This window comes from Macrosteles quadrilineatus, unplaced genomic scaffold (assembly GCF_028750875.1).
Source record: "Macrosteles quadrilineatus isolate MER2022 unplaced genomic scaffold, UCM_ALF_1.0 Scaffold_1__1_contigs__length_201487025, whole genome shotgun sequence".
NCBI lineage: Eukaryota > Metazoa > Arthropoda > Insecta > Hemiptera > Cicadellidae > Macrosteles > Macrosteles quadrilineatus.
Window position 1 is genome coordinate 126,517,199 of NW_026542594.1, and position 121,896 is coordinate 126,639,094.

The 121,896-nt window shown below is 34.5% G+C and overlaps 1 protein-coding gene and 1 long non-coding RNA gene across 3 annotated transcripts; both read left to right on the top strand.

Annotated features, from left to right (window-relative positions):
* Nucleotides 1–4,141: 4,141 nt before the first annotated feature.
* Nucleotides 4,142–6,157, top strand: LOC128984587 (uncharacterized). Of its 2 annotated transcripts, none has more exons than XR_008489993.1 (3): nucleotides 4,142–4,248; nucleotides 5,468–5,615; nucleotides 5,983–6,157. It is a non-coding gene; the product is annotated as an uncharacterized LOC128984587 (long non-coding RNA). The 2 variants fall into 2 exon arrangements; XR_008489994.1 differs by having other exon boundaries at nucleotides 4,150–4,248; nucleotides 5,465–5,615.
* A 23,937-nt stretch (nucleotides 6,158–30,094) lies between these two features.
* LOC128984518 (carboxypeptidase D-like) lies at nucleotides 30,095–109,355 on the top strand. The gene is made up of 24 exons (XM_054403852.1): nucleotides 30,095–30,758; nucleotides 35,172–35,395; nucleotides 43,616–43,791; nucleotides 44,635–44,796; nucleotides 46,057–46,201; nucleotides 55,242–55,339; nucleotides 69,955–70,176; nucleotides 72,008–72,199; nucleotides 77,915–78,006; nucleotides 87,435–87,635; nucleotides 88,214–88,456; nucleotides 90,780–90,946; nucleotides 92,864–93,137; nucleotides 94,365–94,544; nucleotides 96,006–96,199; nucleotides 96,554–96,647; nucleotides 98,565–98,651; nucleotides 99,680–99,788; nucleotides 101,503–101,648; nucleotides 102,299–102,446; nucleotides 105,067–105,177; nucleotides 106,159–106,311; nucleotides 107,184–107,339; nucleotides 109,065–109,355. Exons 1-24 carry the CDS (start codon nucleotides 30,327–30,329, stop codon nucleotides 109,181–109,183), a joined length of 4,125 nt encoding a protein of 1,374 aa, XP_054259827.1. The 5' UTR covers nucleotides 30,095–30,326; the 3' UTR covers nucleotides 109,184–109,355.
* Nucleotides 109,356–121,896: the final 12,541 nt, after the last annotated feature.

Sequence of the window (121,896 nt, forward strand, 5' to 3'; positions counted from 1 at the left end):
CGATCGCTAACTTACGTAAATTGTATACCAATGGAAAGATGAGGTACTAAACTTTCATTTTATTACATAGCCTAAATAACATTTAGGCTATAACACTGATGGATCAATATAACATAGTGATAAAGTGGAAGAAAATTTTGCGCGAAGTCAGTTTCTCTAAGTTATGTAAGCATCACAAAACTACCAAAAATGGATATTTTCAATAAATAATAGCAAGGGGTATTTTTAGTCTACGGAACCAGCGGGTGGTACCACTGCATCCGGCAGTTCATTTCTATATTGAGATATAGACCTTACTTACTTACTTACTTACTTACTTACTTACTTACTTCTTACTTCCGGTGTCCTCGCCACAATCGTTTGATCGGGGAGTCGTCAACTTTCTTCCTTTTTCAGGGTTTTCTGTGTTCAGGTTTCGTGTATTTATGTATTTATGTTTTATGTTTTGTGTATGCGTGCTCCTCTATGTATTCTTTTATTGAGTCGTACGACCTTGCAGTTAGATACAATTTTAATTTTTTTTCAAAATTGGGTGTGTTTGATTTTAGGTGTTGGGGTAATTGATTGTAGAACATTGATCCAGAGTATGTGGGTGTGTTGTTTGTTTTTTGAAGTCTGTGTTGAGGTATGTCTATGTTTGTTTTACTTCTGGTGTTGTGGTTGTGCTGCGATTGTCTTAGGTTGGGATTGGATCGGATGGTAAGGATTATGGTTTCGCAGATATAGAGTGAGATTAATGTCATTATGTTGAGTTGGATGAAAAGGGGCTTGTGATTGGTTGATTCTTCTGATCTTGTTATTGTTCTGATTGCTTTTTTTTGCAATGTGAAAAGTTTTTCCATATTTTTTTGAGCTGTGGATCCCCAAGCTGCTATTCCGTAGCGTAGATGTGAAGTGAATAATGAATGGTATGCTATGAGGGCTGTTTCTTGGTTGGTTATACTTCTTATTCTTCTTATTACAAATATTGCTGATGCCAGTTTTTTGCAGAGTTGATCAGTATGTTTGTTCCAGTTTAATTTGTTGTCTATTGTGATGCCGAGGAATTTGGTGGTTTCTGCAGTTGGGATCTCTAGCTGTGACCAGTCGTCGTTAGTTTTTGTATTGTTGGTTGTGAAGTTGATATGGACGGTTTTTGTTTTATTTATGCTCAGCTTTATATCGATCAATTATATCGATATCTTTATAAATAACTCAAATAGAAAAATAATACCTCAGCCACCTTTTTACGTGTATCTGAACTGGCAGCGCGACTATTAAAAACGTGGTAGTAATTCACATATGTTTCAACAAAATTTATAACTTTTGTTATAATGACATATATAGACATACCACGAACAAAACAACCTGCACAGAAACGAAAAGATCATGTGGTTCACGCTGGTAGGTGTGGAGTACCATTCAAACCTGCGCGGCTCGAAACGGCCCAGGGTTCTTTTGTTTCTGGTATTACTATACCATCTGATAGCCCATGAAATTCTGTGCATAGTGGACTTTTATTGCCGTATGTTACACAACCTGTTCCAACGTCATCACTTGTTGTTTAAACGTGCTTCTTCACCTGTTCACAAGCTTATGGGAAATTTGCCGTTTTTTAGTTGTTTGGCCATAACTCAGCAAAAAAAAAATTATTAATTGAATCTTTTTACTTTTTTATGTACAGAAATAAATTGCTATCGTTTTGTATTATCTTGGATTTCATATAAAAAATTTCTGCATTTGCAGCACAATTTTGCTTTCAAATTTCCAAATTGGAAATAGTTTTTTTTTCTTTGTTTCAAAAATTATTCTTCCAACTACTTGAAATTTTACCATTTTCAGATTCTTCATTATTTTACGAACAATTCAAGTATATGGTTTACTTTATTAGTTGAATTTATATGAATTTTCAAAAATATGTCTGCAAAATCACTAAAATTGCCTTGCTACTACAGACTTTTCTATGTGCCAGTTGGAGGGTTAACGATTAAATTGTTCTCTAATGTGCACCACCTGGTAATAAGAGAGTCGTAGGTAAATATCCACCTTGTGCATACTTACTTGAGGTACCATGTTCAATCTTTGGCCGTTAAGTTATCTCGTCATCTGGTAATATTAACTTAGGCCTAACTCGTCTTGCTGCTACCTGTAAGTAGCCGAAACGGCCCTTTCCTGTTAACACGTTCGCTGCTGAGCGCTAGATGCCGGGGACGGACGGAAAGTACGTCCCCACTAGCTACAAAGAATTATAGGATGCTCGTGACGAGCTGGCTGATCCAATGAAACGTTAAACAACAATGAATGGCGACATTCCATAACGTTCCTAGCTCCTGGCGCCGTGGCCCTGCTGAAGTTGCGGAACGTCGGTAGCAGCGAACGTGTTAAAGGGAACATTCATTATTGCCGATGATTTCTTTTCGATATATTGATTTTTTAAATTTGATATTGGCCTATCGATATTAACAAATTGATACTTACCAGCTGACAACTACGATAAATAAATATATTGTTCAATATATTGGCAATATATAAATATATTGGCTCCTAAAAATTGTCACCTCCCTGTAAGGGAAAACTTCCCATATGATGATCACATGTAAGTACCTACTTAAGTTTATCAAAGAAAGCTGTGATGTCTGTCTGTGTGTGTATGTATGTGTGAGAATACCCAAACAAAAAATACTATCTAAACCAAATTGACTGAATCTTTACAGAAAGCTACATTATGCTACCGAGTAACATTTAGGCATACCCACGTTCCTGAAATCCCTCAGGGTACGTAGCTCTAACATTAGGCGCATGCTTACAGCTAATTTTCTCTTATTGGAACAAATGTGGAAAGTGTGAGATAGGTGCACTATAGGCCTACACATATTTAAACAGGGTATCTGGGTATCCAACCTAGACACCAAGAATCATACTTAAATTCAGCATGAACCAAGGACTACAATGATCATGAACAGCCAATTAGTCTCAATTCATTGATGGCGTTCCATTGGTTCTCTTTTAAAATGGTAAGTTAATCACGAGCACTTGAGATGATCACAGGAATTTTACTGTTACCGCCATAGACATTCACAGTGCACGATCACAGGAGACAATCGCTGTATTGCCAGGACCGTGAATATGCTCACGACTGTTGCCACCTCCCTGAGTGACGACCACGGTATTTCCGAGTTGCTATGATCGCAAAAACAATCACGTTATCGCCAACACCACAACTTTACTTATGATTGTAAACGTCACAGTTTTTATTACTAAACCAATGTCTATGACTTAACGTGTCATGATTGCGCGATACTACTGTAATTGTATTTTGAATATGACAAATGCAATTTAATGAATAAATTAATGTCCATTTATACAGGATTAGGAGTTTTTATGGGTTACATTCTTCCTCTTTATGTATATAAAAAAATTATGTTAAATTATTAGGCAGTTTAGTAATTTGGTCATATCTATGTTGTATGTTTTAGGTCAGTCCTGTTAGAAAAAGTAGTAGGTCCAGACCCTGTGCTTAACTATTTATGCAAGAATTATAATTTACATGATAAAGATATGAACAATGAATTTGAACAGTCCTTATCAACGGATCTGCAATTGGATGCAGCTCTTAATTTAGGCATACCTAACAGTATGCCATTCATGATACCCAGATTACACCATTTGTCACCCAGATTGCAAACAAAAAATCAGCTGATGTATTGCCATATAAGTATAAACTAGGGTGGTCTGCCTATTCCTAACATTGCCATTCGTGCACATGTTTGCAAAGTATGAATAAAGTTGATTTCATTTTCATTTTCATTTTCATTTAATCCAACAGGTAAGTTATGATTGTTCAAAGAAGACCCTTGTTAATGTATACATTTTTAACAGGTTTACAGACCCTAAACAAGTTAGGTGTTGAATTACTATTTGAATGGCATTTGATTTTGAAATGACTGTAGGTTTAAAAAAAATGTACAAAACATGCTAATAACAATTTAATGGTAATCTTTCATATGATTATCTCTTAGATATTATGTGTATTGTTTAAAACATTTTTAGATTATTATTTCAAATTACCCGTAGAAGGTTTTCTTCAATTATCAAAAATCATAACCCTGCTGTCGCTGTTTTATATTGTATTTATCCTGTTTTATTATTACAGAGTTCAATAATGACTATGAAGCTGGCTGCAGTACAAGTTGCCCTAGTGGAAGCAATCCGTTGCACTCTCAATTGAACATACCTGATTTGAAAAAGGATGAGGCCGCAGAAACTCAAGTTAGTGTCGTAGCTTTTATCTTTGTTATCAATACTTAACACATTATTTATTTGCTTTCTTAATTACTTGTTGTGCACTTCTATAAATGTATACTTATACGTTTTTCACTTTTTACTTAGGGGTTTTAAGTAATATAGGTTTTTTTAACAGAATGAAAATAAAATTAGTAACTCTGCACAACATATCTCTGGTCACTGTCGTAAGATTCCCTTGTTTTTAGGTTCTTTGAGTGCTGAGCATTGTGACATCTATTAATGATTTGTCTGATAAAAGTTGAAATTTTGAAACTCCGTGTTATTACGCTCCTGTGCTCCAATCTTGTTGGTTTGTGAACTTAGTTTGACGAATTTACTAGAGGTGGGCCGATACCAATATTCAATACCAAAATACTCTCGATACCAGCGGTATTGAGGTATCGTCGATACTCGATACTTGCCTGTTTTGAGTTCGATACCAATACTGACACTGAACGGTACGAATCGGTGCGGATTAAGTCAGTTCAGAGCGGGTAAATTGCCGTTATGAATCCTAGCTGTTTGCCTATTTAGTAAAGACAACCTTATTGGCTAGTTTTCAACTCCAGGGTTGATATTTGGTTTGGTTGATCACCACTGCGAGCGCTAGTGGCCTCGCCACTTTGATAGACACGACCTCATTGGCTAGTTTTCCATCCAGAGACGATGTTCGGCCAATCACGTGTAATGTGACAGCGACATGGATACTTGGTTTGGTTGTTCACCATTGCAAGCGCTAGTGTCCTTGGAATTTAATAGACACAATCTCATTGGCGATTGGACCCGGGACCGATTTACTTTTTCGGTTTGAAGTTTTTCGTTTTGAAGAACCATAGTTCTTTGATAATTTCTTTAAACATAGGCCTGTATTTTTATAAATTACAGATAATTTATGTTAGATCAAATCATTTTGTCCTGTACAACTCGTCAGGTATATCATGACCGGTGGCCTCGGGGCCTACTGCCCTCCCTCTAACGCACCCCACCGGTCATGCTATACCTGACGAGTTATAATTTTGTTATCATACTTTTTAAATTATTGATAAAAATACTAATGGTTTTAAACCTTCACTCCATTTTCTTCTATTAGTGGTATATATTTGGATGTCACAAAATCTAGGAAGGAGTGAACACTTAAACTTTGTTAGACTAATATTATTTGTAGGCTGATACTAATTTTTTGCAATATTTCTGTTCATAGCAGTACCAGTACAATGGGGGAGTTGTAATTAATATTCTCCGACATTGGAGGTTTCAGGGGAGAGGCTGAGGCGGAAGAATAGGTAGCAGAGGAACAGGAGATGGGGAACGAAGCGAAAAACGAAAAAAGACTAGTGTTGAAGAGAAATATGGTAATTTTTGCCATTTCCTCAATTTTAATACTTATCAATCCTGGATTTTATTTCATGTAGGCTGTAAATAATTTATAAGTAGGATTTCCCCTTGCGAGGCTTAGCTCACACTGAAGCAATGTTGTAAGGACAAAATATCCCGCCCGCACCAGTGGTGCCGGTACTGCAGGGCAAGAATTCCCGCACCTCGAACTCATAGTGTTAACCCTATTGAAATAATATTTGGTTTAACAAGTTCAGCCAAAAGTGGAAATCCATAGACATTTCAATTTAATAGCCATAATAATACTTTTTATATCATAATTAAGTAGCACATAAATTCAGAATATAGTCATTAATACTAATTGTTTTTCTGTATCTATTTCAGGCCTGATGAGGGGTGGATGGTGATGGGGGCATGGAGGATGAGAGATATGGCTGATTATGTTGATTAGGTTAATATTTGTTTTGAATATCAGTATTCTTTTATTTGCATTTTGTATCATTAAGATAATTTTATGTTTTTTAATGAAGGCGCTTTTTTAGTTTTAATACCTACTTTGTTGTACTACTGCCTAGTTTAATGAATAAACTGTTTATTATGTTTGTTGAAGTTATTACTTTCACTAACTGACATTGTCAATTAAAATAATTAGGTCAAAAGAGATATCTTGATATTAATTCATCTTTAACATATCCTTGTTGCTAATTACAACACAATTTTCATTAATGTAAATATTTTATTGACAAATAACTTACAAAGAGCTGGTTAAGATTTGCAAATCATATAGAAAGTAAGTATAATCATGTATAACTTTGCCTGTTCCAAAATTCAAGTTTACACTCTTACCATTGATTATAGAAAGATATAATTAACACTTTCCAATGTTTTTAGAAACAAAAGACAACTGTAAACAGCTTAGTTTTAAAATAGGTATTGCAATTGAAACAGCTGTGTAGCTAAACACTAAACACCACTAAATTAACCGCAACATATAAGAAAATACTAGGTGAAACCCGTCGAAATCGACGGTTACTTTCAAGCCTTGCGCCAATTCATTAGCCTTACTGCAATAAATTAAGTAAAAATATACATATTTTGAGCATTTATAGCATTGTTTAAAGAGTAATAAGTGTAAAAAAATAATGATATTAACAGGGGTGCCCATCCCCCCCTAGACTCATGATGCAACCCCCCCCCCTAATTGAGCACCAGCCCCCCCCCACAATAAATTAGGTACGGTACACAACAAATGAGAAACATTATTCCCCCGCCCAGCATTATTTGTAAAACTAAAATAAATTTTATACATTTATTTAGATATTGAAAATTCAAACCGAGTTAATCTATATAAATAAAGTTATAGTTTTGTCTGTACATTGCTCAGAATTATACATATTTTGGGTTATTTTTACGTTTATACATTAAAGAAGTTGAAACATTTCTTATTTCAATTTATCACACGGCCCAGAAGGCATTTTACGTAGCCTACTCTAAAGAAAGCTAGAGTACCGATTATGATTCTAATGGTTTTATTGTATTCACAGGATTGGCGAGAGTGTCCTTAGCCATTAAAATATGGCATCACTATTTTGGAAATAAAATAACAGACGATCAAAACCAAAATTTTGTGTGATTTTTTGGTTTTTTTTCTCCATGTTTACCACATACGTCATTTATGAAATACTAATAATGTGTTAAGAGAACACGTCATATATGAAATTAAGAACAGCTGTTTTGATAAAGATTCTTTTTTCTAGCTGTCACTGATATGTTTACATAAATGTTGTTTACGAATACTATGTGTAGGCCCTACCTAACCATTACCGATCACGTTTGTAAGCAAATCCAAAACCAAGTGAGATTAATAACCGTGTGGCCTATATAACGGGTTTGATTTATCACGGGTACTAATATGTAACTGTAAATTAAATTAAATAACTAGCCATCATCCAGGTCGTGAACCGGAGATTCTGTTTGTATCAAGTTGTACTTGAATTTCCGTTACCAGGAAAAGACCGTGAATCAGTGTTGTACAGGACTGGAAAACTTAACCAAATTAAGGAATTTTTATTGCCAGAATTTCTACATAGCGTTCGTAACCTCTGCTTAACGAATTGTCAGCGTCTTTCTCTTAATATAACGACCCCCTCTCCCTCCCACATAATCGTTTTGGAAACATCGCAGCTCCTTTGATTAAAATGAAATGGAAAAATGACTTCAACTTCAACGCTTGCGCCAACAATCGTCTGCTCCGTTTTACAATTCTGTCTTCTGTGCGCTATGTTAACAGAGCTGGGGAATAATGACGATATAATGCTTAGTAAACTGCGATTGAGTGATTAGTAACCATGGTAACTTTAGTAAGGCTGTGATTGGGCAATGAGTAGGCCTAAATATGCTGACTTGTTGAATTTGTGTATGAATTGAAAAGAAACCTAATAAAGAACAAAGAATAAGAATTAAAATATTGTTCTCGTTACATTATTTTTTAAGAGTGTTTTTATTATCTCTAAATATAATTTTAAACTTTTTTATGAATTATCAATCAATTCCTATGTTGTGATACAGCAACTACCGGTAGCCTACCTGTCTATCATGAGCAGTAGCTTATAACACTTTCTAAGGTTTAATTACGTTATTTATAGCATAGTGTTTGGCTAGTTATTAGTTGAGTTTGCGTTAGCTGTAATTTTAAACGTTGCCGTTTTTGTACAACTGAACCAAGATAAATGATTTTAAATGTCATTATTGCACAATAATAATGATTGTACAATATGTAAAGAAAAATAAAAACAACTCCCTCCTACTACTTTTATATATTTAAATATTGTATTTAAATATATTTGCTCCTTGCAATGCTCTCAAATGAATCTTTACAAATGTTGGTTGCCCCTGGGTTGGAAGAACTCCAGAAAATAAAAATATCAGACAGAGCTTTTTGGCAGTGGAAGCTTGATGTTATTGAAAAAATATGAGTGGGCCCTGCAAAATATAAATATTCCCAAAAGGTCCTTAGGGGACGCCCTTGGCACTGTTTGTAGTTCTTCCAAAAAGTAATACCTTTAATGAGAGCAATTTACCAGTCTTAATTCTACACCGAATTTACTTGCTCACTACTACACTAGTGTTTAGTGTTGCACTTAAAAGGTGAATCTTTTGTAGTGGCCTATTATTTACTGAATTACCTTTTGTTTACCAATTTGATACTATAGCATATAATAAAGAATTACCAGGTTATTGAGAACTAAAAGTGAGTACAATTTGATTTATTAAGCATTATTTAAGATTTACAATGATTCCAGTTTGACAGTTTCTGATTGTGTGGTGCAATATAAAAATATGACCTTGAGTGACACAATCAGACGGAATTGATCTGTCTGAGAATGTTGAACGGATTTATTCAAAGGGGAATATTTGGCGCGGTTTCACACCGATCTCGAAGGTGTCAACGGAGGAGTGGTATTTAATTTAATTTGAGACGACCAGTGCCAAACAAGTCCTGTTCGTTGGCCAACGATGTAAATATGAAGGTCGATTCTCGAAGGTCAACTGATTAAACAGTATTGCGTTTAATCGTAATAATATTTACTGGAACGTTGCTTATTGTTTTATAGCTAATTTGGCACTTTGGCGGTTCGTCTATATGCAAACTGGCACAGCCTCCGATAACACTTCCCGATTCAGCCGAACCAGCAACCTAATCCCTCCTTTGATATTAAATGATTCCCCCAAATTAAAATGCTGATTGTGACACTCTGTAACGAATTGTACTTTTAATAATGACTCTGTGCAAAATTCAAATACTATATAAAAATATTACAAAGCAACTCTGAATTACCCTATAAAAACATTTTCATATATTTATTCTTAATACTATAGAAATATCACAGTCTAATAAATAAAGCGGATTGCAACAATATGAATGGATTTAAAAATCAACAAATTGTGATCGAACCTATGAACATGTGCTTATTCTACATGAATTGACAAAACAAGACAGGAAAATTTACCAAAGTGCGACTCACTGAAAATCTCAATTTAACAAATAAATACACAAAATTACTTACAGTTTGGACGTCCACAAATATAACACAAAGGGGAAAGGATGGGAAAACGTAACTAGCCGGTATACTACAACACGCGATCAATTGAACTCGTGAATCGTTTGAGAAATTTTCAAATGGCGGACTGCGTTTGGCCGGTAACGAACTTTTGCACTTTTTGACAAAAACACTGATTCTAATTTCCGATCGCGAGGCAATTATATCCCTTAGGGATATAGGCTGAACGACTTTAAGGAAATTTAAGATTGGCCGACCAAACGCCGCGAAATGAATTTAATTTCCACGAACGATAAACAATTTTACCGAACTAGCTACGATGAGACTTGGGTAAGGACTGAGTACTGATTTAAACAGATGGCCGCCCGGCTAAACCTTATCCCCTCTCCGTCTTTAGTGCGTGGTGCATTCTAGTCTATACTGATCTATTGTTGAAACCAGCTGACTGTTCTTCGCATTAACCTGTATTGATTTGTTGCCTTTTACAACAAAATCGGTACAAAATGCCCCCTAGCAGAAAAAAATGATCCGTGATCGGCCTAGGACAGTCAAACCTATCGTACTACCTCGGAGCATTTTTGGCCTAGCCGGTGGACCACGACGATACACATGAACACAATTACAATTTACAATCAACAATAACGACAACAATCAGGCAACAACAATTTAAATAATGGTAACAACAATACTAAACTATTACAATGATCTATTTTATGACAAGGACACCAACTGATCATTTCCTCATTAAACACACAAAGGCATCCCGCGCACAGAATAGACACTATGATTTACCACATGTGGTAATCAGCAGAGCGTGTTGTCCGAGGTGGTGAACAGCTGGGCTCGTACATTGTTGTTGGTCGGCAGCGTAGTGGCACAGGTGTAATGGCTCTAGTGGATCAGTAGCACAGTGACCCAACAATGGTCCGATAGTAGTGCTGTCAGCTGGGGAGGGTGGGGCGGGCGCTCAACAATGGTTAGACAGAGAGCGGCGATAACATTGTTGTCAGTGATGCGATAAGCAGGCGATAACCCTCTCTCGACAGATGGACAATATCTCTTCTGCCGTTTTTATAAGTGTGTTTGAAGTATTCATTCTTCTTTATTGTAGTTAACGGTTGGAATTGTTTATGAAATTGTAACACTCGTACTCTGGGCGGATTATGTAACGATTGTATAAACACATTGATTTGTTTGATTTGGTTTTGATGTTGTGGGTTTCTGTTGAGGGTGGGGGGAATGGTCGAAATTATAATGTCTCTATTGCTGGCTTTAATGAGGGTTGTAATGATTTTAAGATTTGATTTGGTTTGATTCGGGGGTACTTTCTTGAATATATCATTTATGGAGCAGATAATAAAACAGGTTTTGTGGAGATGAGGCAATATGGGTCTTAATGCTGATTTTAAGTCTGTGGTTGTCCAACCGCCTCGGGTCCCACTGGCATTGAGATCAACACTGGGGTCGTCTATAGTCCATGTTTCACACATCCTTCTGGCCTGCGAGTCGCCCAGCACACTTACACCGTTGCACATCATTGATTTTTATTCACTGTCAGGGAAATCACTCACTGTTACTCCAATTTTTCACAACAATATTTATATAATACAATATAAAGATTCTTACGTTACCACATTTAAACATTTAAACACATACAAAACAATACGATACGATTCGATCCACCTACCGCTGATAATATTTTTTTCAATTGGCATACATGAACTACTCGATTTATACTGGGATCCTCGACTAATTCAATTCTGACATTTACTGAACTTAACACATTGGTTACGACGTATGGACCTTTCCATGTTTGAGTCAATTTGTGCGATACTTCGTTGGCTTTATTACTTGGTATGTACCTTTTATATAATACCAAATCGTTTTCTTGGAACGGCGATGGATTCCTATTTTTATTATATCTGGCGCTACTTTTGCGATGGGCTGATTTAATATTATCCATGATTTTTGCGATACAATCCTCTGTAACGTCAGTATCGTTTTCCTGATCGATGTCCCACTGTAATTGCAATGGATGATTAATTTCTCGTCCTAAGAAAATTCGCGCAGGCGTCGCTTTGGTTGTTTCGTGGACGGCTGAATTTAAACCCATGTTTAAATATGCGATATTTTCATCCCAGCGTTTTTGTGTTTGCGAATGGAATATCTTTAACGCTATTTTCAGATTGCGATTGACTCTTTCTGACTGATTTGAGTTTGGCCTAGCTACAGAAGTATTGATGTGTTTGATCCCTAAGCTGAACAAAAAACTTTTAAACATTTCTGACTTAAAAATGGATGCGTTGTCAGATACAATTATTTCTGGGAAACCATGTTGAGTGAAAATTTTTTCCCTTAGCGCTGCAATGATTGTTTTGGTGTTTGCCTTCTTTAATGGAATAATCCAACTAAACTTTGAAAATGTATCGACACAAACTAATGCGTACATATTTCCATTTGCGGTTCGTATTAATGGTCCAAAGGTATCGATGTGTAGTCGTTCAAAGCATCTTTCGGGAGGTTTAGAATTCATCAGGCCAATATTTAGCGCTTGAGCTGGTTTAGACAGCTGACAAAGGCTACAAGATCTGACAAATTGCTTAACCTCGTCGAAAATTTTCTCCCATGTGAATTCGCGTGTGATTCGCCCGATAGTCTTTTTTATTCCTAGGTGAGCTGATATTGAAATGTCGTGAAAATATTTCATTAACATTTTCCTCATTTGAGTCGGAACGACGATTTTAGACGGATTTCTGGGGTTTTTTTGATAACGTAGTATACCCTTTTTTATAAAATAATTCGGTACGTCGATTCCATCTTCGATGTTATTTATAATATTGAGGAGCTGTGGGTCTTCGCGTTGTTTCGAACTCAGTGACTCAAAGGTTTCAGGGAAGTGTTGTAGAAAGAAAACTTGTTCGGGGACAACATCATTTTGTGGTGTGAGAGTTTTAGTCGGCTGTTGTTTGTTGACTTTGACTCGGTCGGGGCCAACGTTGCTTTGTGGCGCTGGGGTTTTAGTCTGTTGTGGTTCATTGACTTCAAACATCCGGCTTAGAGCGTCGCTTACTATGTTTTGTGTGCCCCTACAATGCTCGATTTTTTCGCATGGAAATTGTGAAAATCGTAGTTTCCAACGCGCTAACATACCAGTAGTCTTGTCGGAGCCCATAACATATGTTACAGCCATACAATCGGTTTTAAGGATGAATGGGTTATCAGTGAGATAATCCTTGAACTTTTCCAGGCCGTACAATACAGCGGCAAATTCCTTCAAATACATGCTGTATTTTAATTGAGCACCTGAGAATGTTTTGCTGGCAAAAGCGATTGGAACATTATTGCCATTAATTTCCTGTTCCAGGACAATTCCTACGGCGTTTTCACTTGCGTCACACGACATTATAAATCTCCTGGACCAATCTGGAAGATGAAGTACGACGGGTGAGGACAATGTTTGCTTTATTTTGTCGAAACTAGATTGTTGATCGGGACCCCACCTGAATCTTACGCCTTTCTTTTTCAAGTAGTTCAATGGTCTACTGATTTCGGAGAAATTAGGTATGAACTTGGCATAAAAAGCAGCCATGCCGATAAATCGTTGCACACCCTTTAAATTGCGTGGTCGAGGAAAATTACTAATAACTTCAGCTTTAGTATCGTCCACATACAGTTTGCCATCCTTTACTATGTGTGACAGGAAACGCATGCCCCTCTTTGCCAAGGTGACCTTGCTGGGTTTGATTGTAAGTCCGGCGGCCCTTAGACGTTCCAAAACCATTTTCAAGTCATTGTAATGATCTTGTGGGTTTGCGCTATAAATGCAGAGATCGTCGACAAAGTTTATTACACATTTAAATTTTAAGTCTCCTAGCATTTCGTCGACTATGCGTCCTAACACCTGGCTACCGATTTTTATTCCTTGGGGACAAGTACGAGGCTGATATAAGGCATATCCTACATTGAAAGCGGCGTATTTCCTACTATCAGGGTGTAATAGGCATTGGTAATAGCTATTGTTCAAATCAAGTGTAGTGAAATAACGAGCATCTTTAAAATAAGGAAAAACTTTATCTACTTCTGGTTGTGGGAAACTGTCCATTTCAATAAACTTATTTAGTTCTTTATAATTGACTACCAATCTAAATTTTCCGGGTTCCTTTTTTGGTCTTAGGAAGGCGCTAGAACTAAACTCTGAAACACTTTTTTCTATTACCCCTTCATCTAATAATTGTTGCACAGTATTTCTCATTATTACCATCTTATCTGGCTGGACGTGGTAAGGTCTTTGTCGGAATGGCACAATATCCTTACTAAAACGAATTTTGTAAGGCTCAGTCTTGGCTAAGCCGATTTTGTCTGTGACAACGTCGCTAAACTGTCGAAGTAGGTTTTCGAATTTATTTCGTTCGTCGTCTGTGAGCGGTGAATCACCTAAATCGGGTTTATCACAAGTTGGGATCTCTCCTTCTCCTATCAAACAATATGATTTAACACTCTCCCTAAACTTGAACTCCGCTGTTGAATCACCTAAATTCACGGACATTCGCGCAAACTTCATAAAATCGTACCCCAATATTAACTGTAACGGAAGTTGATTGACTACCCAGAAGTTGTAGTCCCATGACAGATTATCTATCTTAAAATGAACTTTGACCTCTGTCCGCACAGTTATCTTCTGGCGGTTCGCGACTTCTACTGATTGATTAATTTTACTTGACTGTTTGATCAAATTAGCACTTCGCAACTTATTAAAAAGCGTTTTACTCATCAATGACCTACTACTGCCAGTGTCTATCAGCGATAGGCAGTCTATATTGTTGCCAAACAATACCTTAATTAGCGGCAGTTTCGCGGATACATCTGTTGCTTGCATACTTTTGTTGGGCGATAACTTTACAGTTCGACGTTGTGTGCCCTTGACAACGTCGGAATCTAGTTTAAAGAAACCCTACAGTTCCTAGCGATATGACCTTCACCTTGACAACGATAACATTTTACAATTCTTTCCCTGGGTCTGTTACGTAGATCGTTTTGCGACGTAATTGGATTGTGACGAGTTTGATTCACAACCCTAGGCGATGAATTAATCAATGGGCGTCGATTTGCATTACCAAAATATCTCTCTTCGGCACGCATTGAACTAGTGATTCTATTTGCGAATGATTTTAGCTCAAATAAGCTTTGTGGCATTTGACCGAACGAAAAATGACTTCGAACAGTTGGATTACATTTTGTCAAAGCAATCTCAATCACCTCGCCTTCTGACATTGACGATTTTAAAGCGAATGCGATAGATATGATGTGATCGACGTATTCTGAAAAAGTTTCATTCGGTTGTTGTGGTCGATCTAACTCAAACGATGCAATCTCTCGTCGCCTAATTGACGGAATAAATCTGTGTAATATCTCGTCATGTAAGACATTCCAGCGTGCGTTACTCGATACTGCTTCTAAAAACAATTGGAACATTTGACCTTTGACCTTAGGGATAATAAGTTTAATGATCTCTGTATGACAATTCGGAGAAATATCAAATATTGGTTTGATGTTTTTGAGAAATGAAATTAATTCAAGTTCATCTGTGCCGTCGACTGTATTCAATTTATTAATCAGTTCAATTACCACAATTTGATCGGTTTTAGTAAGTGATTGACTAACATTGTATGCGTGAGCGTGTACGTGTGTGTCATGGTGAGTGTATGTGAGAGGTCGAGTGTGTGGGTGTGGGTGGTGTACAGTGGCACTGACCGGGGCAACAGTGGACAGTGAACCAGTCGCTACAGGAAATGACGCGCGTTGTTGTGCAGTGACTATCTCCATCTCTCTCGCACGTTCGCCGTTTGAAGGTTGAATATCCACGTACGACGAGCTGTTGGCATGACTGTTATCTTGAGTTGCATTCGACGTACTTGATAGCATTTCAGTCAATTCGTGGTTGTTTAGGTCCATTAAACAACTATTAGAATTTTGTCTAATTGGCGATGGTTCGTCATCGTTTACGATCGGTAAACGACAAGCGGAATTTTGTCTATTTGACGATGGTTCGTCATCGTTTACGATCGGTAAACGACAATCGGGATTTTGTCTACCTAAACCAACTCCATTATTATTTGGTGGAATATGCTCATTGTTTTGGTGTATCGGCGCATTTAAATCGATTAATTCCTCTAAATTTCTCCTTGACATACGATCGCGTCGGTCATTCGCAGTTGTATTATACCCAGGCCCAAATTGTTGGTGCATTTTTCCCGCTAGGAAAATAATTCAATTTACGATAATATATCTCACTTTAACAAAACGAATTTTCCACGATGACAAAAACCAATTGACAATTAATTACAGCACAATACACAACGACAATAACAATAATAATAGAATCTCTTATAATCTAAACAATTTCAGTGAATCGCACAGACACAAACAGTACCAAGAGATCACGCGATGATATCATTTATTTGTAAAGAAAAATAAAAACAACTCCCTCCTACTACTTTTATATATTTAAATATTGTATTTAAATATATTTGCTCCTTGCAATGCTCTCAAATGAATCTTTACAAATGTTGGTTGCCCCTGGGTTGGAAGAACTCCAGAAAATAAAAATATCAGACAGAGCTTTTTGGCAGTGGAAGCTTGATGTTATTGAAAAAATATGAGTGGGCCCTGCAAAATATAAATATTCCCAAAAGGTCCTTAGGGGACGCCCTTGGCACTGTTTGTAGTTCTTCCAAAAAGTAATACCTTTAATGAGAGCAATTTACCAGTCTTAATTCTACACCGAATTTACTTGCTCACTACTACACTAGTGTTTAGTGTTGCACTTAAAAGGTGAATCTTTTGTAGTGGCCTATTATTTACTGAATTACCTTTTGTTTACCAATTTGATACTATAGCATATAATAAAGAATTACCAGGTTATTGAGAACTAAAAGTGAGTACAATTTGATTTATTAAGCATTATTTAAGATTTACAATGATTCCAGTTTGACAGTTTCTGATTGTGTGGTGCAATATAAAAATATGACCTTGAGTGACACAATCAGACGGAATTGATCTGTCTGAGAATGTTGAACGGATTTATTCAAAGGGGAATATTTGGCGCGGTTTCACACCGATCTCGAAGGTGTCAACGGAGGAGTGGTATTTAATTTAATTTGAGACGACCAGTGCCAAACAAGTCCTGTTCGTTGGCCAACGATGTAAATATGAAGGTCGATTCTCGAAGGTCAACTGATTAAACAGTATTGCGTTTAATCGTAATAATATTTACTGGAACGTTGCTTATTGTTTTATAGCTAATTTGGCACTTTGGCGGTTCGTCTATATGCAAACTGGCACAGCCTCCGATAACACTTCCCGATTCAGCCGAACCAGCAACCTAATCCCTCCTTTGATATTAAATGATTCCCCCAAATTAAAATGCTGATTGTGACACTCTGTAACGAATTGTACTTTTAATAATGACTCTGTGCAAAATTCAAATACTATATAAAAATATTACAAAGCAACTCTGAATTACCCTATAAAAACATTTTCATATATTTATTCTTAATACTATAGAAATATCACAGTCTAATAAATAAAGCGGATTGCAACAATATGAATGGATTTAAAAATCAACAAATTGTGATCGAACCTATGAACATGTGCTTATTCTACATGAATTGACAAAACAAGACAGGAAAATTTACCAAAGTGCGACTCACTGAAAATCTCAATTTAACAAATAAATACACAAAATTACTTACAGTTTGGACGTCCACAAATATAACACAAAGGGGAAAGGATGGGAAAACGTAACTAGCCGGTATACTACAACACGCGATCAATTGAACTCGTGAATCGTTTGAGAAATTTTCAAATGGCGGACTGCGTTTGGCCGGTAACGAACTTTTGCACTTTTTGACAAAAACACTGATTCTAATTTCCGATCGCGAGGCAATTATATCCCTTAGGGATATAGGCTGAACGACTTTAAGGAAATTTAAGATTGGCCGACCAAACGCCGCGAAATGAATTTAATTTCCACGAACGATAAACAATTTTACCGAACTAGCTACGATGAGACTTGGGTAAGGACTGAGTACTGATTTAAACAGATGGCCGCCCGGCTAAACCTTATCCCCTCTCCGTCTTTAGTGCGTGGTGCATTCTGGTCTATACTGATCTATTGTTGAAACCAGCTGACTGTTCTTCGCATTAACCTGTATTGATTTGTTGCCTTTTACAACAAAATCGGTACAAATATTTAATTTCGTTGATAAAAATGCAAATCGTGACGATAATGGCTGTTCACAGCGTTTTAATGGGTTTGTCATCTGTTTGTATACTATATTGGATTAACCATATTTTTCATTCCCCCCCTATTAACTCAGGTAATCGAGTATCTACACAATAGTGTAAAGTATTGTAGCCTATGCTACTTGATTGTATTTAACGAGCTTTTATGTACAAAGCGTGCTGTGCTGAGTCGCGGTGTAGCTGGACGTGTAGGCCTATGTACCACGCGTTACTATCTCAGCAGTTGAGCCATTCCGTGCCCTCCCTCTTAGATCTCACGTCTTGCTAATCTTGAATAATAACTTCCTACACGAATCCTAAACTATCCTCAAATACTATTTTAACTAATTGAATTCAACAATAACTATTGTCATTAATTAATCAACTTTCTATCTGGTGACTTTGTAATATATTTTTTAATGTCGTCACGTTGAACACTGTTGCGATTAACTTTAGCCACCCCCCCCCCCCATTTGAATTTTTTGAAACCCCCCCCCCAAGAATTTCAATGACGCAGTCTGCGTCACAGCCCCCCCTTGTGGGCACCCCTGATATTAATTACGTTAGTTACCAAATATAGTTGATCATTCAATGAATAAAATATTTGTCATGCTGTACGTCATCGGAGTTATTATTAGTATGTTATCTGGTATCTCTTCCTTTGGAAGAATCTTTAAATAGTATTAAAATCGTATTGGTGGATCTTTTGTAGCTAAACACTTCCGTGATTTCATCAATGTAATGCAGATTAATCTATCATTTTATTTGAAAAAAAAAATCTGTTTGTTGGGAAGACACGTTCTAACTTCAAAGGGAGGTATAAACGTACAGTGTAAGTTCGATTTTTCCTTCGTCAAGTCGTGTCAGTTCATATCGTACTTCTGTGCCAATGAATATAACCCTCTAGCACAGTTTTGAGAAATTGGTTTTGGGGTTACTGTTAAAGCTAGAATTCCTTAATGCAGGGGGGATGTCAGTTAGTTGTCTTAGCATTATCAATTACAAAAAGTTGTCAATATAATCTCTCTACGGAATGTTAGGTGTACAGTATTGGAATATACTTGAAGTGAATGTGGCTTTTATTCTTGAACGGTTCGGGGACCTCCTCGTTTATATGGTCCTGCGGCTTCATTGGCAACAAATAATGCAGATGACATAGCAATGGGACATTTCCAAAAAGCAAAAATATTGTAAATTGGCTGTTATGTATATATTGACGTTTACATATTGTTAATCAACCTATCTTATAAAGGGTTATGTGATCTAGTTTTAAAGGAATATGACCTTTCTGGCATGACATTAGCTGCTTAAATAGTATTTTCTCTTTGTACCATATTTTACAGCCAAAATGTCGTGTTATTTTCAATAATGTTACCAAACCAGTGCACCAAAGTCCGTAATATAGGCAGGTGCAAATAATTTCTCAAGATGGGTACCATTTTAGGCTAGGTTTCTATGTTTGGATTTTATTACACACGATAAGAGCAGATATTTCTACATAAATATTTGATATGTGTAGAATAATACTTAAATGTAGGCAAAAGTGGTGAAAAGGGCAGACACCAACCCTTACAATAGATATAAGATAATTCATTAAGAAATAATTTAAGAATTGCTGTGATGAAAGGATTTTCCATTGATTTCGTAATGGAACGTTATATTGAAAAACATGGCATTATAAAGAAGGAAACTAATTTTAAAATCCAAAATAACATTGCAAATACTTATTTGGTTGAATTCAGTAACTCCCAATAAATGTGTGTTGTTTGAAATACAATTTAAAATGAACAGCTGTTTCATTAAAAAGTATTATTCACATGGCCAAAATGTAAACAACTCTGGGGAGGGATCTTTATAGGCTTCTGGGAGAGAGAAGCAGAGTCCTACGGGACTTTGTTTAGTTTTTCTTTTGATAACTCATCTACAGACCAAGACCTTTCTTTGGACACATCTACCAAGTTTCTACGCCCAGCCGTTCTCTCAAATTAGTGGGGAAAAAGATTCCAATTAAATATTTAGATTCCCCCATGTTAATCTTATGGGGGAAACTCCAACTTTGATGGCCTGTGGGGCAAAGCCCGAGAGTTTTTATTACATGAATTGGTGAAAGGGGGCATCTACACAAAAAATACTTTATTTTGACACTTCGTTTGTAAAAATCCGTCCATTATTAACGGAGGAGTAGTGTTTTGTAGAAATCGCCTTCACGTATTATATAAGGATGCCATGATCATGTTTAGTGAAAATAAGAATACAATTTTTTCCAACAACAAAGCACGCAAGAAACTTAGATTAGAAGAGACTCGATATATAATTATGGGATATAAAATGTACACTTCTGCTTGTTGCAGTATCAAAAGTCAATCAATATATATTTAATTTTTATAACTCTAAACTCAAAACTTTGAACGCCCACAGGGCAGAGTCCATAGTCAATATTGAAATGAAGTCTTCAGGAAAAGTAGTTAAAACACTTTTATACATTCAGGTAGTTACAAAAAAATCAAACTGGTAGTTAAGACACAAAATGGTTGTAGCTGCCGGGTATCGGATGCCAACACAATTGACATGGCTTTTTGCAATCATCTGCTTATTCTACTCTCATAATTATTTTTATTCTCCTAATTACTATAATTATTACGGTACATTTACTGTAGCTGTGTGACACCTTAAAAGACGCATTTGGGGAAGAGTTCTTCGGACAAAACCCATCTGAACAGACGTACAACCTCTTGCTGCAGCAACAGAAGCAATTTTTTTCAGCACTTCAAGACAGCAAAGCTGGTTTTTTGTCTTATCCAGTTTTTAGCGAATTTCCCATATAGGGAATAAGCTATTACCGTAGTACTCATGGTAAGACCTGGACCTGGGACCAATTTACTTTTTCGTTTTGAGGTCCCTAGAGGCCAAAAACTAAACTACAGTATTAACATTTTACAACAAAAAACACTTTTTTACCCTCCCTGTTGCAGAAAACCTAAGTACTCGTTAAACTAATTTTATTGAAATAGGGTATCAATGTGACATTTTTAAGAAGACATTTTAGTGTAAATCCAATCAGGCGAATGGAAATTCGCTAAGTCTGCAGGTTTGCTGTGGCGGGGATATTATTGTTTTGCCTTAGCCAGTTTTTATTAAGGAAACAAACAAAATGTCTCTACAACATCAAGGAGGAACAGGGCAATGGAAGAGCAGGTAATAATCAAAACTACAATACACGTAACAAAAATAACTTTGTAATTGGAAAACATATATAAGAGCTCTTAAAAAAAAGACTGCCAATGCAGGAGATGATTTTTTTTAAATTTATTCCTTTAAAAATTCAAAAAGAACAAAAACCCAACATATTAAAAACACGTCTCAAGGAATATTAAATGGACCTGTCCTTTCACTCTTTAGACAAATTGAAAATGGCTTAATCATAGTTTTAACTTATTTGAAACTATTTATGTACAACCATGTATACTATGAATAAAGATACTTGCCTATGACTATAGATAAATATATAGTGGAAGAGCAGAAAGCCATCACAGAAGAGGTGCAGCATTAAATTTGAAATTAAAATATCAGTTCAAATTTGGATTTTTACCAATCCATTACAATCTTTGAACTTTTTAAGCCCCTCATGTTTTAAACTTATAAATCAATGCGAAATAGAAAACTATTAGGCCTATCATATAGGTATCGCCGTATCGCTAACTGTTGTCATTTCACGCAACAGTGAGCAATCCTTCCAAACTGACAAAGAAGGAATTTAACATAAAACTCACCTTTGCCATGACTATAAACAATGCATGTGGACACTGGACCGACTCTAGCAAAAAAAGGATTATTAGTGCTTCACCCCATTTTTTAGCATACAATTTTGTGGCGTTGTCAAGGGTGCACATTTTTTTATGAAAACTCTGTGCAAAAGGTCATAAAGACAAATTTGTATACACTAGAACCTTGATAACAAGACTCTCATGGGGATTGTAAAATAAGACTTGTTATCAAGGTTGACTTCTTATCGAGGTTTGTAATAACATGTGATTAGGGGTAAAATAGTTTTTAGGGGATTTGAAAATGACACTTGTTATCAAGGGTGGCTTGTTATCGAGGGTCTTCTTATCAAGGTTCCCCTGTACAACCATAACATCGCTTCAAACATATAGTGTTCAAAAAGAGGTTTTGTAAACATATAAATATAACTTCAAGTTATGTTTTTGAAAATATTACTGATCCAAAATGTAAACTCATGCCTATTTCTAAAATAAGGACCCATGTCTAATCAACGACTCAATGTATAAGGATGATGTATTAATCCACACAGTGCAGTATTAACTGTATGCTATGTGTACTCCAATTAAGTGGGATTTGAGGAGATGGTGTGAATTTTCGTGGGTTTAATTGTTTTTACCTAACCCGCCATGTTAAACTTCCCTATCCCAAGCGCGATGTATACAACTTCCTTACTTTTCGAGTGATGTAAAGTATCAAAAACTCACTCGGTGATGTAAAGAAACCCATTTAAATAACATTGAGTGCTTAACTTAAAAAATATAACTCTATGGAGCCAACGACGTTCAACGCTAGAAATCAGCTGTGCGCTTGAATGTTATTGTTATGCTTTAAAGTATTTTCCTACCTAACCTAGCTTTTGTTAGTAAAAGAACGTTACTGATAGAAGATGAGTGAAATGGATAATGAAAAATATTGTACGTAAACCCATGTATATTGTCGGGTCAGGTAAAATTTTGTACGTTACACGTTACGCAAGAGCGTGTTTACATCACTTAGGTGAATTATGCAACTCGCTTCCGCTCGTTGCACAACATTCACCTGCGTGAAGTAAAAACGCTCTTACTACACTTGTAATGTAAATAGCTATAATATTTCTAGTGTGTTTTATAGTATCTTATATAGTTCAGTTTTTTTTATATTTGTTAAACTTGTACTTAGGTTTGCTACAACAAGGAGGGTAAAAAAGTAGGTTTTTTCAAAATGTTAATAATTTAGTGAAAAATGAATGTTTTTTTTAAATTTGATCTACATATGTTCATAAAAAAGCAAACCACAGTTGACTTATTCTTAAATCTTGAGGAGATATTTGTTGTTGTTGTACATTACTTTCAAAATCTATACGCTTTTTCTGAAGTCCGAATTAATATTGAATATTTTTGTTATTATCTGCACAGTACTCTGTTAATGTTATTATCTGTTAGTTGTTACATTGTTGTCTTGTTGTTATTATTTTTATTGCAATGCTGCTTTGTTCAATGGTTATAATGTAACGTATCTTGTTATTTTTATCTTTTCATTCTGCTCATGTGCTTAAAACACGTATTATTTTGTAAATGGTGTATTGGTTGATATGAATCTATATAAATAAAATTAGATAAGTAAATAAATAAGTAAAGTACAATTAATTAATTAAGCTTTTTGCCACCGTGTCGGAAGACACGGGCTCGAACGGGAAATTTAGTTCCTAAATACTGACTACATCACTGCATTTACCTGGCAGTGTTGCCATTCGGCGGGAGGAAAGTTAAATTCAGGGGCGTAGACTCGCTGAATTAAATTAGTTATTGAGCCAACCCATCTAAGACTAAACTATACGTGTGGCATTTGTTGTTCTACTGGCATGTTAAGTTAAACTATAATTATGGGGTCTTTTTTCATATTTTCTTCCCCCAAAGCTGGTTCTATAAAACTAAATTGAAGTGTTACATTCGTCAGCCAGCTCAGCTCCTGTATTGTTACGGCCGTGTCAGCTTCATTGTGCTCTACCATCAAACTGTTCGGCCAAAAGGCGTTGTTATAACACAGAAACATTTCCACACGAAACACACACATAGGGAAAATTGGTTAAAAAAAAGCCCTGCTAATAAATCGACCGCAGAGGAAGGTGGTAATTTATTCTGAAAGAGAATGAAATTTTCTACAATTGCTAGGCATTTCTTGAAAATACTTAATAAAGGTAGGAAAAGGTTTCCTCCAAATAAAAAAAACGTGTAAAATACAATTGTTTTCTATTTATAATGGAAAACAGGGTTTTTTTAAATTTATCACCATAAACCATAACTAAAACAAACTTTCATAATTCATTATTTGCAAATCTTAATCTCCACTAATCAAACCATCAGTCCAGTAAAACTGTATATTATATATTAACAAAAGTACCGTGCAGATAATAACAAAAATATTCAATATTAATTTGGACTTCAGAAAAAGCATATAGATTTTGAAATTACAACAACAACAACTATCTCTTTCAGATGTGGTTTGCTTTTTATGAACATATTTTGATCAAATTCCGAAAATACATTCATTTTTTATTAAACTATTAACATTTTGAAAAAAAACCACTTTTTTACCGTACTTGTTGCAGCAAACCTAAGTACTCGTTAAACTAATTCTATTTAAATAGAGAATAAATGTGGTATTTTTAAGGAGGCATTTTTAGTGTACACCCAAGAAATTAGCTTAGTCTGCAGGTTTTTGCAGTGGTGGGGTTTTTTTCACATTTTATAAATTCAAGCATAATACTATTTGAAACGATAAAAAAAGGGGCGGGGGATCTTTACATAATAGTTTTATGATTACAAAAACTCGTTGTAAGCTGAGCGCTAAGGACGTTAGCTGGACTTCAGGCTCAAAATAACTTAAGATTATACTAGATACAAAAATATGTTACATGATCATCACCATAATTGTTGGGCACATTATTTTACATCGTATGGCATTATTTAATTTTTGTAAATAATTGATTTCGGAAGAAAAATTTATTAATTTAAGTTTTTGACTTTTTCATTGCACAGAAGCCATATCTAATTGTTGGGAAAAGATTGTTCATTGTGCTTTAGATAGCTAGAGTCCATAAACATGGATTTGTTAAAGTTATTAATACAAATATGAAAGACCTGTTAGTAAAAAAAGTTCTGTGTGGCATGTGAATGAAAACGGCAAAGGAAAAATATTATAGGACCAAAATTAATTGTTGGGTACATTATTTTACATCATATAACATTATCCATTTTTGTGAATAATTTATTTTGATACAATCAGAATAGTAAAAAAGAAAGAGTGTATGATGATGCTATCAACAACGGGGAAAATACAAAAAACTCTATAATTAAAAATTAATTCCTTCCCATCCTCAAATTCAAATGATAATAGGCCTGCTGTACGCATTTTGTTTACATCCACCGTTTTTACATCTTTCTCCATTCCAAATTTTCATTGTAGGAATAATTAATCAAACACTAAACGGTACGATGGTATGTCTTGCCTAAATTAGATATTTTTGTCAAGTAAGAAGGCTCCTACTAAAAAAAACTTGTTTTACCCTACAAATATAACAAAGCAAACTCAAAGTTTCAGAAATATGTTGATCAAATGCTTTTCCTCGTAAACAAACGCATCATGTGTACGTATTCTTAGTTCATTTAAGCGTTTCTTAACTATGAAATTGCGGTTAGGTTATTAATTATATGAAATTTTCAAACAATATTTTAAGCCTTCATCTGAATTTTACACTCACAGATGTGTAGTTTTGATTCCTCACAACCTAAGATTAATCAAAAATCAACCATAGGCCTACTTAATCAAGATATAAAAATTGTGATCAATGGAATAGAATTATTGTATTTATATGTTGCGTACGTTGGTATTGTACAAGTAAATTGCTCGTTTGTGTTATAAAACTGTGAAAATAAGTTTCTCTATGGATTCAATTCTGTGCGTTAATCTATGCTATATTACTTTTTGTCTTTTTCGCTGTTGCCCTCCCTCCATCCCCACCACTTCCACAAATGGGGTTCCACCTAGAATGATCAAGTCAGGATTTAGGGTTTAGTAAACCTAGCGACCAAGGAATATTCCTTATTTGAAATATTTTGTTTAAAGAACGCACATAGGTGGAGACCCCATCCAATGATATATTGATAGACTCGCCTTAGGCTCGCTGGGAGCTCCGCCCCCAGGCCCCCTTTTTTGTTTGGGGGTTGTGGGAATGTTCCTCGGGGGACAGGATTTTGTCTGCGAAAATTTTCTGCGTTTAAAACTTAAAACTTTGCAGTTGCTAGGTATTTCAGAAAGAGTACATTTTTTCCGGGGTGGTTTGGTACCCAGACGAAAATTTACAAAAAATGTCAGCTTCCTAGCTACTCTCGAAGTGACAAAAAAGCTTTTTCTGTCACCAAACGCCCATATTTCACCTACTGACGTTTACGTCTAGTTTGCCAATAAGGAATACGTTAAAAAACGAACTTTTGTTATAAAAAATCTGCAATTTTTAATTTTTTGTAGTAGGTAAAAATTATAGAAGGTCACTTAAGGCACTTTCCTTTCAATGTTGGAAGCATAAAAAGTACAAATATACGTACAAAAAGTAGTTTAAAAAATTAAAAACACGTTAAAAAAATCTAAAATTTTCACAATTTTTGGAAGTAGGGCGTTTTTTGAAGGTGAAGGAGGGCGACTTTCGAAAAACTCATAATAGTGTCTTGTAGAAAATTTCATTCCGAACCTACGATTTTCCCTCAAATCGATTCTAGCTCTTACGGTTTTCGAGCCACAGCGGTTTTAAGAAAACGTGTTTTCCCAAAACCGAAATTTTTATGGAATTTTTTTGGGGGGTTGAATTTTGAAAGTGGGGTTTTTCCGAATTTCACCGGTAACGTAAGATCCCATAGTACAATACTACGCAAATTCCAAATCTCTAGCACGTTTCTAAACGGTTCAGATGAGCGTACGAAAGTCGGTATTTTTCAATGTTATTTCCCGTAAGAATAACATCGGGGGGGAAATTGTCAATTTAGGGGGGGTTGAAAGGGAAAAATGCTACTTTTCGGAATTTTCCCGGGGGTTTGGGCACTAGACCTATAAAACACCGAAAATTTCAAGTCTCTAGCTCGTCTAGAAGTGCCCAAACATTAGTATACCCCAGGCCCCCTTTGGTTTGGGGGTAAATAGAAATGGGCCATGGCGCAAAACCTGCAATTGAGCCAAATTTCAGATCTTTAGCTAATCTAGAAGTGGGTAAAATTGATTTAGACCGATGCACCTGTAGGAATATCATTGGGGGGGGGGTTCTATATTTAGTGGGGGGGGGAATTATATTGGTAAAGTTTCACTTTTTGGAAAGGGCGCAAGATCTACAATCATGCAAAATTTCAGATATCCAGTCAATCTAGAAATGGGTAAACGTGATTTAGAATTATGCACCTGTAAGAATAACATTGGGGGGGATTTAATATTTGGGGGGGGGGGGTTGTAAATACGATAGGGGGATGAAACCTTAAGTAAACCAGAGTAAATCTATAGCATGAATGGACCATGGGAACGGGGATTTATGGTGGTTTTTATGGGGTAAATGTTATTCTCCATAAAAATAACATGGGGCTCGTAAAAACTTTCAAATTTTGACATTAAACCTAATTTTTGGGGTTCAAGGAGTAAAGTTACGAAAAAACACGTAGTGTGTAAAATTTAAAATAAAGTAAGGAGAATACAGAACAATATCAATTTTTGCAAAAAAATTATTTAAGTATGAAAAAATGGCGAAAACCGGTAAAAAATTAAAGAAATTTACAAAATTTTGAGAGTAGGGCGTTTTTTGAAGGTTAATGAGTGCGATTTTCGGAAAACGCCTGAAGGGGTTTGTAGGAAATTTGATTCCCGTTCATGAAAATCCTTTCAAATCTTTTCTATCTCTTACCGCTTTCGAGCTATAGGCGATTGAAAAAAATGTCGTTTTTAGAGGTCCGCCATTTTGGATTTTTAGTGTGATTAAAAATTGAAAATGGGACTTTTGCTAAATTCACCATAAACTTATGATCCCTTACTACAATAGTACCAAATTCCAAGTCTCTAGCACGTTGTTAAACGATTCATATGACCATACCAAAGTCATTATATTTCAATCTTATTCTCCATAAGAATAACATGGGGTTCGTAAAAGTGGCAAAAAATCTTCAAATTTTCAGATAAAATTAAGTTTTGGAGGTCAAGGAGTAAAGTTACGAAAAAAACATAAAATGAGTAAAATTTAAAGTAAAGTAAGGAGAACACAGAGCAATAATAATTATATAATCTATATTATTTTGTGTTTTTTTTATGTTCAGGACCAGACCACACTTTATCCCAGGGACATCCCATAGTAGTCCCATATGTCCTGAGAATGTCCTGAGGACTACCCTGGGATGACCTCGGATGTCCCACCGCGGATATGCTGTGAGCTTGAGCTTATCCGTAGGACATCCCCGAGCGGGGACATTACGCATTCCTGCGGATATCCTGGGATATCCCAGGTTGACCATAGGACTACTATGGGATATCTTGCATATCCTGTCACAATATCCGTGGGATGTCCTGAGGAGAAAGTGTGCTGTCTGGGATCTAGAGCCTCTGGGGCGGAACCCGAAAGGATTTTTGAGATAAGAATATGTCTATGTGCTAATCGGAAATGTGAGCTATCATCATACCACATTTAAACCCAATCCAACCAGTTGTAAATGCATGATTGAACTTCAAACAAAAACACACAAACTTTCGAACATTTAATATTAGTATGATATTTTAAAAATATTTATCTGCCCCGGGACTTTGAAAGCGTAAAGTATGGTCGAAAATTGTCTAAGTTAATGTTTTAAGTTTATGGCATTTTCTTGTGTATTAAAAAAAGAAACGGGAAAGGTTACAACTAATTTACTTTTTTTAACAACTGAGGATAATGCATTATTAGTTGAGATAGTTAGTTTATTAGGCAATGATTTGCAACAAGGGATTTGAGGGCTTTTAGATGAATTTATATGAATATTCTGCTTTCACTAAAGTGATCAAAAAATTATTAACTTACAATTTTCGACAAACAATATTGCTACCTTTAGCAGAGTTAACCCTCTGGACTAGAACAATTTATTTCTTGAAAATAACATCGACCAAAGCAAACAAAGAGACAGTTTTTTTTTTTACCAAAATATATAGTTTACAGGGATGACTATCATGACAAATAGAAACTTTGATTCTGTACAAGTGCATCGGTCTAAATTACGTTTGCCCATTTCTAGATTAGCTGGAGATCTGGAATTTGGGACGATTTTAGGTCTTGTACCCTTTTCAAAAACTTACATTTGAAAATAATAACCCCCCCCCACGAAATATTGAATTCCCTCCATGTTATCATTACAGGTGCATCGGCCCAAATCACGTTTGCCCACTTCTAGATTAGCTGAAAATATGAAATTTGGCACGATTGTAGGTCTTGCACCTTTTCGAAAAGTGACATTTTACAATAGAATAACCCTACCCGAAATATCAAATCCCCACCCAATAACATTCTTATGGAGAATACAAATTTGAGAAAGACTTGAGAAATGCAAGGAAATGCTAGAAAATTTAGCACGCTTCTTGGGGTTGGCAATTTACCCCCCCTCCTAAATTTCTAAATAAGGACTAACAGATAGAGGGCCTGGAGGTGGAGCCCCCAGCGAACACAAGGCGAGTAAAAGGTATACTCTCACATAACAATATAAAAATAATGTGTTCTCACATAGGGGGCTTTTCCCTAGCTACCCCTTATGTACCATGCGGTTTTACTCTGAAGGCGAACCAAAATTACACTTGATTTTTGGGGGGGGGCTCCTTAAAGTTACCCTAAATGAATCCCAAATTTTTAGCCTTAAAAGTGGCCGTACTACTTCCCCTCTGACTTTAATCTCAGAGATGAAGACAAATATTTTTTTATAGTTGCAGTTGGTGGTTGGTGGCCCTTCAGTCAGCGCCGTTGTGTAGGTCTCTTCCACTGAGCTATAATTCTAACTGGAGGTAGCACTGAATGTCAAAGATGCGTGTCGCCAGCCGCCATGTTTGCGTGAGGTGTGAGTTATAAAAAGCCATGTTATTGGATAAGAAAACTCACTGCTATACCAACCTAGTTATAGAAGCCATGTTATTGCTATGATAAGAAAACTCGCTGCTATACCAACCTAACAAAATCAGCGACACGCTTTTGACAGACTTCTGCCATGGCAGTGATACCTCCAATTATAATTTTAGCTCAGTGGTTTCTTCCACCTTTCATTCGGTTCGTTCAGTCGTCCAGTCCTTTCCTTTCTGTCTCGTGTCTTTGTCTTCTTCTTCCTTATTGTGTTGACTTGTTGATCCTTTGATCGGCAATGTGTGTTATGTTACTGTGATTTAGGATTTAGTTACAAAATTAAAATAATAATAAATGTTTAATGCGACTGATTCTGTGTTGGTTTAAAGATTTGTCGAATATACCTTCAGTAAACTTTTTACAGGGAAGTGTTTTTGACATTGTATAAGTATCTGTTTTCCTTGTTAGGTTAGATCGAAGTGATACGCCTAATTTGTTGGTAGGCCCTAGGCTAGGTACACAGAATGAAGTTGGCATTGATTCCACTCTTAACTTTTACTCTATATTTAGTTTCAAGTGTTGAAGCTCATAATGATTCGTTTCTAGAGAACCCAAAATATCTTAGTAATGAAGAAGTTAAAGTGCTCTTCAAACAGTTCAAATCCAAATACCCTACTCTGAGTGACTATTTTAGTATTGGGAAGTCAGTGCAAGGAAGGGACTTATGGGTTATAAGAATCACTAGTGATGTAGATCAAAAGTCTTCCCTCAAACCCATGTTCAAATACGTAGCAAACATGCATGGTGATGAATCGATTGGAAGAGAAGTCCTAATTTATTTAGCCCAATATTTATTAGAGAATTATATCTCTGACCCTAGAGTCAGAAGGTTACTCGACACTGTGGATATATATCTCCTTCCATCCCTCAATCCAGATGGATTTGCATCGTCTGTGGTAAGTGTTTGTATGGTCTTGAACAGAAAAATTGTAGCCTAGTAGGCTAACAGTTTTACGCTCATCACGTTCTCTGCGGCTGCATTAAGGCCTGTCGCTACCGACGGTAGCGCGGACAGCAGTAGGCCTATTTAGCCTATTGCGATTAACGTGACCGTAGGCCTACTGTTTTTTTCCGTTGCTCTTAAAGGAAAATGTGTTTTTTTTACTTTTTTGTAATAGATTAGGCCTATCATGTTTACATATTGCCTGTTTGACAGATGGAACTGTTTACATTTGCGATGTTTGACAGATACTAGCCTATGCAGTGCACTCTGGTGGATATGGATTCAACCAATCTGAAAAGTCAAGGCTGGTTAAATTACTTCCTCATTTTTAGCTCAACATATTAAGTTTTCAATGTACCTGTATTATTCTTCCGATATTAAAATGGTCGCACGATTGTGTGAGTTCATTAAACTGCGTAGAACAGTTTCCAACTGTAAGTAGCTGTTTCCAAGGGCAGCATTGCCTATGACTGATATGCCTAAACCTGTTAGCCTATTAGTATCCATTTCCTCCAATTCTCAGTGAACTTCAAAGCTTTTTATTTTGCAACGAACCTAGAACAAACTAATGCGCTCATTGGTGTAATAAATACACATTTTATATCCTTTAACAGTTAATTTTAATGTCAAATCAGTTCACGATAAGGAATGTTTTAGTATAAACACAAAGATTATCTTTAAGCGACCCTGCCCGGAAGTGTCTTCTACGAAGAGACCTTTCTCTATAAGCTGGCTGTGTCCAAACACAGGTTTCGGAAGATACACTCCAATTTTGACACGTCATTGCGAATGCGAAGGAAACTGCGTCCGTTCCAATGTGAAAGGGAACACAGTGTCAGAAGGTCACAAGTTCTTTTAATCTAGGTAGTCTTTGAATCAGTACACAGAGTCCAGATGAAGCTCTCCAGCTAAATACTGCTACGATTACCGGTAATATTTGTCCGGCGACGCTGTGGTCTTAAAAAAGCAGAGAAGAGTAGGCCTACTAAAGAAGTGCCATTAAAAAAGCAGGAAATAGGCTAGTGAAAAAAATTAAAAAATCAAACTTAAGCCATGTAATCTCAAAAGATATGATCTCTGTTTTCATTACAAAAAAAAACAAAAAAAACAAATACAAATAATACCAAAACTGTAACCAAAAGAAATAGTTTGAACCTATGTAAACAAAAAAGGTACCTAAACATTGGAACTTTAAAAGCCAACTGGGGTAACAGCCCAGGGGACGTTTTCAACATGTAAGACCTTATATGACATCTACTCAATGAGATATTTCCTTAACTAACAAAATCGGTTGCGAAACCACACAGAGGAGTTCTGTTGACAAAAATTGTGCTTGGCTATTTTATATATAGATTTAAATCTTTTACAACAAATATTGACTTGCATATTACTAAAAGGCTCGTGTTAAAGTACTTCCCAGATAGGGGAGAATGACAACGAAACAACGGCTCAGTGCCCTGACTACGTTCTATGTTCGTCTTGCCCATTGTCCTCATCAAGAACGACGACATGTAAGTGATTGGGCCGCGAAATTCCTGCATGTAAGGTATTATTATATTATACGAATAATAAATGAAGATGATGTAGAACATAGTATTCTCAGTAATGTAGTAAAGTGTGACAAATGTGGTCAGGAATGTTTGTAAAATTGCGAATTTTGGACATCTGTCAATCAACAATAGCGTCACCTCACTCACATGAGAGAAGTGAAGTGAAGTGAAGCAAGTTGAGAAATTATAGGAAGATTTAAGTATAGCCTATCGTTGATATAATGATTTAGGCCTACTTTAGAAACACTTCTTAAGTGATTCATTAGGCTAGTTAATAATGTTTCCTTTTAAGAAAAATCGTCTCATTACGGGGATAATTTTTTTATGGGCTGACTGACCACTCCTTATTTAGGCATTTTAGGATGGGAGGTTGTTCTTTATGTTGATTCGGGGCTGTATTAAGTGTTTTGAAGTTAGGTTAGATTAGGAGGTAGGTTAAGTTAAGGTTATAATAATGAAACGAGTTGTTGATTTAAAAATGTTATCTCCACTGTTTTTGTACTATTAAAATTGTGCTTTAAACATGATAAATATAATTTAAAAAATGCCTACATGCAAGTAACTTAGTAATAAATAAGACCAATCTTGCACAAAATAGCCAGTAATAAATAAGACCAATCTTGCACAAAATAGCCAGTAATAAATAAGACCAATCTTGCACAAAATAGCCAGTAATAAATAAGACCAATCTTGCACAAAATAGCCTATCAGGTTTCTGAATCCTACCAATTCAAAATGGTGGCTATTTGACATTTTCTATCTGATAACAATAATAATTTGTACGGTAATTGATCCAGGTGACTTGTTTTGTATTTAGTGCAATAAGTGTTTTTTTTTGGGTTACCGTTGTCCTGATTGATGGTCAAGTGGACCATGTAGTTAAGTTTTTTTTTCTTTGTAGTAATTTACTTAAGTAATCTTTGTAAATTCGGAGGGACTATTAATCGTAATGTGTTGGAAAAATTGTTTAGTAACTTTTGTTATTGTATTCGAAGAAAAGAGTAAGAGACGTATTATCAAAATTCGAGGGGGGTTTAAAATTTTTGGGAATAGATAAAGTTTAAATCCGCCCAAGCCACATGACAGATACCTTCCAAAACCCTTCCAAATCTTGACATAACTTGGAGACAGAGAAAGCTACGTCGACAGAATTTGTACAATGTACTTCAGTAGATTGAAGCTGCGGCAGAGGGCCCAGTTGGAAGGGCAGACTGCATGCCGAGGACGGCATGAACTTGAGGTGGGGGGAGTGTGACGGCCTGGCATCTTTGCCTCATTTTGTTGTAATTTGTTAATTTTGAGCTTAAGCTGGTTGGCCTTACTCCCTAAACCTGGCCCGTTGGCTATCACCGAATATTTGCTAGGTTGATGTGTCAACCGTATTTAGCAATATTGAATTTTATTTAACTTCACATAAGTCTCCAAGTGAACCTTAAAACTCATACTCCAATTCATTTCATTACTTTGTAACCCTACAATAATCCTAACCAGACGTCGTGGCTTGGCCGGATGTATCATGGAATGTGCTGACTCCGCGAGTGCACGCGGATTGTGGTAAACAACGTTACAATTCTAGCTTCATTCTCGCTACAATTAGTTTCATTAACGACCATTGTAATCGTTTGGCTGCAGCACCTGTCAAGCAAGTGTCCACGCGTTGAATTATGGGCTGAGCACTCAGCGTGCGCTGATTGGCTGGCGATGGTCATGTGACCACGCTGAGGCTCTCGCTCGGACGATGCTGAAGCAATTAGATCACGCCGGAATGTAGGGGACGACGGTAAGGTCCGCGCGCGCGGTCTCGCGCCCTTTCTTACTCTTTTCTTTTAAGTCCGTGTACGTTTTAAATTCAATATTGTGTAATTCGTAGTATTTGGTAGAGATTTGATTCGATTTGTAACGTGCTGTTTTAAACGATGTAATCATGTAAAGTTTATTAGTTCATTAATAAAGTGTTAGCTGATCCCTATTCGCTTGTTTTAATGTTCGTTCTTCCTGCTCCCAACCGCTACGAAGACCAAGAGAGGCTGCTGTGACAATATTAATAGCTGAATCTCTTACATAACAATCTAGGATGAAGGTGATTCCTCCAAGCAAAAAAAGTTTGAGAATCACTATAACCACGTTAAAACGTACTTGGTTGTATACAGCTAGGCTGTAAATCAAACAGCATGTTGTTTCCTCTGTTTAGTAGATGTCAAGTTAAGTGGTTGAAGTAAGTATTTTTGTTCCAAATAGGCCTACTTAGTCGTTGGGTTTGCAAACTCAACTCCTAGCTGTAGTGAACATAACTTAACTTAAAACGCCATACCGTACATCAAGATTGAGTATCCTATAGGGTGATCTATTGCTAAGAATAATGTGCATTCATCTTATTATGATTTCATTGGCTTCTCTTCTATCAGCTTGGCTGCCAACAAGCCTGTGCTTGTGTCTTCAAAAGCTCTCAACGCCCAATTGTAACACACTAAAAAAATACATCATGTATTAGTTTAAATTAAAGCCAATTTTTGATGATAGGCCTATACGAAAAATAAAAATGAAAGACTCCTACTCCGATGGCAGAGCATCGGTCAGGTTTTTACAACACCAATACTGTCATGGTCATGCCTATTGATTGTTTTTACTTAACTTAGTTTCAAAACCCCTTTTTATATCCATTACTCTAATACCTTTTCGCTTATTGTTATCCTATATTAGCAATCATCCTTTATCCTAAAAGTAGAAATCATATATTACTTTTGGTCAAATGAAACAGGACCAAGGAGAAAATGAGTGTCACCATTCCATATATATATATGTTTGATATGTTTCAGGAAGGCTTATGTGACTCGCTAGGTACATACAGAGGCAGGAATAATGCTAATGGTGTTGATCTGAACCGAGACTTTCCAGACCAGTTTGACACAAACTCAGATGATAACAATCGACAACCTGAAACTTTGGCGATGATGAAATGGATCATGAACAATACCTTTGTACTCTCTGGAAACTTGCATGGTGGTGCAGTTGTGGCCAGCTACCCCTTTGATGACACCAGGTATTGGACTGAATCCGCAATGCAATGAAGTAATAGTAACGATTACCCCAACCCCACAGAAAAAGTAATAATAGTAACAGTGGATTTGATTATGCGAAACAATTGGGGATAGTTGGTGTTCAAATAAGTGATTGTAAGAGTTTGGTTGCCTTATTAAACATTGTTTGCCCGGTCACATAGGCGCTATAGGCCTCGGGCCTAAGTGTAAATATCCAGCAAAGCAATGGTGAGACGATACACCCCTGACTCACAAACATGCATTATTGCTACTCATATTATTTACGTACTGGTTTGATTGGATGTATTTTAGATGTTGGAAATATAAATCAATGCTACATTTGTTCTAAAATTCTATTTGTTTCTAGATTCTTGTTCTCTGATGTTTTAAGGGTTAATCAAAGCTGGCTTATATTTCTTTCACTCTTTTCAGACTTACTCAAAACAATTCGACAAATGAAAGTAATGGGTAAATATTCATATTCAGATTCGTGCTTATATTGTGTGTTTGAAGTCGCTATTTTGTCTGCATAAAAAGCTTAGTTTTTACCATCGCTCAGTTCTCACTCCTCCAATGTTCTTATTTCTTGCAAAGTTATGTTGTAAATAGCCTAGTTTGTTAGTTATAAAAGTGTTAATTTAAATATTTTCGACTTCAGTTTTGAGCAGAGCTTATTTTTGCATTCTTTTAATTTGCTTTATGCTTTATCATTACATTTTTTTCTGCTGGCCAATGCTGCTAATAAAATTGGCACTTACACTAAATATACTATGATTATTTATTAGAACTAATTTTGTTCTCAAGTAATTTTTTTCTTACTTACTGATATTATCTTAAAAAAATAAAGGAAGAAGTTTTGTCCTCCAAGAATTAGTTTTTGGAATTTTGTTACCCATGTTATTTTACCTATATAATAAAATACCCCTAATTGATTGAGCGAAGCGAGCAAAGCTCTTATACTACACTCCTGATTTTGTTTTACAAATACTCCTCCTGAACGGCTGAATCGATCTGCACGAAATTTAGAACAGTCATAATAACTAATTATAAGAAGGTATAAATCTGAAATGGTACAAATCGGACCACAGCGCTTATCCCTACGTGAATTCAAACATTTACAAATTTAACATGGGCCTTAAGGAGTTTATTGGTCGCCATGACATTATTTGTGACATAACATAAGAAGGTAAACAAGAGTCGCAACATATGTTAGTCAACAAATCATCTAAAATAGCACATTACAAATACTGTGCCTAGAGAAAAAAGGAAGAACAATCGGATTAATAGCATTGAGCATAATTTACTACAAAATAAATAACTAATAATTAGGTGATGGAATGGCCTCTAGATCGTCTGAATAAACTAATATAGGTTTAAATTACCTGTTTTCTGTCAAAACGATCAGTTTAGTAGTACAGTAGAACCTCGCTAATTCGAATTTCACAGGAAAGTCAATATACTTCGAATTATAGGAAGTTTGAAATATAGAGAGTTTGAATTATAGAGGTCAGAATGAATAAAATTCGAATTATGGAGGTCCCAGTTTTATGTGTGGGGAGTTTGAATTATAGAGGTCAAAATGATAAAGTTCGAACTACAGAGGTCCAAGTTTATTATTTAAAAGCTAAACAGAATACAATTCAAACACACATCTCTTGGACAAAATACTGTTTATATACATTACCGTACAGGACATATTGAATTACAGTATTAAAAATGACATATTAAATCAAAGAAAATGAAATTGAACATTGTTCATTCTGTATTAAAAAAGTCTGTAATTCGTGACTGTTTTAAGGCTCTTTTGCATTGAATATCAATACTGTTTTCAATGGTTACAATGGCTGAAAAAACATTACCACCAGTGTCACTAGATTGTTCGATAAAATTGCGAATGGTTTCTACCGCACGCCGCGCTTCCTTTATTGTAACGAAGTGAAGCTGGTCGTCTGCTCCCGTCTCGTCGTCGCCACCCAACCCATCGTCGTCTGCTTCTGCCTCGTCCCTGTCGGCCACTGCCGCCACTATCTCGTCTTCTGTCAACGTTCCGGCGACTGCTACATCGTTGTCGACTTCAACAAAGTCTTCAAATGTTGTGTCATTTACATTACAGTGAGTCATTATGGCATTCCATTCGCTCTCGATTAGATCTTCAACAGGATCTGGTGTAACTGTGACGATTTCTGGTTCAGTTTCTCCATTTACAAATCCACACGTTTTAAAACAATTAGCAATTGTTTCTTGCGTTACATTTTCCCATGATTTGTTTGCCATTCTCATCGCTTGTAGGATGTTGATTGGAACGATGGCTTTCTCTTCTTCGATATTTGATAAAATATGTCTTACAACTTCTTTCCTGTAGAGAGTCTTGAAATATTTTATTATTCCCTGGTCCAGCGGTTGAAGTTTTGACGTTGTGTTGGCAGGAAGGAACTGAACTTTGATTGCGTCAAGCTTTGGGATGTCATTATGGGCACTACAGTTGTCAATGAATAAAAGAATTTTACGTTTTTCCTTCTTCATCTGTTTGTCTAGCTTAAGCAACCATTGCCCAAAAAGGTAACTATTCATCCATGCTTTTGGATTTGCGTCATATTCAAAAGGAAATGACTTAACACCAGCAAAACATCTCGGCTTTTTGTATTTACCGATCATAAACGGCTTTAACTTTTCTGTTCCTGTCATATTACTCGCAAGCAAAAGTGTTGCTCGAACTTTATTGTTCTTACCGCCATGACATTTTTCGTTTTTGAAAGTTAAAGTTTTATCGGGAAGACATTGGTAGTACAAGGCTGTTTCATCCGCATTAAATATGTTTTTAGGATCATAGTCTTTCAACATTGTTTTTAGTTCCTCTTTCCAGTTTTTACATACATTGTCATCAACGCTTGCACTCTCTCCACACACCTTACGAAAAACAATGTCATTTCTTTGTTTGAATTTCTCCAACCAACCATTACTTGCTCGAAAATTATCATGGCCTAATGATTTGGCAAAACTTTCAGCTTTTTCTTTGAGGATTGGCCCCCCTACACTTACGTTATGGTCCCTACATTGCTTAAACCACTTTATTAAGCATTCCTCCACTTCAGGAAATTCGGATTTACGCACTCTCTTATTGTTTAAATTACCTGCCTCCATTCGTTGCCTAACTAGTTCCTCTTGTTTAAGGATCGTAGACAATGTGCTGGCGGGGATACCATACTCTTCAGCTATATCCTTTTTACGTTTTCCACCACTGTTCACTTCATCGATTATTTTAAGTTTTTCTGCCAAGGTTAAGGACTTGTACTTCTTACCACTCATTCTTGCTCACTGCACTCGCACTAACACTCATCAACTAACAATCAATTAGGCCTAACACCGCAAAATCTGACTGACTATTAAAGACGTCTACGTTGCATATAAAACTGTTGGAGACTGATGAGCTAACTGTGGGAAGATCAATAAGAGCGTCAGTTCATGTTTCAACAGGATAATTTTTTGTTGTGAATTCGAATTGCAGAGGCTTACGGTAACGCAGTTCGAATTGTAGAGGTTGACTTCGAATTGTGGAGGTAACACTTCGAATTACGGCAATAAATTCGAATTGTAGAGGCTTGAGTACGTGCAAATTCGAATTATAGAGGCTGCCTAAAGCATAAAAATCACTTTGAATTATCGGTATATTATTTTTCGAATTTTAGAAGTTTTCTGAGGGGAACAGACAAAAGTTTCTAATAATAGAGGTTTTCGAATTATCGAGGTTCGAATTAGCGAGGTTCTACTGTATGATGACTACAGCTGTTTCATGCTTTTCAAAAATAGCACATCTTCAGGTCCAGAATGTCTTGCTAATCCCTCATGTAGAGTTTGTCAAAAATATAAACAAATAAATAAATGGCACACACATACGGATATGACACACACGAAAATACATTTAATAAACTGGTCGACCAGACGCTGATTCACGAGACACGGCGCCGGTGGAAGGTAAGTCGCGACTGTCACGTGTCGGCAGCGTTGACCCCTACCCCTGTGTTATCCTTATCTCGCTCTTTTCTTGTCTGCTTACTGGTGATATGGATGGCGGTGTTATAAATAATGTTGGATTTGAATGACAATTTCTCGTTCAGGATGTTTTGTGGTTGACTTTTTGGTGCTTTATAAATTTCGAATTCTTCAACAGTGTCCATGTAATGCTCTTTGTTGCAAAAATGTAATACTTCTAAGTTATTATGTATGTTGGTGTAATTGTGGTTGGAGGATATAAGATAGTTTGCGTAGGCTGATTTTGAGTTTTTCTTCGGTATGTGTTCTTTAAACCTAGTGGAAAACGATCTTGCTGTCTGACCTATATAAAAATTAGGACAATCATCACATATCAATTTGTAAATTCCAGTTTTATTAATTTTATCAGAATCTGGTCTAGTTCTCTCAGTGATTATGTTTGAAAGTTTGTTCTTTGTTTTGAAAGATACTACGACATCTCTTTTTGCAAGTTCGTTTGTTAAGGTGTGGTTTAACACAACACCATAATCTGCACTGATGTATCTTTTGTTGCCTCGTGGTTGGTTCTTGGTTTTATTCTGTTGTTTATTAATCAGTTTATCGATTAGGGAACTGTTGTAACCATTGGCGACTGCGATGTGTTTTAAGACATTTACTTCATCGGTATAATCAGTTGGGCTCAATGGGATGGAGAGTAGGCGGTGTACAAAACTATTATAAGCAGCGATTTTATGGTTATGCGGATGGTGTGATTGTGAATGAATAGTCTGGTCCGTGGTCGTTGGTTTTCTATAGATTTTGAACTGTAATTGGCTATTGTTTCTCGTTATAGTGACATCCAGGAAGTTGATTGATTTTGTATTTTCTATTTCGAGGGTGAATTGTAGGTTCTTATGTATTCTATTTAGGTATGCGTGGAGTAAATTGAGTTGCCTGCCGTTACCATTAAATAATACAAGAGTATCATCTACATACCTGCTGTAGTGGATTATTCTGTGTTTGTGTCGGTTTGAATCAGACCAAAGATGTTTGTTTTCTATGTTATTTAAGAATAATTCTGAATACGGTGTTGTGCCAAAATATGTTTCTGTAAAAATCTCTAATACATCTACCGCTGCCAGAAAGGCCAAACAGGTTGCTGTGAAAACTTGGATTAAAAGTGAAATAAAATCTCTATACGCTAAAAAAAGCATGACCAATAAATTACTACTAGGAAAACATCTCTTACTCTTAAATAGCCTACATCCTTCCCAACAGAATGATGTATTTTTCTCAAATAGAAACTCAAATCCAAAATAAGGTACAAATCAAAAAGAAAACACAATCGAAAAAATTCGACGCTTTAGTAAAGGCACAGATAAAAATTGAAACAATCACATGCAACCATAAGTTCCATCCTAGAGTTGTCAACAAAACAAATATACAATTTTCAGACCAAGAAATGTCACTACTAAATAAAGGACTAAACTTTAACTTCCCAAACGATAGAAAAAACAGTTTGATCTCTGAATTATTAAATGCAGAAACTACCGTTAAGTGTTTAAAAAACAATATCGAACGTGATACTGCTAGAGCTATGATATCCAACAAAATCCATAAGTTAATGAACAACCCCAAACCTAGAATCAAATATTTGTCAAAATACAAATCCTTGAAACAAATTGCTCAAAGTATTAGGAACAAGTTACAACAGAATAATGCTGTTATCGCAAAAGCAGATAAGGGAATCTCCACGGTCATAATAGACAAAGGCGATTACGTCAGCAAGGTCCAGAACTTCATTGAGACCAACAATGTTGTAACTTTACACAAAGACCCAACCCCATCTTTCTCCAAAGAAATCAATCAAATAATTTTGTCATGCAAGAACCTTTTAACACCTGAACAGGTGTGAAAATAAGAAATATCAGGTGTGAAGATATAAGAAATGTTAAAGTAACTAACCCCAGAGCCCCTCAGTTAAGAGGACTGCCCAAAATTCACAAGCCCAATATTCCAATTAGACCTCTGGTAAACTTCACACCTGCTCCGACTTATAAAATCGCCAAAAAACTAGACACAATTATTAGGAATGAGATAAAATTGGAAAACAATCACCGCGTAAGAAACACAGTTGACCTAGTGAACAAACTATCAGACGCAAAGCTCAAAGACTCCTATATTTTAGCTTCATTTGACGTCGTGAATTTATTAACGTAAGTTCCCGTAGATGAAACAATAGCCTTGCTTAAAGATAATTTGGACAAAAATTCATCACTTTCAACAGAAGCTAAGCATGAACTTATACCTCTAACTCAAACCGTTCTAAAAAAAAATTATTTTGAATTTGAAAACAAGTTTTACATCCAAAATGAAGGACTGACCATGGGATCACCTCTTTCGAGCATTCCATCAGAATTATTCTTAAATAACGTAGAAAACAAACATCTTTGGTCTGATTCAAACCGACACAAACACAGAATAATCCACTACAGCAGGTATGTAGATGATACTCTTGTATTATTTAATGGTAACGGCAGGCAACTCAATTTACTCCACGCATACCTAAATAGAATACATAAGAACCTACAATTCACCCTCGAAATAGAAAATACAAAATCAATCAACTTCCTGGATGTCACTATAACGAGAAACAATAGCCAATTACAGTTCAAAATCTATAGAAAACCAACGACCACGGACCAGACTATTCATTCACAATCACACCATCCGCATAACCATAAAATCGCTGCTTATAATAGTTTTGTACACCGCCTACTCTCCATCCCATTGAGCCCAACTGATTATACCGATGAAGTAAATGTCTTAAAACACATCGCAGTCGCCAATGGTTACAACAGTTCCCTAATCGATAAACTGATTAATAAACAACAGAATAAAACCAAGAACCAACCACGAGGCAACAAAAGATACATCAGTGCAGATTATGGTGTTGTGTTAAACCACACCTTAACAAACGAACTTGCAAAAAGAGATGTCGTAGTATCTTTCAAAACAAAGAACAAACTTTCAAACATAATCACTGAGAGAACTAGACCAGATTCTGATAAAATTAATAAAACTGGAATTTACAAATTGATATGTGATGATTGTCCTAATTTTTATATAGGTCAGACAGCAAGATCGTTTTCCACTAGGTTTAAAGAACACATACCGAAGAAAAACTCAAAATCAGCCTACGCAAACCATCTTATATCCTCCAACCACAATTACACCAACATACATAATAACTTAGAAGTATTACATTTTTGCAACAAAGGGCATTACATGGACACTGTTGAAGAATTCGAAATTTATAAAGCACCAAAAAGTCAACCACAAAACATCCTGAACGAGAAATTGTCATTCAAATCCAACATTATTTATAACACCGCCATCCATATCACCAGTAAGCAGACAAGAAAAGAGCGAGATAAGGATAACACAGGGGTAGGGGTCAACGCTGCCGACACGTGACAGTCGCGACTTACCTTCCACCGGCGCCGTGTCTCGTGAATCAGCGTCTGGTCGACCAGTTTATTAAATGTATTTTCGTGTGTGTCATATCCGTATGTGTGTCCCGTTTATTTATTTGTTTATATTTTTGACGAACTCTACATGAGGGATTAGCAAGACATTCTGGACCTGAAGATGTGCTGTTTTTGAAAAGCATGAAACAGCTGTAGTCATCATACTACTAAACTGATCGTTTTGACAGAAAACAGGTAATTTAAACCTATATTAGTTAATAATTAGGGTTGCTGGAATTAGGCTGATGCACCATTGACTCCAGGGCTAAATACAATAGCCATTCCATTTATGTGAACCAAATATAGGTCTACCATTGAGTTTGGATACTGCCATTATTAGACTTTTCATTTACGTGAAATAGACACCATTGACTTAGGATACTGCAAGTAGACAATTACGGTGATTTACGTGAACCAAATATACCATTGACATTGGATACTGCAAGTATATATATCTCATTTACGAGAAAAAGGTGTAGCATTGACTTGAGAAAAGTATTGGATTAATTCGCTAGCTCCGATCAATATTGCAAGCAGACAACTACATTGTACACCTAGTGTAAATTTCTTTTTATGACTTGGCCAGTATTAACAAAAATTTTATAACACTTTTAAACATATTATTTAACTTGTTTTGGTGCTAATTCAAGCCTATGTATATTTTGCCCAATAGGTATACTATTACTTGAGGATTGTCTTTAAGTTTTCTCTTGTATTTTATAGGAAAGGTCAAGGTGACGGGTGTTGTCACGAAAGTAAATCTCCTGATGATCCTCTTTTCAAAAAGCTCGCCTTGGTATATGCGGATTTGAATCCTGAAATGCATGCTGGCAATGCCTGCAAACCAGATAACTTTAGTCAAGGGATTACCAACGGGGCATTTTGGTATGAAGTGAAAGGTAAATATTTGAGAATAGTTCAGAACTTTATTGTAATAATTTTGGATTTGTTCCTAAGAAATTATGGTTAGTAGAAGTCATTTTTGGTTGAGAATCAGCCTTTGTTCTTAATGTCTAACTAAGCTCATGATGACAGTTGTGTAAACACCCACACATATTATATGTCACAAGTGTTTAAAACACACAGACTTGTCACTCTTTGTTGATCTGATAACAGTTGGACTCCTGTTATCTTCACACAAATTGGATAGTTCGTTTGTCTAAACATTTTATATTACTGTGTTGAATAAAGTAGTAAAAAATGTGAAATGTTTGACAATAGAATACAGATGAATTGAAGATTGTGATGAATTGCAAATTACAACAGAGTTCCTTATATCCAACCACCTCCGGACCTAGTTTAGACTAAAGCCTATATAATGGTTTGGCGGAACACACTGATCAACTATGAAAAAGACAGTTCAACCCTATTTAACATTATAGAATTTAATAATTTTCTTTCTAGGTGGCATTTATATGAAAATACAGTAAAAACTATTTTAGTAAAGCTACGAGACCCTATCGATGTTTTCAAATCCTTTAGGCATTCTAGTAAGTGACTCTAACGAACCAGAGCACTAGTGTACATGGTAATGGAGGGTTGATTATTTCCCCAGCTGTTAGGCATTCAAGTTTAAAACCTACCGTTTTTTGATGGATTTTGTTCATTTAATGGTACTATTTATCGTATCAATGTTTTAATTTCACGCAATAAATTCTGATTAACTGAAGCAGATTAATGTGAGTTATGTTAAATATTTTTATGAATTTGGGTAGAAAACTGAAATAAATATTTCATGTTAGGTGGAATGCAAGATTTTAATTACGTAAGAGGAAACTGCATGGAAGTAACATTCGAGCTAAGTTGTTGTAAATTTCCGAATGCAACAGATCTCCCTACCTATTGGCACCGCAACAAGGAATCGTTGATTTCATTCATCGAGGCAGCACGTTGGGGAGTAAAAGGTAAGCTTAAAGATAAAGATAAAAATTAGAATTGTTATGCTACATTATTATACCTACGGCAAATTTTTTAAGTAGCCGTTACAGTTCTTAGAATTGAAAAGTTTCTCACAACAGTATTGTTTACTTTTATAACAGCATAGTTTTACTCATAACAACACGGGTTACGTACCAATGAGGTTCAAGGATTGAGAGAGAAGAAGTAAAATTGTAATGATTCGAACTTCAACTAATCAGCTGTGCGGGCCATTTTAATTGTTGAGTGGTGTAATTAGTGTTTGGTACAATGTTTCGTTGCATCACTGTCAGTAACAATGAGAGGTTATAAACGAAAACATAACCTCTCTTAGAAGTTATGAGTAGTGAATTTCAGTAATTAAAACACTGACGTAGCTAAAGTAGTGTACGCAACTCGCGTAAATAGTGTTAACAACACTCGTAGAAGTTTTTAAGGCACATTTTTCTCACTTAACTTTTCTTTTCGTGTCATTAACGCTATCTTAACACAATCATTGTGTAAACTACTATTCTTTGCTCTATTTAAACACACTTGTATTATCTATCTTTATTCAAACCTGTGCCTTGACCCATTCTTTCACTGCATCTTTCAGTTCATCATGACAGGGTCCAGTCACTTTGTCATATGCTAGAAGAAATTGTAGTCACTAAGAGCTAAATCTGGGCTGTAAGACAGATGGTGGAATATGTCCTAATGAAACTTTCCCAGGTAGTCTTTAGTTATCAAAGTTGTGCAAGGTCACATCACAGAGTTAGTTTTGTATTGCCCATTTTACTGATGAACCCATCATATTAAGCTGCTCCTTCGCTAATCATGTTTAGTCTATTATCCACCGAAATTCTGATGGATGTGTGGCCGAAACATTTTTTACAATTTAAGCTTATAACAGCTTGTATGTTAACATTTGGCGGAAATCATTATGGTGTCACACATTTTGAAACGCTGTAAAACTTTTGGTTTACAAAATAAAATATTGCTTGATTTTCTCTTTATATCAGGGCTGGGCACCAACTGACCTGTAAGAATGTACAAGAACGGCCGTACTATCCTAACTACTGACGCGCAGTAAACAGAGACTACTTTCCTAATTGGCCTCTTATAATGGATTCATGACTCATGATTCTTCATACATTAAATCCAACCCTATTCAACAAGTGTTTTGCTCTTTTTATTAGACCTACTATACACTACTGTATTTATACAGTCCTTTTTTAATTGATAATTACTGTAATGAATGTTTTAAGGTTATGTTACGTTTAATGAAGAATTCATTCCACACGCCGAGGTTCAAGTTAAAGGGATCGACCATAATGTTACCTCTAACCATGATGGGGGGTATTGGAGACTGCTGATGCCTGGGGATTACGAAATCCGTGCTGCAGCCAAAGGGTAAGCCTAATCAAATCAAATCAGAAATTAACCATACTGTTTATTTTTAACTTAGAATGCAATAGATAAGTCAGAGTTTCGGAATTGCCATTTTAATATTGTTATTTAAACACAACATAGGTACCTATTATCACTGTAACGCTCCTTTCACACTATACGTTTTCGCTCGTACGAGTGTTAATCGTGCGGGCAGACGGTCGCGGGTCTGTTGCTTTCACACTATACGATTTGTAATCGTACGAGTAATAAATCGAAACCCCTTACTCCACCAGTACAGAGTGCATTGATACTTCAGTGGAAAGTTTTGTGGAGTATGAATCGGGAGCAAATTATTGCTGCGCTAATTATTTACAGACGCAGGAAAAGAAATAAACGAGGCCGTCTGCACTGGGTACATCCCATAAATGTAAAACGTGAGGAAGTGGGTGTGTTTAATACATTATTCGAAGATTTGAGGAACGATGAAGCCAAATTTTTTTTAACTATTTTCGTATGTCGAAAGAATCGTTCGACGAATTGCAAAATCTGGGTTCAATGCGAAGCACACTTCTTCCCAGGCTTTTCTTGTAGCAATTCTATCTTTGTAAGCGTCCAATGTTTTGTCCCATAAAACAACTTTTGATTCAACAAGTGAAATCAAAACTTCAGGGTCCTTTGCATCCATTTGAACTATATTAAGACAACTGAAACTAATTACAACAACTGAATAATACTATACAGTGCGCACAGGTAATTAAACTCAATAACCAAACAATTAAACTGAAAAACTAAATAAAAACTATATAGCAAAAACGCTGCAAACTGCACTCGGGGAGGGCTCCCGCACGACTAACAACCGTGTAGTGTGAAAAGGGCCATATGGTCACATGGTCCACTAGCAGTAGACACGACTATTACTCGTGCGGGAGTCGGACACCAACCGTGTGCACCTACGGTCGCTACGCGGGTGAAAATCGTACACGGTTTGTAATCGTATAATGTGAAAGGGGCCATAAGCTCCAATGCGATACAACAAATACGACTAATAACCGTGCGAGCGAAAACGTATAGTGTGAAAGGAGCGTAACACTGTAAAAACCCGTGCTGGAATTGTAAATAAATTCAAGAAAAAAATAGTAGACTAATTAAGTGTGGAAATAACAAAACCATAAATGGAGACAAATTATTAGCAATAGCCCCTTCTAAAGCTTAGTTTTTAACCCTTTGTCATTCTGTACAGTAGACTCCCTCTAGTTCGGCCACCTCGGGACCGGACCACTGGCCGAACTACAAAACGGCCGGACTAACCGGATTTAGTGCATTTTACATAACCAAAATACAAATTATAGTATTGCGCAATCGTGATATGTTAAGTCAATAACCTTGGTTCAGTAAAAAAAAACTGAAACGTTTAAAATCACGCTTACTCAATCAAAACAAAAATTACACAACACTGTACGTACAGCAATAAATCACGTAAAGAACAGAACAATAGAAAGTCTAGTACTGCAAGCTACCGTAGTTAGTATAGGCTACTACTAAATGTTGTTTCAGAACATAAGAATGTTGATAAAAACATTAGACAGTTCATAAAACAGCATAAAATTATAGTACTTATTCTTAAAGATAATAAGTACAGTCGTAAAATATGATAAAGATAACAATGGATGACGTAAAACACCGCTTATTCTTTCTTCTTTGTTCTTCTATTCTTTCTTTGCCTCTTTGGTTTCTCTTCATCCACACATTCAACAAGTTGCCATAGTTACTAATCACCCAATCACAAACTGTTGTGAGATAGCAAGCAAGTGCACAGCAGAAATCAGTTTGTGTGAGCAGATGACTGTCAGTGCAAGGGGATAGCTTGACCTTGAAGCTAACGATGGCTATTTCTTTGTTTTGCTTTAATTTATTTTTGTCAAATAAACCGTGGTGTTTCAAAAACAATAATGGGGGAACCTACTGCATAAAAAAGTGGTCCGAAATATTTAATTATACACTGCATTTCAACATATTAGACCGAAGAAAAATTATTTATAAAAAATGTTCTTGGTATTTTTGAGGTTATATAACATAGTTTTAAATATGTATTATCTGTAATATGCAACAATTCACCCATAGAAGCACCCGTAAACTAAACTGACATGAATTGTTTACTTCTATGGCCGGAAACTAAACATTCAAGTTCAATCCTGTCGAAGGTCATTCGCCCGTGACATATGACTTGTCCCCCTGAGACCGGGCCGGACCATCCGGCGGCCGATCCAACCGAAGCCGAACTAGAGGGAGTCTACTGTACTTTGATGGAACCATCCCATTATTCTGAGTAATTTTATTTCAGAGTACTTTTAATCCCAAGTAATTATAATTTCAAGCTCTCATAATCCATACATCCACATTTCAAACAACCAGTTTTTATAGATTAACTAAACTGAGTTTCCATGAATCCGAGTGAATCAGAGACAGTCTGTGCTACAAGCGATGGGCCACCCACCTTGTTATATTGCCAAGGTCTATATTGGCTAACCACAGTGCCGCCTTGTGCTGTCTGTGTGTGTGTGTGTGTGTGTGTGTGTGTGTGTGTGTGAGATGTTTTTAGAAAGGACTGTATAACTCAAAATTCCTTCATCCAGAAATATTTCAGGGTGTCCGGGACCGGAAAAATCGGGAATTATACGGGAATATTATGACGCCAGGAATGCGGGATAATTAATTTGTGTAAAAAGCAAAATCACCATGTTACGAAGACGACAGGAGGCTACGAACGCCATTTTCTCGAAGCCGTCCACCAGAACAGGACCAGGATTCGGGCTACTACATTAGAGCTCAGTTTCCGAACGACTATGCGACGTGTGAATACAACAACTCTAAACACTAGTGGTCTAGTCTAATGTCTCGGATGTCTCCTACGCTCTTTTAGATTGACAACTCAGAAAAGCAATTTTGTTTTTCAGTTCTTATTGTTTACGGATGTCCAATACTTCTGGGATTTAGAGGTGATTTTAAATATTTTAGATGTTAATAACCAACACAATAATGTATGATTTGTATTTTGTCAAGGTATCTATACTTATTTTTATATAAGTTGGAAGTGACAAAACCTCAAAAGCGATTTAGACGTACATACTCTTTACATAATTTCACCGTTTCATCCGTTGAAAAAAAATGTATCTATTCTCAATTAATTAATCAATTTTGTAGGTCTAGTGTATGAATGTAATGTAATAATTGTTCATGAATCCTAGACTCTATGAAGTATAAAGGTGTTTTTGCCGGTGGTGTGATAACCGACGGAAGGTCTTATATCGCTTGAACTGTAGCGTTTGTCCTAACTGTGCTCGTTCAATATGAACCGTATGTCCAATATCAGAAGGGTGAATATCGCATGTTACTTGCTCTGACAAGATAGCGAAAGAGAATGAGAGAATAGGTTTTGTTTTCAGACTAGGACGTCATTAGAGCCTACTGTAGGTAAATTATTTTACAAAACACAAAAATGTTGGTTATTGTTTACAGCAAAAATGACACGAATTTGAGTTCCCCTACTTCCTTAGTGTAGACCACCTTAGTAATAATTGCATGACTCGTGTGATTCCTACATTTTATGTGCAATATTAATTCACTTAATTTAAGTATTCTTAATGATTTTAATCAATTAGGCATACTCTTAAAACCCCACCAATCTTAAATTCACTTAGTATAAAAATTCCGACTAAAGTAAATACCCCCGCCGCAGCAAACCTGCAGACTAAGCGAATTTCCATTTCACTGATTTGATTTACACTGAAATGTCTACTTAAAAATATAACATTTATTCCCTATTTAAATAGAATTAGTTTAACAAGTACTTAGGTTTGCTGCACCAGGGAGGGTAAAACTGTTTTTTTTTTTTTTGTAAGATGTTAATAGTTAGTAAGAAATAAAAACATTTTCCAAATTTGATCAAAATATGTTCATAAACAAGCAAACTACAACAGTTTACTTATTCTCCATAAGAATAACATGGGAATTTTAAATTTACAATTTTTTGGAATTTTCTCCGTAACCATTAGGCGCATAATAACACTTCAATATACTAAATTATTTGTTTTTTAAGCTCTACAAAATGGTTTGGAAAGAAATTGCGAAATTTTATTTTTTTTTTTGGGTCAAAAATGGGAAAAACCTATTTTTACCCCATAAAACCCCCCGTTCCCATGGTCCGATCATGCTGGATCACGAACTCGTTCGAATAAACGTAGGTTTACACGTTTGTACCAAATTTCATCAAAATCGGATCATTTTTGCTCGAGTTATCGTGCTAACGGACACAGATATATATATATAAATATATATATATATATGAATTTGAACGAATGGTGTTTTTGGCCTCTAGGGACCTCAAAACAAACAAAAAAAATCGGTCCCGCGTCCAGGTCTTACCATGAGTACTACGGTAATAGCTTATTCCCTATATGGGAAATTCGCTAATATTCCCTATATGGGAAATTCGCTAAAACTGATGCGACACAAGGGTGAGGGATGGGGGGCATTGACCTTGATCCAGCTCTTCTATTTTTAGCGCAGTTGAACAATAGGCAAACATTTGGCAAGATGGACGCCGAGTGTAGGGATATCCCTGACAACCCTACAGAAGGAAATATAATTTACAATGCAGCAAGCTTTTTATTCTATCACATTTCTAGCTTTGTTTTAAATTTTATTCACGGGAATACTTTTTGGAATTTCAAACTCGATCGGAGATCTTTACAATCGGATTTATCAATTTTTATATTTTAATGTACTCTGTATTATTAATTTTGGATTTTATACCTCATCCACTTTAACAGGTGGCAAAAAATGTTTCATGTAAACCCCAAACGCTAAGACGTATTGCATTGATAAATCTAGAGTGCAATAGGCAAAATAAGTTGGATCTTTATTCATAGTATATTCTATCTGTCTTGTCAGTGCTGAATTTAGGGTCCTTGCGACACTAGGTCAAATTAACCAGAGCATCCCCTGCCCCTTAAAAAGAACTTGACCACAATCACTAGGAAATGAGGAACACCGCCAGCAAACAAGGGTACATCATTATTGACACCTGCGATCGTGGCAAATCATTAAATATTTGTTATAAGAAATTGTTTTAGTACAAAAAGCTACAACACCCTTTAGCTTGAGGTCGTGCCTAGTCAGCCCAATGGTAAATCTGGCACTGTGTCTTGTGTTAGCGGATTGCTTCACACTGTGCAATGAAATTGACAGTGGCCATATTGAGCATCGCTTGTAGGCCTATTTGAAACTAGTCTCCATGAGAAATAAGACTTTGAAAATTTGATTTATTACATTGTTAACACTGTGAACAATGTGCTGGTTCAAACTCAAGCACATAGTTTCATTAGCATTAGCATTAGCATCATTAGTTTTAAGCATTAGTTTTCATGTTTAGTGGCATGTGCCTGTCTCATATTTATTTAATGCAAAATGAAGTTGTATTTCAATTTTTTGTTTATTATTTACGGTTCTGTTGAGCTGAATTTAAAATCCTAGAAATAGTAATACATAATATGATAATCTCATGTATACAAGGTAAATCTGTAACCAATGGCCGTAGAAATGTATTTATAGCCTATTTTTGATTATATTCAATAAATGTTATTTGTTTGTAACAAATAAACAATGATTTGATTTGATTGATTTGATTTGAAATTGTTAAGTACAAAGTATCTTAAAAATAACTTTTCTCCCTTATTTTATGTAGTTTATAGGCCACTATTTAAGTTTAAAGATTTTAAATGGCCATATTTCTGAAACTACATTACAAAAGAAATTTCAAAATGGTCTTTGCCTAGTGAGTTAATGACCTACATTTAAATTTACTACATACTACAAAAAAAAAAAAAAAAAAAAAAAAAAACAATTGACCTCAGTTTGGGTAGCTGTTGAGTTTTAGCCACTTTTAATATGATATTTTGTTTGTCTTTGTACAAAGAATCTTACCTTTAAAGGACAGCAGAAAGTTTGCTGGAACCCTGTATATTTTAAGAGCCGGCGGGAGTGAACCGGGCCGCTCACCGCTCTGCTCCTCAGTTTAGCATGGACCAAGGATAAAAAACCAATGCTACTACACGAAATCGTCATATTATCCAAAAATGTTTATTGTACTATTGTGAGGTTTTATCTTACGTACAATTTGATATGTCACACGTGTCAAAAAAAATTTTTTTTAATTTTTTATTTTGGAATTACAAAGTTGATTTTACCATAAGGATTTAGGTTATTTCACTGAAACTAATTCCATCATACAAAATTTATTTCTCAACTTAGGAGGTTAAAACCAGTTTCTATAAAAACTACAACATATTTCCGTTGAAAGTACAAAACCATATTTTACAAATTGTCGTTTATAATATTTTATCTAGTAATTTATAAAACAGCTTGCAATTTCAACTGTGTCGACGTGTGTTGCGGGTCTCACGGGGTGCGGTGGTAGTTTAGCGTTTTCCCGCCGGATAGCACCACCTTCGAATTGCTAAATACAGAATATTATGCGGCACGCTCACCATTCTGATACTGCATTTTTTAATAAAACAGTAGAGTCGTCCAGTCCCAGTAGTGAATATTAGTTTACATTCCGTTTTGCAACACTTCGCTTTTCGCATGCGATTATTGGTTCTTTTATAACTAGTGCTTATCTACAGTGCCTAGTGCTAATAGCCTACAGTAGTTAGTAGATATAAAATAGTGGCTAAGCTGAAATATTGGTGACGGTCTGCAGTTCATTTACCCAAAGTCCGCTAGGAAATTTTCAGCAACCTATCAAATGGGTCACTTGAAGTTTTATCCTTCGAAGAAGAAGAAAAGGAATGGTGCAATCAATGAAGAGGAATCAAGTAAAGCAATCGAAAATCTCAGAATGGATATATTGAATATACCAAGTCACGTGTTCGGCGAACACAAAAAATGTGCTGAGAGGGGGTATTTTTGCGAGCTGGACCCCACTACTGCCCGGCCAGATGACAATTTAGTACCTGATCTTGTCACAGTGGGTCTTTACCCATTGATCACTGATGTGTTCAGAGATGTTAGCCGCAACAGCCGCAGCTTACTTGCTGACGTCACTAGCAACTATGTAGAACATTTCAATTCAATTGTTGCCAAATTTATTGGCGGCAAAAGAATAAACTTTGCTGCTAGTGGTTCATATCAGACTAGATGTACAGCTGCTGTCATTCAACACAACTCTGGACTAGCACACTACAAGCTGCACAAACAAATGTACGGTGCTAGTCCAGGGATATTCGCAAAAAGTGTGGCAATGAAGAGGAAGAAGAAGGTGGACAGCCAAAGACAAAGAAAAAGGTGCAGGAAAACACTATTTGATCGGGAAAAAATTGATGATGGAAAAGACTACGGTATTGAAGCACAACGGCCCGATATTGATGAAAATACTATGGAAAAAGAAAAAAGTGATTTTTTAGCAACCTTACAAAAGTCTGAAGCAGAATTCAAAAGAATTGAAAGAGAAACGGTGGAACAAAGCGATTCAAATGAGTGGCTAGAGATTCGCCGAAATCTTTTGACAGCTTCGAACTTCGGGCGTGTTTGCAATATGAGAGCAACAACGGGTTGTGAAAAAATCGTAAAACAAATCTTGTACACCGTTTTTGATTGTGAGGCCATGGCCTATGGTAGGAAAAATGAAGAAGTGGCTCGACAAGAACTCGAAAACGTGTTAGGTCAAAAGATAAGTAAATGCGGCCTTTTCATAGACCGCGACAACCCCTATCTCGGTGCAAGTCCCGATGGCCTTCTGAATGAAGATGGAACTGTTGAAATTAAATGTCCATCTTCTGCTAAAGATATGACACCTGACGAGGCTATCAGAAAGCAGAAATGGACCTTTTGGGCAGTCACTAAGGATGGGAAAATTGGTGATATAAAGAAAAAACACCACTTTTATTATCAAGTTCAAGGCCAACTTCAAGTCACGAAGAGAAGAATGTGCGTATTTTGCCTATGGACACCACAGGGAATAAAAACTGAAACAATAGAACGGGATGAACAGTTTTGGCAGGAAGAAATGTTGCCAAAACTAAAAAAATTCTACATGAATTGCATACTGCCCGAAATCATCGACCCTCGGCATTCCGGTCTATGCCCATAAGGAATCCTTCGTATATAGTAGAGGCTCAGACAAAATCTAAAGAAAAGAAGGCAGAAAAAACAGAGTAAACTTGTAAAACTATGAAAATGGTTGTTGTAAAACTATGAAAAAGCTGGAATTATTGTACTTGTTTATTGTTCAGTATTGTATTATTGTTCTGTATCAATTGTTGTAAATCAAATTGTTGTAAATGTTTAAAATTACTATTTCAAAGTAAACTTTTTAATGTTTTCTCCACTATAGTCTATACCTTAATTTACAAACCTTATAACCACAAAATATCAAACATTTCAGGAGATTAAAAAAACTGTTTTCTACTTTTCCTGTTATATACAGTATACAGTGTTGGGAATTAAAAATAACATTGATCAGCATTTAATTTGATGCTATGAAGTAAATTGTATATTAGCATGAACATAAATGTTTAAATTTAGATCAGTTTTGTTTCACCAAAATAATATAGTAATGATAATAGTAATAATCAACAGCTTTTCAAGTAAAATACCATATATATTTTTGATGTTTACATAACAACATAAGTGTAGCATCGTAGGTTGAGTATAAGTATGTTTGTGTAAAAAGACGACAGGTTCATTCGACCCTCAGTCAGTATAGACCATTTCGAAAGGTAGGCACTGCCACTGCCCGTTTGTCAGCAAAGCTACTGTACAATGTACTGCTCAAGGTCAGACGCTAGCCGTGCGGGTTGCGGAACATACAATTGCAGGAGTAGCAGATTGACGATTTAGAACTTGACTCCTGCCGCCTCTTAAGATTTTACTGTAGTCAGTTATTTTCTTAGGTTGATTTAGTTGCTTAGCTTGATTTTTTGAAGATTCAATCTGAGTCCTATAATTTTTCCTATTGCCTTTAACTACAATGCTTTTTTACTCAACATTACCATTTTTACAGGTATGAGGCTGGACCATGGGTGCAGATCAAGGTTCCAGAACATGGTTTGGATGCCATTGTGGCCAATCTAACATTGGGAGAATCACAAGACGTTACAGGTAATTGAACAATGAACGTTACTTTGCCCTTCTCTTTTCACAAACTTCACAACACTATTCTTCCCGAAGCATGTAACAGTACCAGCAATATTTTATGGGTTCTTTGATTAAAATGCATTGTTCAGCCCCTGAGCTGGAGACAATTATTGTAAGTCATATTACTAACGTCAATTCAGCAAACGTTCAAAATTCCAAATGGTGAATTCCAGGACATGTTTCAACATATTTGTGTCATCATCAGCTGAGCACTAGTGAAGTATATTCACCAAAATGGCTTTGTCGTGGTTCTATAGTTTACACAAAACACGAACACGACACGTAGACATTTAAACAAAAAATAATACTGTTACAAAAACACATACGGACATCGATACAGGCCTACTGGGACGAGCATACAGTCGCGCTGCGGGTCGGGGATAGACTCCCTCCGAGCAGTCTGTCCATGAACTTCTTCGTTCAGAGAAATTCTCGGAGAGGAATTTCTCTCGGTTTATTTGGCCAAATCTTTGCTTAACCAGAGTTATGGTGCCAAATTGGCCGCCTACAATATTTTGTCACACTTTTGGTGCACCTTGTCATCATGATGTTTTATGTTGTTTTTATTCATTTACAAATTCCTTGAACTCTGATACAAGTTTTGTAATTATTTATATTTTAGGCCTATATAGGCCTATATACAAAAAAAAAAATAAATAAATAAAAAACTATTGAAACCTTATTCACTTTTAAAATATTGCAATTGTTATTGTTACATGCTTCCATGAAGTTATTGAACTCTAAAAACTTCAGCTCAAAGTAATATTTTCCAAATAGAAATAACTAATTTTTGCCCTATTCGTGTTCGCAATAAGAAATTACCTGCTTGTAAAATATATTTTTGAAAATTTAAATTAATTCAAAATGCAGCTACATATAACTTTCTCATCAGTTGTTAAATCATTAATGTTGTTTGGATTTATTGTTTGTGTTGAGCTGAAGATATTGTTCTCTTCTTATAAAAATAGTGTTGTAAATTATATCACATGTTAAGCTTTCTCTATTGTATAGCAATTTGGTGTTTTGGTTGTGTTCTGTGTTTGCTGGCACTAAGTATTTCATGTGTTGTAGTTTAACTTTTATATGTATTTGATGTGTATATTGAGACTAAACCACATTTTTTTTTAGTGTGATAATCCATTAACAAGCATTACAAAATAACAACTAAACCAGTTGTGATTAATTTTATCTTTAAGTTTTAGATATTATTTTAGATTTTACTAGTTTGTTTTTTAATTGAGATTTTAAAATGATTTTATTGACAAAATTGACTCCATTTGTGATAAGTTAGGTAGATTATTATGGCGAAAAGGGCCAATTTATGGTGTTTTTTCTCTTGAATTAGCCATTTTACGTTTTGGTTATACTTGTGGTAACGTAGCTTAAGGAAGTATTCAAAAAAGTTTCTTCTATATGAACAAAATAGGCTTAGCATTAATTTGAAATTTCAGTTCTTTCATAGACTGATCAAACATTAGCAACCTGATGAGATTTTCAGTAGACTAATTGAGTGTATGATACTAATAAAATACTAGGTTTTGCCAGAATGAATATAATACTAAAATGTCTTGCGTTGGATTTGTTTTAAGAAAGAGTCTAAAAATGAGTTATTAAAACACAGTTACCAACTAATACTTTTGAAAAGGTCAACTAGCTTGGTTATTTAAATTTCAAGGACCTTTAATTAGATTGCAAGCTGCTACAAAAGGTGATATTATTTTGTCGATATTTCAATCTCAATACTCATTTGAACAATGTATAAAGCCACTGGTTAGTCTCAGTTAAAGTTGGTAAATACTTAGTGCAGTCAGTACCTCAGGTTAGGTGCAGTCAGTAGTGTATATCAGGTTGTTGAAGCTAGAGTATTAACACTGAACCAAGTTTTAAACACAATTAAAAATATAAATTCGTAAATTATAACAATTTCATTTGTTAAATATAAATATATGTATAGTTAGTATTAAACTGCTTTACTAGATCAATGTTTTGTATTTCTAGTAGTAAATCATAAACAGGGTAATTTGTCAGGGCTAAAACTTTTAACTTACTGAATTAGTTCTATACCATCAGATAAGATGTTTTCATTTCAATAAATACGTTCAACATTATTTTTTATTTGTATACTTAGTTTGGATAAATTTTACAAACATCTTAACAGAATCAGACTAAATATTACTTATAGGCTACTTATAAAACTTAAACAAAAGTTGATCACAGACTTAGTTTATTGATGATATTATTATTATTAGCACTAAAAATTTGTATTAGGTACCAAAAATGAAAATTTCCACTTCAATACCGTACTGATTTGTATAAATATAGTTGTAAACATTTACCAACTGTATATGAATGTGAATGTTCTTTGTAGTTTTTGGCTTATAACATTTTCTCATTTTGAGATCATAAAACGATCAACATATTGCATGACCATTTATTAATTCAAAATCTACAACTAGAACACACTGCATGTTGTGTATAACTCATGGCCCAATTTAGCATGTGCAGATTGGTGTAATGCTATTATATGAAATGAAATAACTAACAATCTCAACTATTTCTCTTCCCGCAGTCAGCATCGCCTGTGTTCCTCAGGTTTCTCTTTTGTTGGCCGCTATGATCTCTTCTCTTCTTATAAATTCTGCGTTTAGACTAAGTCTTTTTGTGAAGTTTTCGCCTTAGATTCCCAAGTATCTTAATAATATTCATTATAAAACGGATGCTACTTATTTGTTGCTATTAAATGTTAATTTTATTTGTGATATTTTTAAAAGTTTGAACCATTTGCTTTGTCAAAACATTTGTACTATTACAATGAATTAAAACAAAAAATATTATTAACAAGATGTAGTTTGGCATTCGATCTTGATCAAAACCGTAAGCAATGAGAGAGTGTGAAAGAAAACAATGTATTAAAATGTATTAGGGATGGACCAGACTAGATTTTAAGTTTAAATTTCAACATTTCGCTTAACCCTTCCAGAGGGCTAAATTAAATGAAGGGCTGGAGCTTAACTATTTTTTGCCAAAAATTAAAAACTAAAGTGGTTGTGCTTTGTATTTATTTCACTTGAAATAATTCATGCATCATAAAAAGATTTTCCTTAGGGCTGAACTATACAAAAGTTATGAAGAAAATAAAATTTGATTTGACGGATATATCCGTCTTTGGCCCACAAAAAACATAAGGTGGACGGATATATCCGTCTGCCGCCCTCAGTGATAATCACAAAATATGAACACTGCCAATAATCTTGAGTATTCTTGTAGACGGATTTAGGCTATTCCTTCCCTTGTTTTATTTTTTATCCATAAAAATGTATCTATCATTCTAAAGTAAATCTAAACCACTCAGTTTTGCTCCCATGTCCTCAATCCCATTCCCCGCCAAGACTTCCACTACGTAAAGACTGTTCTTCAGGTTCATCATATCCATCACATTCCATACTATTATTTTCCCTGCCAAGTATAAAACCCCTCTCAGACATACTTTTATTAATCTCAATAACATCTTCAATTTTCAGATCGTTTGCATTAGTAAATTTAGCTCAATAACATAAAAATAAAGTACAAAACACAAAATGTAAACATCACTCACTTACAACCATGTGTGAAGTGACAGCAATATTTATTTACGCACACTCTATGGTGCAAAATAGCCGAAACAGCTGCGGCAATTATTATTGCCAACCACAAAAACAAAATAACCCATTTATAATGCAGTGTAATGTTTATTACCGTATTATAAACATTGTGTATCAATTCGCTTTTTGGACGGATATATCCGTCTTTATCCCAGAAAAAAAATTTCTCGGGACGGATATATCCGTTTTCAGCCCGGAAAGTAAACAAAGATTGACGGATATATCCGTCCATAGCCCTGGAAGGGTTAAATCACGGGATTTTATTGATTTTTTTAAAAGTATCCATACTATTTTACATCAGCCTGTCATAGTGAAAATAATGTATATTACAGTTGTAAATACACAATAAACTATTCCCTGGGCATTTTATTTTTTAAATTTGAGATAGTGCTTAGGCCTTCAATATAGTAATTCTTATCGTTTTGAGACTCCAGTGCAGTATATCCTAAATTTGTTACACCCACTGCAACCTGTAAAACAATTAAATAAATTATTGGGCAATTAAATCATCAAATAGATTGATTAATTAGAACATTTATAGCAAAATGCAAATTGTCAATCCCGAAACTACACAATTGTACTTGACTTCTCATAGAGTAGTTATTTTCATATTTGGAAATTTGAAATCATGTTTGCTCGTAAAACTTGGCATTGAAGCTCTTGCAGCATTGTTCAGATGAAACTATATCTGTTCCTGGTTCCAACAAGTGTCGAGGAGGCTTCAGTTACCAATTTGATGAAGTGACATGGGAATTGATAAAGTTCTATTCTTCTGGTGTGGAGGCAGTTGAAATCTTGGCCCACATTTCTTATTTAGATACTTTTTCTAACAAAGATGGCTTATAAATAGAAGTAGTGACCCAATTAATATTTTCTTATTATTCTTTTCCTAGAAGTTGAGCTTTGGAGCTTTGTACCAGCATTTGCCACGACTGTTTACTCGGAAAAGATATGTAGTCATCATCCGACCTTTCCTTTTCCATTAAGTTTTTGTCTGCATCAATGTTTGGTTCCATCACCTCCTTAGCACATGAAGGCTATGAATGTGAAAGTAATGGAATGTTAGACGACAAAACCCAATTTTTTATTTTCTTATGTTGCAGTCTTTTGATTAATTTTTTTACTCCTTCTTGTCCACATACATATCTAACTTTTTCTATTCTAAGTTTTCTTTGGAAATACATAAACATGAGTTCAAGCACTGGAAATTTTTTTCTTCGGATTTTTCACATTTACATGAAATTGATGAAGGGCACTCGCAGATCTCAGGGAATTTTTTTGCAGTTTCAGGAGTATGTTATTTTACATTTACATACAGATAAATCAAAGAGTGATAAAGCCTATTTATAATATCTAACCTGAAATAACCAATTTTCTATCTGTACTTGTATTTTCCTTGTCACGTTTAAAGAACTTCATTAGATTATGGTAGCTATTTTGGTATCCTATATAATAGTGGTTACTTTAATCTCAGAATCGGCACCAAGAAACACCTTTTTACTTACTTTGTGTGTAGCCTAAGTTCTGCATCAAAATTAGTTTTTCTTTTTTAACTTGGTACAGCACTTATACAATAAATTTCCAATACAAAGTTGTAAAAGCCTTATAAAAGGCTTGCCTTATAAAAGGTCTTGCAGAGTAAATACATTCTGATTATATCTAGCCTATTTAACAAAGTTATGAATATGTTTATGTTGAAATAGACTGTGATGGAAAATACAATTTAAAATAAGTTCCAGACCAGTGTGGTATAAGCAGGAAAAATCTATTATCGCCAGAATATGCAAACACACTTTGGAACATTTAACATGGACCTTATAGAATGCCATTCCACCATTACCAGGCATGACAGTTCTTATTTTTGACCATCAAAACATAAAATTTCCTAATTTCTCTACACTATTTTGAAAAGCTTAAACAAAATAATTTAGCACATTGAAGTATTTATGTGCGTTTATTAGTTACGGAGAAAATAAAATAAAAATTTAATTTATATACCCATGTTGTTATGGAGAATAAGTAAACGATTGTACCTGGTAGTTTGGTTGTTAATGGATATAACTCGTCAAATTTATCTATTTTGTACTAAGCTATTAATATTTGACAAATACACACTTTATTGCCCTCCCTATAGCAGCAAACCTAGGTACTTGTTAATCCTAATGTTATTTAAATATATTTAAGTCAGGCAAATGGAATTTCCCTTAGTCTGCAGGTTGGCTGTGGCCTAGGTATTTTTTTTAGAAACTAGAATTTTTATTCATGTATTAAAAACCTTTGCTTGATTTTGTATCTCCCTGTTTTTTTACAGCTGATTTTTTTCAAACTCTTTTCAAAGCTTCAGTTGTGGCTTGTCTTATTCTTATCCTGCACGCACTTTGGCATGAATACTTGATGGTGGAAACCAATCTCACTAAAATCAATAACCAACTTGAACTTATTAACGACAATGATGACAGTGATAGTGAAGGTTACTTTGACCATGAAAGTGATAGTAACAGTGTACCCTTTAACACTGATACTGATAGTATTATTAATGACAATGATGACAGTGATAGTGATGATTACTTTGCTGACGATGAAAGTGATAGTAACAGTGAATCCTTTAACACTGATACTGATAGTATTATGAACAATATTAGCAGTTTTAATAATATTGACAATGACAATAACATTGAAAGTACCTACAGTGTTAGTGGCATGGAGAAAATATCAACGACATTGCCAGTGGTAAAAACAGTAACAACAAACACATCAACAACAGTGACGTTTGTTAGCAGTATATATTGGTGATGTTGCTGTCATCTCCTGTCATCTCCTTTCCTCACCTGCTCTATCACCTGTTTAACTGGTTGTTGTTGAAGCTTTTATAACTGATACTAATTAACATTTTAGTTTAATTTTAGATATCATTTTTAATCCAAACTCACATAATGCATGTTTCTTTGTGGCAGTGCATGTGTTAATGGGTATATGGTACTGTATGTATTTATTTTATATTATTTTAGTTTTAAACAATTGTATTGTGAGCTTCTCTGACCCAAAAATATCTTATTCTTTTATTTACTCTGTTAATTCAGTAATTACATTTTTAAAACTAACAATTCCTTTATTCTGTAAACTTTGAAAGAATAATATTAATACTGTAGTACAGTACTTAATAAATTCAAAACTTATAAAAGATTATTTTTAAATTTCTCAAATCCTGTTAGTTAGGCCTGTAGATACATTTTGTGGCATTGATGTTTAAATTGAGGCCATTGTGAATTCAACTGACTTAGGAAATTTATTTAATTGGCAAATTACAGTTAGTATATTATTCCTTGCCCGTTAGTAAAATTTGACTATTTTCTGTCTTTAATTTTTAATCTTTAAGTCACCATTTAAATTATTTTCAGTTGCATTGAATCTTGGTCCAATTTCACCTCATAGTGATGAAACAGACACTATACGGATCACCAAAATCGTCATCTCAGCTTGCATTGCCATTTTACTTTTGTTTTTCATGATGATGTGTTGGCATTGCCATGACCCAGATGGATGTAGACGTATGTGCTGTATCGACAGGCCCCATATACGTAGGCAAAATCAAACCGGGCAAATAATGGCCGAAAACAGAGCTAACAGAATACAACGTTCTGTTCAATTGGACATTCAGGACGGTTTGTAAATTAAAATCAAAGTAGATGGAAGTCACAAATCAATACTTGTTCTCAACGCTTAAATTCATTAAACAGCTCTGAACTGTCTAATTAGACTATTATAGACATACCTTACGTCAAAAGTTCACTAAGTAGTGGCAAACTCACATGTTTCACCTTTTCAGGCATTGTCAAGTGATCTTTCCAAGAATGTTTCATCCAATTATATTCAAATACACATAACATCCATACAGAAAAAAACATTTAAACATTTAGAGTAGGCCTACTATTAACTGGCCGTGGTGCAAAGGCGGACTGGCTAATTCTGGGAAAGATCACTTGACAATGCCTGAATAGGCGAAACAGGTCGAGAGTTCGACCACTACTTGTTGGACTGCTGACGTAAATAATGTACCTATAATAGTATAAATAAAGACCCCAAATTCCCCAAACACACAAAAACCCAAATTCTATATTAACTTGAAAAATTGTGAAACTAAAATTTTAAAAACCTTTTTACCCAAAATCAACATTTGAATCAGACTTAATGGGGATCAAATACTAAATCTGACCAATCATTCGGAAGGATCATTTCCCATGATAATTACTTTCACAATTTATACATTAAAGTTCTGTACTGGGAAATGTTTATTGCACAAATCTTTTCATGACCAAGTTTTATTTCCTAAGTTGATTGAAGTAACTCAATTTTCTATTTTGCAGTTCAAATTGAGGACAAGCCAATTCCAATGCCATTGATAATCTTGCTTGTTTTTGCATCTATTTTGTGCATGTGCTGCTGTATGACTTGTGCTTGTCGAATTAGTTGTAAGAAAAGAAGTATTGTTTGAATTGTATTCAAGCATTTATCTGGCTCTCTGTGCATGTATATTAGATATCGCTTACTAAATTGCTTCATGAGAATTACTTTAATATTTAGTTTTAAGGTCTTACTCATTTTTTGAAACTAATATTTCACTTTTGGGAACACACATTCAGAATTATTACAGTGTTTACCTAGTGATGAAACTACCTCAGGGGCCATAACATTTTATAGCTGGCCATAGATGATTCTTATGTGTAATACCCTAGTAAGAAATAGTTTTGTAATATTTCATATCCATTGCTCAAACAAAATATTAAGTCTGAACAATTTTTAGCTATGGTGTTGTTTAAATTTTATAGTGTTTGTTATATCTGAGAAGAAAATAGGTTGTTAAAAATGTTATAACCATTGAAAAGAGCTATAGGGTGACTGAGCATGTACATTTTTTCTGGTTGTGCAAGTTAAGTAATTATTAAGTGTAGTTAGTTTTATAAGTTCATTGGTGCTTCTCAATTAAATGTAGGAATAGCAATAACTAGGTATTTTTCCAAACATGTAAAACAATATCCTGCAATATCACTTATTTTCCATTTAAGCATATAATTTTTTGATTAACATTAACATTTGTTCTGTGATCGAGTAAAGCTATACGATAAATGAAGTTACCAATAATGTATTATGTTTGGTTCACCAGATTTATAGCCATTGTTACAAATGAATTGTAGTTTCATAATGTGTTCTTCAATGATTTCATTAATTAATACTTTTAGTACTTTTTGTTTAAAACATGTTTTTGTACCATAAGGGTTGCAATAAAAATATTGTTCCGATTGTAATGATTTTATTTATTTATTTTTTACATTTTCTTTATCCACACATATGACATTTGTCTTACTGTTACTATACATACATTTAGTATTATTGAGCTATTGGTTGGGGCAATACACCCATAAAAATAAATAGATACAGGACCTAAATGATAGATGACGTGAAACAATACAACTCTACTAAAATAAAATTGCAAACTCATTGGTAACAGTAACTCATCAGTATTTTTTTAACGGCATGGACTAAATAAAATAGACTGCATTTCAAAATGTCTTTTTGACAAGAGTTAACACAATCAATCAATATGTATTGAATGGGGTGATTATCATGACCTTACCCCCCAATATGCTTTCAACATTATATAAGAACTATTCTGGTGCTATGCGAAAAAAAATCCATTTCTCTCTTTTGAGTTAACGTAACATCCAACATCAAGTTTAAACAAATGGCAATATTTTTATTTTTATTACTTTGAGTTGATCCAATCAGAAAATTAAATGTAATACTTACGGACATCTACATTGTTGAATCATGCTAAAGCAGCTCCATTTATTTCTTATTATTAATAGTATCATTGACTATACACTGAATAGACTTCCCATGAATGTAAAAATTTGAAGCCAAAAAAACCTGGTGCGATCTGTTGAGATGGTCACCAACTAATGACAATGTTCTGTGTTAAGTGATAAATCAATCAGCTGTTTCCTATGATACTGCATTGGTTTTAATTACAGTAGATTCCCTCTTATCCGGACTCCTCGGGACTGAGGTCAGTCCGGATAACGGGTTTTCGAGTTAAACCAACGTCCCCAAAAACCCGTTATGTAATCTAAATTTTTTACTTAAATTCAAAGAGAGCATTGTATTTAGACACGTGATCACTGGTTTCAAATCTTTCCCATGAGAACAGTCGTTTCAGTACCGCCCACATCCTGGCAATCTAGTCCGGTTAAACGGATGTGCTGATAAAAATTGTCCGGTTAAAAAGATGTAATTTCCGCCGAGTGTAGTCTGGTTAAAAGGTGTCTGGATAAGAGGGAGTCTACTGTAATATTCAATCCAATACACTAGTAAACTCTGGTGAGATGGTCCTGAACTTCATCTATTTTCTTGGCTTCAAACTTTCATATCACATGGGAAGTCTATTGCGTGTATAGTCAATGATAGTATATTACGTTACTAGTCCTGAAAATTGGTGTTTACCAGACGAGTGTGATCGTTCCCGTGCGAGTGACTTATGATATTTTACGCCATACTACTCTAAGCTAACTTAACAATAAAAAATTTGTACAAATTGTTATAAATTAGTAAATTACCACCGACTAAAGGTCTAACAATCACTACTCATAACCTCTAGGAGGAGGTTATGTTTTTGTTTATAACCACTCATTGCCAAATACAGTATAATCAACTGGTTGGTGTCCGGTAAAAACTCATTACAGTACAGTAGTACGCAATGAAACCTCATTTTATTAAGCTGGCAGCAAACAGCTGTTTTCTGGACTAAATCCTTGAGTGGGAAGTTCGTTAAAACAGTGTAGTGTGGCGTAAAAATGTTAACTATTTTTGTTGATTTCGGACTATTACCAAGTATAAAATGTTCTCTAACGTCCATCTTTACTCTATTTGCAGTTTTATCAATTCAAAATTAACCTGGAATAGGTTAATTCCATTCACACTAATTTAATTTTGTATTGTGAAAGATAACCCTCGTTGTAGAAGTGTAATTCCCCATGAAACAACATATTCTTTGGCCAGAACCCAGGCTAGTGCATAAGCCAATTCCATGTCACTGTACACAAGTTTGCACACTTTTTTGTTTGCTTTACCAATAGTAATTAAGTAGTTGAAAACTACTTGAACTATCTTAGGTATTGTTTAATCATCATTTGTTTAATTTTGATTCTCAATGTGTATAAACATGTTCAAATTTTACTGGTCAATTCATCTAAAAGCTTTTTAACGAACACTAAACAACTTTTTTGAGAGAATCAAACTAATAGGAACTGCTGAACTGTCATTTACACACACAATATTTTGTATGCATATATGTGAACACATCCGTATGTTACAATAGTTGACAAAATACTGTAGGCCTACTGTTTTGTGTACACTTAAAGCTTTCAGAGTTGTGTGGTGATGTATTGGTTCACAATAAATATGAAATTAAAGTTTCTTGTGCCAAATCTTAACAGAATAGTACGGCTATTTGTGTTTTTTTATCTGGGTGGGAGCCCTAGAACTAAAGGTTTTTCTAACGCAACCCAAATATTACTGGTACTGTGAGGCACTGTTTAACGAAAAAAAGCTTATTTGTTGGTATACCTGTTCTCCTTACTTTATTGCCGATTAGTGATATGCATTGTTGCATAGTTATCTATGAGGTATAGTGTTGTTTGAGAACTTATAGTATTTAAGACTCAACTTTGTGTTTTCACAAGCTCAAATAGAGTACGTATTGAAGGTCTAAGTTTTTTTGTTTGTTTACAACGTATTCGTTTCCCTAAAATTTGTTCATGTCAATAATAGTTTATTTATTAGGTACTGGAATAACACCTGAAAACTTAATTTTAAAACTTTCTTGGCATATCCCATGTTGAGTCTTATTCACAAGAAATTCCCAATAACATGATAACTTTGCAGCAATGTATATCAGCTGATTGGCAATGAAGTAAAGAAAACAGAGATATCAGCATACAAGCTTGTTTCGTCATTAAAATGTGTCTCAAAATACTTTTATTTAGGGTTGCGTTAAGTCCCTGTTCCTGTTAATGGTTACTGCTTGGGCTAAGGTAATGTTATCTTCATTTGGGTGATATAACCTTTATTCAAGGTTTGCACCCCATACCAGTTGGTTTGACTTGTGAAAAGTTCATCTAACTGTATGAAAGTTGATGGAAATAAACTAAAAAAAATAATTTACAAATGACACAGTTGCATCAACAATTTTCATGTTTTACCTTGCCTCGCAGTGTATGTTCACTAAAGGTATATATATTTAGTTGTTTTGTACTCCTATTGGCAAGAAAAACTAATATAAAACCTTGCATCAAATAACCATCTGTAAAATAAAACCTACCGAAAATGGTTCTAGTGTCATTGGATGATTAACCTAAAGGAATTTTCAATGCATACAATTTTTTATGCATAATGGCATATTCACTTTTTCACATAGAAAATGCAAAAGAGATGCATAAAATTAACTGCAGTTGTATTGCCATTATTAATTCGTGACTGCCTGCCCTACGAAAAAAGTTACAATACAAAAGAATGCTAACAAATTTTACAAGCTGTTTTAAAAGTTCACATTTTCCTTGAGTAACAGGAATACAAAGCGGTAATGCATTCAATAACGACACTTCATCTTGAGAGGTAAATATTAGTAGCAAGCTGTGTGAAAAATAAAAAATGCAAGCTCAAGTTTCAACTCTCTTGGTCTCTCTAAATATTAACTCATCATTATTGCCATGAAGTGAAAATTAGCCCTGTGAACTGGAAAGGCTAGATATAAGACAAAGTGGTTTGTTTTGAGACTCATTGTAGACTGAAACTTTTAGTGTCTACCTTCTCATCAGGACCAAATCAATCTCTTTGGTATCATAAATCTCAATGAAGCTCCAGAAATCTGCAGAAAACTTCTCTACAACTGCTCAGCGTTGACCTACTAATACCACATGCTAATACAATGCCGTGTCACCTGCTTGTCTATGCTAAAACCTTACTGAAGTGGTAAAACTGTCTCAAATCCATTTCAGTTCAAAGTAGAATGTAAAGGACTGCAACCTTGACTATTTATACAACTAGACATTCCATCCCCAAGTTAAAGTTGTTGTCAGTTTTTAATCAAAATCGTCTTAGGCCTAGTTGATGTGAACCACCGACAGATTACGTGAAACTATATTACTAATTTATGACGGATGCACGATTTTTTTACCACGACAATTTAATGGAATGACTTAATGGGGGCCATAGCAACTGTTATGAACCGTCAATGATGTCAGCAACAAAAATAAGGTAGAAAATAGAATTTTAGACACTAGCGCCATCTGAGTCTGGCTCACATAACTGTTTCTTTTTTGATAAAAAATTGCAACTGCTGGTCCATATAGATGGAATGTCTACTTCAGTATACAATAGTCAATAATCCGTTTCAAATAGTATTAAATGTTGTAGTATCAATCTCTTTAACAGTTCAATGATTTACTGACCTAGTCAGTAATAGTGTGTAAGTACTCTTTTGTTAATTAAACACCATTAGTGACAAGAAGAGAACTGTTTTTGTAATCGGTGTTTAAAGTAACAAACCTAAACATTTAGTGGCAGGCAAGGATGAGGGTTTCGGTTGTAATAAAACCATAGTATTATTTCATAGTGATATAAATGCTGATACTATTGTTTTATGACACGGCTGAAGCAATATTTCATGAAGTCCATATTTCAATGTATCAGGTACACTATAAATAATTGTTTACTGATTACACTAACACACTGTAAACGCTTTTCATGAAACATGAAACATTTTGTTGTAAATTTCATCATTAATAGAGTTTAAAACCATAATCGATTTACGAATAAGGATGTTAAGAAACAGCTATACTTAGTTTAAGCCACTAAGTGTATATCATTCATTATTCTACATTCGCTCTACATTGTAATCCACATTAAAATCCACAACTAAGTATTAATTTTTTTCCAGTAGTCTGTGAGTAGCACGAGCAGTATTATTAAAAATAAACACTTAACAATATAGCCTAATAGAAGGCTACGTACGGAAGAAATTGGGTAGAAAATGCAGCATTGCAGAATCATCTCTTCAGGAAACTCCAATAAAAACAATAACATTATTTGTTTTGTCCATAGTTTCTAGCAATTTTCTCATCACTTTTAAAAATAGGTTACTAAACTTTTAAGCCATAATTAAAATGGTTTCTAAGCTAGATAGAAGTATTTGTTTAAATAACAGATCCCAGTAGAACCCATTATATCTTAAGGGTGTAGAACCACATTGGTTAAACACAGAAATTGATCAGAAGAGCCGTTACACATAAACGAGGGTGATTCAAACCCTTGAGTTGACATTATTTGGACAAACTGACCGTCAAAAAAGCAGTAAACTCGTTTATAGTGAGGCAAGTATAGTATTTACTATTTAACATATATTTGAAAAGAAAATTACACCCACGATATTTTTAATTTAAACACCAAAGCAGTTGGTAATCATGATTAAACTTACAGCTAGACATTCTATTGAGTTAACTATCCCAGACAAGGGTTCTACTGTTGCTATTTTGAACATTAATTTATTATGACCAATACTTTTATTCCATAATACAGCTGAGTTAACATCAAACAGTGGATGTCAGATAAACTGTCTTGCTTGTGGTGTTTTCTTCAATTACAAACTATGCTTCAGCTTGGAAAGGTGCTTTTGTGTGGGAGTGTTTTGAATATTTAAATTTTTTTAAGATCAGTGGGTAATGTTTTGCATGTTTTTCCTTCATCTGTACATTGAAACTCATTCAAATAAGTAAGGATGTAAATATTAAATAGTAATGTTGGATTCAGAGCTTTGCTTTCATTCTCTTTCACCTAATAAACTAACTCAACTTTTTTTCTACAATTAAATATTCCTCCCACTTTCAGGTGTTGAACTGGAGGTAATCAAAACAAATATAACTGACGAATATGGATTTGTGATACCACAGAAATTTATCAACCGTCATTATCAGAGTATGGAGGAAGAGTTGAGGAACATTGCCGAAGAATATCGAAACATAACTCGGTTATATACTGTCGGTGAAAGTGTTCAGCATAGAAAATTATATGTGCTAGAGATATCAGATCATCCTGGAATACATGAACCTGGTAAGCACATCTCTACAAATGGGAACACTAACACAAGAGTATAAAAATATTATATTGTGTTTATACAGGGTGTTTAAAAAAAGGTGGGGGTATAATTTACTTAGTGATTCCTTGGGTCAAAATAAGCCAAAAAGTTTATAAACGTATGTGCTATTTTGTTCCATTTAGGGTCTTCTGTTTTGTGTGTTTTATCCAAAAATATTCATAACTCCCTAACAGTTTAAGCTACAGTGTTGGAATTCAATAAAAATGTTTATCTTATTGGCCAAAGATAAAATTAAAATTAAAATTTAATAAATTTTATGCAGATTTCCATGGTATCATATAAGCTTAGTTTGGACAAAGAATGACTAAGAAATGTATGTATTTCTTGTTATACCTTCATTTTTTCCCAATTAAACAATGTTAAATCATTAAAATTACTTTTTAACATTGTTTAAATGCAGAAACTGTAGCAAGCAAAAAAATATTTCCTTAGTTAAAGATACATCTTGCAATTTTTTGTTAAATCAATAGTTTTTTGTGGAATTTTTGTATCAAATATTTAAAATAGCCCCAATTTTGAAATTTATATTTCGTACTAAGATAGTGTCTACAATGATGAACATTTTGGCAGAATTTCAACACTGTGACTCAAGCCGTCAAGGAGTTATGAATGTTTTTGAAAAAAACTCAAGACAGACGCTAAACGGAATGAATTGGTCATATTAATATGCACTTTTTTCTTATTTTGACCCAAGGAATCACTATGTAAATTATTTCCCACCTTTTTTGGGCACCCTGCATATTTAAATACAATCTAAATGCTGCTGTTGAAAATTACAATGCAATAATAATAACATACTGTACAATTTGAGAAGTTATCCCATGCTAAATATTCAGTTAATGAGGTACTTCTATCAAGTTTTGTATCTTGAAATTCTTATGTCTATTGTCTTAGAGTTTGGATAAAGAAAAAAGTAATCAATTGGATGTATCTTCTTTTAAATAATTCCTTTTTTAATTAAAAACTTAAGAGTTTCATAAACATACTCCAACACGTATGCATTGTTTATTTAAATAAATAATAAACAATTTGTATGATAAAACGTCCCCCACAAACTTTATTTTGATGAATAAAGATGTGGGACAGCAATGGCAATAAAGTACACATGGTACACTGCATTATCAGTACCCTGCTATTAAAATTTTGGCAATCAGTAGTACATATATTCATTTTGATTGTTGGTATAACATTCATTTAGATAACAATTTTCTTTATAAAGGGTGTTTTTTAACATAGCCCAAATTACAAGTAGCCTACTGTGAGACACTGCTTAACGAAAAAAAAACATGTGTATTTTATGTTCGTATCCCTGTTTTATTTATTTCATTGTTGATTAGCTGATATGCATTGTTGCATAGTTATCTATGAGGTTTAGCGTTAATGGGAATCTATGTAAAATAAACTCAACATGGAGTTTTTGCAAGCTATTAGCTTATGAATTGTACGTTTAAATTTGGTGATAAAAAAATACCCTGTAGAATAAATCAAAGGTAATTCATCACTATAAAACAGTAAGCCATTACAACTACTTTTCTAAAGGTGCGTTGTTTTACCTGATTGCACAAGAAATAACACCCTTTTAATTGGAATGAAATGATTCACATTATCAAATTATTTGGCCACAAAAACAATATACATGATCAAAACTTTTTACTCAAAGAGTTACTAATCTAGACCTAACAATCAACATGAACTAAAACATACTGAAGCACTTGATAATTGATATCTTAACGTACATTTATATCTACACAAGAGTTTGGAGTGACAAACGCGTAACTTATTCAGGGGAGCCAGAGATGAAGTACGTAGCTAACATGCATGGCAACGAGGCAGTCGGACGAGAACTTCTGCTACTGCTGGCTCAATACCTGTGCCAGAACTACATGATTGACTCCAGAGTCACCGACCTAGTCAACTCAGTCAGGATACACCTCATGCCTTCCATGAACCCTGATGGCTTTGAGATGTCCACTGAAGGTAAACTAGGTTAATCTGATGTTAACGAAGGGGACTCACCTCTGGGACAAAGTTCTCCCATGAAAATAATGAACACTTGTTTAGTTATCAGCTTTAGAATAATAAAGTCTTAGTGTTTTTTAAATCAAAGATTAGTCCATGAGACAGGGAAATGTAGGAAACAAGAGACCTTGTCTTAACAGGCCCAACTACGTGTGTGGTGAAAATTGACCAATCAATCAATAGGATTTTATCCTCGCGTGGGCATTCCCGCTCTGCTTTTCCAAAAATCATATTACTAGTAGACTAAATGTTGCCACTCTGGAAGATTTACGACTACACCACTGAAAATTCAGATAGATTGGTTTAGTTATTGGAACTTTATATAAGAAATGACTGATGGTCAGTCTTGTATGTGTGGAGATGAGCCATAAAAGAGTTTTGACTGGGTTGTTTATGGTCTAAAACCCTGTTCCATAACTTCACAATTGTCTTTCCTCATTTCAACCTGCATAAGAATCCTGCGGTGGGTATCTACCGACCTTGGAGCAAATTTTATTGAATCACGTCTCCTGCTTGCGTGGACGATTAATTTATATAGCTGGCTAGCCAAGTGGTTAAATTGCTTGCCTAGTAATCCTCGCTGGTTCGATCCTGAGAAAAGTGAGAAAATTAAAGGGTTAGTTTTGATGGCTCAAAACTGGACACAGCTGTCCTTTATCATTGGGATTTTAATAAATGGTCAGGGACGTTTAATGAAACAGCTGGTTTTAGTCAGTAACAAGGCTACACAAGGCATCTCTTTCAATTCTAAACTCATCCTTCACTCACACACACCTATGTGGTGTCCTTTTCTTAATTGGTGATAATAATTCTGCCCACCAATTGAACAATTGCAATTAATGGGATACAAGCTATAAAGGAAGGCTTTTATTTTGAATACTAAAGTAATTGGTTAAGTCTCACAATACAAGTCAAGTAAAATTAATGAGGTAATAAAGCTGGTAATTTGTATTGCAGTCAATTTATTGGTGACTAAAGAATATAGTACTTTTGCAATGTTGTCCTATTGTCTACAAAAAAAAACAATATTGTTTTGATTATAATTAGGCTAATTGTAATTTGTTTTGCTGTATCACTGTTGGATATTAAAAATGTTACAATGTTGTTAGGTCTCTATAGGTCTAAATTTGATGTTTTTATCTATTAACACTTTTGATACAGTATCAGAAAACAGATGGGTGTAAAAGTGTTTTTTTTTTTCATTTTTTTTAAATTGTGATAGTGTATTTATTTAATTTATCTATTAAAATGAAATTACCTTTTTTCATATAGATTACTTAATGGAAATAACGAAGGTGAGTTAAATTATTTATTTGGAATTTCAGTATAGAGTGTTGTTTAACACGTTCGCTACCACAATTATATGGAATTTACGTTCGCATAGACCAGCGACGCAATTGTGCGTTGACTCGTTTCTCACAGTAGACCACCGACCGCATATTTGCGTCAGCTGGTCACATTGAAATAGACTAACGACGCACATTTGCGTCGGTGTTCTAATGTTATTAAACAGCGTATTTCTTAGCAACGGTCTATTTTAAAGCCCGGATTTTATCGTATCGGTCTAGAGGGATATCTGCCGCAAATGTGCGTCGCTTGGTCTGTGGATATGACGATTGGTTACGTCACACAACAGTTGGCAACATTGTTGTTTACATTGTGTATTCCGCGACATCACAGAACAGATGTAAACGTTATAACCTTTGCAGTTTTGGCTACTGTTTAGTGGAGTTTATTTATTTGTTTGTGTAAAAGCTTGAAACAACCAAATTTACAACGACGCTTAGGTGCGTTGCCTGGTCTATTGAAACGAAAATGTAATCTTTTTAACTGGATTTCATTAAATAGACTGACCGACGCATATATGCGGCGTTTAAAAATTTGCTCATAACGAAAAATAAAAACAATATTTATTGCTTACTAATTCACTTAAGGTTATTATTAAGTCAGTTAGTGCATTTAAACGATATTTCTCTTTTGGTCTGTCGGCAATGTTATTCCTATATCACTTGGTCTGTAAGGAACGTCATGATCATTCCTTTTAGTCTGTAGGAGTGACCAGGCCGACGCAAATGTGCGTCACTCGGTAGCGAACGTGTTAAGTATAACTCCACTCATCCAGTAATCAATGGAAGCAAAAGTATTGGCACGGCCAGAACATAAAAAATAGTATTGTAAGATGAACAGATTAAATCACAAAGAAACACAAGCAAACACTGAAACCCATTTACTATAAATTAATATCTGAACATATTCAAAACCTAAATTATATGGATCTACAAAACAAAATGTAAAGCCTTATTGCTAAAAGTATTCAAAAACTTATTTAGTTCAAATTGCTTTTGATATCTATAAGTAAAAAGAGGATAAGCCAAAATTATATATTTAATGGCTACAGACAAAGGTGATGCTTCTTGATACAAGCTGAAGTTTATTGGAAGAGGCAGAGCAAAAATATTAAACTTTCTTAAATTCAAAAGTGTTTTCCAAAATCTTTTTTGAGTAAACACCTGTCACATAGATATTTAGTTAAATTTTATTATATTCTATTTAATTTTGTTCTGCCTGTAATTACATCTAGTAAATGGTTAGAAAAATAATAATTATCGGTGTTTCAAACCTTTGGAGTGTAAATGAAAGCCAAAGTGGAAACTTTAAACAAGTACAAGGGTAGTTTTTAAGTAAAGGCCATTTGTGCGTATAGCTTCTTATTTCATGTGTACGCTGCAACAAGGCTCATCGTCACTTACTGTTGTCATTTGTGAACAGAACGACACCATTAGGAGCTCTGTTGCTGATGTGTACATTAATTTTTTTTTTATTGAATATTCCGCCGCTTGTGAGATAGGGTCAGTGATATGTTTTTTGACTGCAAGAAATGTATCTGCAGCAGACATTCATCGCAAGATAACTGAAGCTTAGTGCCCTACAACAATGAAAGAGAATAAAATTGAGACGTGAATTAGGGAGTTTGAAAATGGCCGTGAAATAGTTATTTGTGTAACTAGTGGTGAAAGTGGCACTTTGCTGCACACGAGAGCAATGTTTACGCACGAGCCGCAAGCGAGTGCGGAATGATCTCGAGTGCAGCAAAGGCCTTTTTCACTCGTGTTACACATTATATTTTTCATACAGTCACTATAAATCATATAAACAATTAGTCTTTCAAACACTATACAACACGTTTTTAGATTCAGCTGGCAACACAAATGGTGCCCTTAGAGTAAGTAGTACCCGCGGTCCGTATCACTCCGCTATTTTTCCTCGGCAAGAAATGTGCTCCGCGTTTTGAGAATATAGTTCCGTATGTTTTTGTAATTTAAAGTGGTTTCCGCGCCTAAAAAAATGCTTTAAATGTATTTTTTTGTTTATTAAGATCGTAGGAATGTTTTAAAAACGTTTAAAAGAAAGGAAGTTCAGAAATACCGAAACTATAAACACGAAATGACAGGTTAAATCGTAGTTATAATAGTCAATCAGCTGCTCATAGTATTATTATCTTTAAGTGTTGCCAACCTATTTCCGAGCGTACACGGATTACGTGCATAATAAAACCACGCTGTTTTGTGTTGTTTCATTGGAATCCTGATGTGCGGCAAAGTATAAACCGTACGGCAAAGTATAAACCGTACGGCAAAGTATAAATATGCAGCAATTAGCAGCTTTCTGTACTATAAACAGTACAAGGAAGCCAGCTTTGTCGGGTGACTGTAGGAAAATGTCTATTTCGGAGGGAATTGTGATTTTGGTGGGTACCCAGACTCACAGAAGACCATAAAGGGGAAAGATTTTTCACGGCCATTTTTACACTCCCAACCATTTCCGTACTTAACCATGACTCATTATATTAGGGCCATAACCTTTAGTCATCTGGCAATGAATGTCGGCATCGGATGTGTTTCTTTTGGTCAAAAAACATATCACTGAACACATATTGCATGCAGTGGGAGATTTAATAATTTAAAATTTTTCTAAACATACAGCAAAGTGTACACGTCAGTTTCAGAGTTGCAAATGGCACCATTCCGTTCACCAATGATTCCAGTAAGCAGTGAGCTGCCTTTTTACAGCACACATGAATATACACGAACACACAGCCCATGAGAGTACACATGAATTTCGGAGCTATAAGCAAAAACAGCCCTTACAGCGTATGTGTGTGAGGGCACTTTCCAATTATAATATATTATTTGATTACTTTAGGGTCACTTACCATGTTTCTCTTCTTGAAATACCGCATACTATCAATCAACATATAAGCCACAAAGACTGGCAATCTATATACAATGTATAAATGAAAATTAAATAGTTCCTGACTGTAAAACCACATGATTCTTATTCTAGGACATGTAAGTTATTTTAGCACTGCAATGTATGTGTGGAATACAGCCCTTTTACAGGATAAAGACAAAAATAAAAACATTTTTTTTTCAGACTCCATGGTTCAAAATTGTTATTTCAATTATTAAAAAACGTCTATAGTACATGATGTCCTTAAAGAAATATTTAAGCTTTTTGATTGGCTTTACACATAAATTACACTTGTAATTTATATGCAATAAATAAAAGAAGAACTTAAGTAGTTCTGTCCATAAGCCTACAAGTGTTCATTTTTCAATGTCACCATCGCATCTGAGGGATCAAATTAATCCGATAATGATAAATGGGTACTTTGGTATTATACGGAGGCCACCCTCATACAGAGCGCTGGGGTGGTTGGTTATGTTAGGTTGGGTTATCAAATATGTTTGTAGGACTTTCCTCACTTATAAATTGAACAATACCAGATAGTCACCAAATCCCCTCCAAGTAGGCCAAGGTCAAGTCGTTGACCGGAGCGCGCGCATCACCTGTCACAGCCTGTATCTGGATTCTGAGTCTGTGTCCTGAGTGATTTATTGCCATGCACTGATAAGTTTTGTCTCTGTAATGAGTGACGTTCTTTTGAACGAAACAAGGAAAGTCCTACAAACATATTTATGATAACCCAACCTAACATAATCGCCGCAGTGCGCTGTATAAGGGTGGCCTCTGTTTCAACTCAATCCTCACCGACATCGCTGCCTTCTGGGAGGCAGAACTCAAAAGCTGCTAATCGTAATCATGTCAAATTTGGATAATAAGTCAATTAAAGTATGTTCTTTCCAATTATGTTATTTTTGGTGTCCAGTAAAAAATCCCTCTAAAACAAGTGGCCTCGGTATAATACCAAAGTAACAACAAATGTTCTTTTCAAACTTTGGTGTCTTGGGCTATTGTTAAAATTATACACACAAGTCCTGTTTCTAATTCAAAGAATTACACTAGTGGAAGTACAAATACATACCATGAACTTTAAATAGCTTCATAAACCTTAAAGGTAGAAATATCAATAGTGTCATGAGATTGTGGAGGCTATTCTAAACTGAATCTGTCATAAGGCGATTGGGAAGGTTGGAATGAGACCAATTGTGCACCATCTCATACCAGTGATGTTAACCACTTTATTGTGCAAACAAAAACCTGCTGCAGTTATATTTTCATTTGATGTCTAATTTATGACTGTATGTTTTATTTATCAGGTACTGGGTGTCACAAACTGTTTGTCACAAAAATCTCAATTTTTATTTAGAAACACTATAAATCAATTGAACACCCTCTTGTTATGATTTGTTATAACAAGTTGTTTTGTAGGTGATGCAACTAGCTTGATCGGACGAGCCAATGCCAACCAGGTTGATTTAAACAGGAATTTCCCAGATAAATATTTGGGAGAGTATCAAAAAGTAAGTTGAATATCTTTTTCTATACTTTTTTCTTTACTACATACATTCATACCAATTTCAAAATCCAACTATATACCCAGAGAGAAATTGTCCAGGTTATGAGGGCTTAATAATCTAAATTAAATGTAAATACTCTACCATACTGTTAGTAGTTTTAATGATAATGCAGAAATTCTACATGTTTGTAAGAAAGGCTTCATGCTAGACACCCTCGAAGAATTCGAAATATACAAAGCCACTAAATCCGACCCGTACAACATGCTCAATGAAAAACTTAATTATGGTTCAAACAAACTATTCAACACAGTCTTAGATCACCTTGGTAACAATTATGTTGGCAACACGAGTCCTGGAGGCACAGCTGATAAACGAAATGGAGTGGGGTAAATAGTCAGTCGTCGGCGACCAGTTCAGTGACGTGTGCCGGCCGGCCAATTATGTTAAATGTCTACCGTGTTCGTGTTATGTTTGTTTTGTGTGTTCGATGTATTAAGATTTGACGACATTCAACGAATGTAATATTTTAACGTTCCGTTTTTGATAATGACTACGCAGTAGTCGAAACTATAGTCAACGGATACCGACTAAGGAATTGTGGACGTCAAGGTACGTAACCTGTTATAAGTAAATACTCTCTAGTTCTGTAAAAAAAAAAAAAAAAATTACATTGTAACTAACTAAAAAATGTCCTTGATGGACATAAATGAAGTACAGTAAAGTAAAGTTGTTATTATTTTACTTGTTAATATTTACTAATATCATTGTAATTGTATTTCTTTTTATTGACGCTATTCATTGTACCACCTTTGTACAAAAAATATGAATAAAGAATATGAATATACTCTTATTCTTGGATATAGAAAATGTGGGCAAGGAGTGAAGTGGTTTCGGAGGTGCTCTTAAATATTTGGGCAATCTTTTCCATGGTTTAGGCTGACTGCTGTCGTGCATTAGTATTGTTTGAAGCATTGACCAAAGTTAGGGGAAGTTTGCTTGCGGATCGTGGTGTGACTGAATGAGAGAAACTGTTGACTGATAGGGGTCGTCTCTATACGACTATCAAAGACTGGGAAGACAGTAAACCCTGAAAGTCTGAAACACGCCAATCAGCAAGCAAGGTTTCCTCTATTTCAATCCCTGACTTGATGGATACTGATAAACACCCACTGCCAGCCAGTTTTGTAAACTTGTATGGCCTTGCGCAAATTCCCTGAACCACTTGTGTACATTTTCTATGTCAACACATTTATGCATAAAGATCAACTGACAACAGTGATTTGCAGAGATTGACCCCCTTTCTTCTTAAACCTAATCACAGATTAGATTGTGATTCATACGGGTGAGGTTCATAACTCCAAGTTTTCATAACTCCAAGTACTTTTAAATACAACATTTCATAACTCCAAGTAAAATTATGTCCAAGTAAATTAAAACCAAAATATCATAAGACCAAGTTTCATAACTCCAAGCGTTCATATCTCCAAGATTCATAAGTCCAAGTTAAAATAAAACCAAGTAAATTAAAATACAAAATTTCATAACTCCAAACGTACAGATTTGCAAGGACCACAAGCCCAAGTTTCATAACTCCAAGTGACAATGGGTACAGTCCGTGCAGGAAACGATAACGTACGCACACACACGCACCCATTACACACACACATGCTGGAAGAGAGTTTCCGATGTTGGCGAGACTATTCGAAGTGGTGCGTTCCCTGTCGCTTTGCACGTTCGTCTAAATTGTAATACAAATAGTGAGAGGATGAAATTTACATATTTAAATTCTGCGTAAACTGATGTTTAATACTATATAAATACAATTTAGTTCGTGCAGATGATTAATGTTTAATAATGGAAAATATGAAAATGTTGTTCAATGTAAACATGAAAAAGTAAGTGAGCAAGGATTTTTTTTTATTTTTTGGTCAGATGAAAACTTTCAGCGAGAAAAGTATAGATAATAAGATGTTCTTCAATTTTTGTTCCAAACATTTTTTCGTAAGACTTTTAGTTTGTCCAATAATCGACTTAGATGACCACCACGAGGTATGAATGAATTAGTTTACGCGCACGGTATTTTAGCAATTGCCGTCTTCCAACAACAATATTAAGGAAATACAGTATTAGTTCACGTTTTAAAATTTCTAAACTATGAAAAATATTTAGTCTTAACTTCTTCAGCTGTATGTACGAAATTTCGAAATTTTTTCTACATATTATTCGTGATGCACAACGCAAATAAGTCGTAGTGCCTTTTTTCCACTACTGTATTTTTCATCTCCTATTTTTCGGAAAAAATTTACACAGGATTAATCCACGTTAAGATTTCATCTTGTAGCATTCATTTGTAAATATAAAATTTGATTATAGTTACAATTACTTGTTCCCTCATAAATCTTCATTCCGTAACAAATATGAGAGTGTATGTTAGCAAAGTAAATTGTACGCAAAATGTCTGTAGTGCATAATGGGTTTAGTAAAAAAAATACCATATTTAAAATTTTTAAAATACTATCTAGATTTCTATGATCCAAACAAGCGGATATAATCTATAGATAGGTCTAAACATTTGGATTTCGAGACTAAATTATCATAGAAATATGTTTTTGAGTAAATACATCTATACTTAATACCAGATTGTTTTATTTGAGTTAAATAGAAGGTATTTATCATTTAGGTATTATTTAAGTACCTTAATGAGTTAAGTACTTTAATATAAGAATTGATGTCGTCCAGTGGTCAAAACTCGACCACAATCCAAATAAAATATGAACTTATCTATATTCATCCCGCGCTGAAAATGAAACATGTGATGATTGTGTACCAGTCTTCAATTTGTTTTGATTTTCTGTATATTTATCGTTGTTATTGCGTCACCAGAATTTTAACTCATAATCCAAATGTTAGTTTTTTGGTTATGTTAAATTCGTTTTCGTACTTATTTTTCATCATTTTTTAAATCTATTAAGTTGTTCTGTTTATCTACAGGAAAATATGTTTCCAACAGTATGCGTAGATTTTCCTTGCGATGCACACGAGCTGAGAAAAGGGCCTTAAAGAAACATATTTGCCTATTAATATATAGATATAGCTAATACTTGTCATACCAATAAGGAGAATAAATAAGCAGACACAAGAAGGATCTTATTTAAGAAACATAATTTAATGTAGGCTATTCTAATAGCCAGTGAAATTTATTTTTGTAAACCTCACAAGAGAGATAATAGTAATAATAATCGAAAGTATATAGTAAAATTAGTGGGATTCTGTTCACTGCCGCAAACATTTTATCAGTACCGTTCACCTTCGTACTGTAGTACTGGCTCATCCCTTGCTTTGCTGGATACGTTACACGCACAGATCTGTAGTCTTATGTGGACGGGCAAATGTTAAAAATTTTTAACAGAGACCACACACCTCTTTGTTTCCCTAGTTGGAACACATAATTCTTCATCCAAATTCTATGGGCCTTGAGAGTCACTTAATTGTATACACAACATATGTAAGCAATATCAGTTGTGTGTTTTAGCTAATTTCCCATATAGGGAATAAGCTATTACCGTAGTACTCATGTAAGACCTGGATCCGGACCGAATTAATTTTCGTTTTGAGATCCCTAGAGGCCAAAACACCATCCGTTTCTTTTTTGTTACATTTTTTAGACAAATTAAAATATGATATTATGGAGCTATTTATGTTGCAAGCGCTAATAAGTGGATGATACTTAAATAATTTGTAGAGAACGGATTGTCCAATTAATTTGTTTGTGGCGTCAAACCATATGTTTATGAGAGTAAGGAATCTGTTAATACTAACTAGTGTACATTTTGCTCGAATTCGAGCAATTGCAAGGTACTGGTATTACAGAAATTATTTCAAAAACAATAACAGTAATATTTACAATGAGTTTAAAAGAGTCAACTCAAAGCTTACTGGTGTGTATCATATGGAGATACTCACGATGTACATAACAGTAATCAACATTTCCTAAAAATATATATAGCCGCATAAGGTTGTCCATGTTAATCTTCGTTATTGATAAACCTATGCATGCTACCACCCTTGTCGCCAGCAGTAAGTTTACAAATTTCATTCATTCTTTAATAAGGATAGAATCTGTTTTCAATACCATAAGGACTTCCTGTTGTCTGTCACAATTTTATTTGTTCAATTGATGTATTTTTTGTTTAGTTGCAATAACGTTAATTATATTTAACTGAGAAAATGCAAAGTTAAAGACCTTCTGTCGTTCAGTTGATTATTGTTTCCCTTAGCATTATATGAATCTATAAGTATAAAAGAGGATGTTTGTATGTTTGTTTGTTTGGCAGTGATAAACTCAGACACCGCTGAACCGATTGCCATGAAACTTGGTACATACGTGTAGAATGTCATGGAATAGGTTTATACACCATCAATTTCGTGATCCGTCCAATCGGCTCCGCCCCAGTGGCTCTGGAGTTTCCCATGTTAACCTTATGAGAAATGGAATTAATGAATCTTAACAGCTGTTTCAATTAAACAAGTTGGTTCTGTTCTATGATGTTCAATATAGCATTAAAGTTACAAGGATTACCAACAGGGTGCAGCACTATTATTTCTTTTACATATATGACAACAGCTAATTTGCAAACAAAAGGTGAGTGAGCGTAGCGAACGAACTTCAACCTGGAGGCGAGTTAGCGTAGCGAACGAGCTATCCTGAAGGCAAGTGAGCGTAGCGAACGAGCTAACCTGAAGGCAAGTGAGCGCAGCGAACGAGCTCCAACCTAAAGGTGAGTGAGCGTAGCGAACGAGCTCCAACCTAAAGGTGAGTGAGCGTAGCGAACGAGCTCCAACCTAAAGGTGAGTGAGCGTAGCGAACGAACTTCAACCAGGACGTGATTGAGCCATGCGAACGAGATCATCTTGAAAATTAAGAAGTTAAACGGGGCAAAGCCCGCGGGATTATAAATAGTCAAAGGCAAGACAACGTCTGCCGGGTTCAGCTAGTAATAATTAAAAGCCTTCAGTAAAATGTTAGTAAGGGGCTCTTGGATATTTTCATAGGCTATTATTAAAATTGTTTGACTTTTATGAAAACATAGATTAATGTCATTGACGTACCAGATTTATTTGGCTTTAGAGGGTTTTCCTCTGCAATGATCACAAAGTTAAGTCCATGTTTCCTAATAAAACTTTTAGCACTTCAGCTAACATCCTCGTTCATAGTTTGTAGGAATCTGAATCTTGTAGGTGTTCTTCATTATACAGGCTAATGACGATAGTTAATTCTTTAAAAAAATACTATCTCTATTTCTTCTACTAGGGGGCGTTCTATGACTTTTAATGTTTCAATAATTTGCAAATGGGTTTTTTCAATGATTTATTTTTTAAAGATCTAATTTTTGTAGGACGCTTTTCTTTGAAATGCAGCTTAAATATTGACAGCAATTAAATTATATAGCTGATCAAAATTTTAACAATTATGATCTTCATAAGGATAACATGGGAACCTTCAAAGCCACTGGGGTAGAGCCCAAGAGACTTTTTCAAATCCAGTTCAAGACCAGTTTGCAAATCTACGCGACACGCTCTTTCCAATGATACGTCAATGGATAAAATCGGTCAAGAAATGACGGAGGAGTTCAACCGACAAACTTCGTGTTCGCGTATTAATTATATAGATCTACGTATCACGTTTCGTTTAGCATACAGGCAGGAAATGTCGCTCATTACGAAAATATTTATTAATTCTTTTAATAATGACTCTAGAGAAGAGTTAGAAAATTAAAAGGTGTAGAACAATACAGCTAACAAAAGTGGTCCTGTAACATTTGGTCATAACTTGAACCCATATGACATTATGGATCCTTTCATGTTCTGGAATTGATGGAGAGTTGCGTGGAGGGGCGAGCAGGGGCGTGTGGGACTTTTTTAGTATCGATACTGGCAACCTGCCTGCCGCTTACTTCGAATTGTCAATGTTACCAACATGACGAGGCTTCCGTGCCCCGTCTTCTGAACTGCCCGTTTAAAAAATGTAAATTTAAGTAAGAAAGGCCTATAAATATTAATATAAATATAAATATAATATAATTAAAAAAAATATTAATATAAATATAAATTAAAATATAAATATTGCATATAAATACAATCAAATTAAATGTAAACGGTTATGGCAGTTTACCAAATAAAAATATAGGCATACTGCACATCAAACTTGAGCTTAGAATGTGCATATTTGCTGAATATTATAGGTATGGACTAATTTCTCAGGTCCCCATAGGCCGATTTCAACGGGCTACGTCTGTTATGCTTTCGCAGTTTGAATAATTTAATTCTGTTTATTTAATGAAAGAGCTGGGCAATGCAATTAATTGGCGTTTGTTTTATTTACTTGAAAAAATATGTTTTTGATGCTAGGAAATATGTTCATCTGGGGGATTATGTTCGGACAAAAAAAGGTTGTACAAGTTTTGTAAGAGTATTGCTCACAGTTTTATTTGTAATGTATATAGTAATAACATATAAATAGGCATGACTCAAATTGAAGAAATGTCATAAAACATCTTATTGAATGAAACAGAAGCATTGATATCGAGGACCTTATTTGTGTTATTGCTACACTAAGGTATGTTGTCATAGTCTTTCGAACTGAAACATACGGTATCGGTTATTGGCAGTCCTAGGGGTAACAATGTTTCTTGCAACACAAAAATCATGAAAATATGTCAAATGGTTATTGATTAGCATCGTGAAATAAATCACTATGTGACGTTTTAATGTATAGTGTACATGTTGCTCGAAATCGAGCAATTGCAAAGAAGTCAAGTAGTTATTCAAAAACAAATAACTTATTTTAAAACGAATGAAAGTCATAATTTCCGACGAGTTTACGACTCAACTCATAGACTACGTACCTAACAGTTCCATATAATAAACATTTCTTGTAAATATTTGATCATTTTTCAACATCTTATATGGTTTTTAGTGTATTCTACAATTTTATTCCACTTGTAGCCACATTATGTTAGTCAAAGAATCGTTTAAAATGTACATTACCGTATAGGACACAGAAAAAGGGAAGAACAATAAGATTAATATCATTGAGCATAATTTACTACAAAATGAAAACAACCAATAATTATGGTCGCCGGAATAAGGCTGAAACACCTTTGACTTTAAATAATCTAAATATCCATTACATTTTAACCAAATATAAGCCTACCATTGAGTTATATTTCCATTTAACTTGCAATTCCAAGTAGGCTTTCCATTTCAGTGAACTAGACTTACAATTAAATAATGCAGACTTAGGCAGAATAGGTACTGCAATAATTAGGACTTCCATTAATATGAACCGAAGATACCACTGAGTTTAGATGCTGCAAGTAGACATTCCATTGACGTGAACCAGACGTAACATTGACTTAATATACTGCGAATCGGCACTCCGTTTATGGGAATCAAATTAACCATTTCTTTGGATCCTGCAAGTAGACAATTTATTTTTGTGAACGATATGTACCATTGAGTTTGTATACTTCAAGTAAACAATTCGTTTAAGTGAACCCGACGTATCATTGACTTTGAATGCTGCAAATAGGCATCTTATTTATGTGAACCAAATGGACCATTGACATTGGATACTGCAAGTAAATTTCTCATTTTTGTGAAGCTGGTGTACTATTGATTTAGGATACTGCTACTGCAAATAGACATTTAATTTATGAGAACCAGATGAAACATATATACTTTGAAGTAGACAATACATTTAATTGAACCAGACTTGTAATTGACTTTGAATAACGAAATTAGACATTTCATTCATTTGAAAAAAAATATATACTAATGAGATTGGATACTGCAAGTATACATTTCATTTACGAGAAACATATGTAACATTGACTTTAGAAAATTATTTTATTATTATGTCTGCTATCTGCTCAATATTGCAAGCAGACAACTGCATTGTACACCTAGTGTAAATTACCTGAAATGTAAAGTTAAAACTGTGAAAGTTTCTCATCCAAAGTCCCCGTGCGATCTCTAGTGTTCACTTGGTAATACATGTGTATTACAAAGTATAGGGTGTTTCCAACTCCCCACGTGAGTGTTAACGTTTCGTAAAAAGTACGAGTTCCTGTATAAGGTAATGTTTTTTCTTTTTGCGAAAGACTCTAAAAGTAATGAAAGGACATTTTTTATTTACATTTATTTCGATAACAAACAAGTGTTTTTGACATATAAATAAATTTGTTTGCACAAAACTTGTGTGTATTACGATCCCCCCCCCTAAAAACTGTTTTTTTAGTGGTACATTTTAGGAAAAAATAATACCTTTACCATTCACAGACATAATATAATCTTTTAAAAATTATATATTTTCCGGATAGTACATATGCTAGTTATTCAATATCAAACAGTTCAATGACAAAATACATATTTTTTAATACAAAAAATGGTTTATATGCAAAAGTTGACCAAATACACACACAAATGGCAGTTGGTAAAAGAAATATATTATTTACATTGTATAACTTAAAATAAATAACTCTTTCATATTGGAAACAGTATACAGTAAAATAAACTTAAATAACAACAAAAAATGTTATTTACCAATTATTAGTGTTAATACAATTATAACAAATATGTAATAACGGGGTGTCAAAAACACCCCACGCGAGTACATACGTTAGTAAAACCCGCGCGAGTAGTTAAAGGTTAAAGTCCCTTTAGCATAGAAGTAAGAAGTATAGAAATTAATTAATCTGTAAGTATATAACAAAATTACATAATCGTTTGACAGGCGACGGTAGGTATATAGATACTGTACAATGATGCGGCAACGGCTGCTGACAGTATTACAGCGGAGCGGACAGCGCAGGAACTTGTGGCTCTGACTGTACTACACATTCCACTTGGAGATATGAGACTCCACTCAACTTTTGGAGTTATGAGACTCTGGTTTAATTTTTACTTGGACTTGTGAAACTTTGGAGTTATGATCACTTGGACTTATGAAACTTTGGAGTTATGATCACTTGCGCTTATATTTTTCTTGGAGTAATGAAATTATCCCTTTTCGGGTACTTGTAGTTGTGAAACTTTGGATTAAATATAATTTGGAGTTATGATCTCTTGGACTTATGAAACTTTGGAGTTATGATCACTTGGAGTTGTGAAACCTTGGAGTTATGAGATGATCCCATTCATACTTGGTGAGAGGGTAATTTTCTCTTATTGTTTGGGTAATTGAGACGAGATTAATTGTTGTTTTGGGATGGTAACTGATTTGAACAGTAGTGGACAAAGTAAGAAACTTTACATTGGTCTCAAATTTGAACTAGCTCACTTGGCCGTGACTGGAGCGTGTTGGAGACCTTATTTTACCGACAACCCTGTTAGTTTGACTTTTTAATATTTTAACCATTAACTTGTTTCAGGGACAGCAGGAAATGCAACCAGAGACCAAAGCAGTAATCAAGTGGCTTCATCAGTACCCGTTTGTGCTCTCGGCAAACCTTCACGGTGGAGCTTTGGTGGCTAACTACCCATATGATGACAATGCTGAAATGGTGACAGGAAAAGAAAGCCCTACATCTGATAACAATGTCTTCGTTATGCTTGCCAAAACCTACGCAAACGTAAGTGAAAATACAAATGAAATGAAAAAAAATCCTTTACTAATACATTCATACAAGAATTGTGTAAACAGTTAAACAATATTCATTCGACATTGTCGTGCATACAATTGAAAGAATTCAATTCCTGAAGTAGCTGTCTCTTGAAATTTAAAATTATAGCTATACAGCAATGGTTATAAAAAATATATTGCCAGGGACACCAGCTCCCTTAATGGGACCCAGTCTACTCAAGACCCCACATTACTACAAATAACTGCTGGCTGACTAAAAAGTGAATTTGTTTCCAAAAGTTAAATAATAAAATAAGGTCAGTTTTTGTACTTTCCATAACCAATGAACTTTTATGAACTAAATTACTAGTATTTTTGTAACACAGAAATTGAAAGAGCAGCTTTCATGTTTTGTTCATCCTTGGCATGCATGCCAGGAGTTAAAACAATTGGCAGATTTTGAGTCTACAAAGCTCTAAAAATAATTTAGAACAGTTGATGCTGTGTCCAGTTAATTTACCGTCTATCACAAGTTCATTTTCAAAAATAACATGCTAAGGCTTTAACCATTCCTTAACATGATTGCAGGCTCATCCCACAATGCACCTTGGTCTCTCTTGTCCGGATTTCCCTCCTGAAAATTTTGAAGGAGGCATTGTCAACGGAGCCATGTGGTATGTAGTGGCCGGTGGTATGCAGGATTATAACTACGAACACACCAACTGTCTAGAGATTACTTTGGAACTTGGATGTTTCAAATATCCCAAACCTCAAGATCTTCCCACGTATTGGTTGGACAACAGAGAACCCTTGTTGAAGTATATGGAACAGGTAAGTTCTTATTTGGATTATTATCCTGAAAGTTTCTTTTCAAAACGAATCAGACGACTGAATAAAAATAAAGAGAAACATGTAACTATATTTGTAATTAAAACGTGGGATTTGAAAAGGTTTCTCAATCTTGTTTTAGATTACTACAATCATTTTGCTAAATTAGTTAAGCCTAAAGTTGTAAAAAAATAAAATAAAAAAAATGTCTTAAGAAGTAAAGTAACAGCATAATACAGTTCTTTAAACTTTTAAAAATAAAATAATTATTACTTTTGTAAATTGAAACATGTTTTTTCCAAATCTTTACTTTGTTTTGCTGTAACGATATTGCTGGATATTATTGTTTCAAGGCTTATTTTTTAGGTTTACTATACTGGTCAGTGGTCAGTCTAATACTACTAGAAAATTTATTGCCTATTAGCTACTAAATAATTTTTTTATTTTATTTTTTTTCCCCCAAGAGAGTGGATGTTAAGTTTAGACTAATATTGATTGTATGTTGCACCAGCCTAGCAGACTGTTCCTTTATCTTTTATTATTTGTGCACTGCCTGATAGTAAATTTGATCTAAAATACAATATTTAGTTATTAGAAAACCATCTACAGTATAATCTTGATAATTCGACACTCCCTACATGGGCTGTGATGACGTGACATGTCGGCAGCAGTTTTGTCAAGTTTTATACTACAGTCTAACCTTGATATAACGAACCTCGATATAACAAATTCCTTGATATAACGAATTTTTTTAAATCCCCTAGAACTCTCCATAAGACACAATGTATATTTTACCTCTACATAACGAACAAACCATAACAACGACCTTGATTTAACGAATTTTTCGTGATTTCGGCTAAAATAAGACACCTCATTATAACGAATTTGTCATTGTCAGAACCTCTACATTGCGAATTTAACCTCTGCATAACGAATTGTCTACGTCTTTCCCTCGATATAACAAATCCCCCACCCAATTACTGTTTTGGGAAAATCTGTTTCTTTATCAAATTAAATGGAAAGGTCACGTCATCGCTTGCGCTAACATTTGTCTGCTCCGTTTTACATCTTTGTCTGCTGTCGCTGCGCGCGCTATGTTGCAACTGAGAACTGATTTCAATTCACTGAGGACTGATGATGACGTAATGTTTAGTAAGCTGTGATTGGGCGATATGGGATAACTATGGTGAATTGTACAATTTTTGAATAAAGAGAAACCTAAGAAAGAATATAAAAACAAAACCAAAGAGAAAGAATAGCAACATCGTTATTTTAACATTCTTTTTACGAGTGTTTTTATTATCCTATGATTATACACTTTTATAATGACTTATCTAATAATTTATTGTTTTCAATACGATTTGTTTCAACTAGCAACACCAATGCTTTAGTTAATGATTATTATTGACATTCCTCTGTTGTGATAAATCAGTACTGTACTGTAAGTAGCCTACCGGCCTATCGCGAGCAGTAGCTTACAAAACTGTCTACTGTTTTGTTTTGTTCTTTACATGGTTTATGACTACGCAATACAGTATTTGGCTAGGTTTTAGGAGGGTTAGAACAAGCTGTGATTTTAAACTTACAGTTTTTAACCTGTACCAAGGTCAATGCCATTGTCATGATTGCGCAATATTCAAGATCCCTCCCCTTTATTATGCCGGATAATTTAGGTTCTACTGTACAATGTAAACACTGTACTGTAAAGTATTGTAGCCTATGCTACTTTAATTGTATTTTAATGAGGTCAAATCCCGACCTATATTGACCGACGCTGGTTCTGAACCTCGACTTAGCGAAATTCCTGCAAACCTAACCTCTATATAACGAACCTCGTTTTAACAAAATCCTTGATATAACGAATATTCAGTTCGGTCCCTTCAGATTCGTTATACTGAGGTTGGACTGTATTCATTAAATTTGTTTGCTTTATCTCATATTTTAGATACTTCCTGTGTGTAAATGTCCAATAAACTCCCTATAGCTCGACATTTTGATCGTTAAACACCCCCATAGTCCTCAGAGTGTTGAACTGTTGAGGTTCTGGTTCTACGGAGGTAATTCTAATTAATAGGTAAATCAATTAATAGGTCAATTAATTGATTCAATTCAATCAATTAATAGGTAAATTAATTAGGTAATTCTAATTCTAATTAAAGGTACGGAGGATATTCTGTTGTCCTTAGAATTTTTGTATTACAAACAGATTTGTAAGAAATAAAAAACATACTTCTTGGAATGACTGGAAAATCACATGCTAATCTTTATTGATGTATAGTTTTAATTCATTATTAATTTTCATTTTTGTTTGCATTTCCATCGACAGGTTCACCGAGGTGTCCATGGTTTCATCAGAAGCACTGGTGGGAACGCCATTGCCAACGCCACTATCACAGTTTCTGGCATTAACCATAAAATCACCTCAGCCAAAGACGGAGACTATTGGCGCATTCTTACTCCTGGCACATACAACATCACTGTTTCCCATAAAGAGTACGGTAACTTGCTATCACCTGGTTATTCTTAAATTTATTAGACTTTTGTAGACAACGTTTTGAACATGAATGCTTAATATAGCCTACATAGTGGTCCGTTACAAAAGGGAGTCTTCATAAATTATAGAAGTCTATTTAATTTAATATGTACACATATTTTGCACATGGCTACCTTCTGGATTTTTTTATTCAAAATTAACTATTCGAGCTTTTTTGTGTCAAAGGTGCTTTATTACATACAAAGAGACCCGGACGGTCCTTGAAAAGGGGTGCATATTTTCATATTAAGAATATTTTATTTAATCTGTACTTAAAATGTTACATACAGCTTGGAACCCCGATCAGTCGGGATTAATGAAGGTTTCCAAATTAATTACTTGATCTTGTATTTCAAAATAAGTATTTGTTGGCTAATTGAGACTAAGATGTTAAAATATAATATTTTACGAATTTGGCAGTCCTTTTTAACCGTGCATTTACCTTTCCACATGGGCCTGAGCACATAACATGTCAAGAGAAGCAAGGCCTAACAGAGGTGCAATATGAGAACAAACTGTGATGATAAATCTTATATGGCGGAACCATGATCCTGATCATGATGATGATGATTTGGTATATCCTAGGCGTGCGCTTGGTTGATCACTGACAGGTGTGCGTGTGTGTGTGGGTGTTTATGTAAAGTGGTATGTTTTTAAAGTTTATTGTTTCTTTTTACATTAAATATTCTAAATAGATTATAGTATATGTATTGTACAGTATATGTTTGGATTTGTATAAACAGGTTAAGTGTAAGAGAGGGCCATGTGGCCATAACTTTGCCTGATTAAATGAATCATTTTCATTTCATTTCATTTTTATTTCATTTCATTTCATGATGCGAACCCTAGACATCTGCCTTTAGTGCAGTAGAAATAATCAAAAATATAGCTTAAGGTGGAACTAATTGCAACACAAATGATTTTTGCTGTGAATGGTAGGTAGTATGCATCTAATCAACATACTAAAAATATACATCCGTACTGTGGCGCAAAATACGTTTTTTGGCCGCCATCTTGAAAAAAGTGTAAACATTTTAATATTCGTAAAAATAACATTTTGGGTATCAAATTATAGGAAATTTAATGCTGAAAAATGTTATAATAGTAGTGATAAGCTCTTTTTAGAAATACGATCGTAGTACAAAATACCCCCGCCACAGCAAACCTGCAGACTATGCAGACTAAACGAATTTCCATTTGTCTTAATTGATTTTCAATTAAATCTAGTAATTCAGTTTTAAAAATCTTCGTACAACTGATTTGATAGATTAATGATGACAAATATGTGCTTGCATAGCTTTGAGACCAAAATTATGAAAATCGGTCCGGTAGAAGAGCCAAACGAACTCGAAAAAAACAAATTTAACTCCCGTAAGTAATGTACAGGGAGGTAGTTTGTGCATAACTCAAAATATACGCCAAAATGAGTGCTGATGCTTAATAGCTACTCTATGGTGCGTCCATAGCTTTAGTTTAAAGCCGGATTTACACTATGTAGCAAAACCTGCTATATAACTTTTGCTGTATAACATTGCTTTATCACTTTTGCTTTATAAAAAATGTACAAACAATTTTAGTGATTCTGCTGCTCGTGCTACATGTTATATGTAGCCATCGATGTATAATACTCTACATTATAGAGGGAGTTATTATACATCGATGTATGTAGCACAACCTCATTCGCATTCCGTATGATTGTAACAAGTTGTACTTATTCAGAGAATAAATTACTATAACTTACTCCTTACTGAAGTCAGTGGCTAGTTACTATGACTAGAGTTTATTTTTTCAATGGTTTAATCTTTTTCTGTACATATTTTTTAGATTGTTGTCGAGTACCCTACACACCATTAATGGCTTCTTTCTTATGATTTCAGCTATTTGAGTCACACGTTAGAAGTTACCGTTCCTGATAATACTATTGGGGTTACTTTAAACTTTACTTTGGCCCGAAATGACCCACGTTCTTGGGCTATGGAATATGATTTTGGAATCACCAAAAGTGTTTACCCCACTCAACGTTACCTTACAGACCAAGAAATCCTCGATGAGTTTGAAAATATGGATCAGACAGCTCCTAAAGTGGCACAGTTCTTTAGAACAGGTGACTACGCTGGCATTGGTATACCATGTCTGAAAATTTCTCATGAGGTAAGTTTGTTATAATTTTCTCATGCTGCATTTTATACAAGTTTTTTTTAAGCAGCATAAGATACATTTACCCACGACAGTTTTTTGAACAAGCCTTTTCAATTCAATCCTTAGAATTTAAAAGATTCACTTTACAGCATTGTTTTTTTACTTTACAAACTAGAAACGGACTAATGAGGTTCAAGGATTGAGAGAAAAAAAGTAAAATTGTAATGCTTTGAATGTCAACTTATCGGATGGCCAATTAATTTAAATTGTTAATGAATGGTGCAAAGATTTGTTGTTAAAATGAGTCCTTGCATCACTATCTGTGGTAATGAGAGGCTATAAACGAAATCATAACCTCTCTCAGAATAAGTTATGAGTAGTGATTGTTAGTAATTAAAAAAGTAATTAAAGTAGTGTACGCAACTTGCGTTGGCCTAAATAAATAGTCTTTACGCGATTGATTCACACACTTGATAGGTACATTCGTTGCCTAAACTACTATATGCTTAGCAATATTTTTTCAAGTTACAATTTGTGAAGGCAATTATACAGTCAAGGAATCAGACTTTTAAAAAATGTTTTCTAACCTTGTTGCTTAACTTACATTCCCAGTTGTGCATATTCCCTCCTCATTTGTGATACAGTAGAGTCCCACAAACTCGGCACTCGATAACCCGGCAGTCTGGATAACTCGGCAATCACCTGGCTCAGAAAATTAGTGATTTTTTGAGTCCGTGTTAATCATGGACTCAAGCCAGCTTAAGTCAAATTATTCGCAAACAAATACCACACATGATAATGACTTAATGCTGACTTGTAATATAAATATTAATAAAAAAGGCGGTTAAAAAGCTTAAAAACTCTATTGTTTTTATTTTTAACCCTAGTTCCCGATAACCCGGCATTTCACAAACTCGGCACCCTTCCAGTCCACATTACGCCGAGTTTGCGGGACTCTACTGTACTTGGCTGGATTGCATATATTGCAAGATCTACCTGTACAGTATTGTTTGGGTAATACTGAAATAACCTTGTGTAAAATCATAGACAAAAAGAATTAAATATAGACTGTCAGCCGTGCTGTGGTTACCATAGGTTCTGGCACTCCCAGCGGTGTGCGCCAGAACCTATGGTAACCGCAGCACATCTGACGGTCTATATTTGATTATTTTTTTCTATGGTAATATATGCTACTAATTTGTAATTTTATAAATAAATAACAACATTTTGTTCTTTTAGGTCGGAGGTCCATCTGAATGGAAAGTAAAGATTGCTATAATTGGAGGCATGTTTGCTACAGAGCCTATTGGCCGAGAACTGAGTGTGCGACTTGCAAGACATTTAGTTCGTGGTTTTGAGACAAGCCCGCCTCATATTGTCAGTTTGTTAAATACAACTTCAATACACATCTTTCCTCAGGTAATTCAGTTTCATTTTCCAAGACTCCCATTACAGTACAACCCCGCTAATCTGGCACCTAAGGAACTGGGACCATGGCCGGAACAGTGAAAAGGTCGTATTATCTGAGGAGCAGCATTTTCACTATTTTAGCATGATCGTCGACGACAATGATGATGTTATCCACGACCAAGGGATTCGTCTAGGATTTTGCCAAGATCGCGGAGATCATAATTATGTTTTCATTATCGCAAAATATATTCAGGATTTGCCATGATCGGGATGACAATAGTAATGTTCCCCCGATAGCGAGAGAAGTTAAATATTATCTCGTGATCGTGGGAGACGATAATAATGTTTCTGTTACTGCAGGAGATATTCAGAAGATTGCCGCGATTAAAGATGACGAGGAAAAAGTTTCTGTGATCGACAGAGACAATGGTGATGTCCCCGCGAGTTAAAAACATGTTTATTGAGGTGTTAAATATTTTGTCGTGATCGCCAAGGAAAATCTTTTGCAGGTACCTGGTATTTTTCTGCTATTTCGGGAATGACAATCTTGTCCCCATCACCGCGGGAAACTTTCAATCATTTGCTACGATTGGGGAAGACGATGATGATGTTTCTGTTCCTGATGAGCATTTTTGGGGGTTTTGCCACATTGCAGAAAACGTTGTTAATGTTTCCATGACCGCGGGGGATAAACAAGATTTTTGTCACGGCTGCAGGAGATGGAGATGAAGTCCACGCGACAATAGGAAAATGTCACAATATTATCGCAATAACAATGTAACGGATAGGTGATGGCATGGTCGGATTAGGTGAGGACCAGCCGAGGTCCGATTAGCGGGGTTCTACTTTATGTGGAAAATTGTGTGCAAAAACTATTCTTATGTTTAATTAACTTTTCTATTTTAACTACATGATTCAGTGACTTTTTAGTTTAAAATGTAGTATACTAATTAAAAGTAATGTGCCTAGGTAATCAAATCATTTTCTTTATTAAAGATGAACAGTTGTATAACTCTTTTAATACTATTTTTGATTTTCTAGTTTATAAATTTAATATTTTCTCATTTTAACACTAATACCGAAACCCCGGTCTGACAGGCCCACGGGAATTTTCGAAAACGCATGTTAGCAACACTGTATACTTGAGAGATTCCATTCCCCCAATACCTCCCCCCTTTTCCTCCACTACCTATTGATATATTGTTTGTTCATTTTGCATGGGTGCCGTGACCTTGACAGGTTGTCTGTTCATAACATGTCCGTCTCAGAGGCCCAACGTTAGTGTATTTTAAAGCGGGGTTTCACAGGCCGAGGGTTTTGGTTTGTGTGTTTCTAAGCGGGGTCCATTATTTTTCAAATGGGGTATTACAGACTGTGGGTTTCGGTTAACGTCAGCCAAAGTAAGGTTTCGGTATTAGTGTTAATTTCATACTCTCTAATAAATAATTGATTTTATCAAATTTATTTTAGATTGATGAACTTTATACAAGCTTAAAAAAGAAAATGCAGTGTCATATGGACGAATCTCTGAACAAAGTTGCCAACATTATTTTGTCCAACAAGACTTCACAAAGCCAATATGCTAGCCTCTTCCTCTCCCATCTAGAGACGGAGCGTTTTGACTTCATTGTCATCTTGGAGGGTGGCGGCCCCAATACCATTGTGTAAGTTGCGACTGGCTGTTTCTTAAACTTAATCATTGTTTAGAGATTTATATATTTGTACCACAGCAGTAGAAAATAGTAGATAAATTTGTAAAGCTCACAGCTTTTGTAAATCTATTTAGCTTCTGTAGTAACATTTTATTTTTTTTTTAAATGTCATTAATCATTTAGATACAAATTCAACATCTATCAGTGATAGTAAAAGGTGAAAGCACATTGACTGACCAACATAAATAATAATTAGCGATATGATTTATTTAAATAAGCAATAAGATTGTTTTAAATATCGTGATAATTGTAATTAATTAACTATCAACAGGCTAAAATTACATATTTTCTCTTGTTTCTTTCCAGGTCTCCGTCTGGTGCTAGTGATGAAGTTACTGAGAAGATTTTTACAATGATGAGGCATAATTTTGTTTCTGGAACAAATGACATTCCATTTCATGTAAGGAAAGATTATTTTATTTTCAATAATAATGTTTTGCTTTTTAATATAATAACAATTTATGGATATAGCCATTCCCATTTTTAAGTTTTAGACAGTGTTAGATATAACATAAACTATATTTTAGTGACAAAAACTAAGTTAGAACACAGAATTTTAATTTTACACTGCAGCTCATTGTGAGTGGTAAATATAGTTATGTTCTTTGTTGAGTCTTCATCACCCTCGGTGTAGGTGTGATTTGGGGGTATAGCCTTGGGGGGGGGGGGGAGGTGGTGTAGTGCGGGGTCATTATGCGCACTATTCTGAAAACATGTTGCAGTTGTTGTTGATCAGAGTCCTCTAGTGTGGTGTGTGGACCACCTATATAATTTTATACTTCTAAAAAATAAAAATTGAAAATGAAAAAAAATAGTTTTATTAACGTTTATAAGTAACTCAATTTACGTCACTTTTAAGATTTTTTGTACTTATACAAATTATGTTCTTAGATATATCATGTATGAGGACTCTAGAACCAACATTAATCTGTAAGGGGAACAAGTTTTAACATTAGATCTTTACAAATTGAATTTGGAGCAAGGGAATTCCGAGGTATGTTTTTAGTGTTTTCGTAGGGCTGAAAAAGACTCTTAAATTATGGATAAATCTGATCGATGCAGATGGTATGACTACTTAAGCATCTTAAGGCTAATAATAGTATCCTAAGGATTAATATAAATTGTTATTCTTATTTTGAAACCCTGTTAACCACAACATTGATAATTCCATTCTTAATAAGTAAAAGACCTCTGATTCATTCGTAATTTTAAATCCCCTGTCATATTTTTTACTTCAAGCCAAATAGTTTTTATAACACTTTAAAACTGTGTTTTAGCGAGTTTCCCATATAGGGAATAAGCTATTACCTAGGTCTACTAAGTCTTATGGTAAGACCTGGACCCGGGACCGATTTACTTTTTTGTTTTGATGTCCCCAGAGGCCACAAATACCATTCATTTAAATTTATATATGTGTCCTTTAGCACGATAACTTGAGTCTAAATGATCTATTTTGTTGAAATTTGGTACCGGTAAAGACATGTAAACCTACGTTATTTGAACAAGTTTGCAAACCGGCTTGATCGGACTACGGGAACAGGAGATTGGGAATGGGGGGGGGGGCTTTATAGAGTAAAAATAGTGTTTTCCCATTTTTTTTCTCCCAAAACATATGGATTGCAATTTCTTTCTAAACCATTTTGTTGGGCTTAAAAAATCAATTAATTTAGTGTATAGGGGCGTTGTTGTGCACTTATTAGTTACAGAGAGAATACAAAAAAAACTGTTAATTTATAATTCTTATGTTATTCTTAAGGAAAATAAGTAAACTGTTGTAATAAGCTTGTTTATAAAAAAAAGGCCTATTTTTATCAAATTTAGCAACTTAATTTATTTTATACTTAACTTTTAGACTAATATTCTACTAAACACACTTTACTTCCTTCACTGTAGCAGCAAACCTAAAGACTAATTAAACCCAATGTTTTTAAACAAGAAATAAATCTGATGAGTCTAAGTAAATATCTCGGTAAACAGCCAAGTACGCAAATGGAAGTTTGCTTTGTTTGCAGATCTGCTGCAGCGATATTTATTTGTGGATTTGCAATTTACATCACCTCTATTAAAAAGTAAAAAAGAGGGTTAATTTTGGAAGACCTGGTTCCAATTCCACTATCCAAACTAATATATAGGCCTTCATTTTTTGGTCAAAAGTTTGAAAACACTGTTCATTCAATGAAAAACTGATCACAATATAAATTATCATCTACAAATCTTATTGTTCCTAAGGAGTTTAGATTTATCAAGATACGTACTCCATTTGAGCTCTGTCAAATGTTGTTTAGCATTTCTGTATAGCTGTTATTTTCTGTTACAGCCATCTAAAGGATGTTCCATTTCCGACAGTGCCGAATGGAAGCAAAGACTGCTAAACACCCTTTATGACCAAACTGGCTCCCTTGTGGTAAGCTCAATGACTTTTGTAATCTAAAAAGTATTTTGTTACCATCCATTTTTATTTAGAGTAACAAAACCTCTAGGTATATAAACATCTCTATGTAATTTTTAAAACTCATTTAAAAATTTAATATATTGCTTTCTTTCTATTAGATTGAGTTACGGGTAGAAACCAAATTTATGGTAATTTAAGGATCAATTAAATCTCAAACTAATGTTAGTTGAGCCATTCACATTTTGTTTTATTCAGGTTAATGAGACTTGGAATTAAAGCAATAACGGTTGGTACATTCTGGATTACTTAAGTCCAGTAGAAATATATATTTTTAAGAGATGACTGTGTACCTGTAATAAATATAGATTGTCATAATGTTAATGTTATAATTTAAATGTGTAGATTGGCTTAACAGTGATGTACCGTATTGTTTTAGTACAATAAATGAATACAGTTCGTTAACTATTCATAATTCATAAATTCAACCAATCACAGATAGCGTCACTATCCCCCACCTGTGACAGACCATCTATCAAAGCGCCCCATTCGTCCACCTGCTTCACCATGTTACTTTAATTCCGTTCCTTTTTTATGATATCAACCGGGGGTAGTTTTGCTACTGATTCTCACTTATTATTTCACCCCAATCCATTCAAGGTCGTGTTCTTTCTCGAGTACAAATACTTAAGTAACGAATAATAAGTTAACTTTTTCCATTGTTAGAGTTACTAGCTTTTGTGCACACATTGAGGTTCATGGGGCTTAAACATACAAAGGAGCCCCAAACTTTCCTGCCAACTTTAATTTCCAAACATAACCTAGCTGAATTCTTTTTATGAAAAGTCCTCAAAATTCAAAACCAATTTAGGCATGGCTAAACAAGCATGCCTAACACTCACATGGCATGGCTAACTCTTATTCTTAAACACTTCTTGAAAAACATTTGTGAAAGTAGTGTACCAAGTTTATGAGTGCAGGAACAATTTGTATACTACTTTAAAACCTATAGTCAAACATATAACTTAGGTGTGATATTGTAGGTGTCAGCCAGAGCTAGTTGTTGCCAATACTTGCCTATAGAAGATATTCCTGACCTGTGGAGATCAACCCTATCCTCCTTCATGGGCCTACTATCAACCTTCAGTCAAGGTTTGTATCCCGTTTATCCTCTAGGTCCTTTCCATGATATATCCGGCCAGGTTACGACATCTGGTTAGGATTACTGTAGAGTTATCAAGTAACAGGATAGGGCTAGTTAAAACGTTCAATTGTATACTTATATAAAGTTAAATAAAATAAAAAATATAATACTGCTGGACATAGTTGGTAATTATCAACCTGATAAATATCTAGTGTCTACCCCTTACGCTCCTTTCACAATATCCGATTTTGCTTGTCCAATTGTTAATCGGATTTGTAGTTGACCATTAGAGCTTATGGTCCCTTTAGCATTATACGATCGGACAACGCCCGGAAGGTGCCACTGCAGGTATCCGACTCCCGGACGAGTATTAATCGGGTGTACAGCTAGTGGACCATGTGACCATATGGCCCCTTTCACACTTCACGATTTTTTAGTCGTCGGGAGCCCTCCCGCAGTGCAGTTCGTTGCGTATAGTTTTGAGAATATTTTGTTTTTACAGTTTATATTAATTAGATATTGACTTGAGTTAAATATAATTGGTTATTAAATTGTTTTTGTTATGAATTACAGTTTTGTTTATATAGTTAAAATTATGGATGTAATTAACTCTGAAGTCTTAATTTCACTTGTTGAGTCGAAAGTTGTGTTATGGTTGAGTAATAGTTGTTAAATTTGATTTGAGTAATAATGTGTTTTATCACTATACCTTGCCCAGAGAAAATTATTTGTTTTATTTAGTACTTAACATACGCATTATTTAAACAGTTTGTATTTTAAAGTTCAATTTAATACATATGTTTCTAGTACTTTAGTAAAGCATGATTATGAAATCTCCACTTCCTCACGTTTCAAATTGATTGGATGAACCCAGTTGAGACGGTCGCGTTTTTATTTTTGCCACCTGTAAAGTAAAAAATTCAGCAATTATTTCTCCGCGATCCATAGTATACAAGACTTTCCACAGAAATGTCAATGAATGGAGTGAAGGGGAGTGTCCGATTTTTTAATCGTCCGATTACAAATCGGATAAAGTGAAAGCAACAAATCCACGATCATCTGTCCGTCCAATTAACAATAGGACAAGTGAAAACGGATAGTGTGAAAGGAGCGTTAGGTAGGTAACCAGTGCGACTAATCAACTGAAGTTAATAATTTTAAATTAGTAGGGAAATTGGACGAATATTCCAGGATGTCACATTGTGTTTTGTTGTTACCGCTTGCCGTCTTTGGAACAGCCTACCCCTACACATTAAATCCCTTGATAAACGCTCCCAGTTTGTGGCGGCGCTAAAAAATCTCTACTTTGAGCAAATGGTCTCGGCTGGCGTGTCCTAGGGCTTCTGCTTCTTTGCGCGATTGCTGGTGCATGTGCCTGTGAGAGTGTGAACGTGTTTTCTTTTGTATATATTATATTTATAATAATTACTATTTTTTAAATTGAATTTTTTTAAACGTGTTCTTGATGTGTTTAATATATATATATTTATATTAGATTGAGACATTTCATTGTATTTTTATTTATTTATATTTAAGTTTGTCAGGTTAAGTGTAAGAGAGGGCCATGTGGCCCTAACTTTGCCTGGTAAAATAAAGAATTTGTCATTTCATTTTCATTGTCTTGCCACCCAGCAGACATCCATGGAAAAAGCAAAAGATGTACAATCATTCATCCAACACAGTGCATAAAGTTCATGACGTCCAAGTGTTGCGTGTTTGCAGGATTGAGAGGACGAGTGATCGATGACAGAGGTGAGGTCATGAGAGAAGCCACAGTCCAAGTGGAGAACTCTCGACACAAATATCACGTTACTCCCAACGACGCATACTTTCACATCGTCTTATCTCCAGGACCATACCAAGTACAGGTAAAACTATGAGTGGTTTTTATTGTAACAATACATTTTTTTAATTATTTCACCTCCCATGGTGCATATCTATCAATCTGCCTGTTTTTAAGGTGTACACAAATAACTTGATGGCACTTTATAGGCTGAACGATGTCAAATCACCAACTAATTGACTATTAAATCAATTTTGATTATTCAATTAATGAATTGTTAAATTAATAGACATTGTGTAATGTCTCAATAATGTAACAAAGTAAACAATTTTTGTTGATTTATGATTTGGAAAACAATCCTACAAAGTACAAATCTACGTAACTGCTGAGAATTGATACCTCAAAACTAGTCAAGATATAGTCTAGTAGGTAAGGCTATGTTTTTCACAGAAAATTTATATTGAAACTTTGTGTCACTCTCTTCTTTTGCATTAAAATAAATTAGTTAAACTCCAATGCAGTGGATCATAATAGCATCTAAAAATGTGAACAATGTTTAAATGAAGTATAAGCTAGTCAACAAGTATTAGCAACAGTTTGGAGTTAAAATAAATAAGAAATTTAGAAAAAAATGACGGGAACTCATTTAAAATTTAACCTGTATCGATAGAGTAGCCTAGATAAGTTTCCAAATAAAAGAAATTATAGATTAACTTATATTATTTCCTGTATTAGTTTACATGCAAGCACCATGAAGTTACAACACTAGATGTGAGGATCGAACCTGGTGTCATGCTGGATTATGTTGTGGTCATGAAGACTTTGCCCATCGATGCTTACACTGCTGAAATCCTTACTCCTGATAAGGTTTCTGGCATATCAGGTGAGTTGTTGATATTCTATGGGATAAAACTACCTTGTGAAATCATTATTTAGAAAAAATCGTTATTTCTATTTTAAGAGAGAGCCATGTGGTTCATTGATACACAAAGGTAACACAATAAAACACTTATATTTTGTCCTAGTAGAACCATAAAATTAAATGAAACTCATAACAAAAACACCCGGAAACAACCTATATCAAAACACTGAGATCCAAAATAACAAAGAAACGTTATTTATCGCTTTTTGTAAGGATACATGTAATGCTTTATTCATGTTAATGTTAGGACTTCTTCATTCTTCCTAGAGAGCAGGAATTCCATATCATACTCTCTGAAGAAATCTTAGAATACCTATAAGAAATAACAATATGTCACGGCATCTTTTTTGTATCAATTAGCCCCTGACCTTAGTTTTCTTAAGCCGGGTTTTCCTAGGCGCGGAAGTGGAGACCGGGAAGAGGACCGCGGAGAGCGGACTCCACTTGTCTGAGGTAATTTAATGTTACTGTTTTCCTAGAAGTAGAGCGGAACACCATGTAAATCTCTTTTCCGCTCTCCCCGTTCCTCTCTCTGCTCTCCGCTTCCGCCCTTAGGAAAACCCAGCTTTAGGTAAACAAGCAGAACTTTATTTAAAAAAAGTCATTAATACACAACTTGTGGGAGTTAGATGAATGAGATACATAATTTGTACTGTGTTAAATAAATAGTATACCATCGGGAATCGCGAACTTTCAATTACGAATTAAGGTTGTTCCTAATAGTTTGGGTCAAATGTTATGGACTTTCTTATCATAATTTAAAATTATTTAATGATTTGTTTCCAATGATTAATAATCAAATCTGTGAAATATTTCTACGGTTTAAAACTGTCTTGCATTCAATTTTTAGAATTATTTTTATTGTTCTTCTCTAAATGAGTATTGTTGGATACTTCCAAGGTAACACTATCCAATAAATAACATTATTCTTGTCAGAAGTCAAACAGAATAAACCTATGTTGCTTATAACTGAGCATGAAAAAATACTCAAGTATTTTTCAACTTAACCTGTCAAAACATGTTTTCTATGTAAACTAACCATGATCATTTCAAATGATGTATTATAGTTTGCTGACTATAATAAATTAACTGTAACACGCTGATTCTAGAGGCTTTCTTTACTAGCTTTACTTGGAAATTTGATTTCATATCAATGGTTTGTGTTTTTATTTATGTTGTTAATATTTGTTTTTTGTGAGGGTTCAGCTGCTATTATACTAAAATTAGTTTTTTTATAATCCACTCATTTAATGTGTACAGTATTATAATTGATTCTTGATACAGTAGCCTACATGTATTTGTAATAACTATAATAAAGTAACATAAATATAAATACTGTGTTGTCAATCCTGTTTATCTCAGATCAGAGATCACTAATTTCAATGAGTCATTAGGCTTTTCAATTCTGGATGTAAAAACCTATCATTATGTTTAACACATGTCTTTAGAAATATCATTTATAAACTCTGAATAGTTTTGATGACATGTGTTTTTGGTTTTGATAACCGAATTCAAAAGAGGAGTTATAATGTTCCAATATTAATCAACTGTGACAAAATTGGACATTTACGATAAGAAGGTATATATTATTATTCATTGCATAAATCCTAGGACAGCAAAAGGGGGTTTTCATGTAACTTACATCTGTAGCCCATAAAAAGTTGTTTAGTTCAAAAGAAGATAACATAATTTGAAACAATTTTATAAAAATAATGTTAAGATACTTGTCGATCAGATCATAGAAATAGTTTAAAACAAATCACTTTTCCAAATTCTCAGTTAGTGTCTGAGGTGACAGTCAATTTTTTGGGTATTCATATAAACGAAAATCTTGACTGGCTTCCTCACATTAACAAATTACAAAAAAACTTTCTTCAGCAATTTTTTCTCTCAGAACAATTTCTCAAGTCACTGACACTAAAACTCAATTAACAGTTTATCACTCATATTTTTCATCTTTAATCTCATACGGAATTCTTGTGTGGGGAAATTCTTGCCATAGTAAAAAGATTTTTAGGCTCCAAAAGAAGGCACTTAGAATTATTGCTAAAGTACTCCGAAGAAGTCCATGTAAAACTATCTTTCAGGCTTTTCAGGTTTTAACATTTTACGACCTATATATTTTAGAAGCATTATTTTGGGTTTTCAACAATTTGTCCATTTTCAGGGAGAGTCACACAAACCATAAGTATAACACTAGACATAAGAACCTAATTAAGCCCACTAGCCATAGATTATCACTATTTGAAGCATCACCTCAATATATTGGACCAAAATTGTACAACTTAGTTCCTGATAATTTAAAAAACATTACCAATCCAAATAAATTTTAAAAAGAATGTAAAAACTGGTTGCTAACCAAAACATTTTGTTCTTTAAATGAATTTTTAAGTGGAAATTGGTAGGATGTTAAGTATTACAATTATTTTGTTTTAAATTGAATATTATTATTTAGCTTTAAGTATTATAATGTAATTGACAAATGTCCTATCATTTTGTGATGTAATGGCATTCTGTAAATAAATAAATAAACAAATAAATAAAATAAAAGGGTCTAACAACTGCTTCTTTGGTTTTCTAGGTTATGTCATTGACCTTGAAAATCATCCTGTTTCAAGAGCCTTAGTCAAGGTTGCTAACTTCACTGAAAACACCGATGTTGATGGCAAATTCTGGATACCTCTTCCTCCAGGTAAATGTTAGGATGTTAGGATTAATTCATTGATTACTGAACAAACAATAGATACCGTAATTAAGTAAGCTTACATATAAGTTTTGTAAATTCAACTGTTGACTGTTGTATGATATCACCTTTAAATAAAAATTGAGATCTGAGATTTTTTCACATCAATGTGTTTATGACAGAACAATACATTTTTGTTTGTAAAGAGTATATCACAATGTACTATCAAAGGCATGATTTTGCAAGACTCCTATAATAAGATTTGTAAACAAATAAAATTCCTTAAGTTGAATGACATACCGTAAATAGACGTATATCTCAGGTTATATTGTTTAACTTTCCCTCAGCTCCTAAGTTATCCTTTAGCAATCTATTTATTTTTCCAAACAATAGGTTAATAATTGAACAAATTTAACTATATCATGTAGTTTATGCAGTCACTTAGCGCACAAAACATAGGCTTTGTCAAAATAAAAATGATAGGTTGAGGTTGTTATGAAAGTCTTTCATAAAGCCATAGAACTTCCCCACTAAGTAGTGAATATTTTTAGCCTATAATAAACTGTAATTTTTCTCATGAAAGAACCTTTTGGGAAAGATTTTAGAGGGTCTCTGGTAACTTGATGGATATATTCAAACCAACTACCGGAAAACAATTAGAGACTTTGACAGCCTACGTCTTGGGGTACCAAGATCAGCACTATTTCTAGTTACCATACGTAAGGATCTGTAGAGCTTATGGTTTAGTATTTTCAATTATCTCAATACTAGCGTCTTGGGTGACGACATTGCTGGTTCGGTTCCGGCCATCTTCACTTTCTTACCACTACAGTCACAACTGGCTTGATCATATAACACATACGGTAATGTTACTTCAGTGTCTTTATATCTCTGCGACAGATTAAAGCCTATGGCAGTTGAGGTTTTTTTTATTCAAATTTAAGAATTCTTGAACATTTTTCCTAACGTCTCCTATGTTTCTTTTTCCAGGAGAGTACGTTGTCAATGCTACAACTGAAGGGTTCAACTTGGTCACTAAGCTAGTCAGAGTAGTTCATCAGAAGGCTCAGAAGGTAGTCTTCAGGCTGTCCAAGGACCAGAGCGTCATGGGGCTTCCTCGGCTGGTGTTCATATTTTTGTCAGGTGTGTGTTTGATTTCACATTTACGTATCATCTTGGTTTTTATGTGTGAGGAATATCAAGCAAACTATGAATGATCGTCATCCAAACATAATCATACCGTTGTTCCAAGTTATTTTGTTGCCAAGTAAATGAATTCCAACAAAATATGATTCCAAGTGATCAGAACTCTTATTTTGAAATACATCACACTTTCAAGCTATTGAAAAACCATCTAAAATCACAATCCCAAACACTTAATCTTCACTTTTTGGAGCAGGCCTTGGAAAATGAACAACTTGGTAAAGTGAAGGTTTTAGAATATGCGCTCTTGGAAATAATAAGTAGCTATATTATCAGTGACTTTAACATTTTAAAGCTTGGTATTTTTTATTTTTTTTATTTTAATGCACTTGGAACAGTATTCAGGGAGCTATCTCTCCAGATAAATATTTTGTGAATAAAACTTATTATTAACTAATTTTTTTTGGGGAAAGTTTCTATTTCATACTCTTGGATTATGTGTATCAACGCTAAAGACCACTAACAGAAATGGCGTGGCAGTTACAGCAGGCAGTTTCAATTACATTTTGACCACCATCTAAATTTAAAGTGTGTTAGAAACCAAAACTACATTATTGTAATGTGTTTCAAATCTTGTTAAAATACTTCATGAAAATTTCAAGAGATAGCACTTAAACTCTTAACACTCTTGAAACTCCCATTAAGAGTTTGAGATTTTAACTTATTTTAAGAGTAAGAAATTTTCTTGACTGTATTTTCAAATTTTGATTATTTCGCAATTGTCATGATCTTACCCAGACCAACTTGTTATAATTTCTTATATGAAATAATTGTACATGTATACTAATTGTTGTATTTTTGATTTGTTTTAGGAGTGGTCGGCATGATGTTCCTCGGACTTTTCTTGGGCTGTTACTTGATCTGTAAGAAGAGAAAACGTATGGATGATGGATTTTCTTTACTACCTCAGAAAACATCATTTTTTGATGATGAAGAAGAAAAGGAGTTGTTCCGATCTCCTTTGAAAGGTAAGAAACTGCTGTATAACAAAGTCAAAACAAAAAAAAATGCTGCGTTAAATTTTTATTTGAATTTGAATTGTTGTTCCTCAATTTTAAATAATAGGCTAGTTGGTAATTAGTGTCAGGATTGCAATCTTAGCAGTGGACAAAGGATGAAATAGGCCATGATCACTATGTTTACTAATGAGAATGATTTGACTTATCTTAATGTTTTATAAGATTCCTAACCATAGATGTTTAATCTTAAACTCGATAATTGATAACATTAATATTTCAAAGTATTTTTTTCTACACCTCAGACCTCGTCCAAGTACAGTAGAACTCCAATCATCCAAATTCCAACCATCCGAATCGCCAATAATCCAAATTGCTTACTGAAATAATTTAAAAATTAAAAACCACAGTAATGATCGTTATATTAAAGAAAGCAGAAGCCATCGGGTTGTCACCATTATCATCTCCCGCGCTCACGGAAACATGATCATCGTTTTTTGCGATCGAGGCAAAATGATAAATATATCCCACGGCTGTGTTGACACCATCATCGACTCCTGCGGTCACAGAAAAATCGTCATAGTTTTTTTGCGGCAAAATGATAAATATATCCCCCACGGTCGTTTAGACACCATCATCGTTTACCGCAGTCATGGTAACACCTTCATCGTTTTTCGCGATCATGGCAAAATGTTAAATATATCCCAAGGTCGTGCTGACACCGTCATCATCTCCCGTAGTCACGAAAAATCATAGTGTACTCCGTGATTGTGGCTGCGTAAGCGTAAATTTTCCAATTGCAAAATCATCGCAGACATGTTCTGTGATCGCAATAGTAAAAGCTTGGCATGACTTGGCCTATTTTCTTTAATAGACTCTGAAGTTTATTAAAAATGCAATTATTTGAATTTTTGATTATCTGAATGGGGTACTGTCCCAATTAATTCGGTATTTTGAGGCAGGCCGTGGTTTGCATGTGACGCAATGGGTCCAAGAGATAATTGCGTTCCCTCCCTCCTTCCTCGTGGGGGAATTTTTCTTTTCCTGGCAACCCGAGGCCCAGTACTAAAAGGTTTTGAGAACAGTAACCAACTATTTAAGATCATAAACTTTTCTGTTTTTGTGAAATGTTTCTCAACTTACCAGTGATGGTCGAAAACAGGAATTTCAAGTCTCAAAACCAAAACCAAAATTTAAAAAATCGAATCCCGAATCTCAAATTTCAAAACTGATATGCGAAACTTTTTTATTTGCTCACTCAAGGCTCCAAAAAAAATAAAGGTAATAATAAAAATAAAATGTTTATTATCCAATCAGAACTGAAAGAAATTGGACCCTGACATACTACTAGTTTGAATATATGGCTAATAAAATAAACCTAAAAATCATTTATTTAGTTTGTACCGATAAGAAACTTTATGGGAAGTAAGTTGTTCCTGTATTAATATTTATTTATGATATGGATTGATACCTATTGCAGTTTATACTCTATATTACTTGTTATATCAGTGTTACTGATGATTTGTTTGCTCCTCTGCTGTCAGCTTGAGTGCAATTGGTGCAATTTCAAAACCAGAACTTCCAAAATCTATCTTTTAATTTCAAAACATTTGAATCTTGAAACTCGCAGATCGAATGTTGAAACCAAAACTTTTCCAAAGTTTTGATGGTTTTGAGATTTGAGATTCAGTTTTGACACATCACTACAACTTACACTAACTTTTAACTCCTTTGTAGATCCAGAAGAAAACAAAAAACTGGTAACACACGCTTACCATGATGATAGCGACATAGAATACGACGACAGTGGTGATTCTGAAGAAGATCTGATGGTTATAGACTCAATGAAGAGGTAAACCACAGAACCAGAACCAGACTTGCTAACTCTGGTTAATTCTAACACATCAAAATTATTTTACAGAATTAGCATTTAACTTGATTTCTATTGCAGCATCTGTAAGTTTTAACATATGTTTTAAATGTGTAAAATACTGATGTAAATAGTGAAATGTATTAGATGGTTTTGTGATGTTGTCTGGATAGAGTTTTTAAATCCTGAACCATAAAGATTTCATGAGTAAGGATCTCTTTCAAAACATTTGTTTAGCTATTTATAAGCCAGGTAGGTTAAATTATTGTTTTAGATAGTGTTCCTAGTAAACTGATTTTAAGCATGTTTTTGTACAGAATATTGTGTTATATCTATATGTAAAAAATCCCCTATCTAAATGGACCTAGGTATATTTTATGATCAGCCATACGATGGATAATATTTTTGAAACTGGTAAAGCATGTATCCAAACAAGCTACTGTACTCAGAAATCAATAACTAAACTATATAGAAATATTTCGTAGCCTCTATACATTTTGGCAGCTGTAAAATTAATTAATTTAAGATGAGACTTTTTTTGTGTGGCAGTTTACATTTTTTAGCATAAATCCCTTATTTATTTAAAACTGCAGTATTAACTTTTTTTGTGCTTTGTAACAGGGTACGACAACAGTTAGTAACAGTTAGTCCTTGGACATTATAGTATCACCACTGATTATGCTCACTGATTCTGTTTTGTAATTCTAACAAGTTTAAGATCTTCTTAGACTTTAAACGATGTTTGAGTTGTAACCGCATTCATTATTTTTGATTATGTTATGACTGAAGACAAATAAAACTTATGAAACAGAACATTGACGTTTTCAAGGGGTTCAAATATTAACCAATCCGTGTCAATGCTATGTTAATTATTTGATCTCAGATTCACATTTCCCAACTACATTGTGTCTTATCCTTTGGTTTTATCTGACCCACCTTGGGACGATGGGAAATTGTAGTGTGCCGCTCCTGTCTGTACTCTAAAGATATGTGCCATGCTTTTAGGCATAATGGGCATTTATAGTTTTGTTTTATCTAATATTTACAGTTAGAAATTACAGTAATGGTATATTTACTTTGTTGATAAATTTTTAAGAAATTTGTGATGATGTTTTACAATGGAAAAAGTTAGTGGTTTTAATCCAAAACAAACTTGAACAGTTTTGATATGGAAGAAATTCATTTCATAAATTTCATTTAGGGTTTTTTTACATTTTTACATTGGGTTATTATTTTCTATGTCATCTGACCTTTCGGCTCTTTTGACCTTGTTAGGCCCCTCACTGACAATACGATTTTGATCGCCTGACACTGTGTTGTCCGATATTTATATCATCCAATATTTATATTGTCCGATATTTATATCGCTGGTGCGGTCCTTGCTCACACAACTAGCAGTAGTTGAGTAAACTAGCAGTTGCTTGGTAGTCGTGGACGAGTGAGTGAATGTATGTGTTGTGCAACTATCATAACAGTGGTCACTTTAGCTGTCAAAATAGTAAAACAATGAACCCCAAACATGTTGTCGCAATGTTGCTGCTGTGGCGCCGAATTATGTGGTGTAGGATTAAGGGAAAGTGCTGGATTCATCCAATTAATCAAGTTTTGTTTTATTCCTGTCCTTATAATCGTCTAATGTTTTGTTCCACAGATCTGGTTTTGCTAATTAAATCAAAATATAATTATCAATAATAATTCATTTGATGCCATTATAAACTCACAAAGATCACTATTCAATTGATTCCAAAAATACAAAAGCAGTATATGTGTAGTGCACATCGAGAAGGCACAGCGAGAACTAGGACTAATGGGGAGAACGGATGGCATTCACCAAAATAATTGCTGTGTGGGTGTGGGCCAGCCCCCATTTAGCCACGTGTTCCAAATAGTTGTGCGACAGTCGTTGATCACATTGGCAGTCGACGACTGCTGGCTGACAGTTTGTCATTTTCGTTTGTCTATCGGTGTGTGGGCAAGCGCTCATAACATCTAATGGTTCACTATTGGAATGTGGTTGTCCCTGTCGGACGGCCAAAATTGTATTGTGGCCGAGGAGCCTTATTACTGGTTTAGGTCAGATAATCAAAAGTTTATTATTATTATTGTATGGCCAGCATTGGACCACTTAAGTCAATATAATGGTTAGATTCTTTTTAAATTCTGTCTCTTCTTCTTGTCCGCCCAATACTTCTTCATTCTTTCCGACCGTTGTTTTCTTTCTTCTTCCGAAACCACTCTTCCTTGTCTCTGATTGTTTGCTCCTTTTGGCAGGATGATATTTTTGTCTTTGAGTACTGCAAGCGCCTCTGACTTGTTTTCCAAATCTTCTAATGACATTTTCAACCTTCTCATGTCCTCCTTAATCTCTGTAATATACCTTAAGTCACTCTTGCTATTCCACAACTTGTCAATTATTTTATTGCTTATTCTATTTTCTGGTGTCCTTAAAAGATGTCCAATGAATGAAATTCTTTTCTTTTTAATTATACTTGTCAATGGCTCTATTTCCTTATATACAGTTTTATTTGAGGCCAGTCTCCAAACTCCATCTATTTGATATTTGTTGTTTGTACATGTTCTGATGATTTTTCTTTCTATTTTTAGTATTTTATCTATTGCTACAGTGTTAGCTGTTTTAAATATAGTTTCACTTGCATATGTTATTTTTGGAAGTATAACTGCTTTGTAGTGTTTCAATTTTGTTGCTATTGATAGGCATTTTTTGTTGTATGCGTTTTTAGTAATATGTTGCATTCTGATTAATTTATTAATTCTATTTTGCCATGATGGATTTTCTTTAAGATTGTATGTTATAACTTCACCTAAGTATTTGAAATTTTCTACAATTTTGATGCAATGTTCTCCAATTTTGATTTTGTTAGCCAATGGTGGTTTTGTTAACATTATTTCAGTTTTCTCAAAAGAAATTTTTAGACCTATGCTCTGGGCTATTTCCTGAAGTGATTTTATTTGTTGCTTGGTTTCTTGGATGATTAGCTAGAAGAGCCAGATCGTCAGCAAATCCTAAACAGTTTAACTTTATGTCATCTTTTTTTGTTCCAACAGTAATATTTTTTGGGTTTGTTTTAAGCCATTCCCTCATAATGTATTCAAGTGCACAGTTAAAAAGAAGTGGTGAAAGGCCATCTCCCTGTCTCAAACCAGTTTTGACCAGGAAAGGTTCTGATATTTCTCCTCTAAATTTAATTTTATTGAAGGCATTTGTCAAGGTAAGTTCTATAAGTTTTATTAATTTTGGGTGGAGTCCGAAATGTCTGAGAAGCTCAATGATGGTCTATGGATGGAATCGTAAGCTTTCTTAAGATCTACAAATGTTATTGAAAGAAGTTTGTTTCGTTTTCTGTAGTAAACCATAATCAATTTCAGCATAATTATTTGTTCTGCACAGCTCCTCCAAGGTCTGAAGCCTCCTTGGTATTCTCGCCCACTTACTTTTCTATTTTCCATGTCACATTATCAAGTTGTTCCTTAATCCTATTGTATATAATTTTTGAAAAATCTTGTATGTGCAATCCAAAAGTGAAATTCCTCTATAACTATACGGGTTAATCAAATTTATGCAGAAATGTGGAAGTATACTGGCAAATCAACAAAAACATCTCTACATATGATATTACAAAAAATCTGGATAACCGAGAAATTCCCAGAGCATTGGACCACAGCCGTAATCAAAAGTTTACTGTATCATTGTATTTTTTTTTACAAAGATCATAGATTTTAATTAAATTGTTTATGGAACTAACACAGTGGTTTTAGGGGTTCACAAAGGATCTGTTGTAGAGCCTGGAATAAAAATCATGTACAATTGCAAAGTTATATTGTTTCTTTGGACTATATGTTTTTTCCAAGGCTGTAGACTTACTTTCTCATAATAATACTTTCTCAGTAATTGTTTTTGTCCAAATGCAAGAACCAATTTATGAATTTGTCCAATAACTATTATGACAGTAAAGTACATGATCATGGGTTAAATATGATCTGATCTCTTAAATCTAGTGGAGAAGAGATACAGGGAGCTTAGATTTAAAGGAGCTTTCAATTATACAGATTTCAGACGTTTCATACTTATCAGCATAGAAGTTTTCTGTTTTTACTTCAGCTATGATAATCTATATACTTAATGTGATAAGGGTTAAAGGGTTTTTCATCACTCCGTAACTTAAGTAACTATTTTCGATAACAGCTGACATCAATGAAAGTAGTCATTTCCCAAGCTCTAATTTAGGGCGAGGGAAAATCGATCAGCTGATTTTCCCTCGCTCTAAAATTACTTTCCCTCACTCTCAATCAGTTCTCCATTCATTCTCTACACGCGCTAGTGTTTTGTTGCGATTTTATTTAATGATTTGAATCAGCTGTATGTATTGTTAAAAGTTGTTTTATTAATTTATTTTCATGTTTAAACAAAATGTATTGAGAAATATACATAGGTTTCCTTTTAGAAGATTTTATTTTATTTTGATGTTCAATCAAATTAATTGAGAAATAAAATAGTTGTAATATTACTGATTCAAAAAGGTAATATTCTTTAGGGCTTTGCCCTCTAGCATTTAATTTATTTTTAGAGTTAGCTTTCAACGATCCAGTGATGATGACCAACTTTCTTTATAACGGTTTGGACGTTAATTGTAATTTAACAGCTAGCTGATCAATCAGTTGAATGTTTAACCACAGTCAGATTGTAAAAAAGAGACAAATAGTTTATTTAAATGCATTTTCCTACAGTTACCTAACAATGTACATGTTCTCTCACTGATTTGAGAAAGCAAAGTGGCCAATTCGCTCATCAGTGAGACAATGTTAACATTGTCTCACTCTAATTACTTTGTCTCACTCCAGATTTGCAACGTGAAGGCACGAAATAGTGAGCGCGTAACATGCAGGCAACGTCGTATGCGCGCGAAATACGTTGGCAGCACTGGCTGTAAATCAGCTGGTCAGCTGTTGTACTGTTGTATTTGTCACTTCGCATTAAATGTTATATTAAAAGTTCACTTCTGTGTAAAAATAGGTTATGTTTCTTCACAAATTTATTTGTTTTATGGTAACTGTAGGAAAAGTATAATGTGCAACTCGAGTTCAAAGTACAATTGCCTCACTCGAGAAACCATTCCTCACTCGCCTACGGCTCGTGAGTAAGGATTTCTCTCGAGTGAGTCAATTGCTCACTTTTCTCACTAGTTGCACAAATAACTATTTCAATTGGCTACTCTGTTGATAATTGTAACCTGATTGAGTTAAGTAAATCACTCTATGGTGTGCCGTAAATTCAAAACAAAAATAACAAATTCTTTTTGTAAATTAGTATTTTTATTCACCTAAATGTCTTAAAAAACATAATCTATGAAAAGTATAAAGGTATTGAAACATGTTTTGAACACTATTAAAATGCACAGTTTTGTTGCACAGATCCCCTTGTGTCAATAATTTGCTTACAATCAATATAATGTATAAGTGGTAATACAATGGGGCTTTGTGACTTTTTAAAGACAAGCTCAGTTATTTACAAATGTACTTAACTGAAATCAAATTAATTAAAAAAGGGAAATTTTAGTTAGGTTTATCAAATTTTTACCCCAAGGATATATCAGACTGAAAAGTATTGGGAATTTTAAGATTGGCATAGTTCTTGTCATGCAAGGGTCTTTGATTGGTCTTGAAAGGTATTAAGATTAGTTAAAATTGTAGTTAGTTTCAATTTGATGTCTGACTATTAATTAGTCATTCAAATTTGCTAAGGCATTAGAATAATGATCATGTTTATGTTTAGATTGTTTTACTTCCAAACATTTTAGAATGCCACAAATATTTTAGTCGTGGCTGGTAACCTTAGCATAGCCAATAAATAAATTCACAAATAACAAAATGATTATGTCTTAAAATTATGTCTTTTCATTTTTTCAATAATCATGGGAATATAAATTCACAAAATGTTAATAAATTACTATTTTTTTTGTAATTTATTTTTTTTTCTATTGAAACAATAACTTGGTCCTAAACCTTTGTTGCTATGTTAACCTTAATTAATGGGCTAAATAATACCATAAAAATTTATCAATATTAAAGGTTTGAGTACAAATTGTCATAGTTTCTTGGAAATCACATTATTTCTAAAAACACTCACGGTATTTATTTACAAAACAGAGTAAAGTTGCAACAAAGGTAGGTTCAGAAGTATTATTTCGGTTAATGATGTCTTTCAATATTTGTAAATACAAGAAATAGTTTATATTTTTGTACTTAAAGCAATAATACACGTAAGTTCAATATTTTCAGAGATATTATATTACATTTTACATTATTTTTATATGATCTTTATCAAGTGTTGAGTGTTGTTAAAAGTAGTTGGTACATTGTTTGTAAGCATCGTTTGATGGTTGTTTCAAAATTAATTTTATTTTTATTATGTTGTTGTTTAGAATTTATTTTGTTGAAAAGAAAAGTAAAAATATTTGTTTAAGTTTTATTTTTTTTCTTGTCAAATGTTTTATTCCATATTGGTGAAAAATAAAATGTTTTATACCTGGTTATTTGTTATTAATAATTCCTATGTTATGATGAGCACAAAATGCCACTTGTAGCTGAATACTACATAAATGATACCCACTACATTATATGTATTTGCATACGATTCTGAAGTAAGTAATGTAAAGCAGACTAGAGAATAATATCAAGAGTTAAAAGAACGTTTGTTAGAGAACATTAAAGTGCCTCCTTAATGTTTAAATAAAATTTTCAAACCATACTAAGTTTTGTTCGTAGCCTTTGTTCTTTCACACATTCTATATCATTCTCCAATATATTTTTCTTCCAATATGGTATTTTCAGGGCAAGAAAGGCGGCAACTGTGCCCGCTACCTTTCCCACATTCGTGAGAATGTCACACCATAATCTTTACGTATGCAGGGCCGTATTAAAATTCTGTGTATATAATATAAAAGGAACATGTAACATGCTCCATGGAGATAACACACTCCGTGCCAAAATATGTTGAAGAATAATATAGCCAAGAATAACTGCAAGAAAAAAAGCTACAAAGAATAACTTAAAATAATTTTCTAGTTCTAGCCACTGGGAAAATGAATAATACAAATTTGGTCTATGTCTTTAGAACTGTTTGGTATAGCAGTGTTTAACTCACTGATTTTGTCGTAACTTTATAATGTGGGACAGTATCCCATGAAACAACTGTGTAAGCAGTATTCATTTATGTTGATGGGAACTAACATTCACTTTAAAAATAGTGGACTTTTTATTCTTTTGATACATATTAAATCTTATTTTACACTGCTTACCCCTCGATTCTTTAAGTATAATAACTTTCTTTTAGGTTTATAAAATATAGTTTAATTGACTAGAATAGCCCCAAAGGTCCATTATAAAGACATCATAGGTTGTCATTATAAAGACCCAAATAAGCCATTATAAAGGTACCCAGAAAAATGCATCCTTTCCCTTGATGAATATGGTACCGTATCTTACTCTGTATGTTTTTACATACATGTTCTATACTGGAAAATCCCAGTTTAATTTTGAATCATTTTTTTTCAAAAAGTTTTACTGTTATACTATTAGATTCATTAGGTTTTAGTCTCATTACAGAAAAGGTCAGGATAGTCTAAAGGGTCTAGTGCATAGCAAAGAGTTAGTCAGCATTTACTGACAGAGCATTCATTGATCCTTGTACAACACATTTCCCCATGTCCCTCAAGCTCGAATTACTGTAATTGACTGGCACATACTGTTTCCTATTATTCAAATACGATTCAAGTGTTTTCGAAGAGTCATCATTGATTCTACTGAATATTGATATAATCGATAAAATGAAAATGCCAAGTGGGTTGGAGTCAAATGATTAACTTAAATAACTAAAAAAGCGCATAACAGTTTTTCATTTCAAAAATGTCAAAAGATTAATTAAATATTTTAAGGACTGCATTTATTTTTCCCTATTGAACACAAAAGATGGATCTAGGTAAACTGTATGAGGGGACATTACGACACCATTGGATGGGTGTGTATGGTGTAACAAGTGTGAGCATCTACCCCTCAAGCAGAAAGGAAGGAAAACATTGCTTGTTCAGCGTATCAACGATTGTTTAGGTCATTAATACAAGGGAAATCTTTTGACTAAAGGCAGTTTTTGCATGGCTACAGCTTTGTAGTTCGCATGTACGCCACAACGAGACTCCTCGCCAGTTACTTGCAGCATTTGTGAAAGAATGACAACATTTATTTGCAGCTCTGTAGCTGACCAATCATTTCACTGTGTGTTTTAAAACATTTTCAAATTGTTCAATTTACCGCTGATTGCAGGATAAGGTCAGTGATACGTTTTTTTATTACAAAAAACATATCCATTGCCAACATTCATTGCCCGATGACTAGCTTGTAAGAAAGTCTTCCCTTTTGAAGGAGAAAATTTTAATAAATAATAATAATATTACCTTCTTCCGTTCCAAATGATTTTTCCTCCCAACTCCTACAAAGTATTTTTTTCTTTTTCCTCAAGGGTTTTATCCTGGGTTAGTGACAACTCAGTGATTGCGATAAACTCATCTGCTTTATTATACACTATTTACAACATTTACAGAAGTTTCTTCCAATGTAATGGCTTTGTAGTACCTAGGCAACTATTAGGATAGCGTTCAGTGCTCAACACCGTACTGTTCCTGGTGATCCTCTGGAGTGATGTCCCAACGGAGTACCTCCCAGAGAGCATCCTGTCGTTGCTGTCACCTCTCGTCGGCTGTCTGGCTCCCACTGCCCAGCCTTCTAACAGTGATGTAGACTCGTCACAATGTGGGGCGCTGTCTCCTGCTGACACCTCTCATCGGCTGTCTGGCTCCAACTGCCCAGTCTAAAACAGAATCTCCTATAATATACTGTCCACTATTGCACGGACTGGAAGAGGAAGATTCAAAGGATGGCTGGGGGCTCAACACACCTGTCCTGTACCGGAGAATGGAAAAAGAAATGGGGGCTCAACATGCCCATCCGGTGGGGTCGGGCCCGAAGGCCCAACTGACTCTCCTGCCCAAGTGCCCTCCCTTATATGCACGGATTTTACCCACAAAGGGTGGGGGAAAGTACTCAGTACCGGGCCCGGGTACTGAGCTCCTTCCCCAGCACATTGTCCTGAGAGAAATTGCCTGGGGGAAAAGTGCTGAGGGAAATGTACTGGGAGAAAAACTGCACCATTCTATGTGTATCATTATCACTTTATTACACCCCCCTTTTTCTTTAATAACAAAAAAAAAACTTCTTTTAATCTGAGCATCTTTTTATATATATGAATAATGAATGTACTTTTTGTATTCATTTCCATTGTTCAATCTTTTTTCTTTTTCTCTCTTTCATTCAAACTTTTTATATTTTTATCCAAGAAAAATACCTTTCTCATTCATTTATCGGGCCCTAGTGGCTAACAGGTAAAATGACACTTAACATGTTCGTATAACAGCACCCTTTATTTTCAATATTAGTAATAACAAAAAAAAAAACCTTATTCGAAAAATTAAAACAAAAGTTTTTCTCTCTTAACAAAACAATATCTTTTGTTTAACAAAAACAACAAAACAAGACTTGGGTCTACATCTGAGAACGAAAAAGCGTTGTCATCCAGCGTTAAACTGTTAGGTATATATCTGGATTGTAATCTATGCTGGTCAACACAATAAATATTTGTAACTTGAGTCAAAAACTGTCCAGAGTATTATTTTTAATTAGACGCCTCAGAGAGTTTGTGCCCCATATGTATGTAAAATCAGCCTATTTTGCCTTTTTTTCAAAGTTTGTTAAATTTTGGATTGTTGCTTTGCCTGAAAAATACAGGGGGGGGGGGTTGTTGCTTTGGGGAAACTCTAGTCATATCTCAATTGTACTGAAGCTCCAGAAGAAAGCAGTCAGAATAACTAATTCTAGGAGTAGGGCCCACTGTAAACCTTTGTTCAAAACAACTCGTATTATGACAATTGTTAATCTTTACATTCTAGAATGTGTTATTTTTGTAAAACAAAATCCAGATTTGTTCAACACAAGAAGTGTCAGAGAAACATTGAACTATCGGTAGAAACACTTTGGACAGGCCTTACATTAGACTTACCACAGTTCAATGAAGTTTTGCTAGCATATCTGAGTGAAAATTTAAAAACGTACGTTTTCAGGAAAAGCACTTTGCAAATTTTTTCCCCCTTTTTTCTAAACTTTTATTATTATTATTATTTCATTAACATTTTAAGTTTCATAAAATGTCCATGGTAACGCAATATCTTTGGTAGTTTTCTTTTTAAAGAGCATCTTTAGTAGAAAAACACAAAATCCTGTCACGACCATAACGGACGTTTAAATGAATATTAAAAATAGTAAATATTATTTTTATAACTATGTTTTGCTATAAACTAATTTACTTTTATGACCATTATACAATAAAAAGGTCACTGAGCTTTTGGTATATTTGGTCTTTCTAGAAAAAAATTTAAAAACTCAAAAAATAGAAAAAAGCCAATAAAATCTTTTTAAGTTTGTATAACTCCGAAAAAACATTCCTGAGACCAGAAAAATCTTTATGTTTGTATAGAGGTGTGCTTCTTTTGTGTATAAAACATTGAAATATGACGATATTTTAATTTTTGAAATTTTTATGATAGGAATCATAAACGTGATGGTCAGGGACAAGCGGTACGGTCGTGAATTGTCTGGAATAATCTAAATCTTTCCAAACAATCCTTCAATTATACTGTTAGTTGTAATAAAACTATGTGTTTCAATTGAACTAAACTGTTCAATTTACAATTATATTAAAGTTATTGTCACGACCAAACACACTATAATCCATAAGGCTGGATTGGTCGTGAAAAAAACCGCGATAGTCGTGAAACTTTGGTCGTGAAATTACGTGTTATTTGGCTCTGTTCTGGCGGTAGCCCTGCACCTCATGTTCGATGATACAAAGTGGACTTCTAGGTTGATCTAGCAATTGAAATATCTTATAAACAAAAATTAATACCATGTCTACTTCATCGAATGACTACGTACGGTCATGGACACACCAAAATTACAAAAAACACAATCTTTTCTTTATTAATCTTGTAATTCCTCCTTTCAACTCAAAACGACCGGCACTACAATCCTGACGTACACCCCGAACTAGTCTCTAAAACCAACTGACTCCATCGACGCCAGGCTTGCCACTGTCGTGCTCCAAAGTTGAAAATTTTTCCCAAATGGTCGTGACGCCAAATCGAGGGACAGACTTATTTTGTCATGGTAGTCAGTCTGCAATGACAATAAAATTATAATATGCTCCTTTTTTGTAAGTTTAATAACCATTGATGACATAAAAATATGACTTTATATATTTCGGCATGAATAATTAGTCTAAAAACAGCGTGAAAGTTGGAAAATGTACCCTAGGGACACGTCATGGTCGTGAATTTCGAGACTTTAAAAATACGAAAAAAATACCTAGAACCTATTTAAAACTAAATAAATGTGTGTAACATGTTGCCCCCGTCCCAAAAAATATTAAAACACATAATAATAAACTACAAATCCAGTATCTACGAAGTAAAAGGCCAGGGACATGAAAACGTACGTTTTTAAATTTTCACTCATCTGTGAAATTTGTTGATTGCTTTGCATGTCGAATCTTAGACCTTCCTTTCAATCGCTTGAAACAAAGTTTGACATTTTGGCTTAATGAACACCCATTTTACAGCTTTGATGAATTTTTTGAAGTGTATAACAGGCCTAATGAGTTTGTTATCTAGTTTTTAAGTTTCACCTAGTTGTTTATATTGATTGCTTGTTGCATCATTTACATTTTTTATAAGTTTCTTTTAGTAGCCTAATTTGCATGTTTTATCACTTAAATTATTTATTGATTTTAGGTGAATTTTTGCCTGAGCCACTGTGATAATCTTAATTATTTTTTTACCGGTATCCTACCTGCTTTTTTTAAATTATACACCAGTTTTTATGTATTTATTTATTTATTAAGTTAACTTAGTTAACAAAATAATTCTTTACCAGGTGCATTTGTCTGAACTGCTTATTTACTTATTTATTTTATTGTCTGAAAACCTTTAAACCAATTGTCTTTCATGCTGTAGGCCTAGTCATGTTTTGAGTTGTCTTTAAGGTATTTACATGATTATATCTTGACAAAATCTATTGTATCTCATGTTATGATGAATTGTAACTCATGTTATGATGAATAAAGATTTGATTTGATTTACTTAGTCTTAGTAATATCTTCAGACTTCCAGTATTTTACGCCAGCATTCCTTTCTCTGAATTGTCTTTGTTTCTTCATCCGTTGCAGTTTTTCTGATTCTTTTCCTGTTTATTTATGTTGACTTAATATAGTTCAGAGGTATCTTTACCATTATAGGGCTTCTGTGTGTCGGGGGGTCTACGACTTGTTCGGTAGTTGATTGGTTTTCTTCCGCTGGGTGGATTGCCTTTGCCACTGAATGTTCGTCTACTTCTATGTAGTTTACCCAATGCGATGAGTCTGAAGGAGGAAGGGTTATACCTATGGTTCTCCCAGGGGTTGGTGGGTATTCGTCTTCCAATGTGAATACCTCCCAGTCCTTGTCAATCTGTACGATAGCTGGGTCATCAATTTTGACATTGCTAGCTCCTTTGTCCTCCAATACCTCATTGACTATAGCG

Coding starts and splice junctions, on each gene's coding strand:
- LOC128984518 (XM_054403852.1), top strand. CDS start 30,327: ATGAAGTTGGCATTGATTCCACTCTTAACTTTTACTCTATATTTAGTT. Junction 55,340..69,954: donor AGAATCACAAGACGTTACAG/GTAATTGAACAA, acceptor TCCCACTTTCAG/GTGTTGAACTGGAGGTAATC. Junction 99,789..101,502: donor ACTATCAACCTTCAGTCAAG/GTTTGTATCCCG, acceptor GCGTGTTTGCAG/GATTGAGAGGACGAGTGATC.